The 132,168-nt window shown below is 34.2% G+C and overlaps 5 protein-coding genes across 6 annotated transcripts; 2 read left to right on the top strand and 3 right to left on the bottom strand.

Moving 5' to 3' along the window:
- Positions 1–14,885: 14,885 nt before the first annotated feature.
- Positions 14,886–18,915, bottom strand: LOC115986452 (rust resistance kinase Lr10-like). Its single transcript, XM_031109483.1, has 2 exons — positions 18,841–18,915; positions 14,886–16,130 (listed from the first exon to the last, which is right to left on the bottom strand). The coding sequence occupies exon 2, from the start codon at positions 16,042–16,044 to the stop codon at positions 15,001–15,003; it is 1,044 nt and encodes a 347-aa protein (XP_030965343.1). The 5' UTR covers positions 16,045–16,130; positions 18,841–18,915; the 3' UTR covers positions 14,886–15,000.
- A 33,957-nt stretch (positions 18,916–52,872) lies between these two features.
- Positions 52,873–76,129, top strand: LOC115986234 (E3 ubiquitin-protein ligase RGLG4-like). The gene is made up of 12 exons (XM_031109085.1): positions 52,873–52,928; positions 53,406–53,478; positions 53,782–53,866; positions 54,242–54,382; positions 70,375–70,488; positions 70,640–70,686; positions 70,795–70,874; positions 72,145–72,250; positions 72,348–72,440; positions 73,163–73,194; positions 73,498–73,576; positions 75,928–76,129. The coding sequence occupies exons 1-12, from the start codon at positions 52,873–52,875 to the stop codon at positions 76,006–76,008; spliced, it is 987 nt and encodes a 328-aa protein (XP_030964945.1). The 3' UTR covers positions 76,009–76,129.
- A 3,261-nt stretch (positions 76,130–79,390) lies between these two features.
- LOC115986448 (rust resistance kinase Lr10-like) lies at positions 79,391–83,893 on the top strand. Its single transcript, XM_031109478.1, has 3 exons — positions 79,391–80,096; positions 82,549–82,569; positions 82,670–83,893. The coding sequence occupies exons 1-3, from the start codon at positions 79,403–79,405 to the stop codon at positions 83,785–83,787; spliced, it is 1,833 nt and encodes a 610-aa protein (XP_030965338.1). The 5' UTR covers positions 79,391–79,402; the 3' UTR covers positions 83,788–83,893.
- Positions 83,894–92,778: 8,885 nt separating this feature from the next.
- On the bottom strand, positions 92,779–95,292 carry LOC115986447 (rust resistance kinase Lr10-like). The gene is made up of 4 exons (XM_031109477.1): positions 94,572–95,292; positions 94,367–94,428; positions 94,244–94,273; positions 92,779–93,972 (listed from the first exon to the last, which is right to left on the bottom strand). Exons 1-4 carry the CDS (start codon positions 95,282–95,284, stop codon positions 92,846–92,848), a joined length of 1,932 nt encoding a protein of 643 aa, XP_030965337.1. The 5' UTR covers positions 95,285–95,292; the 3' UTR covers positions 92,779–92,845.
- A 27,689-nt stretch (positions 95,293–122,981) lies between these two features.
- On the bottom strand, positions 122,982–131,032 carry LOC115986449 (phenylalanine--tRNA ligase, chloroplastic/mitochondrial). 2 transcript variants are annotated; one of them, XM_031109479.1, is made up of 11 exons: positions 130,775–131,032; positions 129,759–129,949; positions 128,842–129,048; positions 128,625–128,742; positions 128,178–128,254; positions 127,817–127,996; positions 127,589–127,633; positions 126,861–126,965; positions 123,715–123,828; positions 123,528–123,610; positions 122,982–123,441 (listed from the first exon to the last, which is right to left on the bottom strand). In XM_031109479.1, the coding sequence occupies exons 1-10, from the start codon at positions 130,995–130,997 to the stop codon at positions 123,560–123,562; spliced, it is 1,311 nt and encodes a 436-aa protein (XP_030965339.1). In that variant the 5' UTR covers positions 130,998–131,032; the 3' UTR covers positions 122,982–123,441; positions 123,528–123,559. The 2 variants fall into 2 exon arrangements, with proteins under 2 accessions (XP_030965339.1, XP_030965340.1); XM_031109480.1 differs by lacking the exons at positions 122,982–123,441; positions 123,528–123,610; positions 123,715–123,828 and adding an exon at positions 123,835–126,756.
- Positions 131,033–132,168: the final 1,136 nt, after the last annotated feature.

The raw sequence follows: 132,168 nt of genomic DNA, 5'->3' as shown, positions 1-132,168 counted from the left end.
ACACTAAAGCTGATCATGTTCTCTAATCTCTACCCACTGTCCAACACTACCTTCATAAATCTTGGAAGAGCTCAATTCCTTTGTGATCTTATTACTGGAGCCCCCATTGATATCTGTGCCCACATCTTTCAAACCATGTGGAAGACCGCGGTCCGATTTGCAGCTCGAGGATGTATTCCATTTTGCAGTCTCATCATGAAATTCATTCTTCGTGAAGGCATTGTTCCTCCCTTAGATGGAAAAATGATGACTCGTCTGCATCCAATTTCCATGTTCACTCTACAAGCCAGCAGAAGTCATTCCTCTAAAACACCAAAGAGTGCACACATCTCTCCGGTTACTCCATCTGCTCCAAAGTCAGAGACACCTATACATTCCACACCTACTTCACGTGTCATCCCTGAAGTTAGACAAACTAACATTCCGCAAGCACAGTTTGATCCTCAAACTGATAGAGTGGGTAGTTTGCTTGAAAATATTCAGAAACACATTGAGGAAATGGTGACACTTCTCTACTCCACCAACAACCATGTTCAAATGCGACTCGAGACCATGGAGAATCAGCTAGAAGCTATTCAACAAAAGTTAGACGACAGCCTTTAGCTATTCATGCCAAAAAGGGGGAGAGCATTCAGTAAGGGGGAGAAAACTCAAAGGGAAGTGTGCATAGTAATAGGGGGAGTACACATACGTTTGTTTTAGTCTTATCCTTTAATTTATAGGTTTATGTTTTTGGATATTTATTGTTATTATGGGTTTGATACACTGTGGTTTTGGTTTATTTTTGTTTCTAACTTATAACACATGGATGTTTTTGAAACTTGGTTTACTATATATATATTGTTGATGTTTTTCAGTATATAATGTGTTTGTACCCATGTTGCTTTTGTAAGTTTTTAGGGTTTATTTCCTGTAGGCTTTATGGTTTGTACCATGCTTTATGCAGCCTCTATGTTTTTGTTAAATCAATACTTTTATCGAAATGTCATGCATTTTCTTGTTAAGTACTGTCACTTTTGTGCCCTTATAGGATTGTTCCTAGATGCATATACTTGGTGTATTATGCATTGGTTGAGTGTTGGGCATACAAGTAACTTGCATTGTTCTTGTTAGCTTGTATGTTCAAGTGTTTATTCCAAGTGTGAATGAGCACTGTGATCACTACCTTGCAGTGATTACTTGTTTGATCAAGCCATGATTTGTTTCTTATCTTCATCTTTGCTTGATCACTTTTTGCCTGTTTTATATGCATTTCATATTTTCTGCATACAATAATCTTGGTGTATTGTTGTGTTTCAGGAGTTTCATTTTCATATGATTCAAGTACCTCACAGTTTCTAGAATTAGGTGTGAGTGAGTTTTGCTCAACTGTTCCCAACTCACATGTTAAGTCTAGAGTCTATTTTAGGGTTTTGTCACGGAATAGCCAAAGGGGGAGATTGTAAGGTTGAATTTAATCAACCATTTTGTTGGCTTTATTCTGTGCCAAATTTGCTTTTATTTCAGCAATTAGTAACCCTGTATTTAGGTGGGTTTGTTGTAAGGGTAGTGAGTGAGATAGAGTGTTGAATGCTTAAGAGTGTGCAAGAAAACAAAGTCTCGCGACTGGATCTCGTGGGTGACTCGCAGCTGTAAGTCCCCAGAAGCAGCACACGTGCCAAGCATGCCAGAAGTTGAAGTGTCATGCTAACTAGAGCACTACAGGATAAAATAGGACAACTGGCCGTTCTGTTATCTTGCGGCTGGATCTCGCGACTCAGTCAAGTCGCGAGGCCAAGCCGCGAGCCAGCCTTGTTTTGAAAAACCTGACGTTTCACATTCCTTTCTCACCCTAGTATAAATACCCCTTATACCCACGAAAGAAAGAGAGTTTCTAGAGAGAATTTTGAGAGAAAAACCCTAGAGTAAAACAAGATTGATTCATCCACAATCTTTACATAAGAGACTCTTCAAATTCCTCAACTCTCTTCCTCTCCATTGTTAAATCCTTGAGAGGCATTTTACCAAAACCTTTTTCTCACCATATCCATTACTGTGAGAGGGCTGTTTGGTGTTCTAGGAAGCAGTTAGGAAGGAACCAATTTACATTGGTTGATGCTATAGTCAAGTAGCGGAATCCGGGAAGCTAGAAAAGAAATATGTTCGGCGCAACCTCGTTGGAGCAAGAAGCTTGGAGGGCTTAGGTACACTGGGTAGATTAGGCTTGGAGGGTCTATTGTTGTTCATGTATCCCAACTACATTTTCTAGTGGATTGTTTACCGCCTGGAGGGCGGTGGAGAGGTTTTACGCAGAGGGCTTCAGTTTCCTCTTCGATAACACATCGTGTGTTGTCCTTGTGTTTGCTTCTCTCTTCCCTTTATTTTTGCCTTTTATTTTCTGCTGTGGATGTGATTTTAATTGGCATAGATTATTTACCAATTCTATATTAAGCTTTTGTTCATGTTCCGCACATTAATTGTTTGATATAAAAGTTGAATTAGAAATTTGTAAATTGGGGGTCTAAACGTTCAAGGGTGTTTTTACACTATTTTGAACTTTCATACTTACTAGCACATTATTTAAAATTTCAAATGACATTGTAGTTTATAGGCAGTTAGATCTAAAAATTATATCTTAATGAAGAAATAGATGAAATAAAAGGGACTTAAAATGGAGAGGATCCTATTCCAATTGGAAGTTTGTAGGAAAATGAGAGTGGAGGGTAAGAGGGCAAGGAGAGAGACATGGGTAATTATGAACCCTTCCCCTTATTTGGATGTTTTAAAAATTAAGGGGTGCGGAATAGATAACACTCTCTTTAAACATTAAAGGGGAAGGAGAAGAAATCATAAGAGATCATGTAAATTAACAATCACAGTCCTCTTTTGTTCAATATAAAGAAGTAAATATAAATTAATATTGTAGACACCTCATTTCGCATCCAGAATTTAACCTTGGAAGAAGGCAAAATGGTCATTTTATGTACCCCAAAAAATCATGGTTGCATTTAGTCACTAACTCATTCATCACATATCATGAAAATGATCTTAAGGTTTCAACGATCACAACAATACGTTCAGTTTCCAAATTGGACAGTTGGATCGAAAGATATCGCAAGCTTAGGCCTTGTTTGGATGGTGGAAACACTATCACTCATCACTTACATACCATCACTCATCACTCAATAACTCATCACTTATCACTTAAAAATCCCTAAGTTACACCCCTGACATGTTTGGCACTACAACCCGGTTAGAGTTTTCATTCTAAAAACTAAAAATACTCACCTTTATGTGGGACCCACTGACTGAGCATTGTGTCTACTCACAATTAGGCTACCCGCGTGATGGAAGAACCCCAGACCCATTTCACCTCTTTTATATCCTGCATCCATCTAATTTTTTTTCACCCCATTTTTTTGTGTGCCACATATTTTATACAGTTCAAACCAATCGGTTCCCACCCTTCTTGTGCAAAAAATTTACAAATAATGGTTCGAGTTTAACATACCAAACATATCTGCACTTCTAGATTTTGGGAATAAAGCTACCCGGCCAAACATCCACATAAGAAACTCTGAAAACAGAAACCAAACCCAGAAACCCAACGTGAAAAGGAAAGAAAAGAGAGAGAGAAAAAAAAGAACAGAATCCAAACCCAGAAACCCAATATGAAAAGGAAAGAAAAGAGGAAAAAAAAAAAAAAAGAATAGAAACCAAACCCAGAAACCTAATATGAAAAGGAAAGAAAAGAGGGGGGAAAAAAAGAATAGAGAAACCAAGTCCAGACCTAGCATGAAAAGGAAAGAAAAGAGAGAGTAAAAAAAAGGAAGAAGACGAAGTGGTGAAAAGGAAAGAAAAAAAAAAAGAAAAAGAAAAAACAAAGAGACGAAGTTATGATGAGTGGCTTGGGAAGAAGAAGAGCAAAGAAAAGCAAAAAACAAAGCAAAAAAGAAGCCTAGTAATGAGAGAGAAGAGAGCTGTTGGGGAGTGGGCTGGCATGGATTTGACAACACATAAAACGTGGGGCCCATTAGTTGAGTGAAATTATGAAAGTGCCATCATAACTCTATTTCCATAACCCAAAAATACCTAAAACTTGTTTTCAGTTTTTGTAACTTGTTACTCACTTTGGTGAGAATTGAGTGATGGAAACAAATTCAGGAAAACCATCCAAACAAGCCTTGCCTCCATGGGACCCACCATTTTTGAGTGATGAGTGAAGGAAATAGAGTTATGAGTGGTGGAAACCATTAAATTCAAACAACCCATTAAGTTTTAACGGTCTGCATGCATTCATTTGAGTGAAGCCTATCACGTATGATTTATTGAAATTAATTTTGATTGGTTGTTAATTGAAATTAATTAAATGATTTTTTGTGATTGGTTAAGTATTTTTCTTAAAAAATAATTGGTTACATGGGATTAAAACAAATAAGTTGATAAGATTTAAAGACTGTTAGATAATATGTTTTTAAAGTAATTATCTTCAAGATAATTAATTTAAAAAATCCTAATTATCACTTTGGAATATTCTTTATTGTGAAAATACATTAACAATTCGTCGAAATACAATTTTAAACTTGGAAAACACTTCAAAAATTTGCTAATCAAGTAGCAGTTTTCAGACTCACGTTGAAGGACATTTTTGGTGAATAAAACATCAAAATTCGGACTAGGCTATTTCTGAAAATGTTGTAGGGAAATTCATTTTCCTTTAGCTGTCAAAATTTCACCTTAATCCAAATTTTGAGTAGTGAGATATGGTCAAAATATTGACGCATGTTCAGATATGAAAATTTAGCTTAATTCTTATCCAGATCTCCTTTTTTTACACATTCACCATGTCTTTCAATTTCAATTATTTGCATGCCTAGAATAGGATGTCATGATGCTTATCATTGTTTGTTTCACTCTTTAATCACTTGTTCTTGGATGATATAAACTGTTTGAATGATGTCATATTATCATTGGCCACCATAGTCTAAAAGGCTAGTTTTACCAAGCAAGTTGGGTGCCTAACACCTCTCTAATCCTATAAGTTAGCTTCCAAACTTAAATCAAGAGTTAGTAAATTAGACTTTTCCCTTGTAGTATTCTATTTTTATATCGTAACTAGGAATCAAAGCATTGTATTTTGCTTTAGATTGTATCTAGAACCAAAGCGATGTAATTTGGGTTATTTTCAAAAGATGTATATTTTTCAATTCATTAATAAGTGTTGGGCTAAGAAAACTTGATCCCGGTTAATTAATTCAATTACCAAAGTTGATTAATTAGGTTAAATTGTATGCAAATAGTGAAGGCACCAACAAATTACCAATTAAACTAAATACAACGGAAATTAAATTGACACAGTGATTTGTTGACAAATGGGGAAAACTTTTCGCAGGGCAAAAATTTCACCAGACGATTTTAAAGTCACTAGTCCCAAGAATCCACTAATCAACAATCAAGTGGTTACAAGTATAAAGAATCTTACCACAACCCTGGCCTATCCCAAAATAACAACCTACAATTGAACCTTTGCTTCAATACCCAATTGAACTTGATTTTGTAGCAGCCTTCTTTCCCTTGATGCACAAATCTCTAATCCGTGGCTAACCCTTTGCACGGATCCCAGTACTTGACTAATTCCAGCAACTTGAACAAAATGTTGTTGGCTACAAAGTTTGTCATTCCATCAACAATGAAGATCAAGAAGCACTTGGTTACAAAACTTTATAGTGTACAAACGTAGTAGTTTCTCATAGAAAAAAAATAATCTCTTTGTCTTTGTATTCATACGTGATTGCTCTTAAAATAAGCTTTATATATGTCTAAGGTTGTGAGAAAAGAATCCCTTAACAAATACAAAAGCTAAGGTCAATTTTGAAATTTGGAAAACTGAAAATCGTAATTCTCGATAGATTGAGCATCTATCGAACCATCTGTTGAGCTTCTCATTTAGTCTCAATAGTAGTATCTGTCGAGACTTAATGAAACAACTTTTCTTCACTTGTTTCTTGGATCAATCTTCATGTCTTTAATACGAACTGTTAGGTTCTAAAGATTTAAGAATTAAATATTTAGAATTTGTTAGGTTCTAAAGTTTAGGATTTTATGTATTTAGAACTCTAATTTGTATTGTTGGCAAACCATGGTCAAAACAATGTGTTTAGAAGTGTTTAAAGCTAGCTCAAAGTTGTATGTCAATGTAAAATTGGAATCGAGTTTAAAGCAGGAAGCACTGTGGCTTTCGGCCTGGCTCGATCGATCGAAGCTTAGGCTCGACCGATCGAAGCTTAGGCTCGATTGATCGAAGCTCGGGCAGATCGCTTTTCTGCAGAACTTTCCAACTCAGCCCTAATTATTTTAAAATGTTTTTAAGCTTTCTTATTTGTCCTAAGTATAAAAGGCAAACCCTAGCCATGTTTTTAGTGTTGCTCATATTGCGGTTTGTGTAAATCTCTTGTGAGATCTAGAGGAGCTTTCCTTTACACAAACTTAGGGTTTTCAAGGAGGAGATATTTTCTACACCTTGATGATCAATTCAGTTGCTGCCATTAAAGCTTAAAGAATACACAAGCGGGGGTGCTTGTAGCTGGTGGGAATCCAAGAAAGAAGGAGTCCGTGGATTCGGAGCTTGCACGTGGTCTTGTCAGTAAGTTCTACTGGTTGGTAGCATTAGGAAGTCAAGCGGGGGTGCTTGTAAGTCCTTTTGTATGAACTTTGATTCTTTCAAGATAGTGGATTCAAGTTTACCTTGAGGATAGCTAGGTTAAATCTTCCCCAGGTTTTTACTGGTTTGGTTTCCTGGGTGATCATATCATTGTCTTATTTATTTTCCGCTGCTTTGTATGATTTGATCTTTATTATTGTGATAACCTAGACTTGTTTAATTGGACTAAGTAACAACTTGGCTAATTACCTAGGTTTAATCAATTGTTTAAGGGGTCTAAAATCTGTCAGAATCATTATTATATTATGTTGGCAAACCGAGATCAAAACAAGTCTAGTCTAGGTGTCTAGGCAATCCTTAAATAAGGGTGTTTCAAGTTTTGAATTCCAGTTTGATTGTAGAAAAGAAAAGTGAGGTTCTTCCTTTCTTGACCGATCGAGAATTAGGCTCGACCGGTCGAAAATCACAAGCATAGTTTTTCTACAGAATTTTAAACAGGCCCAAGCCCACGAAAACATTTAGGGTTTCACTTAAACTTCTCTACATATAAAAGAAAAACCCTAGCCATGTTTTAAGGGTGCCGAAGAAGACTTGTGTGTTACTCTTTGTGAGATTTGAGAGTTTCTGTACCTTCTAACTACACAAGAATCTACCGGAGCCAAAACTACAATCAAGCATTGGTAGAACTTAGTTGCTGCATAAAGATCCTTACTAAGGGTGATCTGAAACCTTTGAGTGGAGTCTCAAAGTCACAAGCAAGGCGGCTTGTGTTGCTGTTAATCCAAGAAGAGAATGAGTCCGTGAATTTGAAGCTTGCACATGGTCGTGTCAGTAAGTTATTTACTTTTTTGCATCTTTGCATGATATGATATATTTGTGTTTAACCTAGATCTGAACAATTCATCTAAGTAATCACTTGGTTAATATATTAGGTTAAACAATTTGTTTAAGGGGTCTAAACGAACAGATGTGGGAGTTATATGATGTAACTCTTTAGGTGATAGTCACTTTCAAACTTATGTGATGGATAATGTAGAAAGTGTCTTTATTCCCTGTTTACATGTCACCTTGTGAGTATCTCATGCAATTGCTAGTTGCACACACCACAAGCAAATCTTTGTTAAACACTGTACATGTGATTGTGTGTTATGTTTTTTGGCCTACCAAAATTAAATTTCTTGAAGTGTTTAATGCATTTTTGGGATGTGAGAAAAGATAAGAGTGAGGAAATTTGTTAAAGTTGAATTTCTCTTTGACAAATTTGGTTTTGAAGATCATTTGAAATCATGAACATTCATGCCATATCATAAAATTAGTTTTCTAAATGATTCTGCAGAAATTTTTTCCAGAATTTTTCAAAATTTATGTTTCTTTGAAATTTGACCGATCGAATCTGTTTTTTGATCAATTGAAATGTGAAGGAGAAAAATGGCCTTTTCTTTTAAAAGTCTTGGGTTCTCTTGATTCCTGCCCAATTCCTATTGATCAATCGAGCTTGTTTTCATGTGATTTTCGATTCCTCCTGACTGATCGAATCTTGGATTTAAAAAAGAAAAAGGGAATCACATCTGACATTTTCAAAAGTTTTTTTTGTCTTTCTCTTCGATTCCTCTCTCAATCCCTCTTCTCAAAAATTTTTTTTTTTGTCGTTTTCATAGTTAAAGCTTCCAAGGTTTTCTTCATCTATATAAGTTAAGACTATTTTAAGCTTCCTTTTTCATCTTTTTGCATAATTACATGCATTTTCCATGAATTTTTTAAGGATTTTCTCACATTAGAAATTTGGGGGGTTTTGATGAAAATAGGGTTTTTGATCAATTTTGAACCTTGGGTTTTTGTTCATGCATCATTTAAACATGATTCACATGTTTAATTTAAAAATCTTTGAATTTATTTGAAAATTTTGAAATTAGGGTTCTAAGTTATTGGGCGAAATTGAGTGAAATTGACTTTTGATATTGATAAATTGAGTTATTATAACTTGTAGTTTACTTGTTAATGTGTTCAATTTGTCAATATAAGGATTTTTGAGAATTGGTTGGTTTTCAAATTGGGGATTTTCTAAAATTCTTGAAATTTCCTTTGTCAATTTTTCAAATTATGATGATTTTGGACTGTTTAAGGGCATTAGATCATGCATCATATAGTTTTCAAATTGCATGTTATCTTGTCTCTAATCCTTCTTATGCAGTGTGCCCTTGGTTTTTGTTGTTTTTCCTTTCTTCTTTCCTAGTCATGGCTCATAAACTTGGTCGGAAATTCAAAACTAGAGCCAATAGGAACCTTGGATCTTCATTTTCTGGTTCAGCCCTAAGAGATAGGGATAGGTTTCTATCCACTAAGTGTGAGGAAACATATGAGACCTTGATGAAATATAGGTCTATTTGGGGTGAGAGGGATATATTTTTGTGTGAGCTAGATCCTTCTATACGTAGGAACTTCGTGTCTAGGAATTGGGTCTCCTTGTGTGAGGTGTTTGATCCTCTCCTACTGCCTTGATTAGAGAGTTTTACTCTAATCTTTCTGTTTATTCTGAGGTCACGGGCGGTCATTACTTGACTTCTTGGATTCGTGGTCAGGAGTTTACCATCACGAAAAAAACTGTTTTTGAGGCTTTAGGAGTGCCCTTAATTAAATTTCCCACTTATCCATACATTGAGTTTCCTGCTTTAGATGATATGATGTCTCTTTTATGTGGTTGTCCTGTTTCTTGGGTTCTTAACCAAGAATCAATTCTAGTGAGTTCACTAAGCTTAACTCTTTATAGGATCACATGTCATAACATCTATCCCATTTCTCATGTTCATACTGTTCCCATTGAGCGATGTGCTTTCCTTTATGCTTTCATTACTGATGGGTTTATGTGTTTTCTGTCTATGTTTATACAAACCATTATTGATATCTCTAGGAGTATGGATAAGAGTCAAAAGTTGTTCTTCCCTATGTTTATTTATAGGATTTTGAGGTTCTTAGGTTTGTCAGATTTTCCTCCCCTAGAGTTAGTACACATTATTGCCCCTATAGGAGCCACCTATCTTAGATAGAGATAGGCACAAATGAAAAGTGTTGAGCCAGGCATTAGGACTTCTAAGAGACCACGAGGAGATGCTGCTACTTCCTCTGGAGCTATGCTTGCCACTGAGGAGACTTTTGTGGATCCAACTGCAGTTGTGGATCCTACTGGCGGTGCTGAGGATGTTGATCCTACTATTGCTCCTCCACTTTCACTCCGTGCTATGATGTAGATGCAGTCCATCATGACTACTCAAGCTACTCATGGACAGTTACTTGATGAGCTGATTTTACGGATTACAAGAGTTCTTTTCCACCTCCACCCTTTGAGGATTGATTTTGACTTTGGCAATACGTAACAAAAAAAGGGAGTAGATTTAGGACTTTTGTACATAGGGGGAGATTGACTTATGGTGTTTAAGGGGAGTTTTGATGTATTTACATGTATTTGATATTTGGATAGTTTCTTTGTGTTTATTTGTCTATTTTATTTTTTGGTACACAAAAATTGATGTGATGTGATTTTTGATTATGATAGTTGATGATGATAAGGTTATTCATTTTGATGTGTTCACTATCTTCTTATATGTTTTGTGAATCCAAAATTTAGATTTTGATTTAGTTGGTTATACTGTATTTTCCACACATGCGTTTATGGTTTGTTTTTAGTATTTCAGGAATTTATAGGTTAAGTCTTTCTATAGCTGTTGTCTATTCAAGCAACTAATAGTTAGTAGTTGTGTAAGATTTGTATTTGGGCAACAATTTGTATTTAAGCCGGTATTCGATTTAAGCATTACATATTGTATGTATGTTTTGTCACAGATTGCCAAATGGGGAGATTGTTAGGTTCTAAAGATTTAAGAATTAAATATTTAGAATCATTATTGTATTGAGTTGGCAAACCGAGATCAAAACAGGTCTAGTCTAGGTGTTTAGGCAATGCTTAAATACAGGTGTTTCAAGTTTTGAAGTCTAGTTGATTGTAGAAAAGAAAAGTGAGGTTCTGCCTTTCTGGACCGATCAAGAATTAGACTTGACCAATCGAAAATCGCAAGCATAGTTTTTCTGCAAAATTTTAAACAGGCTCAAGCCAAAACATTTAGGGTTTCACTTAAACTTCTCTACATATAAAAGAAAAACCTTAGCCACGTTTTAAGGGTGTTAAAGAAGACTTTTGTGTTACCCTTTGTGAGATTTGAGAGATTCTGTACCTTTTAACTATACAAGAATCTACCGGAGACAAAACTACAATCAAGCATTGGTAGAACTTAGTTGCTACATAAAGATCATTACTGAGGGTGATCTGAAATTTTTGAGTGGAGTCTCAAAGTCACTAGCTAGGCTGCTTGTGTTGTTGTTAATCCAAGAAGAGAATGAGTTTGTAGATTCGGAGCTTGCACGTGGTCGTATTAGTAAGTTACTACTGGAGGTAGCATTAGATTTAGGGTTAAATCTTTTGTAAAAACTTTAATTCTCTTATAGTGGATTTGGTTTACCTTGAGGATAGTTAGGTTAAATCCTCTCCAGGTTTTTACCTTGAAACAGTTCGTTTCATTGGTTTTCCTGGGTCATCATATTGTGATGTTATTTATTTTTCCGCATCTTTGCATGATATGATATATTTATGTTTAACCTAGATCTGAACAATTTATCTAAGTAATCACTTGGTTAATATATTAGGTTAAAAAATCTATTTAAGGGGTCTAAACAAACTTTCACGAACACTTGATATGCTTGAACAACATATTTTTTGATATATTAAACCCAACTTAGATCTACCAAATTACAAGTAAAGTGCATTTTGTCAAAGGATTAGCCAATTACATAAAATTATGACCCTAACGATAAGAATGATGTATTTTTCAATTTAGTTTATTATTTTTTCTATTAAAATAAGTGGCAAATACATTATAAAACCTTTGACCTAGAAGGGAGAATAATAACAGTAGGATCCTCTCCTCCATCTTTTGAGACGCAATTAACAAGACTCTACCCCGTTCACATGGGACATGGCCAAACATAATTCCTTTAGGTTCAAGCCGGGAGCGCAGTTTCTCACATATATGCTTGGCTATTTTTGACCAAGTCTTCCCATTAGCTTGGGTTGAGAATGCTCCCTTTAATGACCTAGAAAACTTGTGTACTTTATTGCATCAAAATTATTGACGAGAATGGGATTTGAATGACCTTTTTTTTGTTGAGATGTCAATAGTTACAATGGGGGAGGGGAGATTTGAACACTGGATGTTTTGAAAATACCAAGATATGCCAACCAATTGAGTTACAAAGCTCTTGAGTAAACCTTAATGCTCAAGAAGTGTTTATGAAAATACTTGGATAGGACTCCTTTGTGAATCTTTTAGTTCCCCCTCTATTTTGGCTGCAATGAAAATATCTTGAAATTGTGACTGATATTTGTGATATTGTTTCATGTATTTCATATTCTAACATGTATAAAGGTGGAACCTAATGAATTTTGGGTAATTTGTTCTTAACAAATTAATAGTTTAGAGCACTAGCATTAAGTGTGCCAAATAATAAATTTTTAGCATTTAACACACCAAACACCAAAAATAATACATCATCAGATGTTTTAAATGCCAAAACAATTTGGCATGAGCTACAATACCCTTCTATTAGTAGAAGGATACGTTAGCCAATGCTAAAAATTTTTGGTCTTTTTTTATTATCTTTCTCTCTCCTAATAATAAAATATTCTTCTCCTACTCTCATGCCATAATCTCTCTCTCTCTCTCTCTCTCTCTCTCTTATCTTCTTCTTCTTTATCAGGCGATTGGGTTTGATCTTCTTTTTATTTTATTTTATTTTATTCTTGCAATTGATGGTGAGTTGCAGATTTGGGCAGTGGTGGAGGGTTTTTTTTTTTTTTTTTTTGGAGCGTGAGAGAGAGTGAGACGAAGGGGAAGAGAGAGATAGAGGCAAGGCTTTGGACGTAGAGGGAGAAAGAGTGAAATAAAAAAATGAATATTTTTGTTGGGTTGTTTATATTTTTTAATGGATTGGTTATATTATTTTAATGTTTTGAATCTTAAAATAGAAGATGTGACATAGGATGTTGTGGGGACCGGCCCAGAATAATAGGTTGGTTGGGCCCTGGGCCCGTCCGAGGACTAGTCCGTCCGAGGAGACATCGTGGCCTAGGCAATCCTTATTTAGGCCCACTGGAGCAAAGAGAACATGTCCGAGGAGTAATTCCTCCTCGTACATTGCAAAATCCGGATTAAAGGTGCATCCCAGCCACTGTAGTCCATTCCCCAAATACGTAAAAAGGGAGGAAACCTAAAATATCTTAGCAAAGGCTGCCACCGCCACATTAAATGCATCACAACTACTCTCCTGGCCGCATTAATAAAGAGAAGACCCCTGAACAGTGCTACCTTGGCCACTACAACTCACAAAGAATTGATAAAGTGTCTGATGGGACAGGTGCTCAAGTAGGGGTTTGGATGATCAACAAGTGTAAAGCCTAGATGATAGGAGAGGGCCTATATAATATGTAAAAGTCCCCCAAGAGGAAGGGACAGAAGAAAAAAGGGGAAGGAAGACAGGAGAGAAATTTTACTGTATGAATATATGCCCATGAGCAAAGTTTCGAGCCTGATCACTTGAGAGGGATCTCTCTTCACGTCCATCTTTTTCGCTCTTGTTTCTGTATTTCCTTAACCCATGCAACAAACCGTCTAAGCTAACTGAAACCAAGTTCTTTAGCCCATACTCTACAAAAAAATTCATTGTGTGGGACTTCTTGGGCCAAGACTTGACCGACAAGGATTAGACCATTAAAATTGTGCCCCTATAGATGTATTGTAAAATTGTGTGTTAAAATAAATAAAATAAGTTTTTGTATGTTAAAATAGCATTTGGCCTAGTACAACTAATGCTAGTGCTCTCATAAAGTTCTCATGCAGAGAATATTGTAAAAAAGGAAGGAGGTACTTGTTATAATCAAGGGCATAATTGTCATAATTCATGTATTGGAATTGTTATTTGAGTAATTATGTATTGAATTCTTTATTTGAGTGAGAGCATTTCATAACTAGATGCCATGGGTAGTGCATACAATAGTCATATCATAGTTACAATTGCCCATTAAGGTGTTTTTATTTTATTTTTTATTTATTTTTAGAGAGAGTTTTAACCTATGGCGGGGATTGAATCTCCAATCTTTTATTCAACCATAAGAGATTTTACCAGTTAAGCTAACTAGAACCCACATTGCCCATTAAGTTATTTAAATGCTACGTGGGCTTAGTGGGAGAATGCAAGTTTACCTCCATTAGGAAATTTAATGTAACAAGAAATTATCCCAATTATTAATTTTATGTATTTAGATTTATTTTAATATATATATATATATATATTTAATAATATAAGTGATAGATAAATATTCATCCTTTTAGGAGTCTAATGATGAATATGTATAAGGTAACCGGTTACTTAAAAATCGTTGTTAATAATAAACTCATTTATGGAAGGAGTTTATAAAGATTAATGTTAAAAGAGTGTCTCAAGCTTCTCTTTTTTTTTTTTTTTTTTTTTTTTTTGAGAGAGTTCTAACCTGTGGCGTCTGCTTCTAAGATAGCTCTTTATCATTAGATCAAGACACCAATCAGTTTTTTGGTGTAGGCGGGGATTGAACCCCAAATCTCTTATACAACTACTAGAGACTTTACCAATTGATCTAACTGGAACCCACAAGAGTGTCTCTAGCTTAGTTCTTTGAATAAGTTTTTGTTCCATCAAAGGGTTTTAAAAGCATAGGTTATAGACCAGAAGAACTCTCGCTAAAATTTGAGGTTTCTCTTCTAGGAACTTTAACAATCATGGTTAAGTTTTAACTTCTTTTGTAGTTTTTCAATTTCTTACAACATGTTCTTAAACCATTTATTTTTGTGTATGCTAGAATGCTACCCATGATAACAAAGTGTGAAAGTGATTTATTTTAGCAGTTGTAGGCTTGTAGCTTTGAGCATCTTTAACCCTTTTGAAGTAGTTGATTTATAATGTAAATATATTTTTAGTCCCTAAATTTTACGCATAAGATATTTTAATCCTTGAAGTTTAAAGTGATCACTTTTAGTCTATTAGATGATGTGGTCAAACTAAAATTAGCACATCATCACTCCATTGAAACTTAAATGGAACCCTTTAAGTTTATTTAGGGATTAAAAGTGATCTCTTTAAATTTGGCCTTATTTTATTAATAGGTTTTACATGGTATATAGTTGTTTAAAAAGTTACCTATAAAACAAATAGAGTTATTAAATGATGTAAAGCTTGTGTTATACTTGGAAGATTTAATAATAAAATTATTGACAATTTAATTACATTTTGTCTAAGGTGACAATACTATCCGAATCACTAGTAGGTATCCCTGCAGAATTATTACTAGTGTGGTCCTCAATTGACATCTCCTCAGGACCAAAGAAAGGTTTGGGAGGCATTTGCAAGAGCTCTATTGGGCCTTCGAGCATCTCCAAGACTTTGCTCATGGAAGGACGATTAATGGGCTTCATCTGAATGCACCAAAATGCAACTATGATCATCTTCTTTAATGTTTTCTTCTCGCTTTCTGTGGCATTTAACACCTCAATGTCCTCACCTTGATCGAGTTTGTCATATATCCAAGAAGGGAAGTATATCTGACTTAAATGCTCCACAGATGCATTCAAATTTTTCCTTCTCCCCACCATTTCCATCAACAACATTCCAAAACTATAAACATCAGCTTTATATGATATGCCCCCAATGCTTTTGTAGAATAATTCTGGAGCTATATATCCTAGTGTTCCTTGTACAGCAGTGAGAGATACAATGCTGTCATCTACCGAATACAATTTTGCGAGGCCAAAATCTGAAACTTTTGGAATAAAGTTTTCATCAAGGAGAATATTATGTGGCTTTATATCAAAGTGTAGAATTTGCATGTCACAACCTTGATGTAAATATTCAATTCCTTGAGCTACTCCAACTGCAATCTCATATATTCTATCCCAAGTCAAGATGGTACTATTTTCTCTATTTGGGAAAATGAACTTATCTAGAGATCCATTTGGCATGAACTCATATACAAGAGCTTGTTTAGAACCTTCCACACAAAATCCAATTAGTTGCACCACGTTAATATGATGAATCCTTCCAATTGTAGCAACTTCATTCATGAAATCTTGCCCGTTGGCTTTTGACTTGCTCAACAATTTTATCGCTACAGGATGGCCACTTTGAAGCTTTCCTTTGAAGACTGTGCCATAACCTCCTTGACCTAATTTATCCTTAAAACCATTGGTCATGCTCTTTATTTGAGAGTAGGAGTACCTTATAGGCATTAAATTGTGACTCTGCAGGAATATTTCAATGGCATCGTCCATGAACGTGTTTCCTGGGCCAAATTTGTATATCAAAAATGCAATTAAGCATACAATTCCTAGTTGAGCTCTTCCTAGGATAAATACACCTACAGAAGACAAAGGTATAAAACAGTAAATATGAGGAAATTAATTCCTAAATTGCAATTTATTAATTTCTGATAAATCAAAACAACTCAATATACAGATGCTTGAGGGAGTTTAATCTGGCTATGCTTGCAAAACAGGGTTGGAGGTTGCAACAAAGGCAAAATTCCCTGGTTTATCAGGTGCTGAAAGCCAAATATTTTCCTCACTGTGATTTTATCCAGGCAACGATGGGAAACAACCCCTCCTTCACATGGCGCAGCTTAATGGCAGCACAAAATGTTGTTAAACAGGGCCTACGGTGGAGAATTGGAAACGGCGAAAAGGTGAAGGTTTGGGGAGATAAATGGCTGCCTACACCATCTACATACCAAGTGACCTCTCCAAGAATGTTCCTGCAAGCTGAAACGTTGGTGGGTGACTTAATAGATAAAGAGAAAGCTTGCTGGAAAACAGAGATACTTGATGTTCTGTTCTTACCACACGAAGCAGAGGAAATTAAGAAGATTCCATTGAGCTCCCATCTACCTACTGACAAGCAGATATGGGCGTGTAGTCATAATGGTGTTTTCACGGTGCGAAGTGCTTACTGGGTGGCTCGGAGGATGTCAAGGCAGAGGAACTTCAGTTCCGGTTCAGATGAAGGCAGAAATAGGCAGTTCTGGACAAAAATTTGGAGGATCCAAGTTCCGCACAAAATAAGACATTTCACTTGGAGGGCATGTCGTGATCTACTCCCTACAAAATCTAATTTGTTGCGACGGAAAGTGTTGCCGGACGATCTGTGTGAAGAGTGCAATGAGGGATCGGAAACTTCAAGTCACTTGTTCTGGACGTGTAAACGAGCTAGGGAGTTGTGGGAAAGCTCCAAGCTTGTCATGCCATTTACAGCGGAGCAGTGTTGTTCCTTTAAAGACCTGCTGTGGAGCTTATGTATGGAGGTGGAGAGTTCAGCGGAGGTGGTAGCGAAAATGGTGACGTGTGCATGGGTGTTATGGGGAAATAGGAATGAAATCCGTGTGGGAGGAAAGCGGAAATCGGGTCAGGAAATGGTTCGCTGGGCAACTCAATATCTGGAGGAGTATAAGGCTGTTACGTCCGTTGAGAATGGGGTACGTACTTCAAGCAGCCAACCAGCCAGGTGGATACCTTCACAGGATCAAACGTTCAAGGCCAACGTGGACGGGGCAGTGTTCGCAAAACAAAAGGCAGTGGGAATAGGGGTGGTCATACGGGACAAGGAAGGGAATTTCAGGGCTGCTTTGAGCAAGAAAATGAAGCTACCATTCGGTCCGTTAGAAGCAGAAGCTATGGCAGTTGAAACGGGTGTGCAGTTTGCTAAGGATATGGGAATTATGGAAGTCGTGGTGGAAGGTGATTCTCTTATTCTACAGCGTGCTTTGACTGATTTGGCTACTCCTCCTTCCTCAGTGGATGCTGTTATTGTGGGTATTAAAGCTTCCTGTGCAGAGTTCCATCACATAGCATTTTCACATGTGCGTCGAAAAGGAAACAACCCAGCCCATCTCTTAGCTAAATATGCCTATGGCATAGATGATTGTTCAGCTTGGATTGAAGAGTCCCCTTGTTTTATAAAACAAGCTCTTATCCACGATGTAATGTCTTCTTAACGTTTTAATGAAGTTTCAGTTTTCTTATCAAAAAAAAAAAAAAAACTCAATATATTATCCTATACTAAATAAATAAACAAACAAACAAAAATTTGGTGAAAATATATTTTAATTATTTTTATACTTGATATAAGATAATTAGATTATTATTAGGCATTATTATATATATATTTTTAGAAAAATGCTAACAGATACCTTTAGAGTAATGGTTAACAATCTATTTAAAGAAGGTTTTTATAAAAAAAAGAAAAAAGGAAGCAATAATTAATGTTTTGACAATTTTTTCTATTTCTCATAAAGAATAATGCTAGAGATACAAATTATTTTACAAAAAAATTTACAAACTGCTGATGTGGTCAGTGATTATTGGTAAATAAAAAAGTGATATTAATTGTAGGCCTAAATGAAAACCAATAAGGGGAAATTATTGTGTACTCTTAGAATACCATAAATGCGTACTCCCTCCTTTCACATGAATGATGGGTCCCATTAATTAAATTCATAGTGGGACCCACCATTCATGTGAGATGAGAGAGTATGCATTTATGATACTCCGTGAGTACCTAATAATTTTTCACTAATAAGAGGTTGACCACATTAACATTTTGTAAAAGAGAAATGATATTTTTACAACAAATCCTAAGTGACAGGTTGTTACTGGTTGTTATTATTAATGTTAGTTTCAAATTTGAACCAATAACTACTAACCACCTGTAATTTGTTGTAAAAATGTTGTAGACGTAGCATATCTCTTTATAAAAATGTTGTAAAATAATTTGTGATTGTAGAATTACTCTTTCCATAAAAATGGTGTCAAAATTTTCTTAAAATAAATTGTTAACTATTGCCTTAAGGACACCTGTTAGCATATGATCCAAACCAACATGTCAAAAAGCAATCGCACCTATATATTGGATGAAAGTGAGCACTCCTCCTGTTGAAAGAATCCCCAAGAAAACAGATCACAACATGAAGCCGAAAAGAGTAAATTTAGTTCATTGAATTTGAATGAATGGAAAAATAGAATCCCGAGAGGCATAAATTTAATAGAAAGCACGCTAATGAACTCCGAAAGGCGTACCTTGGAACAAGAAGCTGTTGCGAAAAACACCATATAGTTTCTGAATGAATGGAACAATAGAATCCCGAAACCTGGTTATATATATAATGATATATTGAAGATAAATTGAGCATATTTGTCTTTTCTCTTAGGACATTTAAAAAAAAAAAAAACTTTATGGAGCATCTTTTGGGTTCTTACCAGTTATATTTCAATTTCTTATTCTGTGAATGATGACCAATGTAATTCCAATGATCACATTCATAACTCCAAAAAAATTCATAGCCCCGTAACAATTCTTGTTGAATCTCCAAAACAGATAGGCCTGTTGCATTCGGAAATCGAGTTGGAACCGTACCTTCTATACTGCATGACTTTGGAAGATCAAATGCCGTAAGGCGACCAAAATACGCATAGAAGAAGTGTGTTGGTGCGGAATAAGAGTTACCGATGCAATGAGAGACATCAACATAGAGTGGCGAGTTGAGTTTTAAGGTGCAATTCAAAAGATACATATAATAATTAGAATTAGAATCATAAAATAAATGGTAAACATAATAATAAGTATAAAAAATATTAGGATAAGAATCATGTATGTTTGGGATCAGATGAGGAATGGAGCATGTGTTTTTGTGTAAACTCGCATCCATTAGTCGAATTGTTTGATTAACATAATTGATTTCCTGGACATGGAATTTCACAGAATCAACCAACAAAGAAGTACGGTTATTCTCGCAATCAAGTTCAAGGCCACCACATCCACACTGATGAGGAGCACCTTTTAGTCGAAAAGGGTAGCTGATGTTAAGGAGATTTCCACATGAAGAAGAGCTGCAGTTCTGGCTTTGTCCCTTAGCAATACAAGCATCATGGAAGAGAGCAAATAGGACGACCAGAAGCCGAAGTAAGGGAAGGTTCTCTCTGAACATCATGAGAGAGAGAGAGAGAGAGAGAGAGAGAGAGAGAGAGCAGTTAGATTATTGGAAATTTGGGACGTCTCGATATTCATAGATATGCTTTGTGACTGCAAATCAATGGGAGACCATTGAAAAATCAAAGTCAAGAAAAAGGATATGCTCATCCTCTGATTGCATTTATTGTTTTGACTGATTAGTTGCCACCCCTACCCCATTCCCATAGGGCCCATACCCGAGTATGGAGTCAATATTATTAGTTCTGTAACTTCTGTGAACTTGTTATGATGAAGCTTCTGTGAACTTGTTATACATTGAGAGGTACTCGTCAACATGACCTACAGATTCTATACAACTGTGTTGTTTGAATATCATTTTTTGATAATTCAACAATTATTACAGCAGAAAGAGGATTTCAATTCGGGATTTTTTGTTAGAAATATTAAGAGGTGCGAGTTGAGCAACAAAACTCTTAATATGTGTTTAAATATAATTAAAGAATCTAACATGTTGCACTTAATAAAATAAAATGTACTTAAGTTTTTGCAGTAGTTAACTTCCATGACAATATAATAGTGCTCTATGAATCTCCATTGCTGCAATTAAAGAAAAGGGAAAATTAAGATTAACCATTTGTAATGGTGTCCTATCACAATTTAAGTTGCAAGCTTTAAATTATTACATTTGACTCTCGAATATTTGGATTTAAAGTCTTTGATAGTTGTATAAGAGATCTAGGGTTCAATCTCTGTCTATACCAAAACTGATTGATGTCTTTTTTTTTTTTTTTTTTTTTTTTGAGAGAGAGAGAGAGAGAGAGAGAGAGAGAGTTTCAACTTATGACGTCTGCTCCTGATGATAGGTTATTTTTTTTTTTTGAAAGAGAGTTTCAACTTATGACGTCCGCTCCTGATAATAACTCTTTATCATCAGACCAAGACATCAATTAATTTTTGGTGTAGACGAGGATTGAACCACAGATCTCTTATACAACCATCAAAGACTTTACCAGTTGAGGTAACTGGAACCCAAAAAAAAAAAATTTTATTCAAAATACTCAAAACAATAATTTTTCTTTTAATATAAACTTTAATATTGCTTTCAGGACTAAACTTTTATTGGGTCAAACCATAGAGGTTAAAATGTTTGTCCTTTTTCCTTTCCTTTTCTTTTTATTTTTTTATAAAAAGGTTAATTTGTTCGTCCAAAACATGCAAAATTTGTAAATTTGAACCAATCCTAATAGCTTCATTTTAATCCATGCCTTAGGGGGCTGAATGTGGCAAAGTTTGTGGATTAATCTGTGGGATAAATTGTAATTTACCCTAAAAAATTGATCACTTTGTACCAGTAGGCAGTAGCCCTATCACTATCAATGTTGCCTTCTTAATGGAAGGACTACCATAGTCCCAACAACTGCCATTTATCCTCTGTCATCTTCTTTGATTTCTTCATTTTGCCAAGTTTTAAAACTATCACTTAATCTTGTTGTACCAACAAAGAATTCACCCTTCACTGCCACAATTTGAAACTCCCAATTCCATTTAAATATCAACGATACATTTGGATAGCAGGATTTAGGCATGTAAATTTAGATTGAATAATTAAAATCCAAATACCTTGATTGGATAGTTTAAAAAATGTCAAGAATTAGGATTTGATAAATCTACAAAGGATTTTAAACATTGAAATTAATTCTTGGATTTGAAATAACTTCTAAACCCATGGAATTTTAGAAATTCTTAAGACATACTTGAATAGTTTTTAAATTTTATAATTTCAAATGATCATAGGTATAAAATGTATCTAATCAAGAAATTTTATAAATTATAAATTTGGAATCATAGAATTTCAAATCCATTACTTTAAAGTTCAAACCTAAATCCAAATTCAAGTATCCAAATACAATCTAGGTTGACCTTGGCAATAAAAGTGTTTACCGCAATTGTTTCGTTGAACAAATCTAACACTAGTTATTGAGGACTTGCTGTCTATGCAATGTAAGCTTACACTCTAACTTATGAGACTAGTAAAGTAGAGTCTAATACTGTTTTCTTATTAATAAGAATATGATTATATCATCTAAAAGCTTTAACCGCCGGGGGGGGGGGGGCGTGAAATAACCTTGAAAATGTGTTGATTATAACCTGCAAAAATGATTGAATTTGAGACATAGCCATTGAGCCATTCAACAAACCACGACTCAAACAATAAAAGAAAAGTAAAATACAACTTGTAACATTCATGTACACAACATCATGAATTGAAAGGGAAAAGTATATAAAACAATCCTGTAGTTTAATTCCTAAGACACATTAAACTCCAAATTTAATGGGATACTTTAAATATAATACTTTCACAAATATATATATATATATATATATATATATATAAAGCCAAATTTAGACAATAATTTTATATTTTTGTGGTGTTATCATTTTATATTTGATAGTTGTTATACTAATACAATTTATTCTTGTTGTTATTATAATAATTATTTATTTGGTTATTGTTTCTTTTATAAAATATATATTCTATAATTTTATAATAAAATTGTGCAACACACTTGCCTTTAACTATATAGAATTTTTTTTTTCATTAAAAAGAAATGGAGTTTTAAGTGTCCTATTTATGAAAGTGTGTGATTTAAAATATATCCACTTTAAAAGTGTGGGGTTTAATGTGTCCCAAATATGAAATTATAAGTTTTCTTTTTTACTTGCTTTCTCCTTAATATTATCGTTTTCTCTTGAAGTATCCATTGATTTTAATCGTTGAGTAGAATTCCAACTTAGCAACTTAGCATTCAAGCTAAACCATTCAACATAGAGGTAAAGTAACGCTAGCATTCAAATATGGTCGATCGTTGGTGCCTCTTTGAGCCAGTATTCTAAATTGTGTATTATAGGTTCATAAAGCAAAACACCAATTTGTTTTTGTTGGGTGCAAAATATTTGAGCCCTAAATGTTGTAGACATTTCAAGAAGTGCCAACCTTTTGAACTCTAAGGCTCTTGGCAATAAATAATTCATTAACTATTTGAAAAGATATTTAAGGGTAGAAGAATCCCCCCCCCCCCCCCCCCCAAAAGTTAGGGTAAAAGACCTTATTCGATGGTAAGATGCTTCCTTCAATAGGAAATTTATTGAATATTTCGGGAGTACTATAAATGCGTACTTCCCCCTCTCACATGAATTATAGGTCTCACCATAAATTTAATTAGTAAAATCCTCAGTTACGTGAGAGTAAGAAGTACACATTTATAGTATTTTGAGAGTACCCAATAATTACCCCAATTAATAATGGACAAGAGTGATGTGGGTATTGCAAAAGTCGTTTTTATCTTTATTGCTTTCTTACGATCATACCGTGTAAGAAAAGTTGTCATCCCAATACGTCCAATTAAATGGCTAAGTACGATCATATTGTGTAAGAAAAGTTGTCAACCACAGTAGCTAATATATATATATATATATATATATATATTGGTTAAATGGTCATTCATTTAGAAACTAATTGGCCAACATAGGCAGAGTATTGGCACATCGCCTTAAGTACAAGCCATTCACATCATCATTTACAAAAGCAACCATATCTGGGGTGGGGGGTACATTAAAACTTTCAAACTGCATTAACATAACACATCCCCTTTTCGCGAGCCAGTCTGCACACCTGTTTACTTCTCTAAAAGCATGGCTAACTGTGACTTGCCGAAACTTGCTTAGGAGGTACCTACAGTCATTTAAGAGTAGTGAATATGCTGCAATGTGATTTGAGTTAGAAAGCAAAAGCTGAACAACAATTTTGGCATCCAACTCTACTTCTAAACAGTTTATTGCCAACTGTAGTGCCATTTGCAGCCCATCTCTCAAGGCCCAAAATTCAGCTAATAAGCCGGTAGCATGGCCTATTTTTCGAGCAAATCCTTTGATCCACATCCCTCTGTGATCCTTAATAACTCCTCCACCACCTGCCCTTCTTGGGTTGCCCAAGGACGCACCGTCAGTATTTAATTTGGCCCATCCCTCCCTTGGCTTTTTCCACCTGACTTGAGCTACCGTATAGTGCTTATCTTTTGAGGCTTCCCCAACACAGTAGCTAATATTAATGCAGCGAGTAACTGTCATTCTTTTTTATATATTAAATAAATCAAGAAGAAAGGGAGCTAGATGGGCTCAATCGATCACTATCCTTTTTCTATGCTAAAAGCCATTAGCCTTACAAAATTAGCCCATCGGAACTTGTAAAAAGTTGCCCATGACAAGATTGTGAGCCATGGAATTTTAGGCCCCGTTTGTACGTGAGTTCAAATATATGTTTTCAGTTTTTAAACAATATTATACCTATTTTCATACACTTTTTCACCCACACGTATTTTCAAAAAAAATGAAAACTATTGTTTAAACACAAGTACCAAACGAGCCCTTACATTCTGAAGTACAAAAAGAAAATCGCAACATGAAAAATCTTCAGCCTAAGCTTTATATCTTCTATAATGGGCTGTAAGGCCCAGTTGATATCTAATGAGTTCATATGTGTACACCGACCTGGAAAAAGGTTTTACGCCTAAGAAAATTTTAGCTCAATGGCGAAAGACATCTAGCAAATTAAAAAAAAAAAAAAAAAAAAAAAATCAAACGAACAACATAATTTGAGTGCAACAATATTTGTTTCATCCATAGAATTTTAGTGTTTATTTTTCAAAGCTTAAATTGTAGTAGCACCCTTTGAACTTTCAAGTTGTTACATTAAGTCATTAAATGCTCCATAATTTTTTTTTTGTCAATTTGGTATGATAACTTTTTGGCCTCTTCTATCAGTGGCTCGTCCATTTTCTACCGAACAGAACACACGGGTCTCACATGAGCCAAAATTTTTTTCAATCAATAATGAAAATTAAAGGAAAATAGAGAGAGAATCAGGGATGGATGTAGGAATTTGCCTTTGGAGAACAAAAACTTGAACAATAAATTTTTGACCATTCAAGAATAACAAATATACTAAGATTCAAATCTAAGTTAGTATATAAAAAATACAACTATTTTCTATTATGTGTTTTTAAAAAAATCTAAACAAAATAAAAGACTCAAATAAAAGTTTTTGAATATATTTGAAATCATTTATGATATTTCAAAATGAATCTTGATTTTTTTTTTTAGAGTATTGAAAATCATTAATATTAATTCTGTAATAAACAACCTTATTTCATGGGAACAGGCTCACTAACAATGTGGACAAGTTTTGTGGGTGTTGTGCACGCAAGATTTTCCATGCACTTTCATATATTCAATTGAAGCCATGACTCATTAGTCAACAAATAGTTTCCATGAAGCTGTGGTTTCATTCCATATAAACCTGAAATGACTTTTGCAAGTAGGTTCATCCCTATCTTTATCGCTTACTCACTAAAACATCAATAAAGATTAAACTTGTCGTCCCAACTCGTTAAATTAAATAGCTCATTGGAAAGTTCAACACGTTAAATAAAATTAAATATCTAACTTGAACATCAATGAAAAATTCAATTGGTCATAAACGTGTAAAAAACGTTCAGCAATTCTTTTGTTCTTCAACCACTCAAATTATTGCAAGCTGCGATTGCTTGTCAATTATTTATTTATTTTTTTTCTTTTTGGGATTAAATAAATCAAGAAAAGAGGAATAGTCGGGCCCAAGCACTCTACTCTTTCTGCGCTACAAGCCACCAGCCATACAAAAAGAGCCCCATAACAAGATTGAAAGAAATGAAATTTTACACTCAAGGTACAAAAAGAAAATCCTAACAACAAAAATTTTCAGCATGTGTTTTTTATCTTCTATAATGGGTTGTAAGGCCCAGTTGATGTTTGAAAAGTTCTCATTCGTAGAGCAAACTGGAAAATAGCAAAAGACTTTTAGAACTAGTGGTGCCTGAGATATCATCTAAAGGAGTAAGTTAAGTTTAACTATTCACTCTTCTATAGTTCTATGGGGTCAGCTCGAGTACTTCTAGTTAATTAATAAAGATTCAAACTAATAGAAGTTGAGTGCAAGAATATTCCAATATTTGTTGAGAGGAAGGTAATATATATGTATCGGCTACACAGTATACCAGCTACTATAAAGTAGGATGTAAAGTTGTAATTTACAACTATGTGTTTTGTTGGCTTTAATTCCGTGCCAAATTTGATTGCAATTATGTTCAATCTTTTATACCCTGTATTTAATGTGGGATTTCATTGCCTCAAAGTCAAAATTGATCCCAAGTGAATAAGTTGGAGTACAAGGATACCAAAAAGACCCTCCAAGCCTAATTTACCCAAATTACTTGAACCCTCGAAACTCCAGCTACCAACGGACTTCTGAAAGTCTTGTCTACACTAGTTATCCAGATCTCGCAATACCGCCCGATTGCATTCGCCAAGCCTCATCAGCTTATTTTGGCAAATCCCTAATGCTTCCCAAGCTCCAAATCACTCTCTACATTCTGAATAGGTGTGAGTTATGTTTAGGCACAAATCTCCTCTCAAGATATAACAATGGGAGAGGGAAAAGAGAAGAGACTACAAGGATTTCTCTATTGAGGATGAGTAGCTTTTTCTAATAAGGTGGGTGTGTTGTAAAAATCGTTCTAGAGTTTTCTTCTGAATAGCCTCATTTTCAATTTTGTGAGTAATGAGGGTATATATAGTAGGGTAAAGAAGAGGAAAGATCACACTTAAAACCCTCTAGGTAGAGAGTTTCGCAGGTCACTCTTGACTTGGCCTGAGTTGCGAAGTGACTCGCGAAATATAGCCTAACACTTGACTCTTCAGCTTCCAGCATGTGCTTCTCATATGACTTTTGCGAGTTGCACCACTCACGAGTCAAGTCGCGAGATTAACTTCTTGAGCAATCTTCACCAACTTAATACTAAACTCAATACAATAAAATCCCACAAAATACAAGGAAATAAATTAATGCAATTACAACACTTTTTATCATGGAATAAATCCAACACAAATGTTATGTGAAAAACCATAACTTAACAAGGTCGATGGTTGGCCACAAAAGGCATTGGTGGGAGCATTCATGGGTGGGCTGAAGGATGACATTGCTTTAGAAATTCAGATGTTCAAACCAAAAACACTTTCAGAGGTTGAGTTAGCTAGAATTAGGTATGAGAGTGTGGATGGACAGCGACGACAAAACAAGGCAGATCAGCCACAAACAAATAATGCAGCCTTGTTAGAACAGTATCAATCCAACCAACACACCTAGACAAATGAGTCAAACAAACGGAACTGTATGTACAAAAAACAAATTCTTGGGAGGAAATGCAAAGGTAGAGGGAGAAAGGGCTATGCTTTAATTGCAATGAGAAATTCACACCAGGACATTGCTATGCAACTTCACAAGCCTTTGTCATTGAAGTTTGTCCACATCAAGAATTCTTAGAAGGTGTTGGGGATTCAGCTTGGGATGACGAACCTTTGAGAGTCCTACAACTGCCCAACCTTTGAGAGTCCTTACTGTTTCTTTTTATCCTTTCTACAAGTTATCTTATCTTTATTTGAATAGTCCTAGTTATTTGGGTATTTTATCTCTATTTGAATATTTGAATAATTATCTAGTAATTATATCTAGTTATCTTAGGAGATTGTTGCTATTTAAATAAACTTTATGGCATCAGGCTAGTTGTTGAGGAATTTGCTATTGTATTGTCGTTTGTCTTTCACCCAAAGGAAGTCATTTATCAATTCCATCTCTGTTGCTATCAAGTATGTTTTTGGTGAAGATAATTATTCATTTCAAATTTGTTTCTTTAATTGTGGTATGCAGAGCAAGTTGAATGTTGTTCTTCTATGAGGGTTTCTGGGGTAGTCTGCTACTTATATCATGTAAAGTTCTCCATACTACATTGTTAATTTACAGTTTTTATTTTGTTTACTGTGTTTTTAAGCGTTTATTTATTTATTTATAATTTGATACATAGTTCAAAGCTAGTAAGGACAGTAAAGCACCCCCAAGATTGAAGGGGACAGATAAAATTTCTGAACGATAAGTTGATCGAACAATTGTGTCCTGTAGTATCTTTGACCTTTATGGTTCAATATGCTCTTTGATGATACCAAACACATATTCAAAGAAAAAGCACTAGTCCAAATTTTACCACAGGAGATTTTGCATGACCTCTATAAACTTCAATGCAAGCTTACAAATTTGTGTTAATGAACCAACACGGTAGTAGTAATTTCCTAACTTTTAACTGGATATGGGGTCTACTAATCCATAGCTCATATCAGACTGATTTTAGGCTTGATAGTATGAGTTATGGATTTCTGACTTTTGTTATTAAACTGGGTCTGATTACATTATGTCTCATGTGCCTTAATACATTTGAATCCATACATTCCAGTTATTGGCTACCATGAAGATTTCACTTGTGATATTGTGCCTTGGACAAGAGATACTGTAAGAAATTGATTTAATAATTAGGGTTGATGTGATAATAATAGATGGAAATTTTGGTCATTATTGTGCTTCTCCTATGAATGCTTGAAAATGTGTGAAACACAAGAGTTATTTAGACCCCCAAATTAAAGTTACGACTTGATTGATTTTACTCTAACTTAATACTAAGTGCGGAATAGAGTAAATGCGAGCGGATAAACAAACAAGCTACTCTAACCCATAAACATAATAACACAGTAGTAAAATGAAAGCTAAAAGAGTAGGGAAGAAGAATGCAAACACAAGATAACATGCCGATGTGTTATTGAAGAGGAAACCAAAGAACTCAGCGAAAAACCTCTCCGCTGCCCTCCAAGCGGTAATCGATCCACTAGAAAATTAGTTGGAATACATGGGATAGCAAGAGACACTCCAAGTCTAATCTACCTGATGCACATAAGCCCTCCAAACCCCTACTCCAACAAGGCTTCTCGGAACTGTGTCTTGTCTAGCTCTCCAGATCCTGCAATATGCCTGATTGCATCCGCCAAAGTCTAGCTTCTTCCAATGCTTCCTAGCAGCACCAAAACCTCATTAAATACTCTGAAAGGGTGTGGTACGTGTTTGGGCTATCAATCTCTCAATGGTATGGAAATGGAGAGGTAGGAGTTGAGGAAAATTCACAAGCAATTGTGTAGAGAAATGTGGGTATAACAATCTCTAACTCTCAAGGTTTGTGGCTAGGGTTTTCTCTCAGAAACACTCCTCAACATATGTGGGTAATGTGGGTATATATAGTGTGGGTACAGAAAGTGTGTATCAGATAGGACAATCTGGCAAAACAGAATGTTTCGCGGGTGTCTCGCGAAGAGATTTTTTGCTGAGTTCTTCGGTTTCCTTTTTGATAACACATTGTTATGTTATCTTGTGTTTGCATCTCTCTTTCATTACTCTTTGTGCTATACATTTATTTTTTATTGCTTATGTTCATGCACTAGAGTAGTTCTGGTTTATTGCGCTTCATTTACTCTTGTTCTGCACTTAGATAAGTTAGAGTAAAAGCAATTAAGTCATGTTTTTAAAATTGGGGGTCTAAACAAGTTTTAGTGTTTCTACACTATTTGAGCTTTCAGACCCGATTAGCAAGTCTCTCAAACTCCTATTGGTACTCTCTAAGTGTCTCACTTTGACATATTCGAGACAACCTCGTCAAAATCCTCTACCTCAGTTGGCCCAAATTGGGCCAGCAACTCCTTTTTAAAATTTTCCCTAGTGACTTCAATCTTCTCCCCACGATACACCTTCTTCATCCATTACCACCATTGGTTCACTTCCCCTTCCAAATGAAAAGCACATGACTTTACAATCTTCAGATGTCCCTTGGTAGTCAAAATATTGCATTACACGGTCAAGCCAAATCATTGGATCATCACCCGAGTACTTTGGGAAATTTAGCTTGGTGGGTCGTGGTTGATCGTGTTTTGTAGTTCTGAATCCAGTTGACTAATCTGATTTCTCTCCAGTATGTGATGAGGTCGCCTACTCAGCTTATTTTGGGGTTAAGAGAAAATTTGATTTGTTACAGGATTTGGACAGCATCTCTTTAATTTCACGTATAGATGAACCAACAGATTGGGACTATGTGGTCATCTTTTGCATGCCATCTTTCTGCTCTTGCATTTCAATCTCTTATTTCTCAATTTTGTCCTTGTTGGTGGCCATGCTCTGATACCAAGTTGATAGCAATAGAAATGGAATTGATAAATGACTTCCTTTGGGTGGAAGACAAACCATGGTATAATAGTAAATTCCGCAATAACGGGTCTAATGCCATAAACGTTTATTTAAAGAGCAATAATCTCCTAAGATAACTATATATAATTACTAGATAATTATTCAAATATTCAAATAGAGATAAGATACCTAGATAACTAGGACTACTCAAATAAAGATAAGATAACTAGTAGAAAAGATAAGATGCAACAATAAGGACTCAAATATTGGGTAGCAGTAGGACTCTTATGAGACATTTACGTAGTACCTAGCAATACTCAACAAAATGAAAAGTCGGCAAAATCTTATTAAATGAAATACATGCAACTCATTAATTTCGTCATCTGTGAGTGAACGTTCCATCGATCCATATGCAATCCTATAACAATGACTGGTCATTCCCTTCTTGTTGGTGAAATTGTCTATCATTAGCACCTAAGAGTCACAAAGTTCAATTTTAGACTAGTGTCATAGGCAAAATTCAGTTTTGGGTGAGAAGACATATTGGTGAGATATAGGATTGCCTCCTTAAAAGACCAAACTTAGGCCAGGTTCTATAGTAATATTTGATAACAAGGTTGAAAGTCTAATGAAATCAAGATGTTTATCAATTTCAAAAAGTAGGATAGAATACCATATACAAAATAAATCTTAACTAGCCCATGATCCCGCTGACACTTTCATGGTCAACCATTCAACATGGATGAGCTCAAAGAACCTTAGCAAGACTTTTAAGGTATTTTGCAGTTGCTATTTGGGGCCTTGTAGAACCAACATGGCTCACCTCCAATAATAAAAATTCAGATTTGAAAATTACCCATTCTTGTTATAGAAGGTGATGACAATAAAAGTGCATCTATGAATATGTATAGCTGTAACATGCTTGAGAAGAAAGTCTAGATCCCAATTTAAGTTGTCTAATAACATATCGCCATTGATCATTAAAACAATCTTTTTTGTAATGACTCACTAAATATTGTCCAAAAAAAAAGTAAGCAAAAACATCCATAGTATGTACATGTGCCAGTGAACATGTTAAATTAAGCATGAAATTCTTTTCAAAAAATCTCCACATTGAAAGGGACCTGCACTTGACATGTAAATATTCAGCTCTAATTATTCTACAATGTGACCCTTTGCTTTAACTCAAAATGAGGGATAAGAGAAAGATACTATATGTTCAAGCATTAACTTTAAAAAGGAATTTGGGATGGAATGAAAAATGGCATGGGACATTCCTTCTAGGATGATGGGAGTATCCTTTTAGTCAAATATAAAGGGACTATGCTTTTACTCCGTTGATCATAGTTAGATCTTAAAATCCTACAATTTTATGATCCTATGGATCAACTTAGATAGTAAAAATCCCAACAGAATCATGGATTAGATTGTTAGACTTGGATCCCTGTTATAGACTTACCAATCCAAAACATGCTACTTCCATGCCTACTAAAAAACGATTTTTCATAAACCACAATAAACCCACCACCCACTCTGGCATCACTGGCGGCTCTATATGTTACTTAGGGTGGTCACATGACTACCCTGAATTGATTTTTTTTTTTTTTTAAATACCTTCAAATTGTTGAATTTTAAATTAATATGGGTTGTTGACCACCCTAGAAAAAAATCTTGACCACCCTAAAAAAAACTTGAACAACCTAAATAAAAATTTGAGTCCATTAAAAATAAATTTTGATCTCTCCAAAATTTTGGTTCATAGAAGGTTGAACCAAAGAATTTCAAAAAATGCAATTTTTACAACAGTTTCACAAATAAATCTTAAGTAGTAAGTTGTTACTGGTTGTTATTGGTAGACAAAAAAGTGATTTTTGTGGTGGGTTCAAAATAGAACTAGTAAAAACTGTTCATCTAAGATCTGTTGTAAAAGTGTCGTAAAACCGTTGCGAACGTAACGCTTCTAAAAAATTGCCCAAACAAATAGAATTTAGCCCAAAAGCCCAAATCAAATGTTTAAGTGTGTGTTTGGCTCCAAATTAAGAAGCTAGCTTATTTTACTATTCAACTTATTTTTGCTACTATTCAAGGGTCTCAATGCACTTTTTGGTACTATTCATGGGTTTCACTATATTATTTCAGTTAACTTTTACCTTTATCTATAGTACTTTCAGCAAAAAGTTTTCAATTTCAGCAAAATAAGTGGATCCGAAACAAACCCTAAGTTGTTCCCAAACGAACACTTAGTATCCTTTTTGTTTTTTGTGGATATTTTTAAGAAAATGTTTTGGATCCATTCGACAAAGTAAAGCTTTTAATATCTATGCAGAGCATAATAATTGAAAAAAGGAAAATGTTTTAAGAATCCTAGTTTGTCCCTATTGTTTAAATACTTCTAATAAGCTGTTGACAATGTATCAATAATTGTAGTACAAACTACAAAAGACTTGTAATAAGTATCATATCAAGTGACCAAACAATTTTTTTTTTTTTTTTTTGGAAGTGAATCTATGAGGTTTTTAATACTTTTATATCAAAAATTTTAATACAAATTGAAAAAAATAATAATAAAATTGTTGTTTCCAGAGGATAAACTTCGTCCACGCTTAAACCATGTATTATGGATGGATGTGCTTTGTGCCTTGCGCCAAAATAAAATCAAGTCAAGTGATAAAGTCCAATTCATTTCATTATCTATCCCAACCATTGACTTTACCATTACCCATCAATTGAAAATAGTCTTGCTGACTTGCTTGCTCTCCTATTTGCGAGGGAAGAGATGATGGATGTGCTTTGTGCCTTGTGCCAAAATAAAATCAAGTCAAGTGATAAAGTCCAATTCATTTCATTATCTATCCCAACCACCCACTGACTTTACCATTACCCATCAATTTTACATTGAAAATATTTATAATGCTACTGTTTCTAGTCTTGCTGACTTGCTTGCTCTCCTGTTTGCAAGGGAAGAGATTTCATCTACGTGTGCGTTTAGCTCCAAATTTAAAAGTCAGTTTATTTTACTATTTAGCTTATTTTTACTACTATTTATGGGTCTCATTGCACTTTTTGATATTATTTATGAGTCTCACTGTATTATTTCAGCTAACTTTTTCCTTTATCTACAGTACTTTCAATAAAAAGTTTTCAGTTTCAGCAAAATAAGCGGATCCCAAACAAACCCTAATTGTGATTTTTAAATTGTTCTCAAAAGACACACATTTTCAAATGGCTAGTCTATTAGTGTTTATTTTAGTCTTTAGCTGAATTTGTTGGATTTATGTGATATATTTTGTACATACGCATATGCACTAAATTAAGTAATGCCTGAATACTTTATTGAATATGATTAATATAACAGTTGAATGCCTAAATTGAATATATTGAATGAACTTATAGTTTACCCTTTATTATTTTGCACCATGAATAAATTTCTTATAAAGAAATCACTTGTATTGCAATATTAATATTCTAAGCAAAACTGTGTTGACTTTAATAATTTTCTTTTAGATCATAGGCTATGAGAAAATGTCTCATTTTTTTCATCCTAATGATCAAGTTGAAATAAGAAGAGCATATTTACAAAGAGGTTTTTGTCAACTTCTTGGCCATGATTTCCCTAAAAAAGAAATTAATGGAGCATTGTGTTGATTTAATACTAATTAGTTTAAAGAATACAAAAATTGGTTGGAATAGATCATAAAAAAAGATGATGCATTTTGTTTATATTGTTACTTATGATGTGCATGAAATTTATATAATAAAATAGTCTCATATTTGCATTTTTGGCCATACTTTTAAGCTATCTTGTGACTGATTATAAAGAATCCTTGTTTTATAGGTGATAAAGGTTTTACATGATGAAGGGAATTAATGAAGGAGAAGGAATAGAAAAATCATTGAAGAAGCAATTCAAGTGGAAGTTAAATGCTACAAGATGGGCCCAAAGTCAAGCCAAACCTTGAAGAGATCCAGTAAAGTAAAGAAAAAGAAAAGAGAAGAATGTAAGAAAGCCCAATCTAGGCGTGATGTGTAGAAAGAATAAAAGAAAAGAAAGATTGAAAGTTAGAGAATGAGAAGTGAGGCCCAATTCTAATGTCCTGGACGTGTGGCCACAACTAATAATAAATAAAGTCCTTGTCCGACTTGTACTAAGAATATGTCAGGCGGTTTCTCTCTTTTAAGTGGTATAGGTCGGTCTTGATATAAAAATATGAGCAAACTAGTCGCTAACTCGTGCGATGCACGGGATAATTTTTATAATTTGGCTCAAAGCATATTATGGCTCAAAGCATATTATAATTTTTTTTTAACCCATAATAGTACAGAATGTTAAAGCAAGAGCAAAATGGGGGAAAATATAAGGAAAATACAAATTGACTAAAAAAGGGATGAGAATCTTAACAAATTTAAGTTAAGAATAAGCAGTTGCCAATGTAAATCCTTCAATTTAAGAACTTTCATGGCCTTACAATTAATGCCCAAAAACCAAGTCTTGTCTGGTTGAAAATAGCTATGGAATAAAAAAAAAAAATTAAAAAGGGGGCTCTCTCCTTTTCTTCTAACCTCAAGTGTCAAGCAAGGATCATAGGATGGATTATGGGCAATAATAAAAGTCCACAACACAAATTTGGGTAAAAGAAACCACCTACAACATTTAACATTCTGTGAGGCAAAAGATATGACAATCCAACTACAAATTTGAGTTAAAAAATTAATTGCAAGTAATATAGAAAAGCATGATTCCAATCCAAAATTTGGATTCTAAAACAGTAATAGGTTCAGGAACAAAATATGATCAAACTCAGATTTTCAACAAAGATGAAAAAATTGATGTGTAACCCCAAAGTCTTAGGGCATAAAGTTCAACTTAAGCAATCTATAAATTAAACTCTAGGAGTTTAAACTTTCTTTTTCAGTTTTAGATGTCTTTGTGATTCTCATTAAAAAAAAAGCTTTAAATGTAAATAATCACCCTTTCATCAACATGTTTAATATAAACACAGGCTAGGGAAAAAAACCATAACCAAAAAAGAAAAAAAAAAGAAAAAAGAAGAGAATCCTATAGAGTTGAGAACAATTACATCTCAGCGAAGAAGCAATTAACAATAAAAGTACTAAATTTCTAAACTTTGTTTTATCAACATAGTACAACTTTTTCATTAAAAAAATTAAATTAAAAAAAAAAAAACATAGTACAACTTAAAATGATGAACCATAGAACAATGGAGAACTTTGTTCTGTTTTTTTTTAATAGTAGAAAAAGGAACAAAACGGAATAGTAGAAGAATTAAAACCTTCTAGGTTGTGTTCCTTGCAATCCTCCAAAACCAAAGGAAACCCATCAAACAAAAAAAAAAAACATGAAAAATAATCAAGCAATAGGGAACCAAACGAAATAAAAGAAAAATCCATATGGAAAAAAGAGAGGAAAAAATAGGGATGTACAAAGATTCAATGGTGGAGTTTACAAACAAATAGAGAGACAAACGGATATAATTTAGGAAAACAAATTTGAAAAGAATTGGGAGAATTACCTGACATGAGAAACCAATCAAAATCTCATCCTGATTGTATTTTTGCTGAATAAAACTTTGGATGCTGTACTTATTTTGCTAAATCTTGTCTTTGCCATTGCAAGGTGAAAACAACACAACTTTCTTATATCCTTTATGCAACATAAATTTCAATGAGGTTGATGGCATGCTAAGCATGGCTGTAGCTCTGTACCTGCAATTACATATATGTACTTACATATTTGTATTGTAAGAGTTCCAATTAAAACAAATTAGAGATAATTAATAACTTCCCTAATATGAAAAAAATTCATCAAGAGCATTTACAAATATAATAAGTCTAGAGGATAATTCAGTGATATAACAATAAGGGAAGTGGCAAAATAAATAAAATCTAAATGCATCTTATAGGGAGTAACAATTAGCATAGCTGCTCCTGGCTGCTCCTTTTGGAATTTAGATCAAACATATCTTTGCAGCTCTCCATACCATTTTAAATCACAATCATATCATTGAAAAAACTATAACACTATAAGAAGAAACTATACAATGTATAAAAGGAATTGAAATGGAACAGAGCTGATATTGTACAAATTACAACAGAAATTGCTATGATAAGCCTAAAGACTGAGCTAACCTACATTTTTTTTATAAGTAAGATACACATACATTGGCTGGATCTTGAACCCAAGACCTCACCATCTACTTTGCTCTTACTAACATACAAGCAGGTTTAGAACACAAAGAGCCTCCACAAAGCTGATCAAGCTTGCTCTCCAAAATTCTTCACAGGTTTGATACCCAATAAATTAAATCAAAACCAACCAACCAAAATACAGAAAACTAAATCCTACAAAATGCAAAATTAAAAATATTTTTGTTAGTGTTCATATATTTTGATGAAGATTAAGTCTTTCAAACATGGAAGACTCATAGCTTGTCTACAATTATATGGATAACAACAAATAGAACCCAAAATATATTTAAAACCTTATTCAGAAGTTTTGAATTAAAAAAACACAAATTAGTAAACCAAAGTGCTAAACTGGACCCAAAAACCACAATTTCACTCCTACTAACAAATAAATAAAGAGAACAGGTTCGGGATGAAATCCTAAATTAAATTAAAACCTCAAAACACAAAGAGACAAAGCATAGGTAGAATTTGATCTTCTATGGTGTTCCCCTGGGAAAAACAAAAAAGAACAAAGAGGAAACATATTAGCAATTGAAATCTATAATTGCAGCAAACCCTAATTAGGAACCCCAAAATCCCAAAACTAATAAAAACCCCAAATCAATCCTTTAGCCTCAAAGTCATCTTGATTTCGTCCTAATTCAAGAATGTTCAAAAACTATGGAAACAAAAACCACAAATTAATTATAAGCAAATAGATTAGGACAACAGCAACAAAAAAGGAAGAAGATAAGGAAGATTGAGGATTCAAGGTGATCTTACCAAGGAGTTCTTGAGAAACACCAAAATTATTGAATTCCTCTTTGTTCAATAATTTTAGCGGTGTGTAAAAAGAGGTTTAGGGTTTTATCGGGGAACTTACACAAAGGATAGTATATAATAGAAAAATTAGCACGAACGATCAATGTTGGTGATGAGGATTCAGTGGCTACGTGATTGACCTGTCAATGAAATATGCAAGAAGCAAAGAATTAATTTAGATAATAGCAGTGATTCAACAAAAAAAGAAAAAAAAAGAAAAGAACGTAATTGGGCTAATTATTACTCTGATCTCCCATCTGCAATGAACACAAAGGAAGGAAAAACAATAAGAATTTAGAAAAGCAAAGCAGACAAAACGTTCACTTATATAGGCTCACCATCTCGTCCAGCGGCAAGCTCTTCAGCCTGACAAACACAGTAGAACATATGTTAAAAAAACCATGTTAAAATAAGTCAAAGAACCTCCTGGTGGACATGACACCATTATGATCTATATTTTTAAGAGAAACAAAAAAATAATAATAATAACAAAAGGAGCAAACGACTTCACAGTGCAAAAAATCTGATTTTGGAAGGATTGGAAAAAGGGAAATAAAAAGACTTCACAGTTGACCAATAGTCTAAAGTAAATCTCAGTATATGACTTCCTCTCTCACGCAGTCGATAATGGAGAACATTTTGCAGTTATAAATGAAAAATAGAAATCAATTCTATGGAGTAACACATCCCAAAGGAAAATTGCCATTTACTGTAGAGTTGTATGTTTTGCCATGAACAAAAACAAATCAGAGGTTGAAAGGGTAGAGAAGAGAGATGAGGGAGAGAAATAGAGAACAAAGAGGCGGTGTGTAAGAAGAGGTTTAGGGTTTGGGGAAGGAGAACAAAAATTTGGGTTATCGGGTTTGGTTTTGTGGTGGAAATAGAAATAGGTTTTTTAGCTTTTTTTTTTTTTTTTAATAATGCTGATGATTTAAAAATAATGATGACGTGGGAGCTTTTTTTTTTTTTTTAATAATGCTGATGATTTAAAAAAAAATGATGACGTGGATTGGAAAATAAAAATAGTTTTTTAATTTTTTTTAAATGGCGATGATGTGGAAAATTGTGGAAGCTTCAAAAGCTTCGGTTTTTACTGATATTATATAGTAATGGAAAAAGGAGGGGACGGGCAGGACGAAGCCGCAAGGTAGCAAAACTTTTATTTTTTATTTTTATTTATGACTATTTCTCTGGCTAATTTCTTTTTCTTATTTTATTAGTTAATGTTAGAATTTTTTTTTTTTTTTTTTTGTTTTCTTTCAATTACTATGAGTAGTTAAATTTATAATTAGGGTTGAGGATGAAACTTTGTTAAGAATTATCAGTAATATTTATGCGATTTAATTTTTTCCACAATAATTGTTCTTTAATGATTTAAATTGTTCTTGCTTTATATCAATTGACTAAAATAGGATTCTAAATATGAGTTCAATCATATTTTTTTTCATGATTTAGGATTTGTCTTAATTAATTGAATGCTTGGTTTATTATTTATTGATTTTAAAATTGGATATCTTTTGTGATTTGTTTGGCTACGGATACAATTTATAATTTGATTTTATACCTATGAAGCGAAGAAGAGCATGCTTTAGATATTTAAATAGAAGTTTTAATGATAATATTTTCCATGATAGCAAGATTAATTTCTAGATTTTCATGCAGTGGTTGAGAAAAAAATTAATGATTATAAATATATGTTGATATGAATTAATAAGACAGATTCCAAAACCTTAATTCCTTTCTCTAGATTGTTTACATCTCTTTACTGTTTTATATTATATCTTTGCTTAGTTTATTTAATCTCAGAAAAACCAATTTTTAGTAAACTAGATTAGGATTAATTTGGTTAAGATTTGATCAATTTTCCTACGTTCATTCAAGTTTCTGTGGGTTCGACCTCGTTCTTGTCAAACTATACTTCGGTATAGTTCGTACACTTACGAGTACTTTAAAATTTAACAACAACTTCTTAGGCAAGATGCTTGTAATTGAATGGGATATTAGTAGTTTAATGATTGTTTGGTTCTATACATTGAAAATGATGCAGTTGATAGAATTGATAACGAAACTATTATACATCAATTTCAAAATATGAAAACTCGTAGAATAAAATTTTAAAGATTTATGTATTTGCGCTTTTTTGTGATATCGATATATTCAAATTTTATTTTATTAAATTTTGTTTAATTTAAGTTTTTTAATGACCACCTTGAGAAAAATTTCTAGAGCTACTACTATCTGGCATTACCCAATAAATCCCAAAATGAAGAAAAACCATCAAAGCAACCGCAATAAGATCCCTACTACCATTCTGCAAAGAAGATCCCTCTTCATAGCATTTTTTTTTTCCGTAATCATTTCCAATAAAGCTGTTAAAAACACCAAGCTTTCCTAAATGGGAGAAATTATAAGATCCGCATGGTGGACAAGTGATGTGGTCCACCATTTCACTAAAAAACTTCCACTTGTTTAAAATTGTTAGTTAGAAAAATTTTTAAACAATTTTAAACAAGTGGAAGTTTTTTAGTAGAATGGTGGACAAGTGACGTGATCCATCAGAGTACTCTATAATTTCTCCCTAAATGGAGAACAAAAAGTCTCCCAATTTAGAAAAAGGTACTTTATTTCCTAAGGCCCCTTAAAATTTCACTTTGTAATTTCTCAACCCTTCTAGTAACACTTACAAGCATGGTAAATATTGACATAATAGGTTGGTAGACAGGAAAGAGTACTCATTATTACGTCTAAAAAGGTACAATTCTCTTTCCATCCCACCAGCCTTCATTCTGTCTTCTCCAATAACACATCTCAATTATTCACAGATTTTGATAGTTTTTAAAGCTTTAACAGATTTTTGCAAACCATTAGAGGAAAAATTCACACGAACCCTCAAGATTGCTACTTATAGAATCCATGCTTAATTGTATCATGAAAGTAATTTGCCTTTTGAATCCATTAACAAACTCAATTGAGTGGAGGTGAATATCATCTAAAGGAAAATAATTGTTTTTAGCCTCTTAAGTCTACTTAATTTTTTTTTTTTTTTTTTGGTTTTCTATTGATTTCTCCTAAAATTCCCAACACAGTTAAGATGATATTCAAAGAGTTGGAGAAAGAATTTCAAGTAATGGCTTTTGAAATGATAAATATCAAGTTTTGACTTATAACCAAATATGGAAAATTTCAGCAAAAAAACCAAATATGGCGAATTTTAGGGATAAAAGTCGTATTGTTAATGTAGCCATGTAGAATATGAAAAATTTCCATGGAATTTTTTTTTTTTTTGGGAGAGTTTCAATCTAATAAAATTTCCATAGAACCAAAAATGTTCAGCTTGCTCTGCACCTGCTCTCTTACATTCCACTGCATACCACAATTAAAGAAACAAATTTGAAATAAATAATTATCTTCACCAAAAACATACTCAACAAAATGAAACATCAGCAAAATCTTATCATATGAAATACCTGCAACTCATTAATTTCCTCATCCGTGAGTGAACATTCCATCAACCGATATGCAATCCTATAACAATGACTAGTCATTCCTTTCTTGTTGGTGAAATTGTCTATCAGTTGCACCTGAGAGTCACAAAGTTCAGTTTTAGACAAGCTTCAGAGGCAAAATTCAGTTTTGGGTGAGAAGACATATTGGTGAGGTATAAGATCCGTTCCTAAAGAGACAAAACATAAGCTATGTTCAGTAGTAATATATTTGAAAACAAGGTTGAAAGTATAATGAAATTATGATATTTAGTGATTTCAAAATGTAGGACATAGATGACCATACACAAAATAAATATTACTGATATCTATTGGATAGATATTTCATAATGCTGAGGTATAAAAATAAATTCAACTAGTTTTTAGCCCTAACTTCAAGATTGATTCCCACTGACACTTTCATGGTCAAACATTCAACAGAGATGAGCTAAGAGAATCTTAGCAAGAGTTTTAAGGTAATTGCAATTGTTACTTGAGACTTTTAGAAACAACTTGGCTTGCTTCCATAATGCAAATTCAGAATTGAGAATTATCCATTGTTGTGAAAGAAGGTGATGATACTGAAAAAGGAAAATGGAAAGGCAAAATGCAGCTATGAATATGTATAGCTGCAACATGTTTGAGAAGTAAGTCTAGATCCCAACTTAAGGCAATATATATATATATATATATATATATATTCGGATGTCTTATAACATATCACCTTTGATCATCAACACAATTCTTTTTGTAATGACTCACTAAATACTGTCCCAAAAAGGTGTAAACACAAGCATCCATAGTATGTATAAGTGACAGCGAACATGTTAAATTAAGCATGAAGTTCTATTTAAAAAATCTCAACATTGAAAGGGAACCATACTTGATATGTAAATATTCAACTCTAATTACTCTACAATGCGATTCTTTGCTTTAACTCAAAATGAGGGATAACAGAAAGGAGCAATATGTTCAGGTATTTACTTTCAGAAAGATTTTGGGGCAGAATGAAAAATGGCATAGGACACTCCTTCAGAGATGATGGGAGTATCCTTTTAGTCAAATATGAAGGGACTATGCTTTTACTCTACTGATCATGGTTAGATCTTAAAATCCTACAATTTTATGATCCTACGGATCAACTTAGATAATAAAAATCCAAACAGAATCCTAGTTTAGATTGTAGGATCTGGATTCCTCTTACAGACTTACCAATCCAAAAAATGCAACTTCCATGCTTACTAAAAACCGATTTTTCATGCACCACAATAAACCCCCACCCACTCTGCATTACCCAGTAAATCCCAAAACGAAGAAAAACCATCAAACCAACTGCAACAAGAACCCTACCACACTTCTGCAAAGAAGATCCTCTTCAGAGCATTTTTTTTTCCATAACTTTTCAATAAAGCTTGTTAAAAATACCAAGCTTTCCTAAATGGGGAACAAACTGTCTCCCAATTTACTAAATGGTACTTTCCTTGATTTCCTAAGCCCCCTTAAAATTTCTGAGGCCTTCTTGTAACACTTTCAAGCATGGGAAATATTGACATAATAGGTTGGCAGACAGGAAAGAGTACTCATAATTTCCTTTAGAAAGGTAAAATTTTCCTTCCATCCCACAACCTTCTTTCCATCCTCTCCAGTAACACATTTTTCAAGGGAATCTACTCATAAGGCAGAGCCTAAGAAGAAAATTTAAAACGGCAAATTTACTGACCTTAGAACCAACTATATGTGTTATCTCTGCCATAGCCTGTACCTCCTCAACTGGAACCAGTTCACTCTTAGCAAAATTCAATTCTAAGCCTGAAGTTGCTTCAAAATGTAGTAAGGTGCATCTAAGAGAAATGACCTTCTCTTACTTATCCCTATAAAGTATCATCAGTAGTTTATAAAATCTTACAATCCTCATTTCGATCCTATATGATTTGTTTTGACCTAAATACGTTCTCACCAATTATTTTAACCATGCTGCAGCCCATAGATCAAATATTCCCCCCCCCCCCCCCCCCAACTTAAGTATTAGCTGTTAGCATTAATGAAAGATAGGAAAGGGGAGAGAAGTTTCGTAAAGCCTTTAGATGAACCATATCAGGTCCTAATGACTTCAATGGTAAGAAAGACAAAGCTCATGAAGGTAAACATGAAAGATATTCTCTAATCTATTTCCAGCAATCACACTCAAATCTTTCACTATGCATAAAATGATTTATTAAGTATCAATAATGACCACGTGACTTGCAATGCACTGACAACGTACCTTGCTGAACTTCTCACCATCTCCCAAACAAACATTTGCCAAAAGAGATCGTGTTAGAGACTAATTAAAATCCCAAAACAATGCTGTTAGAAATTTATTGGACCACTCCATGGTGCTAAAAGCTGAGTATTGAAGTCAACTGACACAAGGAAGAACTTTATAGAACTGCCTATCACGAAATGAAAGAGATGAAAGAAACTGTATTTCATTAATTAGCAAGAATGAGTACAAATTTGTATATATATACAAGTATGAAACCAAGTAACTACCTAACAGAGCTAACTAACTTGAAACAACCTTCACACGTGCTAGCTACAGTATAACAGACTCTCTCACGTGTCATCACTTAAGTGCATCTATTCAATCACTAAACTACACGCCGTATATACAGTATATTACACTGCCGTTTTACTCTGCTCTGAGATTGCTTGATCTGCTCTGTGATCCCTTCTCTTGCTTCTGATCTTGCTAGCTTCATCTTGACTCTGATACTGCCTAATAGTATGAGAAAGGTGAATCATTTGTTGGAAGTTAAAAAAGCACCAATGTCCTTTGGGTCAAATGACACCTCCAGCCCCCATAAGTATAAGGTGATGGCTACAGTCAGAACACAATTCATATGCCCTGGACCTGGAGTGTCTGAGTAAATTCTACCAAGCAGAAAACAAGAAGAAGATCTGAATTAAACATACCTCCTCAGCAAGATCTCCAGCGATTCCTCTCACTACTTCACATAATAAGTTGTTTTCAGTGAATGATTCATTGATCCAAAAACTTATGTCTTTGTAACGAGGAGAATACTGCAACTCAATACCATAATTTCAAGTAGCACTTTATAAAAATAAGTGACGTAAAGCAGCCATTAAAGCCACTAACTCATTACCTCTCTCTCAACCCTCCACGGCATTCTTCTTCTTCTACTTTTCTTCTACCCCTCTCTCTCTCTCTCTCTCTCTTTGACATTTTTCCATTTTTTAATGGCATAATTTGTTTCTAAAAAAGTAGAGGATATTTTAGTAAATTAACTCACTTTATTTTAAAAATCAGCCCACCGTCAATTCAGCCTCCCCTCTTTTTCCTTCCATTTTGGACAGAAACAAAAATGTTGGCCAAGAAGAAATTTTATCACTTCACTTATTCTAATGGTTATATAATAATAATTGATCGCTAATCGAGTGATACACGTAATAGTTAAATAAAAATTAAAAGTATTTATTTTGCTCAAAGGTTTATAATTTGACTTAGAAAAATATATAACTTGAAAATAAATGAAAATAAGTAATTTTTTATTCAATATAATGGTTTAGAATTTTTTTTTTCTACATAACACATCTCTACATGGGTTATTCTATAATAATGACTTCACACAATACTCAATTGCAATTAAATTTACAAATTTCATTCTCTTATCATCCATCATTTAGAGCTGAAGCAATGATTGTATGTAATGTATAAATTTTATTCTTTTATAATATAAAGTTATTATAATAATTAAAATAAAATATAATGTTCTGGAATTTTTTTGAAATAGAATTTTTAAATTTCTTAAAACTTAGTTAATAGAGTTTCTATTTTACCTAAAAGTGAACTATCACAATTAATGAGAATTTAACCATTTTTTTGCAAAGAGAAGATAACCATAGACCCAATTTTTATTTTATAGTATAGGATGTTATAGTTAGATCCGTACCATGTGTAATATGTTAGTCCATTGTGATAGTTCCAAATAATATCCTAATACCTATCTATATGAGTTTTCTATTTAATGATGCCATAAAGGATGGAGTTTAATAGAAGTCATTTAATATCCAACATATCCAATAATTCTTTTAAAAAAATACAACTTCAAAAGTCTTTTAATTGTAAATTTTTTAATCCTAAAATAAACTCTATCTCAACTCTAAATGAAAGCATTCGGAATGATCACATCATTGATACCATATTATGATGGTCGCAAATAACAATATTGTTATTCATGATTAATAGATTGTGTGGGTTTTTTTTTTTTTTTTTTTTTTTTTTTTTTTTTTTTTTTTTTTTGTGTGGGTAAAACAACACACAGGCCCAAGTAGAAAGCAAGGATCCTGGGCTCAAAACTTTATGTTTAAGGGACTGGACTTAGTTTACCGCAGCTAAGTTGGGCTGATTTCGAACCAAGTTGTGCACAAAGCGGAGATCCTACAACACATACATACTAAGCACAAAGTGGAGATCCTACAACACATACATACTAACACACAAAAAACATATATGTATTGTACAACAAGGAACAGTAAAGAAGTGATATAAGAGAAAAAATGAAATAAACGTTAGGGATCCTTAGGATGATATGGAATATTTCATTATTTTCTTAAGTTTTTAATACATCACGCTCAGTAGGATATGTTACAAGGTCCAAATAAGTTCAACAATCATAGAATTAGATAACTACTTAGGCCTTTAAGAATTGCGAAATTTGAATCCCTTTGAATCCAAGTGTATTCTCTAGTGGCTATTTCAGGATCTCGGACAGTGTTTTCCCTCTCTTTTCTCTTTTTTGAATTCTAACAAACTTTTCTCAAGGATCTTTTCCTTTGATTCACTGTTCCTGAATGCCCTTTATTGTTGATTGCCCCTCCTTTTATAATGTCATCCTAGGGTTTTTAGTATACCACTGATTCTCTCCATTTGCTGCCTTTGGTACCAGAACCAATATTGTGTTAATAACATTGGTGGCTAGTTCCTTCCTTATTTTTTTACTATTTTCCTCTTTTGAGGTTCCCTCTTCAAAAGCCCCTAGCTGAATTTCCTGTTTTTGAGGGTCCTGAAGGGCTGACCTTTGATCTTTCTTTTTCCAAAACTTCTAGATACCACATTTTCAAACCTACCTTTTAGCTGCTTTCCTTTTTATTATTTTTCCTAAATGGGTGGATTCCCTCCCATCAGGCTAAAAGATCCCCAGCCACCTTCCCTTCATGGTCCATCTTTCTGGGTTTCCCAAGGTACCAGACTCTTATTTATGAGTTGTTGGTTCCCTAAGTCTTCTACCCTTTTTCTGCATCATTGGGTGGCTGATGAGACACATTTGCTCTCATTTTTTGTGCTCCTGGGCATGCTTCCTTGAACTGTCTCAATCCCAACTTGGCATTGCTGCATATCTCGAGGATCCCGAGCCTCTGGGAATCCCCAGGTATACTACTTCAGTTTTCTCTTTGGGTTCCCCAATGATTTTCTCCCTTAAGGGCTAGGCTAAACTTCTTCTTTCTTTGTTTTTTAAGGTCTATTGTTTGCCTATTCATGGGCTTGAGTCCCTTCCTATTGACTTTTAATGGATTTGAGCCTTGCCTTTTCATTGAAAGCCCAAGTGGATCTTGGATTTCAATCTTTTTTGTATTGTTTTGGGCTTTGGTACAATATTGTAATATTTTGGACCTCAACATAAATGAACAGTGAAACTGTGAATTAATAATTTAACAATTCAAATACCAAGTTTAAACTACAACAACACATATACAGAAGACTCCAAATATTGGGACATACTTCTTTTACCATTTTCATTATTCAATCAAAACCAAAGTTTCAAATATAATTCCAATTCAATTAAACCCAATACATAAATACACATGAATGTAAATAATTCAAAAAATAAAAACAACAATCTTCAAAAGCCTCTGCCTAATACAAACATTATTTATTTATTTAGATTGTGTGATCTTTAGTTCTTTTTCCTTTTATGTTTTATCAAACTTTTTCTAATTGACCAAAATATCTCTCATATATGTTAACATAAAACCGGAAAGAATAATCCAAAAAAAAAAAAAAAACTATTTAAAATATAATATAGGAATGAAAAGCCGAGTTGAAAATGTAACAAATAATCCCTAAAAAAACTATTTATAATATAATATAGGGTGATGGATTCCGAATCAAATTTGGTTATATAATATTTTTTTTAAAGGATGAATATGTTGGTAAAGTCCATTTGATATAAAATTTAAATCCTATTGATATAATTAAAAATGATATATATTTGCTGAGTCTCATTTGATATAATTATAGAGTTTGAATCCTATTGAAATTACAATTTCTAATCAACATTAATATAAAAAAATGAAAAAAAGATGAGAAAGAAAACGTGATTGATAGATATAAGGAAATATGATAGAATTTTTTTTTAAATGCCATCAACGTAGAAATTATCAAATTAATGGAGATATATTCCCTTTTTTTGGAATAGATTTATATTAATGGAGTTAATATATAGTTTGTTAGGATTATCTAAAAATTCCCTATTATTTAGGTTTCCTTTAAGTATTGTAGTTGTTTGGCACCAAATAACTAAATTTAATTAAAAAAAAAAGAAATTTAATAAATTTTCTGCAATTTGTTAAACCAAATTAAAATTAAATCAAATTAAAAAATATAAATAAAAATTGCTGTTGTGAAAATTTGTGGAGAGGTCAACCAAAAGTCAAAACTTTGGTTATCTATATATATATATATATATATATATATATAAAACCGAAACTTTTGAAGCTCCCACAATTTTCCACATCAGCACAATATTAAAATAATAATAATAATAATAATAATAATAAAACCCTTTTAAAACCGGAACCCAATTCTACTTATTTCTACCACTATTTTATTTTTCTTTTTTATTTTAGGTTTTATAAACTGGAACCCAATTCTACCACTATTGTATTTTTCTTTTTTATTTTAGGTTTTATACCCTTTCTCTCTTTTGCCGTTCTCTCTAGCCTCTGTCTCTCTCAATTCTCAAAACCCCTAAACCATATCCCATGGGCACTCTCTCACTCCTTCAGTGGCAAAAAGTGCCAGCCTCCCACCACCGTCATATACCGCCAAAGCCGCTACCAGTGCAGGTATTTTAATTTTTGTTATCTTAGATTTAGGTATTTGGATTTGGTTTGATTTTCTTTAATTTAGGTATTTGGATAATTGGTTTTGATTAATGTTGAACCCGTGCAAAATCAAAGATATCTACTTCTTCTTCAACTCTCTCTGAACCTCTCCATCTTTTCCCTGAAAAACACAAAACACGAATTGACCTCTGACCTTTGGCCTCCAGGTTATTGGTGTTATTACCATAATTTTATTGGTCTTTATTTGTTTAGGTTAATTGAAATAAATAAAATTTACTGGTAATATGTTATTATGCAATAAATTGTTGTTAATTTTAGTTTTTGCAGCAGGGTTAAAGGTATGGTATTCGTTTAGTTTGGAATTCTTAGCTTTTAGTTTAGCTTTTTTTCTTAGCCTTTCTGAGATTTTTTACCCCAGCTTCATTGATTTTTGTTTTGTATTCTAGAGTTGATTAAATGATTGAGTTTGGGTTTGGAACTCTATAACTGAGTTTAGTATTGTGTTTTGATGATAATCAATTTGATTTTTTTTTTTTTTTTTTTTTGGTGTGGAAACTGAGTTATGGGTTTGAATTTGTTTAGTGGTAGTCTATTGTTGGTCTGCATTTATGCTTGCTTTCAATCAATTTGATGTCAGAATTATGACTTAGGATCTGATCTGCTTTTGTTTACTTCAAATTAATTTACTTTGAATTAGTTCACTTCGATGAAAAGAACTATTGAGGTTTTAAAGATTAGGTTATGCTTGAAATAGCTGGTCTTCTTTTTATATATATATATATATATATATATTTATATATGACCCCAACAATCCAATTTTATGGATTTCCCTTTACTTCTTCTGATGTTTCCAATTCGAGTCTAAAATTCATTGTTCCATGGGTGGTTTGAAGGGCCATGAGAATTAGTAATTGGAGATTCTATTCCATGAAGCAGAGTGCTTCTAAGTGGACTCACTTTCTTAGCCATCTAAGTGTCAATACCTGGTATTTTCTAAAGCACTTTGTGTTCTGCCACTTTCATTATAAATATGATTACGCTAATGGAATTCTTTGTCATAATAGTTGCTCCACTTCTTTTCAATCCTTAAAAAAAACACCATTATACATATACTTGGGAATTTTCTTTTGTGAATGCATTACTGATTTGAATTTACTATTTTTTACAAAATGTTTTTGGGTATATGTTGAAAAAATTTTTAGTATTGAGCTTTATTTTCTTTTCTATATCAAAAATTGAAAGATGTATCTTGGAATTAAGTGGTGTGATACGTTATAACCAGTAGTAGAATGTGGGGCTTCGTTGTCTTGGGCTACCCCAAAGATGGAACTCTGTGAATTGCATTTGCAACAGATGGTGAAGTCAGCTGTTTTGTAATTCTAGAGGGATTTATTCAGCTTTTTATGTGACAGTTGTTGGTTTCTGTAACTTCAATAGTTTACTGTTGGCTTATTATTTTAATATGTGCTGTTTTAGCTGTGTTTCTTTTGTATCTGTAATTGAGTTTGTGCACATGCTTAGATAAGTCTTAGGTTTGGAACTTTGTAACTGAGTTTAGTAGTGTGTTTTGACGATGATATTTTTTGAAGTGAGTTACATCTTCAATATTTTAAATAGATATTAAAATGGTGATAATCAATTTGAATTTTTGTGTGGAAACTGAGCTATGGGTTTGAATTTGTTTAGTGGAAATTGAGCGAGGTAGAGTTATCAACTTGCTTTCATTACACAACATTCCTGATAATCTTAGCGAAATTGGTGTGGAGTACATTGAGGTTAGTTTTTCAGTGTTGTTTAGTTTTTCAGAATTGAATATTGTATTGCTCAACAACATTATTTTTGTCTTCAAACACATGAACATATGGACATGCAAGGTATGATGTAGCTGACACATTGATTAGATAAGATACATTCAAATACTTGCAAGGCTACAAGACTATAACTAAAAGTAACTGCATAAAACAAAATGGAATTCTTAAATCAATTAGAGGATCTAGTTTAGGCTTTTGCTTTTAATATCTGGGTTCCTTTGCTTCTATAAATTACTGGTCACTATGGAAAAAATGAGTTTAAAGTTAGCTAACAGCAGCAACTATGGTGATGCAAGTGATTGTTTTTTCATTGGATAGAATTATAAAATTTTTTATGCTAATCTATTTAATTCTTGAAGAAAATAACATATATAGGAAGAGTTCTCATTTTTTTTTTTTTTATGAGGGTAAGCTGCCTACTCTCACAATCAAATTATTTGATGATATGAAGGAGATTAAAAAAGAAAAATTTGCACTACACTACACTATTTCATTAAAATCTGCACTACATTACACTGTTTCAAACTTTCTGTACTACACTATTTCTCTTCTATTAATGTTTCTTGGCTGAAAATTGGATTCTTACTGTTTTGCAGGTTGGGATTTAGCATTTTGATATCGGGCTTATTTGGTAATACAACTACAAGACAAGGAAAGTCAGGTATTTACCAGTCTTTCCTTTATTCTGTACTATTTATTGCACATTTATTGGTAATATGTTTGTAGAAAGAATTTGAAATTGGAATATGATTGCATATTTAAGTTTCTTGGTTATCTTAAACTTGGTTTTATGTTTGGTTTAACTGTTTCATCTCAAGATTTCCATTGTTTTAATTACTTCTATGTACAATTTGTATTTTTATCAAATAATCATGTTTTTATTTTTATTTTATTTATTTAATTTTTTTTTTTTAATTTTGAAGTTAGTATGTGAATGCTATATTTTTCTTCAATTAAGAAGAAAAATACAACTAAATGACTATAATCTCAAGTATGGATGGGAATTCTACTCCGTCAAGAAACTTTTTGACTCTTTTGAAGAAATTGACAAAGCAATTTAGCTTGATAAAATGACAGAAGTACGTATTTTTTAATTTAGCAAAATTACAAATATGATATTTAAGATGTATATGTTGTAATACATTCCTCAACCTGTTCTATTGCTAGGCTTACATCAGTGATATTTCAAATGAATGTAGCAACAACTTATCAATTGAAGAAGATGGTGATTGTACAAAATTTCAAAAACTTGATGTTCAAAGCAATGTGCAACTCACACCAACATCTGTACTCAAGGAAAACAAAAGGGCATATTCAGGGACTACTACAAAGCAATGAAGGAAGAAGATACAAAAAACACTTTAAAAGTTGTCTTTCAATCTCTAAGATTTTCTATGCACAATTTGGTTTTAATGGATTTGTGATTTTGGTACTAAAGACATAGTGGAACAAAGGAAATTTTTTTGCTTTTATGCACAATTTGGTTTTAAATTGAAACAGAGAGGAATTAAACTCCTTTATTTAGTTATTTGAGGATACAACTCTACTTCAACGTTTTTTAAATATTATGAATACAATGAATATTTAGTGGAAGTCATGAAATAAATGAAATTGAAAAAAAAAAAAAAAAGCCATAGCAAAAATACATGGTATTGGGACTTATGTGCAAATTAAAAACTGTTGGGAGGAGCTTCAGCTTAAAACTATGATCTATGTGTCATCTTTTGGGACAGTAATGATATTTTATGTCCTTCTATTATGGATATAATTTTTATTTATTTTTAATTAAAAAAATTAGTAGCATTCCCGTGCGATGTTCTTTTGTAATACTTATTAAACCAAATGTAAAAGCATATTATGATTATTGTAATATATTACTTCATAATATCTATATTTATCTCATTTTTAATATTACTTCATAATATTACATGTTTCATCTTATATTAGAGTCAATTTAGCTTTCAATAATTGAAAGTAGAGAGATGTTTAAATCTGAACATGTTAACATTTGATTTAAAACTATCTCGTGCATCGCACGGGTTTGCGACTAGTATATATATATATATATAGAGAGAGAGAGAGAGAGAGAGAGAGAGAGAGAGATAATAATAATAATAATAATAAAACACTGATTATATCATCACACTCTAGGATCAACATATTTTCATCAATTGTATTAGATAAAAAAAAAAAAAAAAAAAAAAAAAAAAAACATGTTTTCATTGATTGTTTTTCCTTTTTGAAAACACAAATTGTCGTGTATGAAAGGAAATTTAATGGGGTTTGACCGTTTGTGTCTTTGAGCTTAGATAAGATGTAGTTTTGTTTGACACGACAATGCTAAGATTATCTCATTAAAAATAGTATGTCTAAGAGTATCTTCAACAGCTTCTCTATATTTTTGTATTATTTAGACAATAAACAGTGACATTTACCTTTTACCTACCTACTATTTCAAATACATCTTTCAACAAATTTTATATCATTTCTTTATCTCATTTAAATATTATTTATTCATTCATTTTTTAACACACGTATCGCCATACACCCATCCCCACTCCTTTCTTTGCTAATTTTTTATTATGTTTTATTCTTTTGTTAATGAAAAGTAGCCCATCAGGTTTGGAGAATGGCTATTCATTAGCAAAAAACTTTTTGAGTTTTAAAGAAACTGTTAGAGCTTGTTTTTCCTCTTTTTTCTAGTTTCATTCTCTATATTTTGGCTTTACCTACTCTATTGGAATTGCTCTAACACGTTCAAAACCAAGAGAAATAGTACATCTTAATCGATTGGTCTTTTATATTAAGGGATGGAGCGATTGTTGGACATGGGGGTAGTGGCTAGATACGTGCTCAAGAGAAGGTGGAGGGAATTGATAGGCTGTCTTTCTTCTCAAATAAGTAATATTCAAAAATACCCCTAGAAACTTTCAAAATGATTAAAATATCCCCAAATTACTAAAATGACCAAAATACACCAAGCCTACTAAATTTTCCAAATACAATCGAAACTTCTAAAATGGCCAAAATACCCTTGTAAAATGATCTAAATATCCCCAAACCTTCAAAATACCCTTGATCCATTGAAATGACCAAAATACACCCTCTAAATTGATCAAAATACCTCCCAAAAAGTCTAAAATGATAAAAAAATAATAATAATAATTTATTTACCAGTGAAACTACTAAAATTGCCAAAACTAGGTCTTTTTACATATACATCACTGTCAATTTCTTTAAAACCTTCTTTCTTATTCCTGTATATGTTAAAATACTTAGTAAAAAAAAAAAACTAGAAGGATGGAATCCCCAAATCGACTAAAACTATTAAAATGTCCAAATTACCCATAACAAAAGACGCAGATTTGCATCTCATAGTCGAAGCTGCCCTTTAATTTTAAACAACATTAATCAAACCTGAGAATAAATTCCATTCATTTTAAAGTCAAATTAAGGACTAAGAACAAAATTTCAATTGAATTATATGTGATAGAATGGTGTCAGTTCGGTGTAAGATTGTGATTCAACTTGGTACCCCACACTACTTATACAAACAATTCTAACATGATTTTGGATGATTATGTGATGCAAGATAGTATTGACGTTGAGAAACAGACAGAGTATACGTTTTTGCCGAAAATCGAGAGAAACCTTATGATGATGATGAAGGCGGTGGGAAACGAAGTTTAGCAAGCCTACCATTGACCAATCAGATTGCATATTTACTTTCTGCATGAACGTCACTGTCAAATATATGAGAAGAACAACAGCACAGCCAAAGCAAAGCATAAAAACGATGGAAGCATTTTAGAGCAATTATTATATCTTTTTCTATCTCTGTTCCCACTATAATCTGATCTGCTCTGCTGTTTGGACGATGGACTAAAAACAAGAAGGATTTCGGATTCCACAGGAATTGGGATTCTAATTTCGTTAGCATAGACATTCGTGAGTCACAACATGAAGCTCACAGGTATATCTAGCTACTAGTTCTTTTTTCCAGCAATTGTATCTTCCTCTAAAAGGGATAGCTAGCTACTCGTTCTTTTTTTAGCAACTTGCAAATGAACTGAGTTGTATATAAATGTTGATTTCAGAGTTCTTACCAACACTAACGGGAACACCAGCATAGTAAGAGGCATGGCTCTTGGATACTCTTCCATTATGGAGGTTAATTTGCTTTCCTCCCTTTTCATTTTAAGTGCAGTTGTAAGGATTCTGCGTTTGCTACTAATCTACTATCACTATCAGCAGCGCATCACAGGACCTCAAACTCTGTATTAAAACTGATCATTAATTTGGCTTTAATTCTTTATCGTTTGGCACCTTTTTGGCCCAAAATGAGATCAAATATCTTTGGTTTTTCCATATATAAATAAATATGAAATTGGCATCATTCCTCTTTTTTTTTTTTTTTTTTTTTTTTCATGAATTTGAAATTTTGAAGTTTTGAATGGGCTCTCTTTTTAACAGGTCAGTGCAGCATTGAGTAAAGAAGGTCTTGGAGCATCCAAACTCCTCATTGGAATTGATTTCACTAGAAGCAATGAATGGACAGGTTTGTGGAGTAAATATAATGATATCTTTTTGTTGATATTCCATTCATTAATGTAAGAGTTATTGATGGTGAAAAAATTGGGATCCCCTGTTTATAATTGCACCTACAAAACCCTGGGGTGTAATCTGACTTGTACCAAAAACAATTACTATGTTCCTCATTATCCTCTCGAAAAGTGTTTTCTCAATTTTAAGGATAATGCATTATAAGACTTGACATTAGATAGTGCCGGTGAAGAAGGCATTCTGTGAAGGTCATTACATCTCTAACAAGCGTTTATTGGTTTAACAATAATGTGATATCATATATTTTTGAAAATGGTTTGTATTTGATTTGTATCGCCGGGAAACCAATGCATCAGTTTTGTTATTGAAGGCAAGGTGTCGTTCAATAACCGGAGCCTGCATGGCATTGGAGATGCACCTAATCCATATGAGAAGGCCATCTCTATCATTGGAAAGACTTTAGCCCCTTTTGACGGAGACAACATAATTGCTTGTTTTGGTTTTGGTGATGGTACTGTTGGGCTTTGTGGAGCCTAGTTTTGTTTGATCCGGTTTGACGACCCAACCCGAATAATGTTGCGTGGTTTTTTAATGGGAGATTTACTGAAGCTTAGTCCATGGAGCGGAGACTTGGGCCGATAGGCCCAAAATTTTTGGGCCCGTTTAGCCTATTGTGGAACCGCCTTTTGTAATTAGGGTTTTTTAGTATGGTGTTATTGCCGTGTTTGATATAGAGAGAAAATATTGTAGCCGCAAGGAGTACTCTGTATTCTTCCCTAATAATAGTGAAATCTCTGCAACTCCGTGAACGCAGGCAAATTGTCGAACCATGTAAATACTGTCTTGTGTGTGTGATTGTTTTTTTCTTTGGTGTGTGTTTTCTCTATTTTTTTTGTTTCTCACAGGTTGGGATTTTGGTTAAATTCCCTACAACTGGTATAAGAGCCTAGGGTTAGGTTTGAGTGGGAGCAATGGCAGAGGAAGTAGGAAAGGCGTTTGGAATAGAAAAGTTTGATGGCACAGACTTTGCGTATTGGAGGATGTAGATTGAAGATTATCTTTATGGAAGGAAATTGCATCTGCCTCTTTTGGGGACAAAACCTGAGAGTATGAAGGCTGAGGAATTGGCGCTTCTTGAAAGACAAGTTCTAGGAGTTATTAGGTTTACTCTGTCTAAGTCTGTTGCACACAATGTTGTAAAGGAGAAGACCACAGCAGATCTGATGAAGGCTTTGTCCGGTATGTATAAAAAGTCGTCCGCAAATAACAAGGTGCATCTGATGAAGAAATTGTTCAATTTGAAAATGGCAGAGAATGCATCAATAGCACAACATCTGAATGAATTTAATACTATCACAAATCAATTATCGTCTGTAGAAATTGATTTTAATGATGAGATTCATGCTCTGATCGTTTTGGCTTCTTTGCCAAACAGTCGGGAGGCAATGAGAATGGTAGTAAGCAATTTTACGGGAAAGGAAAAGCTCAAGTACAATGATATTCGAGATTTAATTTTGGCTGAGGAGATTCGCCGAAGAGATGCAAGCGAAACCTCAGGATCTGGTTCTGCCCTAAACCTTGAGACAAAAGGCAGATGTAATGACAGAAATTCAAATTGGGGCAGATCAAAATCTAGAAATTCTAATCAGAACAGAAGCAAATCTAGATCAGGCCAACAAGTACAATGCTGGAACTGTGGGAAAACGGATTACTTTAGGACGCAATGCAAAAGTCCTAAGAAGAAGAATGAAAATAATTCTACTAATGCTGTAATAGAAGAGGTAAGGATGCATTACTTCTTGCAGTAGATAGTCCACTTGATGATTGGATTTTGGATTCAGAAACTTCGTTTCATACCATTCCACATCGAGAAATCATACAGAATTATGTTGCGGGTGATTTTGGTAAGGTGTATTTGGCTGATGATTCAACCTTGGATGTTGTAGGTATGGGAGACGTTCGGATATTGTTGCTCAATGGATCTGTTTGGTTACTGGAAAAGATTCAACATATTCCTGACCTGAGGAGGAATCTAATTTCTGTTGGACATATTGATGATGAAGGACATGCAATACTATTTGTTGGTGGTACTTGGAAGGTTACAAAGGGACCTAAGGTATTGGCTCGTGGAAAGAAGATTGGTACTCTGTATATGACCTCATGTCCAAGAGACACAATTGCAGTTGCTGATGCAGGTACTGATACAAGCCTATGGCACCGCAGACTTGGTCACATGAGTGAGAAAGGGATGAAGATGCTGCTGTCAAAAGGAAAACTACCAGAATTGAAGTCCACTGATTTTGACATGTGTGAAAGTTGCATCTTAGGAAAGCAGAGAAAGGTGAGCTTCTTGAAAACTAGCAAAACACCGAAGGCTGAAAAATTGGAATTAGTACATACTGATTTATGGGGGCCTTCTCCAATTGCATCCCTTGGAGGTTCAAGGTACTACATCATTTTCATTGATGACTCAAGTAGAAAGGTATGGGTTTATTTTCTGAAAAATAAATCTGATGTATTTGAAACTTTTAAGAAATGGAAGGCCATGGTTGAGACAGAAACAGGTTTGAGAGTAAAATGTTTGAGGTCAAATAATGGAGAAGAGTACATAGATGGAGGGTTTAGTGAGTATTGTGCTGCACAGGGAATTAGGATGAAGAAGACTATTCCTAAGACACCACAGCAGAATGGTGTGGCTGAGCGCATGAACAAAACTCTCAATGAGCGTGCTAGAAGTATGAGGTTGCATGCTGGACTACTAAAAACTTTCTGGACTAATGCTGTTAGTACTGCAGCTTACCTGATAAACCGAGGACCATCAGTTTCTATGGAGTTCAGACTTCCTGAGGAGGTTTGGAGTGGTAAAGAGGTAAAGTTTTCACACTTAAAAGTTTTTGGTTGTGTTTCTTATGTTCATATTGATTCTGATGCTCGTAGTAAACTTGATGCAAAGTCTAAAATATGTTTTTTCATTGGCTATGGTGATGAGAAATTTGGCTATAAGTTTTGAGATGAACAAAACAAGAAAATCATCAGAAGTAGAAATGTGATATTTAATGAACAAGTTATGTACAAGGACAGGTCAACTATAGTGTCAGATGTTACAGAGATAGATCGAAAGAAATCTGAGTTTGTCAACTTAAATGAATTGACTAAAAGTACTGTCCAAAAAAGGGGTGAAGAAAATAAGGAGAATGTAAATTCACAGGTAGATCTAAGTACATCTGTAGCTGAAGTTCATAGATCTTCTAGGAACATTAGACCTCTACAGTGTTATTCACCTATTTTAAATTATCTCCTGTTGACTGATGGTGGTGAGCCAAAGTGTTATGATGAAGCCTTGCAAGATGAGAATTCAAGCAAGTGGGAGTTAGCCATGAAGGATGAGATGGATTCCTTGTTGGGGAATCAGACATGGGAACTGACTAAATTGCCAATAGGAAAGAAGGTTTTGCACAACAAGTGGGTATACAAAATAAAGAATGAGTATGATGGTAGCAAACATTATAAGGTTAGATTAGTTATTAAAGGGTTCCAGCAGAATGAAGGCATTGACTACACAGAAATATTTTCTCCAGTTGTGAAGATGTCAACAATCAGACTGATACTGGGAATGGTGGCTGCAAAAAACTTACATCTTGAGCAGTTAGATGTGAAGACGGCATTCCTTCATGATGACTTGGAGGAAGACCTTTACATGGTTCAGCCAGAAAGGTTCATTGTTCAGGGATAAGAGAATCTAGTCTGCAAACTGAAAAAAAGCTTGTATGGCCTAAAACAAGCTCCAACACAGTGGTACAAGAAATTTGACAGTTTTATATATAGAATTGGGTTCAAGAGATGTGAAGCTAATCACTGTTGCTATGTTAAGTCTTTTGACAATTCTTACATTATATTACTGTTGTATGTGGATGATATGCTTATTGTAGGGTCTAGCATTGAGGAGAATAATAATCTGAAGAAGCAATTGTCCAAACAGTTTGTAGTGAAGGATTTGGGAATTGCAAAACAAATCCTTGGTATGAGAATCATTAGAGACAAGGCTAATGGTACATTGAAACTTTCACAGTCAGAGTACGTGAAGAAAGTTCTCAACAGATTCAACATGAATGAAGTTAAACCAATAAGCACACCCTTAGGTAGTCATTTCAAATTAAGCAAATAACAGTCACCGAAGATAGAAGAAGAAAGGGACCATATGAGCAAGGTGCCCTATGCCTCAGCTATTGGCAGCTTGATGTATGCTATGGTGTGTACAAGGCCAGACATTGCACATGCAGTAGGAGTTATGAGTAGATTCATGAGTAGGCCTGGAAAGCAGCATCAGGAGGCAGTTAAATGGATTCTGAGATATCTGAAAGGTTTATCAGATACATGTCTTTGCTTTACAGGTGCAAGTTTGAAACTGTAGGGTTATGTAAATGCTAATTTTATTGGTGATATTGATAGTAGAAAGAGTACTACTGGGTTTGTTTTTACTTTGGATGGTACAACTATATCATGGGCTTCAAATCTATAGAAGATTATTACTTTGTCTACTACAGAAGCTTAGTATGTTGCAGCAACTGAAGCTGGAAAGGAGATGATTTGCCTACATGGTTTCTTAGATGAATTGGGTAAGAAGTAGAAGATGGGCATTCTACACAGTGACAGTCAGAGTGCAATCTTTCTTGCCAAAAATTCAGTTTTTCATTCAAAGTCGAAGCATATACAAATAAAATACCACTTTATCTGTTACCTGGTTGAAGATAAACTGGTAATACTTGAGAAGATTTGTGGATCTAAGAACCCGGCAGACATGTTGACTAAGGGTGTCACTATTGAGAAGTTGAAGTTATGCGTAACTTCAATTGGTCTTCTAGCTTAAGGATAGGAGGATGAGTTGCAGGGATGAGGGATTGTTTCTTGGAGGATAGCGGTTTGATGTTGGTAATTGAACTAGTCTCCAAGTGGGAGATTTGTTGGGCTTTGTGGAGCCTAGTTTTGTTTGATCCGGTTTGACGACCCGACCCGACCCGAATAATGTTACGTGTTTTTTTAATGGGAGATTTACTAAGGCTTAGTCCATGGAGAGGAAATTTTTGGGCCCGTTTAGCCTATTATGGAACTGCCTTTTGTAATTAGGGTTTTTTAGTATGGTGTTATTGCCGTGTTTGATATAGAGAGAAAATATTGTAGCTGCAAGGAATACTCTGTATTCTTTTCTAATAATAGTGAAATCTCTGCAACTCTATGGACGTAGGAAAATTGCCGAACCACGTAAATACTATCTTGTGCGTGTGATTGTTTTTTTCTTCGGTGTGTGTTTTCTCTATTTTTTTGTTTCTCATAAGTTGGGATTTTGGTTAAATTCCCTACAACTGGTATCAGAGCCTAGGGTTAGGTTTGAGTGAGAGCAATGGCAGAGGATCGACCTCATCAAACTATCCACGCGCTCTCACGCGCCGCTGAAGTATTCTGCCTCATTGTCTATGTGCCTCATGCGCTACACATGCCGCCATCTCTACTGTTGCTGACGTCACTCTGCCACGTCAGCCCATCCAGGTTGCTTCTGACGTCATTTGTTGACTTTGACCTGGTTAACTGTTAACATTTTACCAGAGTTGATTTTTTGCAGTTCAAGTGCTCCTTACCCAGTTTTTCACGTAGATTTCATTTTTGCAGTCCATTTTTGCATATTTTGCTTCTAAATGAAGAATAAGAACAGGTCTTCTTCTTGTTGCAATAATCGTCGCCAACAATCCAGCAAACATTTTTGCAATTCTTGCAAACGTCTTGGCCACAATCTTGAGACTTTCTATCATCGCAACAAATCAGCTATTTCAATTTCTGCTGCAACTGTTGCTAACACTGAGAGTGTCCAACCAATGGCTCCTATCTCTGCACAGTCTAAGTCTTCAGGTCGCACTTTCACCATGTCCACAGATGACCTTAAAAACATCATCGCTAATGTCATTCGTATGGTTGGTAATGCATTTTATTCCTCTTCTCTCTCAGCTTTATTTGGTATGTCTCCTTCCTCTTGGCTTATGGATTTTGCTTGTTGCAATCACATGACACCTCACTCGTCCTTATTTTCTGAACTTAAACCTGTACCACACCCTCTTAATATTCGCACAGCAAATGGTTCCACAATGTCTGGTCATAACATAGGTTCTACTTCGACCTCCAATTTCTTGGTTCTTGGGGTCTTTAATGTTCCTGACCTTTCTTACAATTTATTTTCTATGGGACAATTAGCTGAGTTAAGTTATCGCATTATCTTTAATTATTTTGGGTGTATTGTGCAGGATCCAAGGACGGGGCAGGAGCTTGGGACCGATCCCAGAGTTGGGTGTATGTTTCCCATGGACAACCTTCGTCTTCCACTTGTTGCTCTTGTTTCTATTGTTGCAGCTGCTGCAATTTCTTCTATTCCTTCCCTTATATTTTGGCATGCTCGACTTGGTCACGCATCTTCTTCTCGGGTACAACAATTGGCTTCTAGAGGTTTGTTAGGTTCAGTGTCTACAGAAAATTTTGATTGTGTTTCATGTCAATTAAGAAAACAACTAGCTTTGCTTTTCAAAATTAGTGAATCAATATCCATTGATATTTTTGACCTTATTCATTCTGATGTTTCGAGGCCTTCCTCTGTTTCTAGTATTGGTGGATCTCGATATTTTATTGTCTTTGTTGATGATTACTCTTACTATAGCTGGATTTTTAATATGAAACATCGTTCTGAATTGTTGCAAGTATATTCTAATTTTGCAAAAATGGTTGAAACTCAATTTTCCAAACATATCAAAAATTTTCAATCTGATAATGCTCTTGAGTACACTCAATATGCTTTCTAAGTTATTTTGCATTCCTATGGCACTGCTCATCAACTAACTTGTCTAGGTACCTCTCAGCAAAATGGTAGAGCTGAACGAAAATTTCGTCATATTCTTGACACTGTTCGTGCTCTCCTTCTCTCTGCCAAAGTTCCTGCTCCTTTTTGGGGTGAAGCTACTCTTCATGTTGTTCATGTTATTAATCGCATTCCAAGTCCTGTCATCCAAAATCAAACTCCATATGAGTGCCTTTTTGGGTCACCTCCAGACTATCACCACCTTCGTTCCTTTGGTTCCGCTTGTTTCGTTCTTCTTCAGCCACATGAGCATAACAAACTTGAGCCTCGGTCAATGCTTTGTTGTTTTCTTGGCTATGGCAAAACTCAAAGGGGTATCGGTGTTATGATCCTGTCTCTCATCGTCTTCATATCTCCTGCAATGTTGTCATTTGGGAACATCGACTGTTTGTTGAGCTTTCTCACTTCCGTACCTCCTTATCTTCCTCCTCTGTCTTAGATCTTTTTTCAGATGAGGCACATATTCCCTCTGTAGCTACTTCTAATCCTCCTTTAGTTACTCCTGATTCTCTTGTAGACTTCTCTGTTCAACCACCAGATATCATTAATCCCTTTCCTAGTTCACCATTTAATGAACAGGTGGAAGATGAACAGGTCGAAGACGAGCTACCCAACCCCAACCTTGAGCTTGGGTCCCTTGCTCCTACTGTGCCTGAAGATCTTGCACAAGACATTCCACCTCGTCACTTAAATCGGGTAAGATCCATTCCTACACATTTACTTGACTATCATTGTTATACTACCCTTGCTACACTACACGAGCCTCACACCTATCGTGAGGTTTCCATTGACTCTTTATGGTAGATCGCAATGAAAGAGGAACTTGATGCATTATCCAAAAACCATACTTGGGATTTGGTGACACTTCCTCCTGGGAAATCTGTGGTTGGTTGTAAGTGGATCTGCAAGATTAAGACTCGCTCTGATGGGTTCGTTGAGCACTACAAAGCTCGCCTTGTTGCTAAAGGTTTTACACAGGAGTATGGAATTGATTATGAAGAGACCTTTGTTTCGGTTACTCATATCTCATTTGTTCATGCCTTCTTAGCTGTTTCTGCTGCCATTAAATAGGACCTTTTTCAGATAGATGTCAAAAATGCATTCTTTAATGGGGATTTAAGTGAAAAAGTTTATATGCAACCTCCTCCTGGTCTCTTTGTTGACTCAAATAAGGTTTGTCACCTTTGACGTGCATTTTATGGCCTTAAACAAGCTCCACGAGCTTGTTTGCCAAATTCAACTCTACCATCTCTCGCTTAGGTTACATGGTCAGTCATTATGATTCTACCCTATTTCTTCGTCGCACTGACAAAGGCACTATTTTACTTCTCCTATATGTGGATGATATGATCATAACTGGTGACGACTTCAATGGCATTCAAGAACTCAAGGATTTTCTCAGTCAGCAGTTTGAGATGAAAGATCTTGGACATCTCAGCTACTTCTTGGGTTTTGAAATCACTCATTCTACAGATGAACTTTATATTACTCAAGCCAAGTATGCTTCTGAACTCTTGTCTCGAGCTGGACTTACTGATAGCAAGACTGTTGATACTCCAGTTAAGCTTAATGCGCATCTAACTCCCTCAAGAGGGAAACCATTGTCTAATCCCTCTCTTTACAGATGCTTGGTTAGCAGCCTAGTTTATCTCACTGTCACTCGTTCAGACATTTCCTATGCTGTTCACCAAGTGAGCCAGTATCTGTCTGCTCCACGATCGACTCACTATGCTGCTATTCTGCGTATTCTTCGATACCTAAAGGGCACTCTATTCCATGGCCTTTTCTACTCTACTTAGTCTCCTCTTATTCTCTGTACATTTTCTGATGCTAATTGGGCATGAGATTCCACTGATTGTAAGTCCACCATTGGTTATTGCTTTCTTCTTGATTCTTCTCTGATTTCTTGGTGAACCAAGAAACAAACTCATGTGGCCCACTCCAGTATTGAAACAGAATATCGTGCCCTTACTGATACCACATCTGAGCTCCTTTAGCTACGATGGCTTCTCAAAGACTTAGGTGTGTCTACATCCTCTGCTACTCATCTTTATTGTGACAATTAGAATGCCATTCATATTGCTCACAATGATGTCTTCTATGAACGGACTAAACACATCGAGATCATATTGTCCATGGTGCTCTCAAGCTGATCTCAGTCTCCTCTAAAGATCAACTTACAGATATCTTCACCAAGTCACATCCTAAGGAATGTTTTCGTACTTTAGTTGACAACCTCAAGATGTTCTCACATCCACCTTGAGTTTGAAGGGGGCTGTTAACGTGTATAGTGTTGTGCGCTTTAGGCTCAACTAGATTACTTGTATAGCACACATTCTTATACTACACTCTTACTTGTATAGCACACATTCTTGTACTACACTCTTACTTGTATTGCACTCATATGCCTCCTATATAAAGGCACTCATGTATATTCTTTGAGAGTGAAAAATACAATACTATTGGATTCAGTATTTCTAATAGTAACTATGCTTCTTTTGGTGCTAATAAATTTGATATACTCAAAAAAAAGGGGGGGGGGGGAACATTTTTTTTTTTGCCTTGCACTCTGAATTGTTGGCTATGATTGTTTCGAATGTTTCAAAAACTTGTTCATATACTCCCAACCTAATATTGTTTGTAGTGTATCATTAAAGAAAAATGTTGTACTTTACATTAAAAGAAAGTGTTGAACAAATTAATGAGCTTTCCTAAGTCTTAACTCTAAAAATTTAAAGATTTTGTACTGTATAGCTTTCATCTCCTTTATTTTCAATAAATGTTGTGCAATAATTTACAACCGTCTTTTTAATTAAGAAACAAGTGGATCTGGAAGAGAAACTGGCATCGAAGTATCAATGATACATTAAACACAATTGCTTAAGTAATGTTAGAAATACTGAATGCGATAGTATTGTATTTCTCAAAACAAAGAATATACATCAGTGCCTTTATATAGGATGCATATATGTGCAATACAAGTAAAGTGTAGTATAAGTACAAGTGTGCTATACAAGTAACCTAGATGGGCCTAAAGCCCATAACATAATATACATTAACAGCCCCCCTCGAACTCAAGGTGGATGTGAGACCAGCTTGAGGTTGTTAACCAAATCACGAATGCATCCCTTAGGAAGTGACTTGGTGAAGATGTCTGCAAGTTAATCTTTGGAGGAGACGGAGAAAAACTTGAGAGCACCATGGACAAGATGATAACGGATAAAATGACAATCAATCTCGATGTGTTTAGTCCGTTCATGGAAAACATCATTGTGAGCAATATGAATGGCACTCTGGTTGTCATAATAAAGGGGAGTAGCAGAGGATGTGGACACACCTAAATCCTTAAGAAGCCATCGTAGCCAAAGGAGCTCAGATGTTGTATCAGCAAGGGCACGATATTTTGCTTCAGTACTGGAGCGGGCCACATGAGTTTGTTTCTTACTTCGCCAAGAAATCAAAGAAGAACCAAGAAGAAAGTAATAACCAGTGGTGGACCTACGATCAGTGGGATCTCTTGCACAATCAGCATCAAAAAATGCACCGAGAATAAGAGGAGACTGAGCATAATAGAAAAGACCATGGAAGAGAGTGCCCTTTAGGTATCGAAGAATGCGCAGAATAGCAGCATAGTGAGTCGATCGTGGAGCAGACAGATACTGGCTCACCTGGTGAACAGCATAGGAAATGTCTGGACGAATGACAGTGAGATAAATTAGGCTGCGAACCAAGAGTCTGTAAAGAGAGGGATTAGACAATGGTTTCCCCCCTGAGGGAGTCAGATGCACATTAAGCTCAACTGGAGTGTCAATAATCTTACTATCAATGAGTCCAGCTCGAGACAAGAGTTCAGAAGCATACTTGACTTGAGTAATATAAAATCCATTTGTAGAATGAGTGATTTCAAGACCCAAGAAGTAGCTGAGATGTCCAAGATCTTTCATCTCAAATTGTTGACTGAGAAAATCCTTGACTTCTTGAATGCCACTAAGGTCATCACCAGTTATGATCATATTATCCACATACAAGAGAAGTAAAATAGTGCCTTTGTCAGTGCGATGAAGAAATAAGGCAGAATCATAATGACTAGCCATGTAACCCAAGCGAAAGATGGTAGAGCTGAATTTGGCAAACCAAGCTCGTGGAGCTTGTTTAAGGCCATAAATTGCTTGTCGAATGTGACAAACCTTGTTGGAGTCAACAGAGAGACCAGGAGGAGGTTGCATATAAACTTCTTCACTTAAATCCCCATTAAGGAATGCATTTTTGACATCCATTTGAAAAAGGTCTCATTTACTAGCAGCAACAACAGCTAAAAGGGCACGAACAGATGAGATACGAGCAACCGGAGCAAATGTCTCCTCATAATCAATCCCATACTCCTGTGTAAAAACTTTTGCAATGAGACGAGCTTTGTAGCTCTCAATGGACCCATAAGAGCGAGTCTTAATCTTGTAGATCCACTTACAACCAACCAAAGATTTCCCAGGAGGGAGTGTCACCAAATCCTAAGTATGGTTTTTAGATAATGCATCAAGTTCCTCTTTCATTGCAATTTGCCATAAAGGGTCAGTGGAAGCCTCACGATAGGTGTGAGGCTTGTGTAGTGTAGCAAGGGCAGTGTAACAATGATAGTCAAGTAAATGTGCAGGAATTGACCTTACCCGAGTTGAGTGACAAGGTGGAATGTCTTGTGTAAGATCTTCAGGCAGAGCAGGAGCAGGGGACCTAAGTTTAGGGCTGGGGTTAGGTAGCTCATCTTCAATCTGTTCATCTTCCACCTATTCATTAAAGGTTGAACTAGGAAAGGAATCAATGATATCGGGTGGTTGGACAGAGAAGTCTACAGGAGAGTCAGGAGCAACTACAGGAGGATCAGGAGCATTTACAGAAGGAATATGTGCCTCATCTGAAAAAAGATCTAAGACAGAGGAAGAAGATAGGGGGGCATGGAAGTGAGAGAGCTCGACAAAGAGGCGATGTTCCCAAAAGACAACATTGCGGGAGATACGAAGATGATAAGAGACAGGATCATAACACCGATACCCCTTTTGAGTTTCGCCATAGCCAAGAAAACAACAAAGCCTTGACCGAGGCTCAAGTTTGTTATGCTCATGTGGCTGAAGAAGAACAAAACAAGTAGATTCGAAGGAATGAAGGTGGTGATAGTCTGGAGGTGACCCAAAAAGGCACTCATATGGTGTTTGATTTTGGATAATAGAACTTGGAATGCGATTAATAGCATGAACAACATGAAGAGCAGCTTCGCCCCAAAAAGGAGCAGGAACTTTGGCAGGAAGAAGGAGAGCACGAACAGTGTCAAGAATATGACGAAGTTTTCGTTCAGCTCTACCATTTTGCTGAGAGGTACCTGGACAAGTTAGTTGACAAATAGTGCCATAGGAATGCAAAACAGATTGAAAAGCATATTGAGTGTATTCAAGAGTATTATTAGATCGAAAATTTTTGATGCATTTGGAAAACTGAGTTTCAACCATTTCTACAAAATTAGAATATAATTGCAATAATTCAGAACGATGTTTCATATTAAAAATCCAACTATAGCGAGAGTAATCATCAACAAAGACAACAAAATATCGAGACCCACCAATACTAGAGACAGAGGAAAGCCCCCAAACATCAGAATGAATAAGGTCAAAGATATCAGTGGATATTGATTCACTAGTATTGAAAGACAAAGCTGGTTGTTTTCCTAACTGACATGAGACACAATCAAAATTTTTGGTAGACACTGAACCTAACAAACCTCTAGAAGCCAATTGTTGTACCCGAGAGGAAGATGCGTGACCATGTCGAGCATGCCAAAGTGCAAGGGAAGGAATTGAAGAAATTGTAGTAGTTGCAGTAATAGAAATAGGAGCAACAAATGGAAGACAAAGGTTGTCCACGGGAAACATACGCCCAACTCTGGGACCAGTCCCAAGCTCCTGTCCCGTCCTCGGATCCTGCACAATACACCCAGGATAATCAAAGATAATGCTATAACCCAACTCAGCTAATTGTCCCACAGAAAATAAATTGTAAGAAATGTCAGGAACATTAAAGACTCCAGGAATCGAGAGGTTAGAGGTCGAAACAAAACCTATATTATGACCAGACATTGTGGAATCATTTGCTGTGCGAATATTAAGAGGGTGTGGTGCAGGTTTAAGTTCAGAAAATAAGGACGAGTGAGGAGTCATGTGATTGCAACAAGCGGAACTCATAAGCTAAGAGGAAGGAGACATACCAGATAAAGTTGAGAGAGAAGAGGAATAAGATGCATGACCAACCATACAAATGACATTGGCGATGATGTTTTTAAGGTCATTTGTGGACATGGTGAAAGTGCAACCTGAAGACTTAGAATGTGCAAAGATAGGAGCCATTGGTTGGACACTCTCAGTGTTAGCAACAGTAGTAGCAGAAATTGAAACAGCTGATTTGTTGCAATGCTAGCAAGTCACAATATTGAGGCCAAAACGTTTGCTGGATTATCGGCAACGATTATGGCAACCAGAAGAAGACCTGTCCTTATTCTCCATTTAGAAGCAAAATATGCAAAAATGGATTGCAAAAATGAAATCTACACGAAAAACTGGGTAAGCAACACCTGGACTGTAAAAAAGTCAACCCTGAAGAAATGTCAACGGTCAAAGTCAACCCTCTGTCAAAGTCAACGCAAGTCAACGGTATGGTCAACGCGGGTCAACGGCCTAGTCAACAATGACGTTAGCTGACGTGGCGGGTGACATTAGCAGAAGAGTGGATGATGATGTCAGTAAATGACGTGGCAGAGATGACGTCACCTAGGGCTGACATCAACAGGTGTAGATTTGGCGTGTGGATAAGACAGTTGGCGCGTGGAGCACATGAGATTTGGCGCAGAATCGTTAGGTGGCGCATGACAGTGTGTGTGAGCTCCGATGGAGGTCAGGTTTCCACAAGATGGTAGATCAGCAGAGGACGATCTTATTGGTACCTGCAAAAACATAATCGGGGCAAGGATCACAGCGGTGACGGTATGGCAGTGGTCTCGAGACTTTGAACGATGGCAACTGCAAGTCCGGAACCAGAGATGATGATTGAAATGCATCAGAGGTTTAACGGCGAATGGCTGCAGCAGTAGTTGTAACAGCGGAAGCAATTGTGAGTCTGGAATAACACCAATGAGAGACAAGACTGCAAAGAAAAAGTCAAAGCGATGGCTCTGATACCATATTAGAAATACTGAATGCGATAGTATTGTATTTCTCAAAACAAAGAATATACATCTGTGCCTTTATATAGGAGGCATATGTGTGCAGTACAAGTAAAGTGTAGTACAAGTGTGTTGTACAAGTAACCTAGCTGGGCCTAAAGCCCATAACATAATATACATTAACAAGTAAAAGCAATGGTGTTGAACTAAAGGAATTTAAATTATAATTTTATTGTCCAGGTCATATCCGCTCTCAATTGTTCTGGTCAGAGTCAGGGATGGACCTTGGGAAGACATGAAGAACTTTGGAGATGAGCTCCATGCACGTAAATGTCAAAATTTCCAGGTATTGCAGTAGTAGCATACAATTAACTTTGAATACCATATGTGTTGAATATAATTCATGCATTGAATTCTAAATAATATCTTTTCTTTGTATGTAGATGGTTAACCTTGCTGAAATTATGTCTACAAATGCAACATTCACTGAGAAAGAAATAGCTTTTGCTCTAACTGCCCTAATGGAGATCCCTTACCAGTACAAAGAAGCAGTTGAAAATGGCATTCTTGGGTAGGGTTCCTTGTTCATGCCAAATTATAATATTCAATTATTTGGTCAAAATTTTCTGAAATGAGATCTCTGGTGTGCATAATGGAGGTAGCCAATAATTTAAATGAGAGTAAAACCTTAATACTTATAGTCTGCTTCTGAACCCAATTTGTGGATGAAATATAAATGTCAGGTAATTGAGTTTGAACTAGTTTGTGAATGTTTTCTAATCTGCATCTACTCTATTGGAAAAAAAGACACGTGACAGGAAGAGCAGAGCAAATCATTTCACGCCCTCCACCAGTTCCTCCAATTTGTGAGACAAGCAACTCCTTGGTATGATTATGATACAGAGTGTGTGTGTGTGTTGTTTTGTTTTGTGATTTTTAATGAATCAAAATCTTATATAAACGAATCAAGAAGAAGAAGTTTCTCAAAAAAAAAAAAAAAACGAATCAAGAAGAAGTTACCCCACTAAATGTACATATCACTTTAACATAGTAAGAGGAATGGCGCATAGCTACTCTTCCCTTGAGGAGGTTATTTTGCTTCCCTCTTTTTTGTCTCTTTTCATTTTAAATGCAGTGATAAGGATTCTATGTTGACTACTATCATTATCAGTATGCAATGGTTTAATGATAATATATATATATATATATATATTTTTTTTTTTCATTTATTAAATGACTTTAGTTGGACTCCTCTGTTTGATCGTGAGTGAAATGTGATTTTTTGGGGGTTGATTTTGTCGATGACCTCAAACTCTGTATTCAAACTGATCATTTGGTTAGAAATTTGGTTCTTAATTCCATTAATTATTGTATGAGTTATTGATGGAGCAAGAATTGGGATCCGCTGGTTAATAATTGCATCCTACAAAACACTGGGGTGTGTTGAGATATCTAAAGCTAAGTCTGCAATTGGGAAGTCCCAACGGCTAGTTTTTAAATCTCAAGAACAGTGCAACTGCAACGGCTAGTCATCTAAACGATGTCGTTGTATTTATTTCTAGTTATGTTGTTGTGTAAGCCAAAACGCTGTCGTTCTACTAAGCACATTAGTGAGTCTATTGTCAGTTGAGATTAGGCGGGAAAGGTCGTTACTTTTAGCTCCACCTTTCACGGATCCATTCCGTGATTTCAGGATTGGTTAATTAAGTAGTTACAGTCAATTCTATGTATAAATACGGACAGTTGTAATGCAAATCATTCAAGCAAACATTTAGAGAAAATTCTGGAGCTTTTTTTTCTTCTCTCTGTTTCTCTCTCTCTCACTCTTTCCCTCATTTTCTGGTTTCCTGTGATTCTGAGCTCTTTGTTGCATTGTTATTCTTTGTTTGCTTCATAATTTTTTCAATCTTCCAGACCTTAGTTCAATTTCTTTCAGGGTGTAATCTAAATTGTGCTGAAAATGATAACTATATACCTTATTAATTTCTATTCTAAAATTATGGATAATACATTATGAGACTTGACATTAGATAGTGTTGGCGAAGAAAGCATTATGTGAAGGTCATTACATCTCTGACAAGCGTTTATTGTTTAAACAATAATGTGATATCATATATTTTTGAAAATGGTTTGTATTTGATTTGTATATCCGGATGTCAATTCATCATTTTTGTTATTGAAGGCAAGGTCTCATTCAATAACCGGAGCCTGCATGCCATTGGATATACATCTAATCCATATGAGAAGGCCATCGCCGTCATGGGAAAGACTTTATCCCCTTTCGATGAAGACAGCTAAATTCCTTGTTTTGGCTTTGGTGACAGTATGTCTAATCCTCTAAAGTTGAACATCTGGAGAAGTTTCTATTATTTTCTAATATGAACCCTGGATTTATTTTCTGTTATAGAGACAACTCATGATCAGGAAGTGTTTAGCTTTCACAGTGATCATTCACCTTGCCATGGTCTTAAAGCAGCTTTGTCCTGCTACAGAAAGATTACTCGAAACGCAAAACTTGCTGGTTGGTTTTTTGTTCATTTATTTGAAAGCTGATAATTTCATTAATTTTGCTCCCTGTAACCAAACCCATGAACTCTCTTCTGGTTTGCAAGTCCTGTCTATAATATTTGTTGAGATTAACAGATTCATTTATGTGCTTAATTGTGTTTAAGGGCCAACTTCTTATGCTCCTGTATTGCTTATCATTGCTGATGGCCAGGTAGAATCCAAAGTCCTCCTTTTTGCTCTCTCTCTCTCTCTCTTGAACTCAGAAATTGTTGCATACACACAATCTTTCTAATTTGGAGTGATGTCTTGTACTGTGTAGGTTACAAGAAGCAGCGATATAAGTGATAAAGAACTAAGTCCACAAGAAGAGCAAATACTCAAATCAATTGTCAATGCGAGGTAGAGCCTTGCAGGTTGATGGAATTTAATTTCTTGTTTCAGGCTTCTGTTAAATCTCTCTCTCTCTCTCTCTCTCTCTCTCTCCCCCCCCCCCCCCCACCCCTCTCTTTATCTTATAGTTTATTTTCATTTGTCTAAAATGGCATGGGTAAAACTTGGTCAGAGCTATTTTGAAATCCTTGTGACTAGGGTTGAGGAGATTTCTGACTTGAAATATGCATCTGTCATAAAGCATGTTTGCTTGGACAAAGTGTGCAAGCAGAAAGTCTATTTTGGCCCAATGGGGTTCATCAAAATTTGCCGGGTAAAAAGGAATTTTTGGTCAATTGATGTTCCCACCGATTGTTCTAGGTTTATGAAGAAGCTTCTTCTATTAAGTTGATGGTGAAATTCTTGTTTTGGAAAATAGTGGGTGATGGCAAAGGCAACTTTTTTTAGTATGACATGGCCATCCTTGGAAGGCCTTTATGTCTCCAATTGAGGAGGAGATTCTTAACAATGCTGTCATATGAAAAGTAGATAAAGTTTCTGACATTATATTGGATAGAAATTGAAATTGGTTAATTCTGGCTTCCTGGCTTCTAATCCAAAAACCTGCTTCAGCTAAGGAGAATGGTTTCTTGTACCTTCGATCTCAATATTGCTAGGGATAATGAAGTGAGTTGGGTCCCTAATCAACATTCTGATAGGGATACTGTTAGAAATGCCAATGATACTGTTGTAAGGCTTAACTTTCTGTTCGACAATTGGCTATTCAGCTACTCTGAATAATTTAGTATAAGTAAGTTATGTGCGAAGCACTATGTTGTTGGTCATTTCAGTTTCTAAGTTGTGATGGGCAATAAATTTGATTTACTAAAAAAAAAAAAAAAGGGGAAACATTTTTTTTGCCTTGCACTACATGAATTGTTGGCTATGATTGTTTCGAATGTTTCAAAAACTTGTTCATATACTCCCAACCTAATATTGTTCGTAGTATATCATTAGAGAAAAATGCTGTACTTTACACTGAAAGAAAGTGTTGAAAAAGTAAATGAGCTTTCCTGAGTCTTAACACTAAAAATTTAAAGATTTTGTACTGTATAGCTTTCATCTCCTTTATTTTCAGTAAATGTTGTGCAATAATTTACAACTGTCTTTTTAATTAAGAAACAAGTGGATCTGGTAGAGAAACTGACATCAATGTATCAATGATACATTAAAGGCAATTGCTTAAGTAAAAGCAATGGTGTTGAACTAAAGGAATTGAAATTTTAATTTCATTGTCCAGGTCATATCCACTCTCAATTGTTGTGGTCAGAGTCGCTGATGGACCTTGTGAAGACATGAAGAACTTTGGTGACGAGCTCCGTGCATGTGAATGTCATAATTTCAAGGTATTGCAGTAGCAGCATACGATTAAGTTTGAATGCAATATGTGTTGTATATAATTCATGCATTGACTTCTAAATAATATCTTTTCTTTGTATTTAGATGGTTGACTTCACTGAAATTATGTCTACAAATGCGACATCGGCTGAGAAAGAAAAAACTTTTGTTCTAGTTGCCCTAATGGAGATCCCCTTTGTAAGGACCCCATCCCAACTGTGTAGATATTGTTCGCTTTGGGGCCCATACCTCTCACGGTTTTGTTTACGGGCACACGCGTCCTCACGTGTGGGGCCCACACTTCCGGCTAGGGCATGGCTCTAATACCATCTGTAACGACCCCACTCCAACTATGTAGATATTGTCCGCTTTGGGGCCTATACCCGTCATGGTTTTGTTCTTCCCTAGGTTGCGCTAGGGAAAAGGCCTTTACACATTAAAGGGAAGTCATTCCTTATAAGCACATCTCCATGTGCTTCCCTAAGTGATGTGGGATTCCATGGATTGCAAGACTCCCTTTTGGGTCACTAAATTGTAGTGACCCAAAAGCGCAATTTAGGGAAAAACAAAACCGTGAGGGGTATGGGCCCCAAAGCAGACAATATCTACACAGTTGGGGCGGGGTCGTTACAGATGGTATCAGAGCCATGCCCTAGCCGGAAGTGTGTGCTCCACACACGAGGATGCGTGTACCCGTAAGGGGGGTGGATTGTAGTGATCCAAAAGAAAGTCTTGCAATCCATGGAATCCCACATCACCTAGGAAAGCACATGGAGATGTGCTTATAAGGAATGACCTCCCTTTAATGTGTAGAGGCCTTTTCCATAGCACAACCTAGGGAAGAACAAAGCCATGAGGAGTATGGGCCCTAAAATGGACAATATCTACATAGTTGGGGCGGGATCGTTACACCCTTCTAGTACAAAGCAGCAGTTGAACTTGGTATTCTTGGGTAGGGTTCCTTATCCATGTCAAATTATAATATTCAAGTATTTGATGAAAACTTTCTGAAATGACAGCTCTGACGTGCATAATAGAGGTACTTGAACAGCCAATCATTTAAATGAGGGTATAACCTTAATACTTATAGTCTGTTTCTGATTTTGCTATTAAGGGAGGGGGGCAGGGGGGGGATTCTGTTTCATGGTTCCAGTTGTTCTAAACCCAATTGTGGATGAAATACAAATGTCATGTAATTGAGTTTGAACTAGTTTGTGAATGCTTTCTAATCTACATCTATTCTATTGGAAAAAAGACATGTGACAGGAAGAGCAGAACAAATTGTTCCACGCCCTCCACCAGTTCCACCAACTTGTGAGACAAGCAGCCCCTTGGTATGATTATGATATAGATTGTGTGTGTGTGTGTGTTGTTTTGTTTTGTGATTTTTAATGAATCAGAATCTTATATCAAAGAATCAACAAGAAGTTACCCCTCTAACATATCAATACTTCCTAAAAAGAGAGGGAAACTAGCTCACAGAGGTAGAAAAGTACACATCACTTTAGAACAGATAAGGGAATGCCTCATTTACTTTCCATCTACTAGATTGTGCACATTTTTTCCTCAGTTTTGAAGTGGCCTTGATGAAATCTGTGACACCTCTGCATTCAAATATTATAGGGCAGCCCCTCCACACCCCCCCCCCCCCCAATCCAAAGTGATAGTGTGTTTTGCAATGAATTGAGCATGTCACATATTTATTTATCATTGCCATGAGTCCATGACACATACACTGAGCTAGGTTGCTAGGGAATTCCATTATAATTATATAAATATGAAATATTTGATTTATCTATACACATCGATTCTTGTGCTTCCAACAGAGATCAAGGATGTGTGTGCTAAAGGGGGTATGTTTTCCAGAGATTAAGATTGATAAAATGGAGTCCAATATTGTTCGAAGTATTTGGGGATGCCGTGGGTACAGCTTGGGAGGTTTTTGTTAATATGGGAAAAGGGTACTGGAGGAAGTTAATAGGGACATTCTTGCTAGCTTACTTGCTAAAGAGTGTTGAAGATGGCTGAGTGAGTGTGTACCAGGGTGTCTCACCCAAATGAAAATAGTATAAGGAGTCTTACATGGGATTGATGGGAGTAGCTAAGGGGTGTGAGAGAGAGGTGGGACGCAGCTTGGTGTAATGCGGGTGAATTCAATGTCATCAGATACCTGAGTGTGAGGTTAAGGTGCAATAGGTTTAAATGTTTGATTTTTCTGACATTATTGAGGAGTTTAATATGATTGATTTGCCACTTGAGGAGGGGTATGTACAGGTTGTTGGAGTCTGGTAGAAGCTAATGTGATGACTGTTTTTTCTGGAGTTTTATAGGCATTGTAAGATTGACAAATCCCATAATGATACTTTTATTGCTTTAATCCCTAAGAAGAGAAATGCTGTTAATATTAAATATTTCCATCCTATTAGTTTAGTGAAAAGTGTGTATAAATTATTGGTGAAGGTGTTGGCTAATAGGTTGAAAATGGTACTAGATAATCTTATTTCTAAGTTATAAAATGCCTTTGTTGGTGGTAGGCAAATTCTTGACTTGGTCCCAGTTGCTAACGAATGCTTGGATAGTTGTATCATGAGTCGATTCCTAGCATGATTTGTGTAAGTTGGATATTGAAAAGGCTTATGATCACATTAGTTGTGATGCATTCATCTATTTGTTGGGGAGGATGGGATTTGGGGAGAAATGAAAGGGTTGGATTCATTCTTGTATTTCTGTTGTTCACAGCTTCTTTAGTAATTCATGGAGATTAAGACAAGATGACTAGTTATCCATTTTGTTCTTTATATTGGTTATGGAGGTTTTGGGTCTCATTCTTTGTTTGGACTGCAACTTTGGAGAAAATTCTTACTTGTGATAATCTAATCAAGTAGGGATATACCTTAGTTGGGTGGTGTTGTATGTGGCTGTGGAATGGAGAGATGATAGATCATTTGTTGATTCACTATTATGTTGCTTATTGTTTATGCAGCCTGGTGTTTATAACTTTTGGGATATTTAACTTTTGTTTGGGGGGAGGAATTAGATCGGGGCACCTTTCAGCAAACTAGAACATTGTACCGCTTTCTTTGATGTGGCTACTGGCTATTGTGCAAGGATTGAAATAGTCATACTTTTGAGAATACAGACAGATCAAAGAATCAAGTAGAAGCATTGTTGATGCACTTTGATTGGTCTCGAGCGTGTGGTCTTACAAACTGTAGCACCCTCACACTCACACACTTCTCTTTTGTTTATAATTTTTTGTAATTCTTTTTGGTTATGAAGTGCTCATCATTAAGAGCATTGATTAACCTATTTTATTAATGAATGCTTTATAACTTATCAAATATTTATATATGAAATTATGCATTATTAGTAAGAGTGAACAAATGCTCTACCTTGGCTAGTTTTTGCCTTTCAGTATAATGGTCTAACTTGTCCAAGCTAGTTTTTTGATCTACATGACATGAGTTATGCTCACTGGTTTGATACGTTTTGGATCACTTATTTATTTTCTGCACAATTTGCTTATATAGGTCTGCCCTATTTGTTTAACGAATGCAAAGGAGTTGGCCTTTGGCTGTGGGCACCTGGCGAGCTGAACTAAACTCATTTATATATTGTGCTTTTCACCTCCTCCTGATTTACATGGTAATGCAATTTTTTTTTTACTAAAGTTATTTCATTGCAGACTTGTAGAGACTGTTCAGAATTGAGCATCTGTCCAACGTTCCGTGAACCCATCACAAGTAGACAAGGGGTGTACATCTAGTGACTGCTCCCACAGAATTGAAAATGTTTGAACCTTGTGTGGGGGAGTTCCCCTCTCTCTCTCCCATCAATGAGATTATACAGGTACACTATAGATTAAATGAACATTACACTGCAAATTGAATTTTATTGCTTACCTTGTTATTTTGATTTGGTAGCATGGGATTGAATTCCAGGCCACGTGACAAGGTTCAATTTTCACGGAATGGATTCTATACAACACCATTCTTAAGAAAATTCTTCATTATTTATAAATAGTTGTTCATTTTCAATTATTCTCAGATTTTGATAGTTTTTAAAGCTTTTACAGATTTTTGCAAACCATTAGAGGAAAAATTCACACGAACCCTCGAGATTGCTACTATAGAATCCATGCTTAATTGTATCATGAAAGTAATTTAACTTTGAATCCATTAACAAACTCAATTGAGTGGAGGCCAATATCATCTAAAGGAAAATAATTAACACTCGCTTGAAACTTGAAGGACTAATTGTGCTCACAGGATAAATTTCAAGGACTAATAGTGTAATTTCTCCTTTTTTATATTTTATATAAAAGTTTTATCAAAACCTTTTTAAATTTATCCATTAACAAATACTCTAAGGGTACTCATTAACTGGACCTGTCTAATAATAATAATTAGATAGTGGGTGTGGAAGAAGAGAATTTAAACCAAGAAATTTTTATTGAAAACACAAAATTATTAATTACAATAATGGTCTTTTGTGAATCTATTAACTATTAGAAAAGTTATTCAAGGGTAAAAGACCTTGTTCAATGGCAAGAGGCTCACCGACAATATGAACAAGTTTGGTGTGGGTGCTGTGCATGATTTTCCATACACCTTAATATATCTAATTGAAGCCATGACTCATGACTCAAAAAATGAATTCCATGAAGCTGCGGTTCTATATAACAATATGTTTTGTAAGTTTTTATTGAATTTAAGCTTTAGCAACATCTTGTTCTGCTTTGACTAAAATTAGGTTTTGGTTTTTTTTTTTTTTAATTTTTTTTAAAGAAGTAATAATTGTTAAAGTATTGGATTTTTATATGTAATAAAGGGTGTGAGTTTGACCAACATGTTGGTCTTGGGCCAACATGACTCAGGGCATGGGTTTGAGTTCCCCTATTAGTAGCGCGTTGCAGTTCCTTATATCCCACCTATAAACTATTCACCTACCACACCGGTAACTATGGCGTGCAGCTCTAGCCTAGGAGTGGCTAGGGTTTTACTATGGTCATGTTTAGGTAAAAAAAAAAAAACCATACTAGTCATCCCTTTCTAACCATTTTTTAAAAAAAAATTACAAAAAAAAAGGGTGAGAGTTTGTGTTTTATGACTTGTTTCACCTTGAAAATTTACAAAGCATTTCGCAAATATAAAGTAATATAAACACCAATAAAATAAATAAATAAATAAATAAAAACTAAGGAAATTGATGGAAATGTGTTTTCTTGAACATGTGCTTGTGTGGTATACTTGAACATGTGTGACGTTTTTGTTTTGCTTATAATATGATAAAAAAAAAATTTAATAGGATAATTACAAATTTAAAGAAAATTTTTTTTTTTTTTTTTTTTTGAGACAAGACAATGTTTTTAAGCAGTCTCAAAGTTATATTATTTTCAAGATTATTATCAATTTCCTACGCTATATGTGGTGCCTTGAAACGTCACTTCTTGGCAGTTTAAAGATGTGGTCGGCATTGACTATAACTTTACGGAGTCATCTTCTTGGCAGTTTAAAGACTTCACAAAGAAACGGGGAACATGATTTTTTTTTATGGGAAACGGGGAACATGTTGGCCCCCTTGTGGAATTTCATAAAGAAATTTCATACCGGCTTCTTTCCTTTGCACTTCATTTTTTCCTCCTTTTCATACCAGCCTTTTGTTTTCCTTGAAACAGCTTTATCATAATTTGATAAATGAAACTTCCTTACCTTTTCCCAAAAGTCCAATTTGATAAATGAAACTTATTTTTTTCTAAAAGTCCAAAACTTAATATGAACCACATTTAAAGATGAATTTATTAATTATAATTTTTTAAATGATAGATATTATAGGTTCATAAAAAACATCAATTTGTTTTGATGTAATCGAGATTCGAATTTAAGTGACTTTTTTAGTAGTTTTTTTGGTTGAGGCAGCGAGAACTCATGAATTTATTAACTACTCTTTCTTTTGATAATTGGATCATGCTAACGAGTGTCTTAAGGGTACTCGTTAATAATCTATTTGAAGAAAGTTTTGATACCATTTTTATGGGAAATGAAAAAAATGTCAAAATATTAATTACTTTATTTTTCATTTTTCATAAAAACTTTCTTTAAATAGATTATAAACGAGTATCCTAAAGGCACTTATTATCATTTCCCTTGATAATTTAACTGTTGGAATGGAGGGGACTTAAACAAATGGAGTCAATTACATACGGGGTTGTTTCGGTTTTGTTGAGAGAAAGATATATTTTGATATTAATTAATATTGGTGTATTGTTTTGAGATTACTGTTATTTATATACTTTAATATTTTGATATTTTTTTTTAAGCTGTTTTTATGTATTTATGTATATAATTTATTTATTTTTATATTCTTTATAAACATATTATTTAAAATTCACATATTTTATAAGTTCAAATATTAGCCTAAATACATTTACCTAATATATTTGCTTAAATAAAATATTTTATAACCTTTTTCTTGTCATTTTTAATATTTTAACCAATTTTTTTATTGTATTTGCCGAAAAAAAAAAAACTCAGGTGCAACTGATACGGACTAATACTACATGAAGTTTTATTCAATTCATTCTAGAGGAGTGGCAATATAGTCAATATGTTAAAACCTTACATTTTCTTTAAAAACACTAAAATATGTCAATTAATTGAATTAAGTTACAATACTTTTCTTTCTCAAAAAAAAAAAAAAGTTACAATACTTTTTTTCCTTAGAAAAACAAAAAAGTTACAAGGTTTTAGGTGAGTTTATTTATTTTAACCATTTGGAAAGCTGGGTAAAATAACTTTTTCCCCCCTGAAATTGTCATGAAACAATATGGGGAAATGTTTTTGAAGACTATGCAAACAATGAAGACTGGTATGGAAAAAATGAAAAAAGAAAAAGAAAACAACGCCAGTTTTAAGTTAAATGCTCTGTTTTGTAGTACAGTGAAAAGAGATATTGAGACTTGAGAGTGGCGTAGGAGAAACGCCACGAGAAGTTGGGCAACACACGGAAGAGGGTCACAATCATTGAAAATTTGGTGAGAGGAAATTTCTTGGTCGCTTCAACATACTATTGGAGGAGGAGCAAATCCCCTATACATACATAGTAATCATAATTTAAAAAAAAAAAAAAAAAAAAAAAACACTCTTATTCCTTACAGTTGTATGCAAACAACACAGATGGAGAATTCCTTACAATTGTGCATGATTCTCTTTTGCTTTGTCCTGTTAGCAAATGCTTCTGAGTTTGGAGTAGAGCCAGGTGGGTGCAACGAAACAAGGTGCGGAGATGATGGCCCAACCATCCAGTTCCCATTTTGGCTAAAGGGCCAACAGCCAGAACGGTGTAGATACCCCGGGTTTGAGCTATCTTGCAACGAGAACGGTGTAGATACCATGCTCGAGCTGCCACATTCAGGGAAGTTGTATGTAAAGGATATCGATTATTCCATGGAGCAGCGGATTAATTTATATGATCCAGATGGTTGCAATGATCCAAGACTGCTCCCCAATTTAACTTCATCTCCTTTTGCGTTTTACGACTACTCTAACTACACCCTCTTCAATTGTTCAACTTACGATAATTCAGTTCGGGATGGTGGTATGCTTATCCCTTGCTTAAGCAGTACCCATCATTACCAAATCGTAGCTTTAATGTCTGATGAAAATGCTATTTCTATGCCGAAATCTTGCCAGAAGATGTATGACTTAGAGCCACTTCCTGTTAGTATGTATTACGACAGAAAGTATATTTCCTTGCAGTGGAAAAATACAATGTGCGGAAGCTGCTATGTGAATGGCCATAAATGTACAAGGATGGAAAATACCTTCAAAACTCGATGCTTAGTACACAAAAGAGGTATTTACTATTTAATTTCCAAACATAAAACAAGTATTTACTATTTAATTTCTTCAATTTATTTCAATGTAGACCCATTAGAACTATGTGAAAGCGGAATTTGTTTAATTTTGAAGGGGATAATTAGTCAAGCCAGATTCCACCAACCATGGCTTACAATTTTATGAGAAATTCTTTGCCCAGACAATAGTTAATGACTAATTGGAAATTCGTAAATTTTTTTCAATTGATTTAATAACTTTTTATTTATTTATTATGTTGGCACATGCTTTCTTTTTCTTTCCTTATTTATTTATTTATTGTTATTATTATTATTTCTTTTTATAAAGAAAAGATAGATTTGGCACAAGCTTTCTTGATTGCACTTAGATTTAATACAGGGCCGGCTCTTAGGCTACATCGATTAGGCCATCGCCTAATTATTAAAGAAAGCCCCCAAAAATTTTAGTTAGCAAATAATTTTATTGGAAAAAAAATATTAAAGATGGATTGTTTATTCTCTTTCGCACCCAATAAGGCCTTTAAAATTGTGGATCAATAGAAATCTAACCAAACTACCATTAATGATCAATTTCTTATAATTCAACTCCGGTCATCCAATATTATATTTTATCTTTCCTCCCCCATGAGTGCCTTATCCAAGGTATATTAAAACTCTTTAAAAAAATCATATTTTTTAATTAAATTTGGTTTCATTAGTATTATTTCATTGATTTTTGTGTTAAATCTATCTTTTTTTTTTTTTTAATTTTTATTAATTCATGTTGATGTTGTTGGGCAATTATTTTATTAATGAAATTTGCAATATTGACTTTGATAAACTAGATACTATTGTTCCAAGCGTTAATATTTATTTTATGCTTATCCTATTATAAATTTTATGTTGTAGATGGTATTTATTTTATTCATATATTATTCAATTATAAATGTTTACCAAATATATTAATTTGAATAAGAAAAACTTAAGGAAACAAATGAGAGAATAGTGGAAAATTTAATTGACTTCCAAATAGATTCTCTTGATAAAACTATTGTTAGAAAATAAAAAATTGAGAAATAGAAAAATAAAAAATATAACGTAAAATCTCACAAATCAACTAGAAATTAATCGAAATGGCTTATAAGATAATGAAATATTATGTTGGAAGATGTTAAGAGTCTTGTAACTTAATAGTATAACCTAGTATTCTCTACAAAGAGAACTAACGTTCAAATCTTGCTTCTCTTACTTGTTATAAAAATTATTCTTAAAAAAAGAAAAGGTAATAATAATAATAATAATTATTATTATTATTATAATGAATTTTAAATAATTTTTTTGGGAATGAAATAAAAATTTTTAAATAAAAATGCCTCACTTAAAATTTTCACATATCTCAAATTATTTTGAGACGCCTTGGTCTGATAGAAAAGTCCAGTATGGTACAACCATGCATAAGCAGGCAATTTCTTCCACCGGCTTCAAAAAGGCAGAAGTGAAAAATCTTAAATTATCATAATATTTGGGGTGGTTTGTAAGATTCACCCCTTCAGAATGAAAATATAAACTTTGTCAAGTTGAGAAATTACAAGATATGAGAAATAGTTATTTTTGTTGTTGTTCTTGTTGTAGTTGTTGAGAATCAATATGAGAAATAGTTACAATACGAGAAAGGATCCGTAAATGAATATAAAACATTGGAAAGAAACACAACAATTTAAGTTATAGAATTATAAATTTAGGGCAGAATTTTGATAATAAACACAACAATATAAGGTTGTACTTCATTTTTGTTAAAAAATTGATAATTGGAAGCGGAGGAATTTGAACCCTCAGTGTTTCTTTTTGGAACATCAAGAAGTGCAAATTGAGCTGAAAGCTCTTAGCAATGAGCACTTCAATTTTAAAGCCAACAAAGAAGAAAGCAATTGAGAAAGAATAATGAGAGGGATAATGATAGATCAATGTTGCGAAGGAAAGGGTTCGAGTCATTGTGGCTTGCCTTGCTTAGTTAGTATGTGTTTGGATCTGGAGGTTGTGTTTCACGTTTCCGTTTCTTCTCTCACTCTTTTTTTTTTTTTTTTTTTCTTCTGCACACGTGTTTAGGGGGGACAACAGCTACTATTCATGAACAGTGCCATAGTTTGTTGACTTTTTAGCCCCTTTATCAGTCTTGTGGGTCCTATGAACAGTGTACGGGATCCACAAATTTCACTTTTCAGTAACTTTTTCATTAAAAATTGGTCCCACGGCACTATTTACACATTTAAAAATTATTTTGTTACAGTATTTTCAGTTTTCAATTTCAGCAAAATAAGTTCTATCCAAACGGACCCATAGTCTAAATTCTGGTTTCGCACTCGTAGGAACCTAACTCACTTAACTCTTGCGCTTACAGTGGTCTTCAAAGCTAAGAACTCAATTTTGGAAGTATGGTTATCTGATAATTCTTTTTCTTTTACAACTGTGCAGGTTCACCGGCAAAGCTAATAGGTAAAGTTGTTTATTCATACTTTGTTTCTTTTCTTTTCTATTCTTTTGGCTGCCTATGTACATTTATAAAGGATTCATAGTTGAAATGGTTTACATGCAGGATCACTCTTAGGTTCCTTTCTTCTTGTGCTAGTCTTCATTTGTCTCTGCCATTTCTTTCGCTCAAATAGACTAGAAAAAGAGAGTCAAGTTAAGATAGAGAAGTTTTTGCAGGATTACAGGGCTCTGAAACCCACAAGATACACTTATGCCGATATTAAGAGGATAACAAAACAATTCAAGGACAAATTGGGACAAGGAGGTTATGGCACTGTGTTCAAAGGAAACCTTTCCAATGATGTCTTTGTAGCTGTTAAGATCCTCAACAATTCCAAAGGAAATGGTGAAGAGTTCATTAATGAAGTGAGATCAATGGGGACAATCCACCATGTTAATGTGGCTCGCTTGGTAGGCTACTGCGCTGATGGACTTCGGAGAGCTCTCATTTATGAATATTTTCCAAACAAATCTCTTGAAAAGTACATATTCTCTGCTAATGGTAAGAATCATACACTTGGTTGGGAGAAGCTTCAAGATATTGCTTTGGGCATAGCCAAAGGAATTGATTACCTCCATCAAGGGTGTGACCAACAAATTCTACATTTTGATATCAAACCTCATAATATTTTGCTAGACCAAAACTTTAACCCCAAGATCTCTGATTTTGGTCTTGCCAAGTTGTGTTCCAAAGAAAACAGTGTGGTTTCTATGACTGCTGCAAGGGGAACAATGGGCTATATTGCACCTGAGGTTTTATCTAGGAATTTTGGGACGACCGTGTCACATAAGTCAGATGTATATAGTTTTGGAATGTTACTATTAGAAATTGTTGGGGGGAGAAAGAATATCGATAATACAGTGGAGAACACAAGTCAAGTATACTTTCCAGAATGGATTCACAATCAATTGGATCGTGGAGAAGACCCAGGAATTCAACTTGAAGAAGAGAGACATGCCAAGATAGCAAAGAAACTTGCTATCGTGGGACTTTGGTGTATCCAGTGGTATCCTGTTAATCGCCCCTCTATGAAAATTGTGGTTCAAATGTTAGAAGGAGAGGGGGATGATCTGAAAATTCCACCAAATCCCTTTGAGTCCACACATTCAATGAATCAAAGTTTAATCGTGCCTGATAGACGCTCTCATATAACACTGAGTGTAATTTCTGAATCAGAATGAAAATAATATGCAGCCACGCTCTAGAAAGCAGTATCTAAATTTTTCTACCTAATTCTGAATGGAAGCACTATAATTAATAAGTAAATGATTTTTGTTAAGACTGTTAGATTACATTCTCCTCAGGCTAAAGCTCAAGTGGGTCCATTGTAATTTATATTGTTTTTATTTATGAGAATTTATATTTAATTTATATTGTTTTTATTTATGAGAATTTATATTGTTCTAGTGGTACTACTTACCGTAGACTAATATATTTAAGTTTAATATGTACATTTTAAAGTGTGATTTAATAATATATGGTCAAGGTTTCCTTCAAATTCCTCCTATACTTTTTAAGTGAATATGAATTTTGAAAATTTAATTGTTGGATTGTATGTTCTTAATGTTCTTAATATGCTCTTCAAATTTCATTCAAATCAAATGTTATTCATTATTTGATCTAGGGGTGTACAGTCAACCCACCAACTCGCTAAAACCGACTTGACCCAACAGTTTTTAGTGGTTAGTGGGTTGGGTTTTGTTATGAATTTTTTTTAATAGCAGATCGAGTTTGCTACAGGTCATAATAATCACAAACCCGCCTAACCTGACCCAACCCACCTATATATTTAAAATTTAAATTATATATATTTAGAAATATATTATATAATTAATAATGTTTTTTCACATTCAACTCTTTCTATCTAAAACCCAATTACCTTACAAACCCTAACAATCTTATTTCTCTCTCTGCGGCCTCCCACTCCCACTCCCACTCTCCCATTCCACTCCTATTTGTTTATAACTGAGATGTGATACTAATTCATGTATATTTTGTTTATCTACTCAGTTGGATATGATTTGTTTATAATTGGGTTAATATACTAGTTTATGAATATTTTATTTACCAACTCGGGTGGCAAGTGAGATATATATTTTTTCTGCTCAAGTTATTAATAATAGTAATAAAAAAATAAAAATAAAAATTGTCCAACCCATGGGTTTAACCCGAACCAACCCGATCCATGTGGCAAGTGAGTTGTGATAACTGAGTTGTGATACTATTTGTTTATAACTGAGTTGTGATACTAATTCATGTATATTTTGTTTATCTACTCAGTTGGATATGATTTGTTTATAATTGGGTTAATATACTAGTTTATGAATATTTTATTTATCAACTCAGGTGGCAAGTGAAATATATATTTTTTCTGCTCAAGTTATTAATAACAGTAATAAAAAAAAATAAAAACTGTCCAACCCATAGGTTTAACCCAACCCAACCTGATCCATGTGGGTTGGGTTGGGTTGGGTTGGGTTGGGTTGTACCCCTGTGATGGGTTGGATTTTTTTTGGTTGGGTTGAAAAATCCTCTCAACCCGACATAACCCGACCCATGCACATCCATAATTTGATCAATAAACTTATTTCTTATGTATAATTTTTTTTATCACAAAAACCTAAATTTTAAACATGTCTTTGATGACATAGTTATTAATCTTTGATCTTCTTTAAATTTTGTAAGCATAGAGGATATAATAAGAACATGCAATTCAATAATTAGATTTTCAAAATTCACATCTAATCAAAAGATATTGGACCTCTCCAAACTAGTTTAGAGATAACTAGCACATTATTTATAATTTCAAATAATGTTGTAGTCTATAGGTAGTTAGATCTAAAAAATATATCTTAATTAAGAAATAGATGAAATAAAAGGGATTTAAAATGGAAAGTATCCTATTCCAATTGGAAGTTTGTAGGAAAATGAGAGTGGAGGGTAAAAGGGTAAGGAGAGAGAGAGAGGGGTAATGATGAAATTGAAATCTTCCCCTTATTTGAATGTTTTAAAAATTAAGTAGGGGAAGCGGAATAAATACCACTCCCTTTTAACATTAAAAGGGGAAGGAGAAGTAGTTATAAGAGAGGTGAGACATAGGGGAAGAGAGAGATAAGGACAAGGCTTTAGACAGAGAGAGAAAGATAGAGTGAAATAAAGAAATGAATATTTTTGTCGGGTTGTTTATATTTTTTTAATGGATTGACTATATTATTTTAGGGTAATTACACTTCACTCCCTTGAGGTTTCGAGATATGACATTCCACTCCAAACTTGAAAGGAAAAAAACATTTCCCTCCCATTGATATTCAATTAACCAAATTTTGTTGCATTATTATTGAAGATGTTGTGTACTAACCTGCCCTTTGCTTAAGGACAGTTTTCAAATTATCTTATTTCGTAATTAAAATTCTTTGTTTTTAATTTTTAATTAAAATGTATTTTAAAATATTAAGTATGAATTTTGCTTATTATTTTTTTTTCTTTTTTCAATGGGTTATGGAGAGATTTGTTGTTGCAAGTGTTTTGGTGCTTCATATATTCTGCTTTTTTATTCTAAATTTATTGGCTATTATTTTTACTAACCATGGTTAAATTTTTATCAAGAGATTCTTATAAAAATTTAGAATATATCATTACTAATATAAACAAAAGAGAAGGGGAAAGGGGGGGGGGGGGGGGATGAGTGTTAGTTTCTTCAAATCTCAATGGACGATAGTATTTTTTCCCTTCAAGTTTGGGGTGGAGTGTCATTCTCTCAAACCCCAAGGGAGGGGAATGTAATTACCCCTATTATTTTAATGCGTTGAATTTTAAAATAAAAGATGTGACGTTGGGCGTATTGTAAAATTATGTGTTAAAATAGATAAAAATAGTTTTTTGTATGTTAAAATAGCATTTGGCCTAGCACAGCTGATGCTAGTGCTCTCATAAAATTCTCACGTGAAGAATATTGTAAAAAAGGAAGGAGGTATTGTTATAATCAAGGGCATAATTGTCATAATCCATGTATTGAATTTTTTATTTAAGTAATTATGTATTGGATTCTTTATTTGAGAGCGAACATTTTATAACTAGATGGCATTAGAAGTACATACATTAGTCATATCATAGTTACAATTGCCCATTTTAAGTTATTTAAATGTTACGTGGGCTTGGTGGGAGAACCAAGTATGCAAGTTTATCTCCATTAGGAAATTTAATGTAACAAGAAATTATCCCAATTATTAATTTATGTATTTAGATTTATTTTAATATATATTTAATAATATAAGTGATAGATAAATTTTCATCCTTTTAGGAGTCTAATTATGAATATGCATAAGGTAATCAGTTACTTAATAATCGTTGTTAATAATAAACTCCTTGATGGAAGGAGTTTATAAAGATTAACGTTAAAAACAAAGAGTGTCTTTAACTTAGTTCTTTGAATAAGATTTTGTTCCATCAAAGGGTTTTAAAAGCATAGGTTAGAGCATTCACATCAATGTAGCTATTTTAATAGTTCAGTAAGAGTAAATTGCAAATTGCACCCCTAAGGTTTGAGAGTGTTTAGATTTTACACCCTGAAATTTCAAATTTTGGATTTTACCCTCTAAAGTTTGGGGTGTTTGGATTTTACACCTTGAAATTTCAAACTTTGGATTTTACCTCCTAATGTTAGGGAGTGTTTGGAATTCACACTCCCAAATTCAGAGACTTTAGGGTGTAAAATTTAAACATTCTCAAATTTTAAGGAGTAAAATCCAATCACGCCTAAAATATAGGGGTAAAATCCAAATTCTAAAATGATGCAAAATCTAAACACCCCCAAACATCAGGGGGTAAAATCTAAATTCTAAAGTTTCAGAGTATAAAATCTAATCACCCCCAAACGTTAGAGGTATAATTTACAATTTACCCAAGGCTAAAAAAACACATGCATCACTCTCAATATTTTGTCCCACAATTTTAACATTGGAGAGGACCCTCGCTAGACCTGGCAATGCTCTGGTCCTTGCTAGAGAATTATAAATTAAAAAAAAAAAAAAAAAAAGGAAAAACCATCTCTCTCTCTCTCTCTCTCTCTCTCTCTCTCTCTCTCTCTCTCTCTCTCTCTCTCTCTCTCTCTCTCTCTCTCTCTCTCTCTCTCTCTCTCTCTCTCTCTCTCTCCTCTCTCTCTCTCTCTCTCTCTCTCTCTCTCTCTAAGACATCAAAATCTCAAGGAATAAACAATCTCAAGTAGAATTACGAGAGATTATAGATATACCCAATGCTTCCCACTAAGCATTAGGTGGTGGCTCAATCAGCATCCATGGATGGCATGGTTGGGCTTTTTGCAGTGACTGCAACAACAACCATGCTTGGAGTAGTGCTTGATGAATGGAGGGTCGTGGTTTTGTCTTGATTGTGGTATGTGGGTTTGTGAAGGTGAAGGTGAAGGTGTTTGAGCTATTTCGTTTGTGTTTGTGCTTTGAGCATGGACAAACCCAAGTCCAATTATATATATATATATATATATATATAGTTATTTTATATTTTATTTTTGTAGTTGGGCTCCCTTTCCAAAACCTTAGACCCCTCTTTTCCCCAATCAGACTAGCTAATCTAATCCAAATAGGAACTATCCAACCCAAAAACTTAACAAAACAATAAAAACATTCACAATGGTGATTGCAAAAAAAAAAAAAAAAAAACTATTTTACTACCATAGAACCAAAAAATCATGTGTTGTAAGAGAAGCTAAAATTAATTTTTTTGCAATTACAGTAAACTTGTATAATACTGGTTGATTGTAGTAAATTGTTAAAAATAAAATACAATATTTTATTAAGATTTGTGAGGGTCCTTTTTTGGACAGTGTCTAGGCCCAAGTTGAAGCAAGGACCCTAGGCTTTTTTGTTGTAGTTTGAAGGGATTGAACTTGGTTCATCGCAGCTAAATGGGCTATTTACAAACCAAGTGGTGCACAGAGCAAGAATCCTACAATACGTATATATTAGCAAGCAAGAATATACATATATATATATATATGACGTGTTATAAGGTCCAAATAAGCTCAAAAATTACAGACTTAGATGGCTATCCAAGCCTCTAAGACTTGTAAAGTTTGAATTCTTTTAAATCTAAGTATGTTCTATAGTGGCTGTTTTGGGATATCGGGGAATATTTCTCTTTCTTTTACTACTTTCTTTGAGTTTTGACAGAGTTTTCTCAATGATTCTGTTATGATTTACTATTGCTGAATGCCCCTTCAATGTTGGCTGTCTTCCCCTTTTATAGTGTCATTCCGGGGTACCACTGATTCCCCTCTTTTGCTCCATTGGGTACCAAAGCCCGTGTTGTGCCAGTCACTCAAAGGGTTGGTCCTTTTCTTGTTTCTCATAGTTTTTTTTTTTTTTTTTTTTTTTTTTTTGGTGCTGTTTCCTTGAAAGCCCCTTGTTGACTTTCCATTCTGAGGTGTCCTTTGGGAGCTGACCTCCAATTTCTCTTCCTTTAAGGCTTCTTACATTTTCATACTCACTTTTTTGGCTGTCCTTCTTCTTGTCATTTTTCCCAAGTGAGTGGAATCCATTCCTGCCAAGTTGAAGGTTTTCCCAACTACTTCCCTTTATAGTTCTTCATTCTGGGTTCCCTGAGATACCACCCCCCTTGTTCTTGAATGGTTACTCCAAGCCTTCTGGTTCCTTGCTACATCACTAGGTGCTTAAGAAGGACATATCTGTCCTTCATTCCTTGTGTTTCTTGGTACACTTTTTGAGTTTTCTCAATCCCACCCTAGCCGTGCTGCACGTCCCGAGGATCTCGAGCCCCTAGCAACCTCTAGGTATCTCGGTCTAGTTCTTTCCATTGGACTCTCTTTGATCTTCTGATCTCGACAGGCTAGGCCTTTTTCTTTCCTCCCTTTGTTTCATGGGCCCTAAGGCCTATACCTTCATGGGTTTTGGGTTTCAAATCTTTTGAACTTACCATCCTTTTCCCTTGTGGTGAGCTCAACTCTTTTAATATTACTTTCCTTGGGGTTGGCCCATTGTGCTATTTTTGGGCCTTGGTGTTATGATTTTTTAGACCTCAACAAGATTATATCTCTTCATTCAATTAAAAAACTCAAATTCTCTCTCTTCCTTTATTATTTTAATGAGTTGTTTATATTATTTTCAATGAAATAATAAAAGAAATAGAACATTTGATATTGAGTGTATAGTAAAGTAAGGTGGTAAAATAGATAAAATAATTTTTTGAAGTGCCAAAAGCTAAAAGTTTTAGCACCACCACTGTAAATGCTTTAATTTTTTTTTTTTTTTAAAAATTCCTAGCCAGCCTAGTATTAAAATAAAAAAACATTATTTTGTTTTTGTTTTTGTTTTTTATCTTTGTTTGTAGATAATTGCATCTTAATATATTTAGAAATAAAGATTTTGTGTATTTAAATTTTTTTAATAATATATGTATGCCTATTTGGAGTTTTTTTTTTTTTTTTTTTTTTTACTTCGACCTCACTAGTTTAAAATCCTAAGTCCGTCCCTACCTTTGGGTTTTAATTTTGGACGAATTTTCTTTTGTGCGTTTTGCTTTGGGGCTTTATATGTGGCACTGTGGCTGAGGTAGTGTTTGGGTTTGACATTTGATGTTATGAAGTTGGAGATGAGATCATTAAAGGTTTTTTTTTTTTTTTGAATCAAGATCAATGAAGTTGGTTGTTTTGTATCGGCTGCGTGTTTGTGTAGATGAAGTGGGATTGGTGTTTGATGTTGGAAGTTGGAACTAAGCCATTGTTGGAGACTAAAGACCTGTTTGGTAACTAAGTTTGAGTAAAGTATTTTGAATGTTTTTGATATATATGTTGGTGAAAAAGTATGTTGAAATGTATCTAACATCCTACATTAGATCGTGCATAATTTTGCAAAATATAAAAAGTAGTCAATTTTACACATTTTGAGTAAAAAAACACAATACATTAATGGAAGTAAAATTATGCATAAAATACATAAGTGTTATAATAATTGTGTATATATGTATGGTTACTGTAGCTCATGTATTTAATATTTTAGTATTTTTTTGGTAGTGTTGGGTTTGTGAGAGAGTAGTGAGTGAGGAAATAATTAAAAATTTGTAAAAAAAAAAAAATAAATATTTTATTGAATAGACGTGTAAAATAAATAAATTGATGTAAATGTTTTATAAAAATAAATGTATAAAATAAAATAAAAAATAAGTTTTTTTTAATGTAAAATAGGCCAAAATTTTGCAATTAATGCGGTTACTTTTAGGGAAATGAGACGAGAGAAGTCATGAAAACTTTGAATAGATGAGACATAGAGAACTGAAAAGATATTTTTGAATATATGGTGGGGATGAGACTTTTGTATGTTGAAATATTGGGATTTGGGTTGATGGACAAGACTTTAAAGAAAAGGTTGAACAAAGGCCCTAGGGGAAGACACGTGAGAATGAGATAGAAGAAGAGAAATAAAGAAAGGATGTGGTGGAGTGGCGGAGACGGTGAGAGGAAAGAATGAAGAAAAATTGAACTAATTTGAAATTCAACAAGGCAAATCAAGAACAAGACAAATGAACACCGGAAAAGTAGAAATTGCAGCCGCATTATTGTGGTGGGTGGGAAGGTGAGAGTAGAGAAAAAAGAGAGGGGAGAGAGGGAAAAAAATGAAGAAATAGAGGATTGACTATTGAGTCTAATGCTTGTGTAGATAAAAAAAACATGGATAGTCAAACTATAAAAACTAAAATTTTTTGGATTAGTTTAATTAAACAGTTGAAAAGGCTAAATATTTGGACTAGTTTATAAACTAGAAGAACTTTCGATAAAATTTGGGGTTTCTCTTCTAAGAACTTTAAAAATCATGGCTAAGTTAAGTTTTAACTTCTTCCGGGGTTTTTCAATTTCTTACAACATGTTCTTAAACCATTTTATTTTTGTGTATGCTAGTATGCTACCCATGATAACAAGTGTGAAAGTGATTTATTTATGTTTAGTAGTTGTAGGCTTGTAGCTCTAGGCATCTTTAGAGCAAGCGCCCTAGCAACCGTAAAAATTTATGTTTATTTTACAAAAAGAACCTACATTTTTTACTTTATACAACCATTTTTATAAAATACTCAAATCAAATTATCTATTATACACTTCATTTTATTTAAATAATCATTATTATTATTATTATTATTATTATCTCTTCATTAATATCTCTCTCATCTTAATAGTCAATGCACGCGATTCTCACTTTCTCAAATCTTTGCCTTTCTCTCATCCCAACCCCCCTCCCCCCACACGACTCCAATGACATCGACAACAACTCTAGAGACAACAACGATATCAGTAGCTATGGCAACATTTGCCTCTCTCTCTCTCTCTCTCTCTCTCTCTCTCTCTCTCTCTCTCTCTCTCTTATGGGTTTGATTTTTAGTTGATTTTGGTTTGGGTTGATTTTTAGTTGGGCTTGGGATGGGTTTTCCGGTGGAAATTGGGTTGATTTTGAGTTGTTTTTTACTTGATTTTGTGTTTGAATTACCAAATGTTGAAATGGGTTGTGGTGGTGGATCGGTGATAGTTGGGTGTTGATGAGTTGGTGGAGGTTGATGTTGGATATGGTGAACGTTGGATCTGTTCTTCTTCTTCTTCTCGATGAAGAGAGCATAGGTGAGAGGAAAAAGAAATTAACTGGATACAAAGCTACTGTAACCGTGTATATTTACACGATTACAGTAGCAATTTTGCAAATAAACAGTATTATAGACCCACTAATGTGGGTAATTTTTTTAGCAAAAATGTGTAAAAATGAACATTTTTTTTTCTATTTTTAAAGGACTGATGGAATTGCTATTAACACTTTTGAAGTAGTTGATTTATAATGTAAATACATTTTTAGTCCCTAAAATTTAACACATAAGCTATTTTAACCCTTGAAGTTTAAAGTGATAACTTTTAGTTCATTAGCTGATGTGGCCAAACTAAAAATTGGCATGCCATCATTCAATTGAAACTTAAATCGAACCTAAGTTTATTTAGGGATTAAAAGTGATCACTTTAAGATTATTTTATGGGCTATAAAAAGTCTCTTTAAATTTCAAGGACTAAAACTGATCTCTTTAAATTTGACCTTTTATTTTATTGATAGATTTTACATAGGGATTACATGGTATATAGTCGTTTAAAAAGTTACCTATAAAACAAATAGAATTATTGAATGATGGAAAGCTTGTGATATACCTGAACATTTAATAATAAAATTATTGATAATTTAATTACATTTTAACTAAGGTGACAATACTATCCGAATCACTAGTAGGTATTCCTGCAGAATTATTACTAGTGTGATCCTCAATTAGCGTCTCCTCAGGACCAAAGAAAGGTTTGGGAGGCATTTGCAAGAGCTCTATCGGGCCTTCAAGCATCTCCAAGACTTTGCTCATGGAAGGACGATTAATGGGCTTCATTTGAATGCACCAAAATGCAACTATGATCATCTTCTTTAATGTTTTCTTCTCACCCTCAATGGCATTTAACACCTCAAGGTCCTCATCTTGATCGAGTTTGTCATATATCCACGACGGGAAGTATATCTGACTTGAATTCTCCACGGATGCATTCAAATTTTTCCTTCTTCCCACCATTTCCATCAACAACATCCCAAAACTATAAACATCAGCCTTATGTGATATGCCACCAATATTTTTGTAGAACAATTCTGGAGCCATATATCCTAATGTTCCTCGTACAGCAGTGAGAGATACAATGCTGTCATCCACCGGATACAATTTTGCGAGACCAAAATCTGAAACTTTTGGGATAAAGTTTTCATCAAGGAGAATATTATGTGGCTTTATATCAAAGTGTAGAATTTGCATGTCACAACCTTGATGTAAATATTTAATTCCCTGTGCTACTCCAACTGCAATCTCATATATTCTATCCCAAGTCAAGACGGTGCTATTTTCTCTTTCAGAAAAGATGAACTTATCTAGAGATCCATTTGGCATGAACTCATATACAAGAGCTTGTTTAGAACCTTCCACACAGAATCCAATTAGTTGCACCACGTTAATATGATGTATCCTTCCAATTGTAGCGACTTCATTCATGAAATCTTGCCCATTGGCTTTTGACTTCAACAATTTTATCGCTACAGGATAGCGACTCTGAAGCTTTCCTTTGAAGACTGAGCCATAACCTCCTTGACCTAATTTATACTTAAAACCTTTGGTCATGCTCTTTATTTGAGAATAGGAGAACCTTACAGGCATTAAATTGTGACTCTGCAGGAATGTTTCAATGTCATCGTCCATGAACTTGTTTCCTGGGCCAAATTTGTATATCAAAAGTGCAATGAAGCATAGAATTCCTTGTTCAGCTCTTGCTAGGATAAATACTACTACAGAAGACAAAGGTATAAAACAGTAAATATGAGGAAATTAAATCCTAAATTGCAATTTATTAATTTCTGATAAATCAAAACAACTCAATATATTATCCTATACTGAATAAATAAACAAACAAAAATTTGGTGAAAATGTATTTTAATTATTTTTGTACTTGATATATGATAATTAGTTTAGTATTAGGCATTATTATATTTTTTATTGGCTGTCATTACTCGAGTTCTCTAAAATCATCCAAACCAACATGTCAAAAAGCAATCGCACCTATGTATTGGACGAAAGTAAGCAATCCTCCTGTCGAAAGAATCCCAAGAAAACAGATCACAACATGAAGCCGAAAAGAGTAAATTTAATAGAAAGCACACTAATGAACTCCGAAAGGCATACCTTGGTACCAGAATAAGTAGCTAATAACACCCTTAATGAATGGAAAAATAGAATCCCGAAACCTGGTAAGATATATAAGTCAAAAAAGAGAGTAAGCTATAATTATATATTGAAGATTAATTGAGCATATTTGTGTGAATATGCTCAATTTAATTTAAAAAAAAAAAAAAAAAAAGGCTTTATGGAGCATCTTTTGGGTTCTCACCAATTATATTTCAATTTCTTATTCTGTGAATAACGACAACCATTAATCCAAGGAAATTCATAGCCCTGTAACAATTCTTGTTGAATCTCCAAAACAGATAGGCCTGTCGAATTCGGAAATCGAGTTGGAACCGAACCTTCTATACTGCATAACGGTGGAAGATCAAGTGCCGTAAGGTTACCAAAATACGCATAGAAGAAGTGTGTTTGTGCAGAATAAGAGTTACCGATGCAACGAGAGACATGAACATAGAGTGGCGAGGTGGGTTGTGAGGTGCAATTCAAAAGATACATAATATTAGAATATAAAAAAGGGGGACTATAATAAGAAGGAAAAATATTAGGATAAGAATCATGTATGTTTGGGAGCAGACGAGGAATGGAGCATGTGTTTTTGTGTAAACTCGCATCCATTAGTCGAATTGTTTGATTATCATAATCGATTTCCTGGACATAGAATTTCACAGAATCAACCAACAAAGAAGCACGGTTATTCTCGCAATCAAGTTCAAGGCCATCTGCAGATTCGGCATCACATCCACACTGCTGACGAGCACCTTTTAGTCGAAAAGGGTAGCTGATGTTATGGAGATTTCCACAGGAAGAAGAAGAGTTGCAGTTCTGGCTTTGTCCCTTAGCAATACAAGCTTCATGGCAGAGAGCAAATAGGAGGACCAGAAGCCCAAGTAAGGGAAGGTTCTCTCTGAACATCATGAGAGAGAGAGCAGCTAGCAAGTTAGATTCTTGGAAATTTGGGACGTCTCGATATTTATAGAGATGCTTTGTGGCTGCAAATCAATGGGAGACCATTGAAAAATCAAAGTCAAGAAAAAGGATATGCTCATCCTCTAATTGCAATTATTGTTTTGACTAATGCCGGTGCAACAATTTGTGCACAAATGCCGGTGCCACGTGGACGAGTTGTGATAATAGCTCTGTTATTTTTGACTGAATAGTTGCCACCCCTTCCCCATAGGGCCCATACTCGGATGTGGAGTCGTTAATTATTATTAGTTCTGTTCCCTAACGTAATCAAGAGAAGGAAAAATTTTGTTAATGATTCTATTAGTATTTTCAAATGTAATCAAGAAATGGAAATCATGTTTTAGATCCTTGACAGAGAATTAGTCAATTATTTTCACGCAGTTATAGAATTATTCTACGAAAATTTTCTTCTACATTACAATATAGAATTTAATGAGTCAAGTAATGATGAAGCTTCTGTGAACTTGTTATACATTGAGAGGTCCATAGAACTTTCAAGGACGTGTCTATAAAATTGTAGCATGAAGGTACTTAACAATAATTCCTTATATCTTAGGCGTTTCAATTATTTTCAAACACGTTATAAAATTGAATTTAATTGTCCTTGGAGCGATTAAATTGTAGTATTTCATTGGCCTATAGACTCTATACAACAATGTCTGTCCTTTTTTTTTTTAATTTTTTTAAAATTTTTTATGATAGGGTTAATTTGTTTGTCTAAAACATGCAAAATTTGTAAATTTGAACCAAATCCTAATAGTTTCATTTTAATCCATGCCTTAGGGGTTGAATGTGGCAAAGTTTGTGGATTAATCTATGGGATAAATTGCAATTTACCCTAAAGAAAATGATCACTCTATACCAGTAGCACTATCACTATTAATGTTGCCTTCTTAATGGAAGGACTACCATAGTCCCAACAACTGCCATTTATCTTCTTTGATTTCTTCATTTTGCCAAGTTTTAAAACTATCACTTAATCTTGTTGTACCAACAAAGAATTTACCCTTTACTGCCACAATCTGAAACTCCCAATTCCATTTAAAAACACTAATGATACTTTTGGATAACAGGATTTAGGCATGTAAATTTGGATTTGAGTGATTAAAATTCAAATACCTTGATTGGATAATTTAAAAAAATGTCAAGAATTTTAGAATTTGAATTTGACAAATCTACAAAGGATTTTAAACATTGAAATTCTTGAATTTGAAATAACTTCTAAACCCATGGAATTTTAGAAATTCTTAAAAACATACTTGAATAGTTTTTAAATTTTTTAATTTCAAATGATCATAGGTATAAAATGTATCCAAACAAGAAATTTTATAAATTATAGATTTGGAATCAAGGCATTTTAAGTCCATTACTTTAAAATTCAATCTAAATCCAAATTTAAGTATCCAAACACAATTTTCTAAGTTGACCTTGGCAATAAAAGTGTTTACCGCTTTTGTTTCGTTGAACAAATCTAATACTAGTTGTTGAGGACTTCTTGTCTATCCAAGATAAGCTCACGCGCTGCCTCATACCCGTAAAGTAGAGTCTAATACTATTTTCTTATTAAGAATATGATTACATCATGTCATCTAAAAACTTTAACCAAGGGGGGACCATTGCCTCGAAATATCCTTGAAAATGTGTTGATTATAATGTGCAAACATTATTGGATTTACCGGTACCTATAGAGAATTCAACTTCTGATCAAATCAATTGACGTGAAGGTTGAGACGCGGCCATTCAACAACAACAAACAATGGCTCAATCAAGAGAAGAACTGTAAAATACAACTTGTAACAATGTTTATGTACACAGCATCATGAAAGTGTATGATTTAAAATATATCCACTTTAAAAATGTGGGGTTTAACTAGTCCCAAATATGAAACTATAATTTTTTTTTTATTTGCTTTCTCCTCAATATTATCATTTTCCCATGAAATATCCTTGGTTTTAATTGCTTAGTAGAATTCCAACTGATGGGGGTACTTAGCATTCAAGCAGAGCCATTCAACACAGAGGTAAAGTACTTCTGGCATTTATTATTTTCAATTGAAGCCAGCCATGACTAATGAGACATTGTCAACAAATCATTTTTAATTGAAGCCCTGGCCAAAGACTCGTGACACGTGAGTCAACAAAAAACTTCCATGAAATTGTAAAAGTTGTTTCCAAGTCTGTACGGAAAGTTGTGTTTTCATTGGTGATCTAGTCAAAAAGATAAAATGACTATACGGGAAGTTGTGTTTTCATTGATGTTTTAGTAAAAAAACAATAAAGGTAATATGACTTTTGCAATGTGTCATCCTGATACGTTCTCAGAAGTTGATCAAATAGCTCAGTACCGCGTAAGAAAAGTTGATCAAATAGCTCAGTACAGGCATACTGCAGTGACTGATTGTCATTCTTTTTTATATATTAAATAAATCAAGAAGAAAGGGATCTTTTTTTGAGAAAGGGATCTAGACGGGATCAATCACTATTCTTTTTCTATGAAAAGGAGATATGGCAAAATGGGTCAGAATTTTCTGACCCGATCTGAAAAATACCCGATTTGAATCTGATTTTTTGACCCGAAACAAAAACTAGCCGATCTGTGACTCGACCCGTGTTTTGTGCGGGTCAACCCGACCCGACCCGCGAACCGAACCCGAACCATTTTTTTAAAACTTTTTTTTTTGGGTAAAAAAAATAGTGAAATTAAGATAATATTAGTTTCATTGTTTATTATGAGTTTTAAGGAAACAATTGATACATTTACATAACTGCATGCAAATTAATTGAAAAATAAATGGTTGAGCATTCTGTAATGAGTAAAGATTTTTATATATCAAATAGCAAAGTACATGCTAAGATAATCTGGTTACAGTAAAGTTAAAAACAGATTTAAAATTGTACATATGTGTGAGACATATTCACAAGTGTGAAAATAGTAAAACCAAAGTATCAAATTAGAATAAATTATGAATGCTTAGATCTATTTTTTAACAATTTATGTTCAAAATAAATAGCTTTTCAAAATAAATTATGATATTTCCTAGAGTGTGTGCTGCTTAACAATGTTATAATCTTCATAAAAGAGACTAGGTATAAATAAGTAAGCAATCAAACTTTAATGTATATCTCAAATTAAAATAGAGTGTCAACCACAATTGATAATAGATTATAAAATTAATTTTTAAAATTGTAACTTTCTTATATGTTTTTATTCTTTATCAAATGAGTTATCCAATAAGTCATTTGTAATTTTTTTTTTTTTGGAATGTTGATATTGTGTAAAAATAAAACTTGTATATTTGTTTTACTTATCTTTGTGTTGTTTTGTTTTAGATAACAATGTTAAGATTTGTATAATTTTAAAATTATTAAATAAATATTAATAAGTTTAACTGAGTTTATTCTTTATATAAGTAGTGAATTCAAAATAATGCATTTTACATTAAGTAATATGTTGCATAACTATCCAAATGGCAAATACATATTATTTTCTTTATTAAAAAAAATAAAAAAAAATAGAAAATTTCATGTGAAAAATACGGGTCAACCCGACCCAACTCACAACCCGATTGACCAGAACCCGATTTCAACCTACTTAAAATGACCCGTTTTTAACCCGTGACCCGTTTGACCCATGACCCGATTGACCCGACCTGTCCATTTTGCCATGTCTAGCTAAAAGTCATCAGTCTTACGAAATCAGCCCCATCAGACTTATAAAAAGTGGCTAATGACAAGAACGTGAGCAATGGGTTTTACATGAAAATCACAACACAAAAAAGCTTCAGCATGAGGTTTTTTTATATCTTCTATACTGGGTTGCAGGGCCCAGTTGATATCTGAGGAGTCCTTATGTGTAGCCGGACCTGGAAAAAAGTTTTACGCGATAAAATTTTAGCTCAATAGGGGAAAAATATCTAGCGAATTAAAAATTAAAAAAAAAAAAATCAAACAAACGTTAAGTGCAACAGTAGTTCTAGTTAGCTCAACTCGTAAAATTTCTTATGGCTGAATAAGAAATCCGAAGTTCCATTTCTACCTACACTAAAAACTGATTAATATTTTGATCTAATAATAAAAAACTATCATAAAAAATAAACACTATAAATTAAAACTCTCTCTCTCTCAAAAAAATAAAAAATTGAGTGCAACAATATTCGTTCCATCCACAGGAATTGACTGCCACAGGTTTCTGAATTTCCAATATTTAGTATTTTTTTTTCCAACGTGTAAATTGCAGTAGCACGCTTTGAACTTTCAAGTTGTTACATCAATGCCTCTTCTATCAATGCCTCGTGACCTCATCCATTTTCTACCAAACAGAACACATGGGTCTCACGTGAGCCTAAATGTTTTTAATCCAATAATGAGAAATGAAGGAAAATATAGGGAGAACCAAGGATGGAAGTAGGAATTTGCCTTCTGGGAACAACAACTTGAACTTGAACAATAAAATTTTGGAGTCTTTTGGGTAAAAATTGCAAAATTTAAAGTTAATTTGCATTATACCTACTGTTCGAAGTTAATTGGGGAAGTGAGGAGAGAGACTGAATTTCGGCAATGGCGTTGCCGAAATTCAGCCAAAAAAGCAGGAGAGAGAATACTGTTACCGAAATTCAACCAGGAAGCAGGAGAGAGGAGAGAGAATCCACAATTTCGGCAATGGCATTGCCGAAATTGTGGGGGAAAAAAAAAAAATTTTCCCCAACAATTTCGACAATGCCATTGCCGAAATTGTGGGGAAAAATAAAATTTTTTTCCCAAACAATTTCGGCAATGCCATTGCCGAAATTGTTTGGGAAATTTTTTTTTTTTTTTCCACATTTTCGGCAATCCCATTGCTGTTTTCTCTTTTTTATTTATTTATTTACATTTACGGCAACATTATTGCCGAAATAGGGGAAAATTATTTAATTTTTTCTCAATTTCGGCAATCCCATTGCTGTTTTCTCTTTTTATTTATTTATTTACATTTACGGCAACGGAATTGCCGAAATAGGAAAAAAAAATTTCCCCTGTTTCCGTAAATGTAAATAAAAATTAAAAATTAAAAAAATTAAAAAAAAAAGAAAAAGAGAAAAGGATTACGGCAATCCCATTGCCGTAATAGGAGGAAATATCTATTTCGGCAATAGCGTTACCGTAAATGTAAATAAATAAATAAATAAAAATTGGGGAAAAATCTGAAAAAATAATTTCCTCTATTTCGGCAATAGCGTTGCCGTAAATGTAAATAAATAAATAAAAAGAGAAAACAGCAATGGGATTGCCAAAATTGAGAAAAAATTAAATAATTTTCCCCTATTTCGGCAATAACGTTGCCGTAAATGTAAATAAATAAATAAATAAGAGAAAACAGCAATGGGATTGCCGAAAATGTGGAAAAAAAAAAAAATTTTCCCAAACAATTTCGGCAATGGCATTGCCGAAATTGTTTGGGAAAAAAATTTTATTTTTCCCCACAATTTCGGCAATGGCATTGCCGAAATTGTTGGGGAAAATTTTTTTTTTTTCCCCCACAATTTCGGCAATGCCATTGCCGAAATTGTGGATTCTCTCTCCTCTCTCCTGCTTCCTGGTTGAATTTCGGTAACAGTATTCTCTCTCCTGCTTTTTTGGCTGAATTTCGGCAACGCCATTACCGAAATTCAGTCTCTCTCCTCACTTCCCCAATTAACTTCGAACAGTAGGTATAATGCAAATTAACTTTAAATTTTGCAATTTTTACCCAAAAGACTCAAAATTTTGACCAACAAATATGCTAAAATTCAAATCTAAGTTAATATACAAAAAATAAAACTAGTATCTATTCTGTATTATTAAAAAAAAAAAAAAAATCTAAATAGAATAAAAAGACACAAATAACAGTTTTGAATATATTTGAAATCATTTATGATATTTCAAAATGAATCTTGATCTTTTTTAAAGTATTGAAAATAATTTATATTAATTATGTACTAAATTTTGCTACAATACTCTTTTATTGTTATCAAGTTGAAATGGACAAAAGCCAAAAAAACCTAGCCCTTTCTATCTAGGTTCTTACTAGGTAAAAGCATTTCCATCAATCAATCTAAACAAAAAAAGTGGTCAATCTATAGATGAAACTATAATTTTTTTTTTTTTTCACTTGCTTTCTCCTTAATATTATCATTTTCCCTTGAAATATCCTTTATTTTAATTACTGAGTAGAATTCCAACTGATGGGGGTACTTAGCATTCAAGCTAAGAGCATTTGCAGCAGTGGAGCTAAAAAGCTATAATGCTATTTTAGCTCCACCAATATACCAAAAAAGGCTTGCAGCAGTGGAGGCAAAGCTAAAATTTTTAGCTGATTTGCTACAGTGCACATCTATAGATAGATGTGCACTGTAGCACACATCTAAAAAAAAATTAATCAACTTTGATTAAAATAATAAAAGTCACTTTTTTTTTTTCATTTTTTTATTCTATCTCCACTGTGCCATCATCACTCTCCAGAGCTCTCATCTCTCTCACTCATCAAGCTCTCCACGTCGTCGCCGTCCCAACCCAGCCCACGCCATTCGTCGCCATCCCAGCCCAGCCCACGCCGTCGCAAGCTCTCATCTCTCTCACTCTCCAGAGCTCTCATCTCTCTCACTCATCAAGCTCTTCACGTCATCGCCGTCCCAGACCAGCCCACGCCGTCGCAAGCTCTCATCTCTCTCACTCATCAAGCTCTTCACGCTGTCGCCATCCCAGCCCAGCCCACGCCGTCTGTTGCCGTCCTAACCCGGCCCACGCCGTCACCGTCCCAACCCAGCCCACGCCGTCGCCGTCCCAGCCAATTCACTTCTGGTCAGTGCTCTCTCTTTTCTTTTGTAGTGAATTTTTTCATCTAGTTGTTTGTTGTTTTGGCTTAATTTTTCTAGTCTTAGTGTTATTTTGTGGTGTTATTTTGTGGGAAAAATGGTGTCGTTGCTACGTTGTTTTAGGCAAATGGTGTTATTTTTTTGCTGTTTTTGCTAGAATGGAGGAATGTATTGGGAATTTTCTGTTTGCAATAATTTGTTGTGTGGTTTCTATGGTCTCTGTAATTTGTGCAGGGAAGTTTACATGTTTTGTTGTCACTGTAATTTGTTGTGTTGCACAAAGCCACAGAGTTATGTTTGGGAATTTTCTGTGTGCGGGGAAGTTTACATTTGTTATGTTGATATAAATGTCTCTGTAAATGTGAGTTTGTTGTGTAATTTGTCTCTGTAATTTGTAATATAAATGTCTATAAATGTCTCTATAATTTGTCTATAAATGTAATATAAATGTCTATAATTGTAATATAAATGTCTCTGTAATATAAATGTAAGTTTGTTGTGTAATTTGTCTCTGTAAATGTCTATAAATGTCTCTGTAATTTGTTGTGTTGATATAAATGTTAGTTTGGAAATTTCTGTGTGCAAGGAAGTTTATATATATATTTTCTAATTTTATGGAGTCACGTAGGGACACAGAGTTATGTAGAGACCTAACATTTATCACGGGTATCATGAACGGGGATATAGAAATTGACTCACAATTTTTGGGAATGTCTCAAAATACTCTTGTGTCAATTTCTGATTCTCCACCTCCACTCCACCACAAGTTGAAAATGCCTCTTCTACAAAAGGAAAACGGGGCTCTAACTTTACTGTAGAGGAAGATAAACTCTTAGTGGCAGTTGTGCGAGTGTGTGAATGTATGAGTTTTATTGTAATTTGGTTTGAGTTATGTATGCGAGCAAATCTATGGACTACATTGTTCTTGCTATAATATGTGTTCTATTTTATATGTTTTCTTATAAAGTTCCTTCATTTCATAGTTCACATTGTTCCAAGGTTGCTTTCGGACAATTGAGACGATAATAGGCTATCATGATAATTGAGAAATTGTTTTAGTAAAAAAAAAAAATATATGAGTATAATTTAGGGTTAAAAAAATCACTTGTTAATACTAGACGATTATTTGCTATCATGCGGCGGCGGCGGCGGTAAAAGAGTCGTCGATGGCAGCGGCAGCGACAGCGGTGGAAAAAGAGTTGTTGGTGGCAGCGGTGGCGGTGGCAGCGATGGCGGTGGAAAAAGAGTGGTGGCGGCGGTGGCGGTGGCAACCGCAACGGCGACGGCGGTGGCAGCGGCAATGGCGGTGGCGGTTGAAGGTGGTTGTGATTGTTGTTTATTGTATAGGATATATTATTTTATTGTAGTGGATATATTATTTTATTATAATGGATATATTATTTTATTATGATGTTTATATTATTTAATTGTGTTAAAAGTTAAAATAGATCCACTGCTGCAGCATGTATGTAGATAAAATAGATAAAATAACTTTTGGTGGAGTTAAAAAGCTAAATTTTTAGCTCCACTGCTGTGGATGCTCTAAGCCATTCAACACAAAGGTAAAGTAATTCTGGCATTCATTTTCAATTGAAGCCAGCCATGACAGAAATTGATCCTCTCCATTTCCCTTTGAAATGGAGAGGCTCTAGTTCACGGTGGGGATTGAGTCCAAAATGATCCACGCTCAAAAATTGGACACATCATTTAAAATGTGTCCACCATACTTAACTGGAGTTCAGTTTACTTAACTGGGGTTTAACTCAATCGGACAAAAAAAACTCAAGTTAAACTCTTAACTCTCACCAGCCGTTCAAACTCTCTCTCTCTCAAATTTCAAAGTTCAAACTCTCTCAACCTCCACTTCTAGCATACTCAACTCAAACCCATCAACAAAAACAAAGAAAAAACCTTAGCTCACCAGAGATCCTGACACCCATACACGCATCCTTTTTAGACCCAGATCAAAGAGAGAGTAAGGGTTGGGGTTTGGAGAGAATCGGGTGTAGAGAGAGACATTGATGCTTTTCAAACCCAAATCAGAGAAGGTTAGGGTTTGGGTTTAGAGAAAATCGGGAAAGAGAGAAGTTGATGATCTTTCAAGTTTGATCCATGGAGGGAAATGAGATTGAGAGACAAATTAAGAGATTTTGGTCGAAGGAGAGAAGAAGCCACCATCGGAGGTCGTGGTTGCAGTGAGCCAACCTTGCCGATTTGGTTCAAACCCAAATCAGAGAAGGTTAGGGTTTGGGTTTGGGGAAAATCGGAAAAGAGAGAAGTTGAAGCTCAATCTCCATGGCTATCGCTAGCAGCCACCGTGTTCCGCTCCACCAATTCCGGCTGTGGTTCCGGAAAAGTTACTCTATCTCCCTCTTTGATTATTCCTTCTTTTAATTTTCTCAACAAAAAAAGGATTTTTTAATTTTTAGTATTATATTAGGATTTCGTTTTCTTTTGATAAAGAAATTGAATTCCCTGTTGTACTTGGGGAAAAAATAATGTGGAATTTGAGTTATTGGATACAGATTGTTCTTGGCTAAGCTTCATCTTGCAACCACACTACTGCCGGTGGCGGTGCATATAGATGGTGTTTACACCATTGGTTGCCACTAGTACCCTTCTTTTTCATAAAACAATGGAGGTTTTTGGGTACAGCCAAATGTGCTGTGATTGAAGGGAAAGTGGTCTGCTTGTAGTTGTTGTGTGTTGTTGTCTTTGACATCAGTAAAGTAATTGTGTTGCTTGGTATATGCTAAAAAAATCATTATGAAATTTCTCTTTTTGTCCTAATTTTTCTTAGGTACCTTTTATTTTCCTAAACTGCATATGGGTATTTTGCGTGTTGTAGTTCATTTTAAAGGTATAAACTGTGGCTCTTGATAGGCTAACTTAAGGGAAAATTTTTGCTTGCTTGAATTGTTACCAATCATACTTAACAAGTTTAGCCCAAATTTTAAGTAGTCAATTTAGATTTTTATATGTTAAGGCCTCCCTCAAATATTCTGGGTTTTTGGTTCAAAAGAATGTTTGAAAATTTGGTGATGTGTTTTTTCTTTTAATAAATCTTCAAATATTTCTAGATGAACTTTAATTCTTGGGCATTTCAATGTTATACAAATATGTTACTGATTTATGTACTCTAATTCTAATTGGGCATTTCTAAGTTATACAAATATGGTACTGATCTATACAATAAAGCAGAAATTGCATTTAAATTTAGGCACAATTGAGCTTATGAACAAGAGTTTGTTTTATGAATTTTCCCCATTTATTGTGGCCAAAGCTTAGATGGATTAATAGCTATATGTCTCTTGTTTTCTTGTTAACAGGATAAAATGTTTGGAAGCATTCCATGATCTAAGACACATTCAGAAAAGAGCATAGCAGCTAAGACACATTACATGACAGTGCTACATAAAGAAAAGCTTGACATAAAAATTGCTAAGAATATGAAGTGTTGGTATTGTATTTGGATTTCGTTTTCTTTTGATAAAGAAATTGAATTCCCTGTTGTACCTGGGAAAAAAATAATGTGGAATTTGTGTCATTGGATACAAATTGTGTTCAAGTGAAAAGACAACAAAAATAACAGAATCTGTATGTATAAATGGTGGTTTACCTACTTGTTTTCCTTTTAAATAAACAAGCATATATCTTTTGTCATTTTTCACCATGAGAGGACTAAATCCCAAACTTTTGCGAAGTTTTGCTTTGTTGATTTAAAGTTGTTATATATTCATCATAATCTTTAAGTTGATGAATGCGTTTTACCATTGTCAAACTAATTCATGAATTTTTCTAATTCATGTTCCATGTTTTTCTTGATTAGCTATAGACCGAAAATTACTTCAAATAATGATTTTTTTAATTGCTTAATAGTGAGTGAGTATTTGCTCTAGCAGACCTTTGAAATGAATTCCTCAAAAGTTAGGAATTTTTTTTTTGTCAAAATTGGAGTATTTCTTGATCTGTTTTTTTTTTCCATGTGTATGACAGTATGATGAGTTTAAGTGTTTATAGTCTAGCTGCTTGTGCAGACTGTGAGCAGAGTAACATTAAGGCTAAACATGCCTTTACAGGTATGGTTTTCTTTTTTGGAACTGTCATAAATACTGAATTGTTTAGGGTTGATGCATTGTTTCTTTTTTATTCTACTCGTGATGGGTGCATTGTTCTTTTAAATGTCAATGTCAAGTTTGCCTTGTAAAAGTGCAATGTTGGCATGCTTTGACTTGAAATGCTACTATTTGCTAATTTTGGTCCCATATTCTGTTTAGGGTAAAAATTATGGACAATATGGACAAAGTGATGGGTGCATTGTTCTTTTTTCTTGCATATGATTAATGGTGCCATATACAAACAATATTGAAAAACAAGTAACAATAATTTTGTGTATCATGGTGCAGGGCTTCGAGTAACAATTGATTGCAAGCCAGAAAATGGACACTTAAAGACAAGAGGGGTAGGGAAACTCGATGAAGAAGGAAAGTTCAAAGTGTCTATTCATCGTAAGGTTGTAGAAGATGGCAAACTGAATGAAGAACGCTATGCACAGCTTCACAGTGCATCACATGTGACAGTTGTTATTATAAGGATTGAATTTTGATTGTAAGGATTGTGATAGTTGTTATTGTAAGGATTGTAAGGATTGAATTTTGATTGTAAGGATTGTGACAGGTGGAATGTGGATATTTATAGATATTTGTAAATAAAGATTGTGACAGTTGTGGGCTATTGATATTTGTAGATATTTTTAAGTAGGTTTAAGGGTGTGTTGCACAGGTGGTGCGAGTAAAGCTGCTGTGTGTGTAAGGGTGTGTAAGGGACTCTGCATGTAGGTGTGCACAGGTGGTGCAGGTATAACTTCTGGGGTGTGCGTGTGTGCCTGCATATGGGTGCGTGGGAGTGTACAGTCTAGATAAATTGTATTGCTATTGTGGGTTGTTAGTTGGTTGGGACAAGGTGTGTACTTAGTTGGTTATGTGGAGTGCTTATAAGGAGAGGAAAAGGATAGTAAAACTCATGCAGATAAGGATTGTAAAACTCATGCATAAGAAAAATTGACACACCAATTAACATGCATACAACTCAAAACTTGGCTTATTTATATAAATTTTTTCTCCTAACAACAACACTTATATATAAAAACAACTCTTGCCTAGCATAACAATTATGTAGAAAAACATATTTATGCTATGCAATACCAGACCTATGCAGTAACATTAATTATGCAGTAACAGTAACATTAATTATACGGTAACTTTAACAGTAATTATGCAGTAACAGTAACAGTAATTATGCAATAACTTTAACAGTAATTATGCAGTAAAAGTAACAGTAATTATGCAGTAACTTAACAATTATGTAGAAAAACATATTTATGCTGTGCAATACCAAACCTATGCAGTAACATTAATAATGCAGTAACTTTAACAGTAATTATGCAGTAACTTTAACAGTAATTATGCAGTAAAAGTAACAGTAATTATGCAGAAATTATGCAGAAATAGTAACAATTTTTGCAGCAACAAATAATTATGCATAAATTAACACCTTACAAAGATACATCAGACATGAAATTAAGTATTCTTTCCAAATAATAAAAAATCTAAAGATTTGAATATGACTAAGTTTTGGACCATCAAAACTCCAGTCCTAAACTAGGAAAATTACAAAACAAGAGCACTTAATCTCAACATGTGTCATAGATTATAAAACATGATCCTAATCATGTGCATATATTTCCTGTAAAAATTGTACTAGTTTAGCAACAATAATAGTATACTTATTAATGTGTAAAAATAAAATAGAATGGTGAAAATAAGGACAATTGAAGATTACCTCTTGCACTTTTCTTTTCTTTGTTTGCTTCTTTGATGTGCCTTCCTTTGGTTTCCTTATCTTTTCTATCCATGATTTCGTCCTACGCTTTTTATTACGATAAACCTTTATTTTCTTCATCCCTTTTGGTACAATCGTAATCGAAACACATAATTGATCTTCTTTGTTTGCAAAATCGGTGGAAGGCCTAATGATGTCTTCTTCTACATTAGCTTTGCAATTCCTAAGGTCACAAAGTTTTTTTTTTTTTCAAATCTACAATTGCTAAGCTTAGAATATTATGGCCTTCTTTAGTTTCACATGCCTCATTCACCAATTGAATATATTTTGGACATAAATCTCGATACCGATCTACATATTCCAGTCGAGTATCCGGCTTAATGTTATGTGTTGTGTAATTTTTTCTCCTTCCATCTTTTGCATCTCTTCTCCACCTCTTCATAATATATCTATTAGGAATCAACTTGATATCCAATACATCAAGAACTTTCAAACCATGTCTACATAAAATACCAAATGACTCAAACTTTCTGCAACTACAAGATAAAGTCTCATCTAATGGATTACACATGACCTCATATTTTCCATTTTGATTGAAAACTCCAACCACATAACTATGTGTTTGACTCACATTGCGTTCTAGGATGGATAGTGCCATTACCTCTTCAACTTCTGTCTGAAATAAATCAAACAACTTAGGCGTGTACACTGTTGCTACTTGGTTAAGCATAGGAGAGCTTTTGAGCTTTAATCTCGGAAATTTCTGTCTAGAGTTGTATTCTGCTTCTAACTCCTTATCTCACTTTTGATTAACAATTGTTTCAAAATGAGTGAAAAACTCTACTATATTGAGATCAGTACGCAAACAATCCTTCAAGTCAGCATTGAAACTCTCACTAAGCTGGGTTGTCTTCATTCCTGCAGTGAAAGTTCTCTTGACATATGCTTGGGCCCATTTTTCCTTCAATTTAAATAGATCAATTAGCCATTTATTTTCACGAACATCGTACTTATCTAGCATTTCATTTCAAGCTGTAAGAAACTCATCTTCACCGTCATACTCATAGATACATGCTAAGAAATCAACGTTAAATTAAGGCTCAGTTTTTAGTAAATGACCCAAGTGTTTTTCAGCATTCTGCCACATATGCCAACTACACAATGCATGATATGTCTCAGGCATGACTACTTTTATTGCAGCTGACATTGCTGCATCTTGATCTGTGAAAATAGTGATTGGCTTCTTTTTTGACATTGCTTCTAAGAAGGTCTCAAATAACCATACAAAATATTCAATCGTTTCATCATATAAAAGTGCACCTCCAAATACAACAGTTTCTCTATGGTGATTGAGACCCAAAAATACTCCAAGTGGCCTTGCATCTCTATTTGTGCTATACGTTGTATCAAATGTTATTACATCACCGAAGTGGCTATAGTCAATGATCATTCTTGCATCGGCCCAAAAGATATTAGTAATCAACTCTTCACAGTCCAATTGAGTAGCAAAATAATATGAAGGATTTTCCTTAAGTTGACAACTGAAATATCTTCCCAAGCTAGTAGCTGCCCCATGCTCCATGTCTCTCTGTCACTTACTACGTAAGTAGTTTTTATGATCTTGCTTGGTAAAACCAAGATTATCATATCCACCAACTTGCTTACTAAAAAGCTCATAAGATTGCTTTAATCTTAATCTCGATTCATGTGCCAAATCAATTTCAATAGCATGAGTTGCAACCACTTTCTGTTGTGATGGCATCATGTGCACAGTTGATGGAAGGTGGAGATAGTGGTTATGCTCAGCAATAAATTCACTCACCACATATTTTTTACTATCTCGATTAAGTACAATAATCAAATGTGCTTCACAACCACATCTTATTTCTGCTCGTGGATTCTTTACATTCTGATCTCTCTTGTCTTTGCCTCGAACTCCCTCCTTCGCACACACAAATCTCCTTGAAGTAACCACTCCAGTCTTTTACATTTATTTACATACTCTTTTCTAATACTAAAACCAGCCTTTCTACCATATTCATTATAAAAACTACATGCAATCTCATCCGCTTCAAACTCCATCCCTTTAAATGGGGTAGATTCCATGGGCACATTAGAAGGAACATGTATTCCCATCATTATCCCTAGAAAAAATTGAACATAAATTTATTATAACTTTCACCTATCATTTATTTTCAAAACAGAGATGATGTAAAAAAATAAATGAGGATGTAATGAATGATCAACATACTAATGAGGATGTAGCTCATATGAGAGAAATGTTATATATCTTTGTTACTAAACATAAAAATTCAAGATGACCAAGCATGATTTCAACTCAACTCACTCAAAGGGCAGTCAATTTAAACATGACAGTAATAAACATGTTCTTTAAAATCTTGCATCCATAATATGCCATCAAGAATCATTATAAAGGAATCTTCTTATTATGATTAAAGAACTTATTTATTATGAGATTTTTTTTTTCAAAAGAGAAATTTATTAATTGAAATATCTAAACCTTGTGATCAACACCACAATAGTATCTTTTTGATCACCTCTCTATATATGTCCGTAATCCACATTAAGCGTACAAGTAATCATTTTTTAATTTCACATAAACTCATCATTGATACTATTTTCTTATGAACCGATTATAATAGACTATATTAACAACTATGGAAATATATATTTTTTTAAATTGTGCCACTAAACTTATTGATTACACTATGAATTAGGATCATGTGTGTAAGGATTTTAGTGTTGATCCATTCCATAACATTTTATGGTAATAAATTCAAATTTATTGATGTAATTTTATCCATTTGAAAATCTAGTTAGTTTTTTAGTTTATATTTAGAGCTACTCAAAGAAATGCTTACTAAAGAGGTTTGCTTGAGCGAAGGTCAAGATCGATTAAGTGTGATGTGAGGTGTGCTCAAGCAAGATGGTAAACTTGCTTAAGTGGAACATTAAAGGTCCGAGATTTTGCATGTCTCTCACTTGAGTGAGGTCGTAAAAATATACTTTCCTAATCTACTTTCTGAAGTGGTTTCTCCATTAAAGATATTCTTCTTTGATTTTCCACTTCATCACCAAATGTTATGTCATGCTTAATGTGCTTTTTATATTACTTATTGATTTGTTAATTGCTTAACTATAGTGAAAAATTAATTGTCTAAGTGGATCACTTCACCAATATAATTTGATAATTTTGCTCATTAATTCACATTGGGGTCTAAACAGAAATTTCAATGTTCAATCTTATTTAATTATATGAAATTTTTAAGAAAAACTCTAACTTGCATCCAGCCATCAAAACAACAATATAAACTCACCAAGAAGTTTTATTGATAACTCCTTAGAGTATCCTACTTGAGTATGGTGAGATTTATCACAAAGTATTTGACAAGATACTTACCTTTTTGAGTGACAAATTTACTTTGATAAAGTTCCCTTATTAGCAAATCTCTACAATTAGTCATTTAAATATCAAAGTTGCATGTGTTAATGGCAGGTGTTTTTTTTTTTTCAAAAAAGCTACTAAAAAAGGCATATTCATTGGTCATAAGGGCCATGACTAGAGTACACTTGCTATACCTTCCTTTTGTTTTTAGCGAAAACATTCAAAAATTAACTCGTTTTCTTTTTTTTGTGAGTAAAACTCGTTTTCTTATGTTCGGTAATCAGGGGCGGTTGCACATACATTTTAGGGGTTCATATTAGGGGGTTCAAATGAACCCCCTGACTTGAAAAAATTTATTTGAACAACAGCTACAATGAAGGTCTTTGATCAAACTGTTAGGGACCTGTAAGTCTTAACTGTGATTCTTATTATGTAGTTTCTTATCATGGTGATCTCATTGCTATTTGAGTGTTCTGTTTTCTTGATTCATCGTTGGCAATATTGGTGAGAAAAGATTATTCTTTGGATAGTTTCTCTTGAATTACATGGTCAGTAATGGAGTTTAGTCTTGTTTATTCATTCATTATATCTTGTTTCTCTATTATTATATGACAACAATTGCCTAAGACGTTAATTTTTTATTGATTTTCTTACAGTAAAAGAGAGGTGAATAAGAAAATGCTTAAAGTCCCTGGAATTGAGCAGAAGGTAAAAAGATTTCCTTTAATTTTTTTTTCTTATTTGGGTTTTCAAAACTTTGATTGATTTGTCCTCGTCAATATCTGGGGGCAATGGTGGTGAGATTGAACAATAATTGCCCATGTGTTGTCCCTATGTTTATTATTGAAAGATCTTTGTCTGGTGATTATCACTCCTGTATTAGGCTATTGCTCCTTGACAACAATATAAATGCAGAAAAATTATCAAACATCAAATAAGATAAGCATAAACAAGTTTACGGATATACCTCTGTTTTGGTAAGATAGAAACAGAGATGCTCTGAAGCTAAACTTGTTCTCTGAACCTTCTGTGAAGCTTTTTTTTTTTTTTTTGGGTTAAAATCTGTGAAGCTTTGAATGTGGGATGGCAAGATAGAAACAGAGATGTCTTCTCTGAGCCTTCTGTGAAGCTTTTTTTTTTTTGGTTAAAATCTGTGAAGCATTGAACGTGGGATATATCTCTGAACCTCCTGTGAAGCTTTTCCCTCCTATAAGGTTTTTTTTTGTTTTCCAGTGCACAAATATACCTCTAACTCTATTTCACTTTTCCCTCCAAAAAGTTTTTTTTTGTCCTGTTGAGTTAAACAAATCCTCCAATTTAAGTGTTTAATTGAGGTTAAGTGTGGTGTTTTCATTTTAAATAATGTGGCACGTTTTTAAACCTTGATAATTTTGGACTCAATCCCCAGTATAAACGGGAGCCTCTTCATTTCACTTTGAAATGGAGAGGATTTGGATCCAACCATTAATGACTCATGAGTCAACAAGTTCCATGACACTAAATTGCAAAAGATGTTTCCAAGACGGTACGGAAAGTTGTGTTTTCATCCAGTTAAAAAAAAAAGCAATAAAGATAAAATGACAATACGGAAAGTTGTGTTTTACGGAAAGTTGTGTTTTCATTGATGATCCAGTCAACAAGCAATAAAGATAAAACGACTAAAGGTAAAATGACTTTTGCAATGTGTCATCCCAATACGTTCAATTAAATAGCTCAGTACAGGCATACCGCGTGGAAAAGTTGCTCAAATTCTTCATTCGTCAACCACGCTAGCTAATATTAATGCAGTGACTGATTGTCATTCTTTTTTATATATTAAATAAATCAAGAAGAAAGGGACAAAATCAGCCCCATCAGACTTATAAAAAGTAGCTCATGACAAGAACGTGAGCAATGGGTTTTACATTCTGAAGTGCAAAAAGAAAATCACAACACAAAAAAGCTTCCGGTTAATGTGTGTTCTAATCACCTATTTTTTTTAAATATTTTCTCAGAAATTAAAAATGTTATCAATACTTTTTTAATTCTTAAAAAAAATTTTCTTTTAAAAATGGTTAATTATTGTGTATCTTATGGCGCACAAGTTTTATTATATCTTCTATAATGGATTGCAGGCCCAGTTGATATCTAAGGAGTTCTTATGTGTAGCCAGACCTGGAAAAAAGTTTTACGCGTGAGAAAATTTTAGCCCAATGGGAAAAGATATCTAGCGAATTAAAAATTAAAAAAAAAAAAAAAAATCAAACAAACAATAGAAGTTGTGTGCAGTCGTAGTTTCAGTTAACTCAACTAATAAAGTCTTTAATGGTTGAATAAGAAATCTGAAGTTCTATCTCCACATGCACCAGAAACATATTAGTGTTTTGGTTTGATGATAAAAAATTATTATTAAGAGCGGATACCATAAACTGAACCTCCGTCTCAAAAAAAAAATTTGAATGCAACAATATTTGTTCCATCCACAGGAATTGACTGCAACAGGTTTCTAAATTTCCAATATTAGTATTTTTTTTTTTCAACGTGTAAATTGCAGTAGCACCCTTTGAACTTTCAAGTTGTTACATCAACGCCTCTTCTATCAATGCCTCGTCCATTTTCTACCAAACGGAACACATGGGTCTCACGTGAGCCTAAATGTTTTTTATCCAATAATGAGAAATGAAGGAAAATATAGAGAGAACCAAGGATGGAAGTAGGAATTTGTCTTCTGGGAACAACAACTTGAACAATAAAATTTTGACCAACAAATATGCTAAAATTCAAATCTAAGTTAATATACAAAAAATAAAACTAGTATCTATTCTGTATTATTAAAAAAAAAAAATCTAAACAGAATAAAAAGACACAAATAACAGTTTTGAATATATTTGAAATCATTTATGATATTTCAAAATGAATCTTGATCTTTTTTAAAGTATTGAAAATAATTTATATTAATTCTATAATAAATTTTGCTACAATACTCTTTTATTGTTATCAAGTTGAAATGGACAAAGAGCTGGTGTTATGGATGGTAGAGAAAGGAAAATCATTGGAGCTATTTGAATATACGGCCTGTACTATTTGGAATTAGAGAAACAAGGTTAGGCTCAATCTTCAAGCTAATCCGCTGCACCGAGTTGCTGCACAGTCAGTTGCAATGTTGGCGCACTTCAGATCAAGCACAGAAGCTTCAGGTATGCAGATCAGAAGCAACAAGCCAGGAGGTAACAGATGGCAAGTTCCACAAGCGGGTTTTGTGAAAGTGAACTTTGATGGTGCGGTCTTTGGTGAGTTAAATAAGTTAGGTGTTGGAGTTGTGATAAAGAACAACAACAGGGCTGTTCTAGCTTCATGTTCAGAGAAGTTATCGCAGGCATATAAGGTAGAGGAGACAAAAACATTGGCTGCCTGGAAAGCCTTGATGTTCGCCCATGAGTTGGGGTTCCAAAGGATAATACTAGAAGGGGATGCTCTTGGTTTAATTCAAGCTTTGAAGTCACAAGAGCAGAACATAAGTGCATTGGGTTTGCTGGTGGGAGATGTGAAACTTTAGTCAAATCATTTTCAAAGAGTGTTGTATTCTCATGTAAAGAGAAACGACAATAGTGTAGCTCATAATTTGGCAAAACATGCTACATGCATACCAGATTTCCAAGTTTGAATGAAAGATGTTCCATCTCATATTGTTTCGTTGTTGTATTCAGATGTAACTCATTTACATTAATAAAAGTACTTGATTTCTTTCTCAAAAAAAAAAAAAAAGTAGAAATGGACAAAAGCCAAAAAAACCTAGCCCTTTTTGTCTAAGATTCTTACTAGGTAAGAGCATTTCCATCAATCAATCTAAATGAAAAAAGTGGTCAAAGCTTGAGTCCAATTGCTTCATTGCACTAGACCCATTGGCATAGCAGCATATGGCCAAAAGTCGGCATGTGTCACAAGCACAACGGTTCTAGTGCAGTGAAGCATTGGACATCACGGACCCTAATCAAGTCCTTAGGGTAAACAACTCTATTTCATGGTAAGATGCTCACTAGCAATATGGACAAGTTTGGTGTGGGTGCTATGCATGCATGATGTTCCACGCACCTTCATATATCCAATTGAAGCCATGACTTATAAGCTAAGAAATAGCTTTCACGAAGCTGTGGTTCCGTTCCATACAAACTTGAAATGACTTCTCCAAGTAGGGTCAACCTTATCTTTATTGTTTAGTCACTAAAATATCAATAAAGATTAAACTTGTTGTCTTAACCCGTTAAATTAAATAGCTCAATGGAAAGTTCAACACATTAAGTAAAATTAAATATCTAACTCGAACATCAATGAAAAATTCAGTTGGTCATAACGTGTAAGAAACGTTCAGCAATTCTTCATTCTTCAACCATAGGAATATCAGAAAACTTGTAGCTCAAATTATTGCATGTAGCGATTGCTTGTCACTTATTTTTCATTTTTTTCTTCTTGGGATTAAATAAATCAAGAATATAGGAATAGTCGGGCCCAAGCACTCTACTCTTTCTGCGCTACAAAGCCACCAGCCGCACAAAAAGAGCCCCATGACAAAATTGAGAGAGATGAAATTTTACACTCAAGGTACAAAAAGAAAATCCCAACAGCAAAAATTTTCAGCATGAGTTTTTTATCTTCTATAATGGGCTGTAAGGCCCAGTTGATGTCTGAAAAGTTCTTATGCGTAGACCAAACCTGAAAAATAGCAAAAGACTTCTTGAATTAGTGGTGCCTGAGATTTCTTCTAAAGGAGTAAGTTAAGTTTAACTATTCAATCTTCTATGGGAGCTGCTTGAGTACTTCTTCTAGTTAATTAATAAAGATTCAAACTAACAGAAGTTCAGTGCAAGAACATTCCGATATTTGCTTCATCCACGGGAGTTGATTGTAACAGGATTCCAATATTTAGTAGTTTTTTTCAAAAAGGGTAAATAATTGCACTAGAATTCCTTGAACTTTCAAGTTGTTATAATAAGGTTCCAACATTTAGTACAACTAAGATCTTGCCTTTCAGATGCTTTTTTGAATGCCGGTAAAACTGCATAAAATCACTTGTGTGGAACAAGTTTAATCCAAATAAGGCTGTAGCGGGAAAAAAAATACATGTAACTCACTCCATATGAGAGGAAAGTAACATATATGTATGGGCTACACAGTATACCAGCTCCTATAAAGTAGGAGAAGCACAATAATGACCAAAATTTCCATCTATTATTATCACGTCAACCCCAATTATTAAATCAATTTCTTACAGTATCTCGTCCAAGGCATAATATCACAAGTCAAATCTTCATGGTAGCTAATAACTGGAATGTACGGATTCAAATGTATTAAGGCACATGAGACATAATGGAATCAGACCCAGTTTAATAACAAAATTCAGAAATCCATAACTCATACTATCAAGCCTAAAATCAGTCTCATCTGGGATTTGGATTAGTAAACTCCATATCCAGTTAAAAGTTAGGAAATTACTACTACCGTGTTGGTTCATTAACACAAATTTGTAACCTTGCATTGAAGTTTATAGAGGTCATGCAAAATCTCCTGTGGTAAAATTTGGACTAGTGCTTTTTCTTGGAATATGTGATTGCTATCAAACTCATCAAAGAGCATATAGAACCATAGAGATCAAAGATACATCATGTCATCTAAAATCTTTAACCAGCGGGGGACCATTGCCTCGAAATATCCTTGAAAATGTGTTGATTATAATGTGCTAACATTATTGGATTTACCCGTACCTATAGAGAATTCAACTTTTGATCAAATCAATTGACATGAAGTTTGAGATGCGGCCACTCAACAAACAGTGGCTCAAACAAGAGAAGAACTGTAAAATACAACTTGTAAAAATGTTCATGTACTACACAGCATCATGAAAGTGTGTGATTTAAAATATATCCACTTTAAAAGTGTGGGGTTTAACATGTCCCAAATATGAAACTATAATTTTTTTTTTTTTTACTTGCTTTCTCCTTAATATTATCATTTTCCCTTGAAATATCCTTTATTTTAATTGCTGAGTAGAATTCCAACTGATGGGGGTACTTAGCATTCAAGATAGAGCATTAGCATCAAGAAATGCTATCCTATATTTTTTTACCATCTCAAAAAGCAACTTTATTGCTTATACCATACCATTTTACAATTCCTCCCACATCAAAAAACTCTATTTTTATTAAAATATTATTATTTTATCTTTCTTTATTATTTCTTTTCCTAGGCTTTCCAACCGTTTTTTTTTTTCTCAGGCTCCCTCAACCTCTAGCACAAACCACAAACCACAAACACAGACACAAACACAAACAAACACAAACCCACACCGATAAAAAAAAATCATCACCGGAGCCGATTTGAAACCCAAACACGACCGGAGCAAACCACGACCACAACCCAACCACGATTTGAAACCCACCGGAGCAAACCCATTCAAAAAAAGTCATCACCGGAGCCACCTCAGCCACAACCCAACCACGACCCAACCGCGACCAACGACCCACTTCAGCCGCCGATCCACGACCAACGACCCGCTTCATCCCAGCTCGCCGATCCACGACCACGACCCAACCACGCCGATCCACAACCACCACTGACCCATAACCACGCCGACCCATAACCCACAACCCACAACCCACAACGGACCCACAAAGGGATTTGGAGATGGGTCTGAGATGAGACGCCGTGTGAAGCTTCGGCAATGGAGAGGGTGAGGGTGAATCGGTTGAGCTTCAGCAATGGAGGATGGTGTGTGATGTTGATGTTGATGTTGGGAGGAGTTTTGGTTTGAAGAGAGGATAGAGCAAATGGAGATACGGAGATACAGAGAACGAAGAGAGAGATGGGAATTGAAGTACCAGACGGGTAGAGAGGATGGAATAAAATATAATATTTTTTTTTACAATTGTGCTACAGTACAATTCTAAAGATAGAATTGTACTGTAGCATAATTGTATAATTTTTTACAATTCTTGTGTTTAGCATCCTTTGATGCAACACATTTTGAACCATAAAATGCTAAAAAGGATATAAATATAGCATTAGCATTTTTCAATGCTAGTGCTCTGCCATTCAACACAGAGGTAAAGTAATTCTGGCATTCATTTTCAATTGAAGCCAGCCATGACTAATGACTCATGAGTCAATAAATCATTTTTAATTGAAGCCATGTCTAAAGACTCGTGGCTCGTGAGTCAACAAGTTCCATGACAGTAATTGCAAAAGTTGTTTCCTAGACGGTACGGAAAGTTGTGTTTTCATCCAGTCAAAAAAAAGCAATAAAGATAAAACGACTATACGGAAGTTGTGTTTTACGGAAAGTTGTGTTTTCATTGATGATCCAATGTGTTTTCATTGATGTTTTAGTAAAAAAAAACAATAAAGGTAAAATGACTTTTGCAATGTGTCATCCCAATAGGTTCAATTAAATGGCTCAGTACAGGCATACCGCGTGAGAAAAGTTGCTCAAATTCTTTATTCGTCAACCACGCTAGCTAATATTAATGCAGTGACTGATTGTCATTCTTTTTTATATATTAAATAAATCAAGAAGAAAGGGACAAAATCAGCCCCATCAGACTTATAAAAAGTAGCTCATGACAAGAACGTGAGCAATGGGTTTTACATTCTGAAGTGCAAAAAGAAAATCACAACACAAAAAAGCTCCCGGTTAATTTGTGTTCTAATTATCTATTTTTTTAAAATATTTTTTAGAAATTAAAAAAGTTATTAATATTTTTTTAATTTTCAAAAAAAAATTTCTTTTAAAAATGGTTAATTATTGTGTATGGCGCACGTTAACAAAATCCAAGTTTTATTATATCTTCTATAATGGGTTGCAGGCCCAGTTGACATCTGAGGAGTTCTTATGGGTAGCCGGACCTGGAAAAAAGTTTTACGCGTGAGAAAATTTTAGCCCAATGGGAAAATATATCTAGCGAATTAAAAATTAAAAAAAAAAAAATCAAACAAACAATAGAAGTTGTGTGCAGTATTTGTTCCAGTTAACTCAACTAGTAAAATTTTTTATGGTTGAATAAGAAATCTGATGTTCTATCTCCACCTGCACCAGAAATATATTAGTGTTTTAGTTTGATGATAAAAAACTATCATTAAGAGCGGACACCATAAATTGAAACTGTCTTAAAAAAAAAAAAAAATTGAATGCAACAATATTTGTTCCATCCACAGGAATTGACTGCAACAGGTTTCTAAATTTCCAATATTAGTATTTTTTTTTTTTCCAACGTGTAAATTGCTGTAGCACCCTTTGAACTTTCAAGTTCTTACATCGAGGTATTGTGCATAACATCATCCATCAGCCATTCAAAATAGTAAGTTAGGAACGTTTTCAAAGAATTAAGAAAACTAACATCTCGAGTTTTAGAAACTCGAGATCCATATTATAACTCGAGTCCAAAAGACTCGCTTCGTGAATGTGAAAATGCCACATAGATCTCAAGTCTTTAAAACTCGATTTCCATTCAAAAAAATTTCACCTATAGTGGCGTTTTTAAGCCTTACAGTGACGTTTTAAAACCCTATAGCGACGTTTTCCTGCAAAAATTTTTTTGTGAGTACAGGTTTAGGGGGTCCTATAGTGGCGTTTTTAAGCCCTATAGTGACATTTTATAGACCTATAGCGGCGTTTTTACTCAATTAATGGAAATCGAGTTTTTAAAACTCGATTTTCAGCCTCATTTTTTTTTTCCCAATTTAACTTAATCCACTTACAAATCGAGACTTAAAAACTCGAGTTTTATCTTGGAACTCGAGTTTTAGACACTCGAGATGCTAGTTTCCAACATTGTTTTGAAACGTGACAATTAACTAAATTTTTTAATATTTATTGTTATTTAGAAAAAAAATTCTTCTTACATCAATTCCTCTTCTATCAATGCCTCGTCCATTTTCTACCAAATGGAACACATGGGTCTCACGTGAGCCTAAATGTTTTTTACCCAATAATGAGAAATGAAGGAAAATATAGAGAGAACCAAGGATGGAAGTAGGAATTTGTCTTCTGGGAACAACAACTTGAACAATAAAATTTTGACCAACAAATATGCTAAAATTCAAATCTAAGTTAATATACAAAAAATAAAACTAGTATCTATTTTGTATTATTAAAAAAAAAAAAAATCTAAACAGAATAAAAAGACACAAATAACACTTTTGAATATATTTGAAATCATTTATGATATTTCAAAATGAATCTTGATCTTTTTTAAAGTACTGAAAATAATTCATATTAATTCTATAATAAATTTTGCTACAATACTCTTTTATTGTTATCAAGTTGAAATGGACAAAGAGTTGGTGTTATGGATGGTAGAGAAAGAAAAATCATTGGAGCTGTTTGCATATACGGCCTGTACTATTTGGAATCAGAGAAACAAGCTTAGGCTCAATCTTCAAGCTAATCAGCTGCACCAAGTTGCTGCGCAGTTAGCGGCAATGTTGGCGCACTTCAGATCAAGCACAAAAACTTCAGGTATGCAAATCAGAAGCAACAGGCCAAGAGGTAACAGATGGCGAGTTCCACAAGCGGGTTTTGTGAAAGTGAACTTTGATGGTGCGGTCTTTGGTGAGTTAAATAATTTAGGTGTTAACAACAACGGGGCTATTCTAGCTTCATGTTCATAAAAGTTATCGCAGGCATATAAGGCAGAGGAGACAGAAACATTGGCTGCCCGGAAAGCCTTGATGTTCGCCCTTGAGTTGGGGTTCCAAAGGATAATACTAGAAGGGGATGCTCTTGGTTCAATTCAAGCTTTGAAGTCACAAAAACAGAACCTAAGTCCATTAGGTTTGCTGGTGGGAGATGTGAAACTTTATTTGAATCATTTTCAAAGAGTGTTGTATTCTCATGTAAAGAGGAACGATAATAGTGTAGCTCATAATCTAACAAAATATGCTATATGCATACTAGATTTCCAAGTTTGGATGAAAGATGTTCCACCTCATATTGTTTCGTTTTTGTATTCAGATGTAACTCATTTACATTAATAAAAGTACTTGATTTCTTTCTCAAAAAAAAAAAAAAAAAAAGTTGAAATGGACAAAAGCCAAAAAAACCTAGTCCTTTTTGTCTAAGATTCTTACCAGGTAAGAGCATTTCCATCAATCAATCTAAATGAAAAAAGTGGTCAAAGCTTGAGTCGAATAGCTTTATTGCACTAGAACCATTGCGATAGTAACATATGGCCAAAAGTCGGCATGTGTCACAAGTACAAAGGTTCTAGTGCAGTGAAGCATTGGACATCACGGACCCTAGTCAAGTCCTTAGGGTAAACAGCCCTATTTCATGGTAAGATGCTCACTAGCAATATGGACAAGTTTGGTGTGGGTGCTATCCATGCATGATGTTCCACGCACTTTCATATATCCAATTGAAGCCATGACTTATAAGTCAAGAAATAGCTTTCACGTAGCTGTGGTTCCATTTCATACAAACTTGAAATGACTTTTCCAAGTAAGGTTAGCCCTATCTTTATTGCTTAGTCACTAAATATCAATAAAGATTAAACTAATTGTCCTAACCCATTAAATTAAATAGCTTAATGGAAAGTTCAACACATTAAGTAAAATTAAATATCTAACTCGAACATCAATGAAAAATTCAATTGGTCATAACGTGTAAGAAACGTTCAGCAATTCTTCATTCTTCAACCATAGGAATATCAGAAAACTTGTAGCTCAAATTATTGCATGTAGCGATTGCTTGTCACTTATTTTTCTTTTTTTTTTTCTTCTTGGGATTAAATAAATCAAGAATATAGGAATAGTCGGGCCCAAGTACTCTACTCTTTCTGCGCTACAAGCCACCAGCCGCACAAAAAGAGCCCCATGACAAAATTGAGAGAAATGAAATTTTACACTCAAGGTACAAAAAGAAAATCCCAACAGCAAAAATTTTCAGCATGAGTTTTTTATCTTCTATAATGGGCTGTAATGCCCAGTTGATGTCTGAAAAGTTCTTAAGCGTAGACCAAACTGAAAAATAGCAAAAGACTTCTTGAACTAGTGGTGCCTGAGATTTCTTCTAAAGGAGTAAGTTAAGTTTAACTATTCAATCTTCTGTGGGAGCTGCTTGAGTACTTCTTCTAGTTAATTAATAAAGATTCAAACTAACAGAAGTTGAGTGCAAGAATATTCCGATATTTGTTTCATACACGGGAGTTGATTGTAACAGGATTCCAATATTTAGTAGATTTTTTCAAAAAGGGTAAATAATTGCACTAGAATTCCTGGAACTTTCAAGTTGTTATAATAAGGTTCCAACATTTAGTACAACTAAAATCTTGCCTTTCAGATGCTTTTTTGAATGCCGGTAAAACTGCATAAAATCACTTGTGTGCAACAAGTTTAATCCAATTAAGGCTGTAGCGGGAAAAAAAAATACATGTAACTCACTCCATATGAGAGGAAACCAATATATATGTATGGGCTACACAGTATACCAGCTCCTATAAAGAAGGAGAAGCACAATAATGACCAAAACTTCCATCTATTATTATCACGTCAACCCCAATTATTAAATCAATTTCTTACAGTATCTCGTCCAAGGCATAATATCACAAGTGAAATCTTCATGGTAGCTAATAACTGGAATGTACGGATTCAAATGTATTAAGGCACATGGGACTTAATGTAATCAGACCCAGTTTAATAACAAAATTCAGAAATCCATAACTCATACTATCAAGTCTAAAATCAGTCTCATCTCAGCTTTGGATTAGTAAACCCCATATCCAGTTAAAAGTTAGGAAATTACTACTACCGTGTTGGCTCATTAACACAAATTTGCAACCTTGCATTGAAGTTTATAGAGGTCATGCAAAATCTCCTGTGGTAAAATTTGGACTAGTGCTTTTTCTTGGAATATTTGATTGCCATCAAACTCATCAAAGAGCATATAGAACCATAGAGATCAAAGATACTACAGTACACAACTGTTCGATCAACTTATCATTCAGAAATTTTATCTGTCCCCTTCAATCTTGGGGGTGCTTTTCTGTCTTTACTGGCTTTGAACTGAGTATCAAAAAAAAAAAAAAACTTAAAAACACAGCAAACAAAATAAAAACTGTAAATTAACAATATAGTATGGAGAACTTTACATGATATAAGTAGCAGACTGCACCACAAACCCTCATCGAAGAACAACGTTCAGCTTGCTCTGCACCTGCTCTCTTACATTCCACTGCATACCACAATTAAAGAAACAAATTTGAATTGAATAATTATCTTCACCAAAAACATACTCAACAAAAGGAAAAGTCAGCAAAATCTTTTTAAATGAAATACCTGCAACTCATTAATTTCGTCATCTGTGAGTGAACGTTCCATCGATCGATATGCAATCCTATAACAATGACTGGTCATTCCCTTCTTGTTGGTGAAATTGTCTATCAGTAGCACCTAAGAGTCACAAAGTTCAATTTTAGACTAGCGTCATTGGCAAAATTCAGTTTTTGGTGAGAAGACATATTAGTGAGATATAGGATTGTCTCCTTAAGAGACCAAACTTAAGCCAGGTTCTGTAGTAACATTTGACAACAAGGTTGAAAGTCTAATGAAATCATGATATTTACCAATCTCAAAAAGTAGGACATAGAATACCATACACAAAATAAATCTTAACTTGCCCACGATCCTGCTGACACTTTCATGGTCAACCATTCAACATGGATGAGCTCAAAGAACCTTAGCAAGGCTTTTAAGGTATTTGCAGTTGTTATTTGGGGGCTTGTAGAACTAACATGGCTCGCCTCCAATAATGAAAATTCAGAATTGAGAATTACCCATTCTTGTTAGAGAAGGTGATGACACTAAAAGTGCAGCTATGAATATGTATAGCTGTAACATGCTTGAGAAGAAAGTCTAGATCCCAATTTAAGGCTATCTATGTTAGGTTGTCTAATAACATATCACCATTGATCATAAAAACAATCCTTTTTGTAATGACTCACTAAATATAGTCCAAAAAAAAAAAAGTAAACAAAAACAATTTTTTTTTTAATGACTCACTAAATATAGTCCAAAAAAAAAAAGTAAACAAAAACATCCACAGTATGTACATGTGCTTGCGAACATGTTAAATTACGCATGAAGTTCTTTTCAAAAAATGTCCACATTGAAAGGGAACTGCACTTGACATGTAAATATTCAGATCTAATTATCCTACAATGCGACCCTTTGCTTTAACTCAAAATGAGAGATAACAGAAAGACGCTACATACTTTCAGAAAGATTTTGGGACGGAATGAAAAATGGCATACGACATTGCTTCTAGGATGATGGGAGTATCCTTTTAGTCAAATATGAAGGGACTATGCTTTTACTCTGCTGATCATAGTTAGGTCTTTAAATCCTAAAATTTTATGATCCTATGGATCAACTTCGATAATAAAAATCCCAACAGAATTACAGTTTAGATTCTTGGATCTGGATCCCTCTTACAGACTTACCAATCCAAAAAATGCTACTTCCATGCCTACTAAAAAACAATTTTTCATACACCACAATAAACCCACCACCCACTCCGGCATTACCCAATAAATCCCAAAATGAAGAAAAACCATCAAAGCAACTGCAATAAGATCCCCAATACACTCCCTGTATTCAGCCCCTACCACCATTCTGCAAAGAAGATCCCTCTTCATAGCATTTTTTTTTCCATAACCATTTTCAATAAAGCTGTTAAAAACACCAAGCTTTCCTAAATGGGGAACAAACATTCTCCCAATTTACAAAAAGGTACTTTATTTCCCAAGCCCCCTTAAAATTTCTCTTTGTAATTTTTCAGGCCCTCTAGTAACACTTACAAGCATGGGAAATATTGACATAATAGGTTGGTAGACAGGAAAGAGTACTCATAATTTCCTTTAGAAAGGTACAATTTTCTTTCCATCCCATCAACCTTCTTTCTGTCTTTCTCCAATAACACATCTCATGGAAATTTACTCATAACGCAGACCAAGAGGCAGAGCCTAAGAAGAAAATGTAAAGCAATAAATTTACTGACCTTACAACCAACTACATGTGTTAGCTCTACCACAGCCTGCATTTTCTCAACTGGAACCAGTTCACTCTTAGCAAAATTCAAATTTAAGCCCAAAATTGTTTCGAAAGATAGTAAGGTTCATCTGAGAGAAATGTCCTCTTACTTATCCCTATGAAGTATCATCAGCAAATTGTCCAAGGTAAATCCCAATAATAGTCTATAAAATCTTACAATCCTTCAATTCGATCCTATATGATTTGTTTTGACCTAAATACTTTCTCACCAATTTTAGGTAGGTTACCTATTTTACCCACGCTGGAGCCCATAGATCAAATATTCCCCCTCAAATTAATTATTAGCTGTTAGTATTAATGAAAGATAGGAAAGAGAAGATAAATTTCTTAAAGTGCCTTTAGATGAACCATATCAGGTCCTAAAGTCTTCATTGGTAAGAAAGACAAACCTCACATAGGTAACCATGAAAGATATTCTCTAATCTATTTCAAGCAATCACTCTCAAATCCTTCACATGCATAAAATGATTTATTAAGTAGCAATAATGACAAAGTGACTTGCAATGCACTGACAACATACCTTGCTGAACTTCTCACCATCTACCAAACAAACATTTGCCAGTGTTAGTGACTAATTTAATACCCTAAACAAAGCTGCTAGAGATTTATTCAACCACTCCATGCTGCCAAAGTTGAGTATTGAAGCCTACTGACCCAAGGAAGGACTTTATAGAACTGCCTAAAGGTATGAGAAAGGTGAATCATTTCTTGGAAGTTAAAAAAGTGCGAAATGAGACCTCCAGCCCCCATAAATATACAGCGATGACCACAGTCAGAACTCAGTTCATATGCCCTGGAGTGTCTCAGTAAATTCTACCAAGCAAACGACAACAACAACAACAACAACAAGCTTACAACAACGATGACGATGAAGACAAGATAGACATACAACCAGAAAAGTTCAGAACCAAGCTTCAGATCACATCAAGCATGATCATTACCTCAGTCTTCAAAATCACTTAATGACCCTTTCTACTAGTTGACATAGTCTAAGCATGATTAGATGCACATATTTTTATTTTGTCGTTCATAACATAATAGTGCACAAATCTGTTGCTTATAAGGGAGCAATAAGGTAAAAACAATATAAAATAGATTGTAAACAATGATATCAATACATAAAATCAAAAGTAGTTTATTTCTGCAACATAACTTATATATAAAGATCAGAAAAAGAAACACTTAATTAAATGTATTCATTTCCACTGAATGTCCAGGGCCTCCAGGCACACCCTCCCCTCAAGCAGCAAATCACAATGCATAAAGTTACTATATATAACAGAGTACAGGAATAAATAGGTCAATCTAGTGAATGATTAAACAAGTTAACTGTTCAACAAAGCATCTGTTAGGAATAACATTGAAAAACATACCTCCTCAGCAAGATCTCCAGCAATTCCTCTCACAACTTCACATAAGTTGTTTTCAGTGAATGATTCATTGATCCAAAAACTTATATCTTTGTAACAAGGAGGATACTGCAACACAATACCATAATTTCAAATTTCAAACAAGCATTTACAACTTACAAGTAGCAGTTGGATGCCTAGAACCTTTAATAGGTGTGTAGGTGTGCGTGTGTGTGCGCGTGTGTGCGTGCATGTGTGTGAGATAGGGTAAAGCTTGTTGCACATCAGTGCGTGCGGACACACAGGTGTGCAACAACTGAAGTTGTGAGATGAAGACACTATTTCAAACTTGAAATTGTGGCTTCAACACACGTTTTTAATTGTTTGCACACCTGTGTATAGACACACAGGTGTGAAACAAACTCTGCCCTATATGATAAATAAAATTTTAATATGTACGTAAAGAAGGCTGAGAAGCTCATTATGCGAAGATAATCATAAAAAAAGGGGGCACATACCAATCCTTAAAAGATAAAAACAAAAAAAAACAAAACTTTGTAACAAAGGGTTTTCTTTTTGGTTCTTTTGTCATGTAAATAAGTTAAATTTATTCAAAGAAAGAATTTCATGAACAAGATGTACAAGGCATAACAACATAAAAATACATAGTGCAACATCATTCCTTTACAACAATGAAATCTCTATGGAAAAATTTTAATTATATTTTAGAGGGAAGAAAATGTTAGTAATACCTTTGAAAATGGCTTGAATTTGACTCCCAGCTGACCCTTGGAAAACTGTTATACAAAACACTGAAGATCAGATATTCAGGTCCTCCAGATTATGTGATGAAACCAAGGATGTAAATTTTGGCATAACAATAATTCAAATTCTAAAGAAGACTTAATTTCACACACAAATAGTCCAGCAGAGGAGAAGAAAATAATAAAGAATTATCATTTGATAAACTCAGGAATGACCTGTGAGGTGAATCGCTCATCGTTTGACCAGAAAAGCCGAATATCTGGTATGTCAAAAAGAACCATTGCTAACCGCTCTAATCCAAGACCAAATGCCCAGGCAACATTATTTGTTTTGCCACTTCTCTTTAATATTTCTTGCTCTGTCACACCACAACCCAGAACCTCCAACCATTTCTCCTGACATCATATTGGGCATTGAAATAATGAATTACATGCTACTTCAAATGAAAAAAAGGAAAGGAGCAGAGTTTTTCATAGAGGGCAGTATAAGGCAGAAGAAAGGTATCATGTATACATGCAACGCTACATATATATATATATATATATATATATATATATAGCAAGATCAAAGGCCTACCTGAAAATATATCTCAAGTTCAAATGATGGATTGGTGAATGGAAAATAAGTATCAATCCAGCGCATTTCCACAGCACCTGATAATTTTAGCAAATTTAAACTCATACCATTCATCTATATATATATATATATATTCGACAAAGTAAGCAGAAAAAAAGCCTAAGAACAAGACCATGAAAAAATAATAGAATTTTAATAAATTAATACTTCTAAAACAAAATTAGGTGATTTGTATACTATTCTTTTGGGAGTGCAAAATAGTCCCCACCTTTCAGTTTCCCTGTATCATCTTAATTTAGCTCCCAAAAGTAAATTAATGCTGGTTTTTTTTCCCTATCTAAAATTTACAGCTTTTTCCTGACAAATTCATTCAACGTTTCCACAACTCAGAATATTTTCTGGTTACTAGAGTGCATTTGCTCAGCAAGGTTTTGGTTCTAAGTTTACCAAATAGGTGATTTGCCAAGCCCTCAAGACATTTCTTCAAGTCCTCAGCTGCATAAGATGTGGCATCTACACCAGATGCCTCCCAATCATCTCGTGAAAACACACGTACACCTTCCATCTAAATATTAATGATACAGATTCATCAAACAAAATGAAAAAAGAAACTTCAAGAAGGTAATCAAAATATAATTTTGTTTGTTAGAATCAGAGGAGAAACCTGATGAAACACAGGGTAATGAGTCGAGTCTATGGAATCCCTGCGGTATACATCTCCTGTAACAAGAAAATGAGTGTGTCCTCTTCTCAATAACTCTGCCTGATGAGCACTAGTATGACACCTCAAAACAGATTGAGCATCAATATAGTATGTATCATTATAACTCCTGCTTACATGATCAGCAGGAACCAAGACATCATCAAAATTCTGCAAGAAGTACACTTACACTTACAATTTGTTTTATTATAAGTACTTACAATTACGAAAATAGACAAAACAAAGGGGAAAGTGCAAAACAATTCAAAATACTCACAATAAACATGTATCTGTAATCGTAGTCTCAATAAAGATATAAAGTGAGAGAGAGAGAGAGAGGCAAAGCACAAAACATGCAAAGAAGATGCAATCATGATAACAAACAAAATAATTATATAAAAATAAATAAAAACATGAAATCGGAATTTAGAAATTTCAAATCCTAGAATTTGAATGGCTTCCACTCAAAATTTAAGTTATGGTGATTCTACCAAATACCAAGGTAGAACACAGATGGCTGTGAAATTATGTAGTCAAAATTAGTAAAATAATCTTAGATGATTTCTTTGGTTAATAAAACTTAATATCAAAGACTTTAAATTTGACTGTGAGATCAAGAGCTTCACTTTGAAAGTTATGGTAATGCTTTTGGAAACCATAAATCCAACCTTAAGGCTATCAGAAGTTTAGAAAATAATTCCATCCTTGTCCAACACAAGTGGCATACAAACTATATAATTTATCATGACGATAAATAGTTGCATGTGCAACAAATGCATCTAGCCATCATATGAGCAAAACTAGTTAAAGAGAGAGAAAGGCATCATAGGGACATGAACATGCAATTTGTCATGAAAAATGATAGAAACTTGCACCAATACCTGTTTCACGGTTACAATTGGACAGAGATCATCGAATTTATCAAACTTGTTAGGATAACTGGTGTCAAAGTACTCATATATAGCATTCTTCAGAATCCCAATCGGGTGCTGATCCCTCCTATGAAGTTGCATTCCAAGTTTTGAGAAAATTGTATCCGGGACATTGTTTGTAGGGTCATCCCTCACCACATCTACAAATCCATTAGCCCAATATATGAAACTATGTTGTATATATGCATAGGTAACCGAAACAGTAGACTGATGTGAAAATCTAATAGATTTGAACTTGTTTGCACTCAGAAATTGGTTGTCAGGACATTAAATATACCCCACAATCCTAAAAACCAAAGCCCAGCACAGTATAACAGCTAAAATGATTTTAAATTGAAGTCTAATTTTTGAAGAACTTGCATTTCCAATATTGTTAACCAGGAAAGCAATCCACAGAAATTCAAAGTCTCTCAAAAACTCAAACTAACACAACAGTCGTAGAATTTCGTATTCGAAATTTTTATGGGTACGATGTTCTCGAGTGTCTTACAAACCCCAAAATGCAAATACTAAACAGGAAAGCAAATAAAGAAACTCAGCAAACCCAGTAAATGACTCTTAAATTCATGGATATTGACAACATTAAGGAACAACAAAACTAGAAAAATTCAATGCCACAGACTGCAATGGCCAATGTCAATGCCATAAAAGTATAACAAGCGGAAAATAAAACCAACCCAGGTAGTGAAATTGCTCACCATGTACATAAATAACAAAAATACAGCATAATGAGAAAGCACAACAGAACCCAGAAACCAGACCAACCTGTCCAGAAATTGCAAATGCAAAAAATACCCATCATAATTTAAGCAAACAAGTTCAAATTTTTGGACCAACCCAATTGTCGGAATGCAAAAATCAGTGACACAGCAATTCAAAACACTCTTACAATTAAACAGAGAAAAAAGGGGACCAACCCAGATGATAAAATTAAGAAAAAAAATTCAATTGGGTATCCAAGTTACCTTCTCGACCAATCTTGACTCCGCCAAGTTCGAGCACAGAGGCCACCGGTGACCTCCATTTGTTGCGGTGAAGCTTTTCAGAAGGAAGAGAAGAAGAAGAAGAAGCAGCAGCAGAAGAAGAAGAAGTAGAGAAAGGAATGCAAAAGGCGAGGCTTCTGCTATTTCTAGAGAGAAAGAGTGAGGTTCTGGAGAGGAGAGTAGTGTGAGCGAGTGAGATGGCCATTTTTTTTTTTTTTTGTACAGAAAAGAATTAAAGAAAGGCTGTGTTTGCGTTGAGAATGATCTCCTTATCTCCGCTTAAACCCCCACCAAATTTTCTCCGGTTTTTATTTCGATAAATGACACCTGGCAAGCAAATGATCTAACGGTTAAAAAACGAAAGCAAGTCAACAAGCTAGCAAGTCACAGAGGCCCTTTTGGATTGAATTTTATATTGAAAGTAATGGGTTTTGCCGTTACAGCCTTATGGTTACCAATTCTTCTTCTTCTCACTCTCACTCTCACTCTCAGTGTGTGCAATGAGATTTGAAAATTCGTGGTTTATGGCATTGGTGACCTTAAGGCGAACACAAATTGATTCAGTCTATTCGTGAGGTATGTGCATACTTTGTGATGGGATAGACTTTTTTCATGCTCTGGCGGTGGTGGTGTTGTGAGAACTGAGAAGCGGACTTGGCTTTGTTTGTTTGTTGTTTTTTTTTTTTTAACCATTGGGCTTCTCTCGTACTGCCGGTGATGTTGCGGAAAAAACAGAGAAGGAAAGAGGCAAAGAAGATGAGATTTATTTTTAACCGTTGGATCCTTAAGCTTACGAGGTGTCATTTATCAAAAAAAAAAAAAAAAGGGTGTAATTCATATTCTTTTTGCATTTCTATGTGCACCATCTGTCTAATAATGGTTTCAAATGTTGATATGCAAAGTCTAATAATTAAGCTTTTAAATTCAAATTTAATTTGACATTTTTATTGGGAAGTTTTTAATGAGTGATTGAATCTTTTTCTTAAATAATAATTTTTTTTTAAAGAGTTCTAGATGGTTTGTAGTTAGAGATTGCTGCTATTTATATTTGAAATGAATAAATTTTATAACAAATTAAAATTTACATTTAATGATGATAATGTACTAGATCCAAACTAGGGAAACAAGAGTAATGCTAGAGTTACAAACTTTTTTTATAAAAAGTTTTATAAACTGCTGATATGATGAGTGATTATTGGTAAATATAAAAAGTGATATTAATGATGAGCTTAGATGAAAACCAATAAGAAGATGGATACGTTAATAATTTGTAAAAATGTTATAAAATAGTTTGTTGCTATGGTATTAATCGGAAAAGCAAATACCACTAAATGTCAACTTATGACAAAATGATTGTGCTTAGATGATTGATTAGC

Source organism: Quercus lobata, chromosome 4 (genome assembly GCF_001633185.2).
Source record: "Quercus lobata isolate SW786 chromosome 4, ValleyOak3.0 Primary Assembly, whole genome shotgun sequence".
NCBI lineage: Eukaryota > Viridiplantae > Streptophyta > Magnoliopsida > Fagales > Fagaceae > Quercus > Quercus lobata.
Note: the sequence above shows the minus strand (reverse complement) of the source record. Positions and strands in the feature narration are given on the sequence as shown.

Excerpts from the sequence above, each read along its gene's own strand:
- LOC115986234 (XM_031109085.1), top strand. The coding sequence starts at position 52,873 with ATGATTTTGGATGATTATGTGATGCAAGATAGTATTGACGTTGAGAAA. Across the intron at positions 52,929-53,405 it reads GACGTTGAGAAACAGACAGA|AGTTCTTACCAACACTAACG; the intron begins GTATACGTTTTT and ends TGTTGATTTCAG. Across the intron at positions 72,251-72,347 it reads GTGAATGTCATAATTTCAAG|ATGGTTGACTTCACTGAAAT; the intron begins GTATTGCAGTAG and ends CTTTGTATTTAG.
- LOC115986447 (XM_031109477.1), bottom strand. The coding sequence starts at position 95,284 with ATGATGTTCAGAGAGAACCTTCCCTTACTTGGGCTTCTGGTCCTCCTA. Across the intron at positions 94,429-94,571 it reads AAGAAATTGAAATATAATTG|GTTTCGGGATTCTATTTTTC; the intron begins GTGAGAACCCAA and ends ATATCTTACCAG. Across the intron at positions 94,274-94,366 it reads CTACTTATTCTGGTACCAAG|GAGGATTGCTTACTTTCGTC; the intron begins GTATGCCTTTCG and ends TTCTTTCGACAG.
- LOC115986449 (XM_031109479.1), bottom strand. The coding sequence starts at position 130,997 with ATGGCCATCTCACTCGCTCACACTACTCTCCTCTCCAGAACCTCACTC. Across the intron at positions 128,743-128,841 it reads ATTACCCTGTGTTTCATCAG|ATGGAAGGTGTACGTGTGTT; the intron begins GTTTCTCCTCTG and ends ATTAATATTTAG. Across the intron at positions 123,829-126,860 it reads CTGGAGATCTTGCTGAGGAG|GTGCTACTGATAGACAATTT; the intron begins GTATGTTTTTCA and ends TGTGACTCTTAG.
- LOC115986452 (XM_031109483.1), bottom strand. The coding sequence starts at position 16,044 with ATGGACGATGCCATTGAAATATTCCTGCAGAGTCACAATTTAATGCCT.
- LOC115986448 (XM_031109478.1), top strand. The coding sequence starts at position 79,403 with ATGCAAACAACACAGATGGAGAATTCCTTACAATTGTGCATGATTCTC. Across the intron at positions 80,097-82,548 it reads ATGCTTAGTACACAAAAGAG|GTTCACCGGCAAAGCTAATA; the intron begins GTATTTACTATT and ends ACAACTGTGCAG. Across the intron at positions 82,570-82,669 it reads TTCACCGGCAAAGCTAATAG|GATCACTCTTAGGTTCCTTT; the intron begins GTAAAGTTGTTT and ends GTTTACATGCAG.